The sequence below is a fragment of the Panthera tigris genome, chromosome C2, assembly GCF_018350195.1.
Source record: "Panthera tigris isolate Pti1 chromosome C2, P.tigris_Pti1_mat1.1, whole genome shotgun sequence".
Classification (NCBI taxonomy): domain Eukaryota; kingdom Metazoa; phylum Chordata; class Mammalia; order Carnivora; family Felidae; genus Panthera; species Panthera tigris.
The window spans coordinates 116666712-116810890 of record NC_056668.1 but is presented as its reverse complement, the minus strand read 5'-3'; the positions used below and the strand labels follow the sequence as shown (position 1 = coordinate 116810890).

At 36.9% G+C, this 144179-nt stretch overlaps 1 protein-coding gene and 2 long non-coding RNA genes across 7 annotated transcripts; 1 reads left to right on the top strand and 2 right to left on the bottom strand.

The window, feature by feature from the left end:
- Positions 1-11082: 11082 nt before the first annotated feature.
- Positions 11083-15623, bottom strand: LOC122230564. The gene is made up of 3 exons (XR_006207551.1): positions 15535-15623; positions 12179-12344; positions 11083-11200 (listed from the first exon to the last, which is right to left on the bottom strand). It is a non-coding gene; the product is annotated as an uncharacterized LOC122230564 (long non-coding RNA).
- A 13092-nt stretch (positions 15624-28715) lies between these two features.
- PLOD2 (procollagen-lysine,2-oxoglutarate 5-dioxygenase 2) lies at positions 28716-129028 on the bottom strand. 5 transcript variants are annotated; one of them, XM_042956431.1, is made up of 20 exons: positions 128746-128969; positions 87286-87377; positions 83371-83507; positions 70745-70908; positions 67447-67559; positions 65104-65167; positions 63777-63874; positions 56850-56951; positions 53382-53507; positions 51160-51281; positions 45597-45701; positions 40296-40421; positions 37884-38025; positions 36664-36726; positions 35547-35660; positions 32944-33009; positions 31778-31882; positions 30491-30637; positions 30255-30380; positions 28716-30087 (listed from the first exon to the last, which is right to left on the bottom strand). In XM_042956431.1, exons 1-20 carry the CDS (start codon positions 128864-128866, stop codon positions 29932-29934), a joined length of 2289 nt encoding a protein of 762 aa, XP_042812365.1. In that variant the 5' UTR covers positions 128867-128969; the 3' UTR covers positions 28716-29931. The 5 variants fall into 5 exon arrangements, with proteins under 5 accessions (XP_042812365.1, XP_007086394.2, XP_042812366.1 ...); XM_007086332.3 differs by lacking the exon at positions 128746-128969 and adding an exon at positions 102508-102820; XM_042956432.1 differs by lacking the exon at positions 128746-128969 and adding an exon at positions 87483-87497.
- On the top strand, positions 118418-122319 carry LOC122230550. Its single transcript, XR_006207534.1, has 3 exons — positions 118418-118514; positions 120016-120185; positions 122238-122319. It is a non-coding gene; the product is annotated as an uncharacterized LOC122230550 (long non-coding RNA).
- Positions 129029-144179: the final 15151 nt, after the last annotated feature.

The window sequence follows — 144179 nt, the reverse complement described above, 5'->3', positions numbered from 1 at the left end:
AGGCTGCTGAAGTGGTGATATAAATAAGATGTAATTATTGGTTTGCCCTTGAGAATTACAGACTTTCTGAGATGAAAGGAAAGCATCAGAGAGATCACAAACCTGAAATCCCTTAGGTCACAAACCCGAGTATGTAGTGAGGTCAGAGACATTAATGTATGAAGGGGGCCCAGTGGGGTAGTGTGGTGATCAGCAAAGGTGTGCCCGCGTAAAAGGGATGGTTTAGCCATGCGAGAACCCAGGCTCCGCATTGCCAGATCTTCTATTTCGCATAAGAAATTGGAAACACAGATTTATATGTAAAATAACCTACTTTTCTCTTTCTCTCTGCCCCTCCAGTGCGTGCTCACTCTCTCTCTCTCTCTCTCTCAAAAATAAATAACCTAGTTTTCTTTTCACATTTACTTACTTTTCATACTTATTTTTAACAGACTGTTTTTAGAGCAGTTTTATGTTCACAACAAATTGAACAGAAGGTACAGAGATTTCCCATATACTCCCACGCATGTATAGTTTCAAATAATGTTTGTCTGATCCCGAATGCCATGTTATTTCCAATGCGCCACATGGCTTCTCAATTCCAAATACCCACCAACATTTTTTTTTTTGATGTTTATTTATTTTTGAGAGAGGAGGGGAGAGGGAGCAAGCAAGGGAGGGGCAGAGAGAGAGGGAGACAGATCCTAAGTGGGGTCCGCGCTGACAGCAGAGAGCCCGATGGAGGACTTGAACTCACGAACTGCGAGATCATGACCTAAGCCAAAGTCGGACGCTTAACCGACTGAGCCACCAGGTGCCCTGGCCACCAAAAATGTTTTAATTAATAAACTTTACTTTTTGTAGCAATCTTAGATAAATGAAAGCTAAGCAGAAACAGAGTAGAAAGTACAGAGTTCCTGTATATTTTCTTCCCCCACACATGCCTAGCCTCCCCCAGTATCAACATTGCCCACCAGAGTGCTACATTTGTTACAACTGATAAACCTACATTAACTCATCATTATTCCCCGGAGTGGATAGTTTACACCGAGGTTAACTCTTGGTGTTGTACATTCTATGGGTCTGGACAAATGTATGACCTATTGTTCCCTCCCTCCAATCCTGACAACCACTGATCTTTTTATCGTCTCTATAGTTGTGCCTTTTCCAGAATGTCATATGAGTCCATAACCACACAGTAGGTAGCCTTTTCAGATTAGCTGCTTTCATTCAGTAATATGTATTTAAGACTCATCCATTTCTTTTTATTGCTTCATAGCTCATTTTCTTTTTAGCACTGAAAAATATTCTGTTGTCTAGATGTACCGCAGTTTATTTATCCATTCACCCACTGAAGGACATCTTGGTTGCTTCCACATTTAAGCAGTCATAAATGAAGCTGCTTAAACATCTGTGTCCAGGCTTTTGTGTGGATATCAGTCATCAACTCTTTTGAGTACATACCAAGGAGCCCAACTGCTGGGTGGTATGGTAAGAGTATATTAGGTTTTGTAAGAAACCACCAAGCTGTCTTCCAAATCGCCTGTACAATTTTGCACCCCTACAAGCAATGAATGACAGTTCCTGTTCCTCCACATTCTCACCAGCATTTGGTGTTTTCAGTGTCCTGGATCTTGGCTATTCTGGCAGGTGAGTAGAGGTATCTCCTTGTCGTTATGAGGAGTTTTTAAATGCTCCAGAATCTTTGATTAAAAGCAAGAAGAAAGGGAGGCAGGGAGGGAGAGAGGAAGAGCCCTGTGTGAATCAAATAAACTGTATCTCTGGCCTACCGGAATTCTGATCCCATGCAATAATTCAGAGACAAGGAGATAAAGAGTTTGACCCGTGAAAAGGCAAGGGTTCAGTCAAGATCACACAGTTAGTTGTTGGAAGAGCAGAGATCATCTTAGGATGCAGGCTTCCTTTCTCCCAGCTCAGAGCCTGCCTGGTTTGTGCAGCTTCAGATATTTTCACAAATTCACACTGAAAGTTTTATGTTTCTTCCGAGCTTGGCAGTGGCCTTGCTTGTATGCTTCCCTCAACTTAACGGCTTGGTTGAAACGTTTCCAGATAAACTCCAGCTCCACAGCCAATGTTGCTCTGGCCCATCAAGTAAGTCTTCTCTCAATCTGGGAGGCAAGTTGGAAACAAAGGTTAAACACTGATGTTTTATGGAGGATCTCAGAGTCGGAATCGGTGCAATTGAAACCTTCACTCCATGCTGGGCCTAATGTTTTGGAATCTATGTCTTTTCTTTCTACTAAGCATTTCCAGCGTGTTGGTGCTGAGGTGAATATAAAAGCTATTCCAGGAATAAGGATTTAATAAAGCTTTTAGTTTAGGTTTATTTATTTATTTATTTATTTATTTATTTTTAAGTACTCTGCCTTAACTTATGCAAGTAAACCCTGGAGCCAAAGATTCCATGAAAGAAACTAAGTTCTAAGGAGTTAGAAGCATAAAGATGGTGCAGAAAATGATGACAATAAAAGCCAAAAGGACAGAAAGGTGACAAAAGATGAGAGGGAAGAGCTGTGTGCTCAGAATAAAAAGGAAGTTAACACTACTAAGGAGTGGTATTATTTTATTAATCTATAAATATGGCCCACACGGTATTTTTTAGGAAAGGGATCCTTCAATGCATCTTCAATAACACACAGGAAAAAGAAGCTTTAAGGCAGTATTTGAAAAGTAATTATGTACAATAAGTGTCTACGGCTTATAGCCCCTTCAGTGTCGAAACTCACTCTTACAATCATTCAGCACCACATGTGTTTGATTTTTTTACTCTAAAATTGGCTCCGGCACAGAAACTTAGTAGATTTCTAGAGATTCTCACATAATCATGATTATTTTAGGAATCACGAGTACTGTGAGTTATAAATATTTATATCATATCTTCTTTTATACCAAAGCTGTTTACTATTTTAATGTGTGAGAGACCTGGGGAGGGCAATTTTTTATATTTTATAATACTGGAAAAGACTTGGTGATCCCTAGAACCCAGAGCACTATTTTCCTCTGGTGTATTGATGTCGCTATTGTCATTAGAAGCCGTCTTCAAAGACCTGGCGATTTTGATAAAAGCAATATAGAGCTACCCATACAAGAGAAATTCTTTCATGTGCTTTCAACCAATAGAATTTAATAAAACATGGTTCGTCTGTTTTGTGTTTTTTTATCCGAATCTTCAGAATGGTCTGCTATTGCTGATAGCTTTAGTCAACAAAAACAAACATTTTGGGTGGGAGGAGATGCATGCCATAGTATTTACCATTAAAATTGAGGAAGGGAGGAAAATAAAGGTCAAGGTAATTTGGGTTTCAATTATTTTTCTCTACTAGTATTAATAAAGACACAACTTTCCAATAATCAAATTCATTTCCATAAATGTCATTATAAAATTCAGAATACCTTTTATCACACCTCTATAGCAAAGTCTTTTCCTTCTCCCTTGCTTTCCTACCGAGGGGGCCTGTGGTCGGCCTGTGTGGGAGGAACCGAACATCCTAGGGTAACTACAAACACGGGGTCCTCTCCTCAGTTGGCACATCATTGAGAAATTTGACCTCCCACCCCACAAGTCCTCAGATTGTGTCATTAGCCCTGAACCCACGGAGACTGTTTTACATTTTACTGTTTATTTACTTTTGAGAGAGACAGAGACAGAATGCGAGTGGGTTAGGGGCAGAGAGAGGGAGACACAAAAGCAGAAGCAGGCTCCAGGCTCCGAGCTGTCAGCACAGAGCCCGATGTGGGGCTTGATCTCATGAGCTGGAAGATCATGACCTGAGCCGAAGTCGGACGCTCAACCAACTGAGCCACCCAGCGCCCTGAGACTGTTTTATACTCTTAACAATCTTCTTGGGGTCGGGAGGGTTGGTTCTCATCTAATACCGTGTTGGGAAATACTATCTTTATGCTGAAGACTCCCACATTTACCTCTTTTTAGGACTCTGTCCTGAACTTAAGATCGTATGTCTAACTGCCTTAAAGTTACCTCAGATACAGCATATCCGAATGAGCTCATTATCTTCCTCTGAATCCCAGTGGACAGAACCATCCGTCCAATTGCCTAAGACATAAATCTGGTTGTAAGCATTGGCTCTTCTCTCTCACTCTTTTCCCTGTAGCCAATTAATTACTCATTTCTGTTTTCTTCAGCAGTCTCGTTTGCCTCCAATTTGCCAAATTTTCTACTACTCACAATGAAGGACTCTATGATATGTTTCCTGGATTATTGCCATATCTTTTCAAATGTGATCTGCTCCTTCATTTTTTGAAACCCCCTACAACTAACTCATTTCCGTAGGCAGACTGACCTTTAAAAAAGTCATGCTGACCATACCCATCTGCTAAAACACGTAGGTAGTTTCTCATCGCTTTTCAGGTAAAGTCTGAGACATGTATGGCTTATGTGGTCCGTGCGACTGTCCCTCGAGAGTCTTTAGCATCCCTGGTTTTCCACATTCCACTTTATTCGGTCTCTTCTCCTGACCTAAACTGTCTAATTCATCACTCTTCAGAATTCAGCTTAGAGTATTACTTCCCTTGAAAGCTTCCCCTGAGATTTCCTACGTGCTTTTCTAGCAAACTGGACTTCCCTTATCTTCAAACCTATAGTACTGTACTTTAATTACATATTTCTTTAGTCAAAAGAGGTTTATTGAGTCTCCACTATAAGCCACATACCAAGGGCTATTCTAGTTATGCTCAGTATAGCAGTGAACACGACAAACAAGTTCCCATTCTCCAGGGCTATACTTCAATGGGAGCTATTAAATTAACACATAAATACATGTCAGAGAGTGGTGAGTGCCATGAAAAAGAACAAGGCAAGGTAATAAGATATAGTGTAATTGGAGCAAGAAGAAATTTATAGTTCATGGTAATTAGGGAAGGCGTCTCTGATAAGCCAGCAGAGTCATGAAAATGGGGCGGGGGGAGCGAGTCATGTGGATTTCTGAGGAAGAGGATCCCAGGTAACAGAACAATACACACAGACACACTAAGAGAGGGATGAGCGGAGCATAATCTAGGACAAGGAAAGGTCCAGGAAGGTCAGAGCCGACAAGGCAAGGAGGACAACAATAAGGGTGAGGCCAGAGTAGGGGGAGTCAGGGGCAGATGGCAACAGTCATTTGGCCATTGAGAGCCCTCATGTACACTTTGGGTGTTATTTTGTGTGGAATGAAATCCATAGAGTCTTGAACACAAGATTAATGTCACCTGACTTAGAAGGATTACTGACTGCTGTTTGGAAAAGACTAAGAGACACGTGTAGGGGAAAGAGAGTATTTGGAAGATTATTGCAGTCAGTAGTCTTGGCAAGAGCCAATAGTAGCTTAGACTGCTATGTAGTGTTGGAGACAGTAGGAAGTGATGTTCTTGGAACATGTTTTGAAGGTAAAGTCAAAAGTATTTGCAGATGTTTTGGACACAAGATGTAAGAGAAAGAGAGGAGTCAAGGATTATACCATAGTTTTCATCTAAACAGCTAAGAATATAGTTACCATTAGGGGCGCCCGGGTGGCTCAGTCGGTTAAGCGTCTGACTTCGGCTCAGGTCATGATCTCACATTCCGTGGGTTCGAGCCCCGTGTTGGGCTCTGTGCTGACACCTCTGAGCCTGGAGCCTGCTTCGATTCTGTGTCTCCCTCTCTCTCTGCCCCTCGCCTGTTCACACTCTGTCTCTCTCTCTCTCTCTCTCAAAAATAAATAAACATAAAAAAAAAAAGAATATAGTTACCATTATATGGACATGAAGAAGTCTATGCCAGGGCCAAAGTTAGGAGGGAGAAATCAAGAATTCAGTGTTGGGCGTGGTAGGTTTGAGATGCCCATGAGAGATCTAAGTGGAGACGTAGAGAACAAGTTGGATATTAATCAGAATGGATATAGTTGCCGTGGCTTAATCACATCCTGAAATTTTTAAAAAGTGAGGATGGAGACCTGGTTTTTGGTTTTGGTTTTCCATCTGCTAAATTCCTATCCTTAAGACGTGCTTGGTACAAGTAGGCATTCCATCAGTAATTGATATTTGATTAAAAAATGTATAAATGAATTTCTAGTTTCATGATTTGAAAAGAGCCTCAGATATTTTTAGTGATTTCTGAGACACGACCAATGATTCTATGATTTCATTTGTTTAATAAGAAACTATGTGAATCGAGAATGAGGAATTGTTCACTCCAGCAAAGTGTACTCTGAAATGACATCAACAAGACAAAACAATTCTTTTTCACTGGACAAACCATCAGGGGATTGCTAACTTGACAAATTTCACCTGTTCAAGGCTTAAGTGTCTGTGACATTGTATCCAAGAGATACTTAATCGGCTTTGTTTGCAGAGTCCCCCTTATGATAGCCTAATCACTTCTTCTCTGTGACAATAAGGAAGTAGGGACAACTGCCTTCAGACTAGAGCTTGCAAACCGCCCTGACAATCTCGATCTGAGTTCATTCAGTGTTGGCCTATAGAGGGATAAAAGAAAATTAATTGGCAACAAATGAACAATGAGAGGATTTTATTTACATTTGGATTTCTGGGTCGTTGTTTTTTTTATCACAAAAATGATTAATATTGAGCCACACTGGGCCAGCTGTCTGGCAATGTGTTAACTGGCTGGTACCGAGGGGCTTCTCTAGGATGGCTGTGTGCTCATCGGCGACCCCACTTCAGCAAGTGATCTAATTAGCATTATATTAGACAAAGGTTGTAGACCACCCAGAAATTCTCTTTCTTAAAAATTAATTGGTAAAAAAAAAAAAGAATCAGTATTGTCTGGGGGGGGGGGGGAATGAACCTCAACCCATATCTCACACCATAGAGAAAAATCAGTTGAGAAAGATCACAGACTTAAATGTAAAAACTACAAGTATGGAGTTTCTAGAATATTCATAAGGGTGTAAGAATATTCATAAGAGAATATTTTCAGAAACTAGGGGTAGGCAAGAATTTTCTAGACAGACTCTAAAATTAACTATTCTAAGCTATTTAAAAGACTATTTTTAACTATCAACTATTAAAGTATTAAAAATTAATGCAACAGACTTTATCAAAATTTTAAATTTCTGTTTATTAAAAGATATTATGAAGAAATTGAATAGGAAGGTCATGGACTGAGAGAAAATATTTACTATACATATAAGCAACTCTAACTCAATAAGAAGTAGAAAGGGGCACCTGGGTGGCTCAGTCGGTTAAGCATCCAACTTCAGCTCAGGTCATGATCTCACGGCTTGTGAGTTCGAGCCCCGGGTCAGGCTCTGTGCTGACAGCTCAGAGCCTGGAGCCTCTTCAGATTCTGTGTCTCTCTCTCTCTCTCTCTCTCTCTCTCTCTGCCCCTCCCCCACTCACACTCTGTCTGTCTCTGTCTCTCAAAAATAAAATAAACATTAAAAAAATAAAAATAAGAAGAAGAAAAATAACCTAACCTAAACATGGGCAAAAGGCTTATACAGGCAGATCACAAAGGAAGAAATAGAAATGGCCAAAAAACACATGAAAAAATGTTCAACATCCTCGGTCATTGGAGAGATGCAAATTAAAAGTCACATTACATGCCCATCAGAATGGCTAAAATAAAAAAGCCTAATTCTGCCAAATCTGAGTAAGGATATGAAACAACTGGAACTCTCACACATCGCTGGAGTATAAATTGGTAAATGAGTTTGAAAGTTAGTCTGGCAAGTTCTTATACCATTGAACATGAACCTATTCTGTGAAAATTCCATTCCTAGGTATTTACCCAAGAAGAATGAAAAATATATCTCCACAAAACAACGTATACAAAAATGTGTACAGCAGTTTTATTCTTAGGTGCTAAAAACTGAAAACAATCAAACGTCCATCAGCTGTCAATAAAGAAATGGTGGCGTATTCATTCTAGGACTATTACAAAGCTCGTAGTACTCAGGCTCGGCTAGGAAGAATTTCTAGGGTGATGAAAATGTTTTACATCTTGATGATATTGGTGTATGCAAATATCCAAACTCTACACATTTTATATTTAAATCCATGCATTTTGCTGTATATTGATTTTACCTCAGTTAAATGTTTTTTTTTCTTTTTTTTATTATCAAAAAAGGATTCTATTCAATTAACTAAATGTAACTATCTCTACCAAGCACCAAATTCAACATAAATGCCCCCTAAGCAAACGTTTAAAGAAAACAATATAGTTGCTTTCTGCACTTAGTATCACTTCCTCAGATATCAATTTAACAAATATACCTCCTTGTGAATTTTGAATACACTATTATGTCGTTTTAATAAGCTTATAGGGGCACCTGGGTGGCTCAGTCTGTTAAGCGACTGCCTCTTGATTTCGGCTCAGGTCGTGATCAAAAAGGTTTGTGGGATGGAGCCCCCTGTTGAGCTCTGTGCTGACAGCAGGGAGCCTGCTTGGGATTCTCTCTCTCCCTGTCTCCCTGCCCCTCCCCTGCTTGTGCTTTCTCTCAATACATAAATAAACTTTAAAAAAAAAAAAAAATGTGAGCTTATACTTTGTACATAAGAAAACCAAATTTCTGTGTAAGAAAACCAAACTCTGACAGGTCCAGGGGTTACTGCAGCTAAACACAGCTTCCATAAAGCCCCAGCAGAATTCCTCCTTCAGCGACAGAGGCGGGGGCATCAGTGAAAGCACCTACTCTTGCCAAACATCTGAAGTTCTGCTTCCATCAGTATTTCTAATCCACAACTCCCCACCTTCCCTTCCCAACTGGCGGAAGTTGACAGAAAATAACGAGGATTACTCACTATGTAAACCGCCCCCCTCCAAGTAAAAGCATCCCCCACCCCTGCGCCCCGCAGCGTCTTAGTCCATTTGAGCTCATCTAACAAAATACTAATGACTGGGTGGTTTATAAACAACAAAATTTCTTTCTCACTGTTCTGGAAACCGGGAAGCCGGAGATCAGGGTGCCAGCGGATTCAGGGCCTGGTGAGAGCCCACTTCCTGGTTCGACCGGGAGAAAAAAAAAACCAACCCTGACCTTGCAGGGAAAAATTATGTTCTAAGATGGCCGACAGGACTGATAGGGAATTCCGGTCCCCGCCGGAAGACTCCCCTTCCGGGTTCTTCTTCCTGCCCCACTTCCCTGGCGCGCCAGATTGCCTCTAATGCGGAAGTAGTGGACTATAAATCGTCCCTCAGGCTTACGCTCGGGCAGTCAGGTCTTTGGAGAGACCGGTTCCCCTGAGCCCGTCGATGTAAATAAACCTCCGATCCTCCAAGATCTCTGAGTGCCGGTTCTTCTGTCAGCGATCCAGCCTGGTTCCATAACAGGTTCTTCACTGGCTGTATTTTCTAGGCGTCCTCACGGGGTAGTAGGGGAGAATCGTTGTCTCCTCAGCCCCTTATAAGGGAACTCATTCCATTCATAGGTTCCATCCTCATGACCTCATCACTTTCCAAAGTCCCCACCTCCTAGCACCATTACATTGGGGGTTAGATTTTAACATGAATTTGGGGACCTACAATTATTCATTCCTAGGACCTCGTTAGAGAGTTCCCTGAGATTTTCCTGCTGTTTTCTAAAAAAAAAAAGGCCTAATCTATCCAAGCCTCGGATTTCTGATTCCTCAGGAAGCCTCTGAAATAAACGAAACTTGAAGTGCAATAGCACTTTTCATCTGCTGTCCTGAGGAGTGAATTTAACAGCCTGCAACTCTTAACAGCTTGCTTTCTGATGCAGGCACTTTCTGAAACAGCTTGTGTCTCTTATCACAGATGATTACCTTTTGAACAACGGTTTCAAACTAAAACTAAATGAGATTTTAAAAACAGATATGAAATGATTTTGTTTTAAAAAAATTGCTATATTGACTACCCAAAGAAAATACAACCTTTTTCTTGCTTACTTTAATTCTCAGAGACTAAAACCCCATATATTTTGTTCCATAATAAATAGAGGTACCATTTCACTGGAATCCAGGGCATCTCCACAATCTTTTAAAATTCCATTTTTCCAAAATATAAGTTTTGATCCAGAGGCCACTAGTCCTGGGTTGATGTGATGTCCCACCCAGGGAGGGTTGAGAAATTGAGTATTTCCACCCCAGCTTTGATAGTGGAAGGAGATGAGAAATTTGAATGGCTCAGAGGCAGCCGCAGTTTCTATCTGCCCATAAACTGACATTCTGGATGATTTGATGAGACAAATGAGGCACCAAAATTTACAATCGGAAATGAAATTCTTTCATACGAGTACGGAGTGCATTAGCCTTTTGTAATTCAGTCTTTCACAAAAGTTTTGACTCTTCTAAGAAAAAGATGGGCTATGTAAATTCCTTAAATAAACATAAACTGGAGTGTTTGCAGAGTGCCTTAAGATAGTGTCCATCAAATGTTGTTCTTTAGAGAGTACAGTTGATCTCTCAATAACACAAGCCAGATGTTGGTCAGATGCTAGATATAGCTAGACTTGACCCTAAATGTGACTTTGCTATTACTGTGGGTAAGTTTGAATTACTGCTTTCTATGCTTTATTTATCCTAGGCTTGTAAATTAGTAAGTAATGGTAGTCTGTGCTCTCAAAATGTATGCATGGAAAACCCCAGTACTGTCTGCGTGGCACAGACTACAAGCATATGGGACTGATAGATTTCCCTAGGGAGAAGTAATGGTGAACTAGGACCATAATTAGAACTGGATTATAATGTGATGAAATGCATAATGATTACCTTTTTAAAAGATAATACTTTTTTTTAAGCTTATTTATTTATTTGGAGAGAGAAAGAGGGAAGGGGAGAGAGAGAGTGGGGAGGGTGTTAGAGAGAGAGAGAGAAAGAATCCTAAGCAGGCTCTGCTCAATCAGTGCAGAGCCCAACACAGGGCTGGATCCCATGAATCATGAGATCATGACCTGAGATGAAATCAAGAGTTGGACGCTTAACCTACTGAGCCACCCAGACACCCCTTGAAAGGATGATTCTTGATCAAAGTTCAGACCTTTAGTAAATAGAAGTTCTTCTACTTATTACCTTTTAAAGTAAAAATACAGATCAATAGATTGGCATTTTAATGACCCTTTTCTAGGATTGGATCTCTTTGTAGTGAATTTGAGATACTAAACATTCATGAATGAACATCCATGCTTTACCTTCAAAATATCAAATTCCTCTTTGTCTAAAGTTACACTGTCTTCATTTTCTCTTTTAATAAGTATCTCTTCTGCTCCCATTTTTGTTTACATGAACTTATTTACACAAAAATCTAAAGTGAAAGAGAGAAATGATTTTGAATTATGTCCAGTTTGACCATTAAGGGTAAGAAACAATTAGGAGTCCAACAAGAAAAATGAAGTTACATACATAAAATGTATTATTGTGTCATGTTCCTAAATTCTTCAAATTATATTTTAACTGAAAGAAGCAGGAGTTATAAATAAGGATTCAGATAACACTTTTCTAAGCACCTGGGCTGTATTTCTAGTATAAAAAAATTGTACAAGTACACAGCCTGGATTTTCATTGCAGTACCCAGTTCTAAGAAGGTCTTCTGATTACTCTCACATGATAGCCCATGGCTTGAAAACTAAACCCTTGAACGGAACTTCAGAAAGATGTCCAAATACACATTATTTTGTTTTGTGTCTGTTTCTTTAAAGCCTCATGTTCCTCCAAAATAACTTCTCTGTCTATAGCCACATGTCAATTGCTGAGCAAGGCTTTCAGTTTGACAGGTAATTAAAAAGGAGTAAAGGTTTTGCCAAAGCTCACAACACTCTTATTCATGTTAAAGATCCCACAGAGAAGAGTTTTCTAAAATGTGCTTATAATCCATAATCCTGCATTTATTTCTATTTGAAAGACTACAGCAAGGAAAATAGCTGGCAGACAAGTCCCTAGATCTATTCAATTATTTCCTGGGAGTTCAAAATGTGCAGTAACCTCTCAGAGACTCTAAGAAGCCCTATTGTAGGGAAACCTGTTTAGCTTTGTTTAACGTGGTCCCAGCTTTTCAGGCACTGTAATATTTATTAACATGGCAGGGTGTGTTTAGGGAATTGCCAAAAGCAGTAAAGTTGAGATGTGATGCAATGTTTTTCAAATTACATGTCTGTATTCAAAGGTCAATATATCACTATCATCACAATCGTAAGGTACCTTACAGTTTACAAAACACTTTGAAATATGCCATTTCATTTCATTTCTGTAAATACCTAAGGAGTTAGAAAGAGCAAGGACCCACCTTGAAGCTGAAATAACTGAAGTTTAACACAACTGAAGTGAGGGTTCCAGTTCCGGTGATGATGAAGGAAGCCTCTCCACTCTCTCTCTCCAACTGAAGACAACCAGAGCCTTCCACAGACCACGTGGAGTGCATGCTCTACGAGAACTCTAATGGTAGCAGGTGACTTGAGGAAGAAAACCAGAAAATCAAAGTACAAGAAATCAGCAGCAAGTTTCCTCGTTTCTTCTTTTTTCCACCCATAACTTTTAGTTTTTGAGTCAGCACAAATCCCAGAGTGGTGTGGCAGGCACGGACAAAAAAGAGCTCCAAAAGAAATTCTTTTTTTGTTTGTTTGGTTTTTTTTTTTTTTTTTTTTTTTTTTGGTCTTAAGTACTGGAAAGTGGAGCCTTTAAAAGGAGGAGAGAGCGTGGGGAAATCCATGGTCTTTGTTTATTTCTCTCTCAGCTTTATCTCCAGCAAGCCTCACTCCTCACCCTGCAACCACGTGGTGGGTAGCGGTGGCAGTGGCAATGAGATGATACTTGAAGGAGTTGGGGGGGGGGGGCGGGAGGGAGGGAATCCTTTTCTCTAATCAGGGAAACTGTGTGATCCAAGGACCACGGAGGAAAATGTTCGTTTTTACTTTCCCACCTCCGGCCACTTGCATCTGGCAGCAGAAGCAGGCTCGAGACATGTATGCCGTGTAAGGAGACAAGCAGGGGACCAGGAAGCAGGGACCCTGGGAGCCAGACAGTCTAGGGGTGACAGTGGTGGAAGTAAAGGAGCCCAAAACATTTTAAATTCTCTTTAATGTTTATTTATTTATGAGAGAGAGAGAGAGTGCATGCGCGAGAGCCTGCACAAGTGGGGGAGGGGCAGAGAGAGAGGGAGACATAAAATCCAAAGCAGGCTCCAGGCTCTGAGCTGTCAGCACAGAGCCCGACGTGGGGCTCAATCTCAGGAACCACGAGATCATGACCTGAGCCAAAGTCAGGCACCCCAACTCCAAAACACTTTAAATGAACCATTTGGCCCAACCCTGAGATGAGTAATGGATCTGACCCTAGCCAGTATACCAAAAGCCTTGAGCACTAAAGTTCGAGGTAGACAACAACTACCCAGGCCTCAGCCTGGCCCCCCGGCAAGACACACGCAGAATGCTGAATAACATAGCAAAAGCTTTAAAAAGTATATGGACATTTGAACCACAGTCCACATAGGCATTTCAGACATTGCAGCCAACTGGCTGGTAAACTGGCTACTAAACCAAACTCAACTGGCTACTAAACCAAAATAAAACGACAACAACAAAACACTCTCCATAGGACTTAATCAAGACCCAGACTCTCATAACTTCCTATTCAAAATGCCCTGCAACCAATCCCAAATTATTCAACTTATAAAAGAAAAAAGATCAGGAAAATCTGACAAATTACCAATGGAAAAGAAATCAACAGGCATCAGTTAATATGAGCCAGGTGGTCAATTATTAAAGACTTTAAAGAAGCTGTCACAAAATGCTCAAAAATGTAACATCCTTAAAACCAATGGAAAGATAGAAAGTTTCACCAGAGCAACAGAAGTTTTAAAGGAGAACCAGACACATTTTAGAACGGAAAAATACAATCCCTAAAATTTAAACCAAAAAATCACTGAATGCGGTACACAACAGAACTGGGGACAGTAGAGCAAAGAGTTAATGGACCTGCAGATCTATCAATAGAAATTATCCAATTTGAACAACAGGGAAGAAAATGTGTAAGGAAAAAATGAACAGTCTTAAGACTGAGGACACATCAAAAAGTCTAACATTTGTGTTTGGAGTTCCCAAAAAAGAAGAGAAAGGTTATTGTTCAGAAAAAGATATATTTGGAGAAATCATGCCTGAAAACTTTCCAAATTTGGGTAAACACAAACTTATAGACTCAAGCAGTTCAGCAAACCCCAAACAGGAAAACTCAAAAGAATCCATGCCCATACACATCATCACCAAACTAATAAAAATCAAAGATGAAGAAAAATCTTGAAAACAGAGAAAAATAATGCATTATATATAAAAGAATACGTATTTAAATGATTGTAGATTTGTCGTTAGAAAAAAATCAGTGGGGCAAAAATGATATTGTACTAAAAGAAAAGAACTGTCAACCTAGACTTCCCTATCCAGTAAAAATAACTTTCATTCAGAAACTAACATGAGATAAAGACATTATCATATGAATGAAAACTAAGGGGATTCATCTCCAACAAACCTGCTATAAAAGAATTCCAAAGGGGTTTCTCTAGGTGTAAGGTTAAAGATATGAGGGAAACAGAACTTTGGGAGTAAGGGAAGAGCTACAAAAATCATAAAAACCTGCATAAATAGACTATTTTTCTTTGAAGTTCTTTAAAATGGTAAGTTCTTTAATTAGTTGAAAGTAAAAATTATAACATTGGTGAGTTGTTCAATAAACATAAAGTTAATGAATATTACAGTTGAAACATAAAGGGAGATAGGGTGGTAAAGTTTCTACATTCAACTGAAGAGTTAAATATTAACTGAGTGGACTCTGAAAATGTAAGTACGTTTATTGTAACACTTGGAAAATATTCAAAGAGATATATTCAAAACTTAATTGACAAATTAAAATGAGATATTTAAAATATTTAATTAACCCAAAAGAAGGAACAAACAGTAGAATGAAAAACAAAGGAGACAAACAGAAAGAATAAAATGGTATAAACGTATCGGTAACTACTTTAACGATAAATAGTTTAGGCATACCAATTAGAAGACAGCATTGTCAGGTGAGAAGAGGGAAACAATTATATGTGGTCTATAAGAAACGCACTTTAAATATAATGATAAAAGTGGGCAAAAAGGAAAAGAATACAGTTATACTAGTATACCAATCAGAGGAAAACTGGAATGGTTATAGTATTATCAAAGTAAACTTCAAAGCCAGCCGAATTACCAGAAATGAGAGACACTGCATCACGATAAAAGGGCCAATCCTTTAGGAAAATGTAACAATGCTAAATGTATGCAACTCACAACAGAGCTTCAAAATATGTGAAGCAAAAACGGATACAATGGACGAAAGAAACACGCAAATCCACAATTGTATTTGGAGATTTTAACACTCCTTTCTCAACAATCCATAGAAGTAGCAGATACGAAACCGTTAGGAATAGAACTGAAGGACATCATCAAATAATTAGGCCAATAGACTACTTCAGCCACCAGCAGAAGAATTCCCATTCTTTTCACATGTACAGGAAACATTCACTTTGAGAGACCACACCATGGGTCATAGCACCAAGCTTAACAGATTTAAAAGAATGGTAATCATACAAATCATGTACTGACCGTAAACTTATTATATACTTACCATGTAATATAGCCCTCTCCCACTTAGCTAATTCTCTGGAGAAATGGAAACTTGTGGTGATGCAAAACATGTCCATAAATATTTAGAAGTTTTATTCATAGTCACCTAAAACAGGAAGCAACCCAAATGACCTTCCATAAGTAAATGCAGTTTAAAAAAAAAATGTAATTCATCCATACAGATGACTCCTCAGCAATAAAAAGGAACTATGTGTATACACAACACTATTGATGAATCCCAAAGGCATTACACTGAGGAAAAGAAGCCAATCTCCAAAGATTATAAGCTGTATGATGCCACTTACCTAACAATCTAGAAAAGGCAAAACCGATGCGGAAGAAGAGATTCATTGGTGTCAGCCATTAGAAGCAGGGAGAGGTTTTAAGTCCAAAAGAGCAGCTAAAGGGAATTGTTTGATGTGACACTGCTATTCTATATTCTGATTGTGGTAGTGGTTACGGGAATTCACACACATGTTAAAACTTACAGAAGTGTACCTCAAAAACAGAAAAGGTTAAGAAAATAAACCTTTAAGCGAGTCGCCCAAGATTATGTGACTCTGATATGACGAGTCAGAAGAACGAGTGTTTGCACTGGGCCTTCAAATATTTGTGGAAAGAAATGAATTGATAAATGAACAGTACTCTACTGTCAAAATAGTAATTTGGCAATAAATGAATTAATTGTAAAAACTGAAATCACAATTTGTAATGTATTTAAATAACACCTGATACCTTTCAACAATTCTTCCTGCTTCAACAATCTCTGCCATGTGAGACTGCAGTTTTTCCTTCTAAAGGTTCCACGTGTATTTCTCCAGGCCTCCGTCTGGTTTCAGCTATGTGACTTGCTTTGGCAAAAGTATTCGGTAGAAGCGATGATGTGTCCGTTCAAAACCTAGACCCTGAAAGGCCTTCTATGTTTCCATTCGCCCTGTTAAACCTCTATCAATGCCATGAGAAACACCTGCTGGGATTAGCCCACCAGGCCTGGGGGAAAATAAGATATTTGTAGAGGAAATCCCATGAAACTGAGCCCAGGAGACTCACAGATCCATGAGTCTTTTGTGTGGCAAAGGCTAACTCGTATCTTTCTAAAGCACAAAATGACCTCTAGTCCCTGACAGGATCCCAGTCTTAGGGTGATAGCAATGAGAATTAAGGTATCTAGGAAAGAATTCAAATAAAAGGAACAAGACATATCCAGTTCTAGCAAATGGAGTGCATGATTTCTCCACAGGCTCAAAAAACCTGGTTAACAAATCTGAAAGGAAAAAGTCAAAGCAAAATAAGCATCAGTGTTAACTTGTTACTTGATCTACGTGGGGCTCTTAAGCGCAGACAGGATTAGAACTGAGTTAAAAGAAAGACTGAATCTCTAGGTGAAGGTCTAATAAATACAGAGATAGGAAAAAAAGATGAGTAGCTAGGGAGAGAGGAATGCCTTTATTGCAATATAAAGAGGCCACTGTATGAGCATTGTGTTTCTTCTTTGGACTTGGCTAACATGGGAGCTTAATGATAAGTTTTATGTGCAATTACAGTAAACTTCTCACCACTTCTTCCAAATGATTCTGACCTTTCTTATCTCCATTTTAATAGTATTAACACTATTCCTTTAGGGAAAAAAAAACACTATTCCTTAGAACTATCTGTAATTCATTTTACAGATGGGTATGACAGATATAAATATCAATGTATGAGTTCTTAGCCTACAAACTAATGCCTTCCAAATTGTACATTATAGGGGTGCCTAGGTGGCTCAGTCAGTTGAGCTTCTAAGTCATCGTTTCAGTTCAGGTCATGATCTCAGAGTCATGAGATCAAGCCCCTTGTCAGGCTTTGTGCTGGGTGTGGACCCTGCTTAAGATTCTCTCTCTCTCTCTCTCTCTCTCTCTCTCTCTCTCTCTCTCTCTTTCTCCCTCTGCCCATTCTCTCCTCACATGGGTGTGTGGGCACTCTCTCTTTCTCTCTCTCTCTCTCTCTCTCTCAAAAAAAATGTACAATATGGTCATCAACAATGTGCTCAATATACCAAGGATAATGGGGGATACTGCATAAGGGCTACTCCTTATCTTTTAAATAAAGGGCCAGTAACATTGACTTTTGTGAAATTCTCATTCACTATACTGCAATATTCAGGCAATCATCAGAACTTGAAAAAAAAAGTCTTGCCAAATGCTTCAGAGATGCAAATTTAAGTAATTACAATTGTTTCTCTTAACTCTTACCCAATACTGTGATTAATTTCAGATGTCCAGACTGAAATTTTCTGTTGCCAAACTTTCTGAGAGAACACTCCTTTTAACAGCTGAAAGATCTCAAAAGCAAAGGAATAAGAAGTAGTTTAATTTGGATATGCCTTAAAACCCAGTGTTTTAAATAAAAAGAGCCAAGTAGCATAGCATTAATGCTTGTTTTATTTGGAAAGACCTTGAATTTGGAAAACCATCCTTTTATCCCATGCTTACTGGGCCATGTCATTTGCTATCAGTGATCATCCAAGTTTATTCGAAGTATGATCGTAAGATGTTCTTATATAGAGTACAAATTATGTTGTGCATAAATTCAGTAAGAACATTAAATTAAAATGAATTAATATTTATACTTTTTCAAAATCCTTTCTAAACTTCTCTAAACATTTTATGGACATCAACAGCAATTTTAATATTCTAATTTAGTTGAAAATTGACCTTATAAAATTGCATTTGGAAATTTTGGCAATCCTATTATTAGAGATAATTACACTGGAACAGAATAAAATCTGATATTTACATTCAAATAAAAAATTGCATTTACATAAAGGTTGAGAGAAACCTCATTTAAGAGCAAAACTCATTTTGTTACATATTAGAACAATCCCAACACCTTACAAAAATACCTACTCCTGGGCTTTTACCTCCAGAGGTTCTGGTTTATTTCATTAGGGCCAGAACATTAGACATCGGTATTTTTTAAAAGCTCTACCGGGTGATTTTAATATGCAGCCTGGATTGAAAACCACTGAGCTAGTATTTTAAGTCATTGTGGTAGTGATCCCTATAAAACCTGATAAAATCTTAGGTGATCTTTCTAGAAGTACAGTGACCAGACCAAGGGAGGCAATCAGAACCACTGCGGTAGTCTATGTCCCACTCAAATGACACACTGGGAAGTGTGATGTTGACAAAGGAGAAAGAAGCAGGGAGTCACAGAGGACAGGGCGGTGACATAGTTGTTAAACCCTGAAATGTTTACTTTGGAGAGCAGACTTAGGAAGATGATAGTCCATTTGCATTGCTAACTCATGGAAAAGGCATTCAACTTAGTCTGTGTTCCTCCAGAAAGCAGAACTAGAGCCAACAGGAAGAAGTTAAGAGGGCAACTGGTATCAGCTCGAGATAGGAGAATTCTGATAACTACAACATTTCATCCACAGATGGGCAAGCTGCAAAATCCTCAAGTAGAGGCCAAGTGATCTGTCATCTAAATGGGAAGGAGGTTGAACTAAATGATCTTTTCTCTCTCTCTCAACCTGACAGAACATCTTGAGACTTCATGAAATTTCTCAAACTGTGTTCTAGTATTTTGGGACATGAAGCAGAAGAAACAATTGACTGTGGGAACTTGGCTGGAACCAAGGCTGTCTATAATCATGAACTGTTCCCTTGTGTGATCACACTGGGTCCAACGTGGCCACCTTAGCACTAGTCAAGTCTCTGGATGTAGTAACCGAGGGAGAAGTTGGTTATTTTTGTCTTCCAATATAGAAGTTTTTAGATTTCATTTAGATTGCCATTCAATGATTGATTAGACATTTTTTAGTCACCATGGTTCCACTAATTAGCTGGAAATCCTCATTCAGTAAGCAAAGCATAGGTTATAAATGTTGTGTAGGGATAGAAATAACATCTTTGGTAAAGAAAAATTATTTGATGACACCTATTCAAGCACAGTAAGGCAAACTTTATTCAGGACCATTACAACAGGTATAGGGACCACTGCAGTAGGATGTTGCACTGAGTGGGAGAAATTGGGCTCAACTTAGAATATAGCATGGGCAGTGGGAATTTATAGCCAAGGAACAGGGTGGAGATCAGCTGATGGAAAATTCCTAAAAACGAACATCAGGGAAAGGGGAAATTCTGGCTAACCCAACCTAACAGGATTCTTGCTGAAGTCTGGCCAGAGTGATCAAATACCCCTGGGGAATGGTGGGAGATGAGGATCTCAATCAGAAATCAAAGGTGATCAGATATTAAGCATCTGGTGGAGGGTGGGGAGGGGTCTTGTTAAACTACATTTTTTTAAGCTTATTTATTTTGAGGTGGGGGAGGGGCAGAGAGTGAGGGGAGGAGAGAGAACCCCAATTCCAACCAGGCTCCGCACAGACAGCACGGAGCCTGATGCAGGGTTCGTGAGACCATGACCTGAGCTGAAATCAAGAGTCAGAATTTTAACTGAATGAGCCACCCAGGCACCCCCAAAACTGCATTTTACAAGGAAGGGCACAGATTGGCTTAGGAGAAGTTTCAGGAGCCTGACTAAAGTTTGGCCAAGCAAAGCATCTTTGTCACTTTCAGGGGTTAAGCTAGATCCCATCTTCCCAACCTTTGCTGTATATTAGACATATTTAGGTAGCTTTTAAAATTAGCTCACTCCCCCCACCAAAGGTAATTTTATATTAAATTATATTGACAAAAATCTAAAATATGAGCACTCTTCACTTTGTTTCTATAGCACTAATACTTTACCTATTGAATTTAGATCTGGGCACCACCATGAATATATGGACACATGTCCGTGGACATATTGACAAATCATTCCAAGAGGAAAGGAGAGTGTATGTAGTGATATTAACACTTTGTAAGATCAGGAAGCCACACTGGGCAGGACAGAGGTCCAAAGGTGGTCATTTATACAAGGAATATGAAGAATCTGATACTTTAAACGTGGAAAAGATTAACATGGTGAGCCAGAGGGGGTGGAGGGGAGAGAGGGAATGTTTGTGATTACTGCTTTAAATGTTTGAAAGATAGGCCCATATTAAAAGACATTAATTTTTTTCACATCATTCCCAAATGTACAAGTATAAACTTTAAGTAGAAATTACAAAAGACAGGGGCGCCTGGGTGGCTCAGGCAGTTGAGCGTCCGACTTCGGCTCAGGTCATGATCTCACAGTTCATGGGTTCAAGCCTCGCATCAGGCTCTGTGCTGACAGCTCAGAGCCTGGAGCCTGCTTCGGATTCTGTGTCTCCCTCCCTCTCTCTGCCCCCTGTCCCCACTCATACTCTGTCTCTCTCACTCTCAAAAATAAATAAACATCAAAAAAAATTTTTTTAAAGAAATTACAAAAGACAGATTTTGACACAGTTAAGACAAAGCTTTGCTGTCTCTGTCTCAGGATTCAGTGATGAACGCATCACTGGATTGTAATGGAAGGACAACATCTAAGTCATTTCAGGTACAAAGATGGGCATGTAACAGATACTTAACAAACATTCACTAAATGAAATTTTCAAGTGTAGTCTTGGATAATCGTCAACCAAGGAAGCTTGAAAGGGATTTATTTATGGTGGGAACAAGGCAGAGATGGGACTTCCTAGCTTTTAAGACCACTTCCAACCCTGAGAGCCTATTGTCAGATGAACAAATTAAACCACAAAACCCTACAATGACTCCAGTTTTTTTATTATTTTAAAATCAATACATACCTAAGTCTATCATCTCCAAACAAAATATGTATCATTTTCTCAAATATATGATTGGTTTTATTAGCCAAGTAAAAATAAGTTATCTTATTGAAACTTTAACATATCAAGCTTCATTTCTTTTTCACATGCATCTATTGTGGGCCTGGCACCTGTTAAGGCAAACCCCCTTCCAAATAGTGACTCAGAACCCAGACATCTCAATATATATGCTTCAAGGGTCACTGCTGTGGGCTCTTAAATGGGAGTGCTCTTGGGGCGCCTGGGTGGCTCAGTCGGTTAAGCGTCCGACTTCGGCTCAGGTCATGATCTCACGGTCTGTGGGTTCGAGCCCCGCATCGGGCTCTGTGCTGACAGCTCAGAGTCTGGAGCCTGTTTCAGATTCTGTGTCTCCCTCTCTCTGTGACCCTCCCCCATTCATGCTCTGTCTCTCTCTGTCTCAAAAATAAATAAACGTTAAAAAAAAAAAAAAATTTAAATGGGAGTGCTCTTAAATTGGCCTTTGGAGTGATCATCACTTCTGCTCATAAGTCACTGGCCAAAAGCAGTCACATGACTCCACCTAACTAGAGTGAGAAATCTGGGAAGCATATGAATGTTCCATGAAAAGCACATGAAACTGTCACAAAAGTAAACCATCACTGAAGATTTATATTCTGAGCTACAAGCATCTGAGAGTGGATGCAAATTAATCATGTCACATAGACAAGTACATATTCTGCACTTCTTGTTCTGTCCTCATTTTAGATGTTAAAAAAATAGTGCAACATTGGACTAAATATTTGCAAGAAAGCCTGTTGAAGGATGAAACTGGAAAACAGGGCACACAACATACTTTCCAAAAATAACAGAACAATCTGAAATCTTAACATCAAAACAAATGTCCTAAATTAGTAGCTATAACCCCTCCAATCAATGGCAAGTTAGATGTGGGTTCATGCCCGCTTGTCACATTCTTATTTTGAAATATAATTAGATTGATTATAACTCCTGAACCTCATTGCTCTCTCTCAGTTTTTTACACACTTGAATTTACTGTTCGTTACCTTTCAAATGGCTCAGATCTGCCAAATCCTTTACCAATTTTACGCAGTTAAAAATATCTTCTCCATATTTGTATAAAAATACTGCTTGCTACCCGAGTCTGCTTTATTCAAACTATTACTTACACGCAGTCAAGAAGTTTCTAAGGTCTGGATTTTTCTGACATAAACTCCATTACAGCTCTCTGAAACAATTCATTTTTTTTATCAGATTTATACCGGTCCATACTTCTGAAATTATAAAGTTTTAATTCCATTATTCATTACATTTCTAGGATCACACTGAAAAGATGTTAAAATGGCGCTTGGTTAAAGTCAACAAGCCACACCCAACAGCAGTGTAATCTGTAACCATGGCAGCAACAGTGGTTCCAAGGAAAATACACATCAAGGCCACACTCTCCTTGGAGTTTAAAAATCCACTATTTTCACAGTTTTCTATTTTATAGATAAAATATAGAGATGTTAGTCACTAAATAAGCATAATGCTTCTTAAAGCATTTTATTAAAACTGTCTTAAGATAGGTAAAACCAAACTCATGCAATTCAAAATACTTTCTGAAAGCCTAATAAACATATGGCCCCTAAGCAAGCTACTCATAAACTGACCACTCCCTGCCTCAGTCCTTCAGCACAGAACGCTGAGGATAATAGTGATATCAGTTTAATATTACAACACAGCAGTATATCATTCTATCCAACTTGAGGCCACCTATATATCCGTTTATTCAAGAACAAACTGTACAATCTTTCTCAAGTCTTTCCTTGAGAAAAAACACCATAACCAAAGTACACATTATTAAAAGCACAGATTTATTTTTATTTTTGGTCTATTTGTTAACTTTAAAACTCCTATTCCCTTCAGCAATCATTTTGATTCAACTACAATAAAATCTCAGACATAAAACCAAGTGTCCATTACTCACTCACACATAAGTACATATTATATGTCAGGCTGTATGCTAGGGTCTAAAATGGAAAACATTAAACAAGGGCCAATCCCTTTCCTCAAAGAGCTTATGGCCTTATTGAGGAAAATGAAAGGTAAATAAACCGGTGTGTTAAGTGCTCAGAAAAGCAGGCCCAATTAGAGAGCCAGTATAGACGATTATCCCTGGTTCAGTTATCTACACTGCTATGTAACAAACCACACAAAACTCAGTGGCTTAAAACAATGGTAATTTTGTTTCTCATGGTTCTGTGGGTTGACTGGGCTCAGCAGGTGGATTTGCTTGGGGATTCACATGTGGTAGCAGTAGGAAGTCAGCCATGGAGATAATAGCCATCTGAAGGTTTGACTGGGTTCATCATATCCAAATTATTTACCCACACGGTGCCCAATGATACTGTGGATCATCTTCAGCTCTCGGCAAGAGTACTTGTACACGTCCTCTCCTTGTGGCATAGGCTTTCTACAGAATGGAACCTGGATTCTAGAGGGTCCGTCTAAAGAATGAATGCTTCAAGAGAACCAAGCCACAAGGTCTCCCATGACTTAGCTTAGAATATGCAGAACTGCTTCCCAGTAGACCCGCCCATATTCAACGTGGGAGGGAACTGGACAAAAGCATGAATCCTGGGAGTCATGGCTCATTGAGGACCATCTTTGGTGACTTGCTCTCACAGGTGCCAAATCATTTAGGTTTCAATAATCCATATTTATTTTTATCTCCTCTCCTCTTAGCTCACAGAAGATCAATAGGGAAACTGTCTTGGGATAATGCGAAAATCATTGAAGTCACTCTAGAGTCAGAGTTAGTTCAGGAGCACCTGAATTCAGCCAAGCAGTCAGAGCACAAGGTGATCCCCCGGGGAGGAAAGGCAATCAAGAAGGATATGTGGGCAACATTTGAATACACGAGAGCTGGAGTAAATTAGCACTATGGCAGTACACCTCCCTTCAACAACTTAAGCAGGAACAAATTGCATTCATCCTCAAAAAATCAAAACAGAGATTATTAACTTTCATAGTTTGTCTGAATCACCCAGTTTTTGCACCACAGGAATCCTGTCCTCAATGCTGCACTTACTGGCCCTTTGCTGATTATGAAGAAAAATATTATTATGACTTCTCTTTCCCTACCACAAACACATTTTTAAGAATATATTTATTTTTACAATTAAACTCTCTGGAACTGTTCTAATGTAAGTTATTTTGTCTACTCAAAACCAACTACTGTATCAGTTGTAATGGAGTCTGACCACTTCTGTAGTGATTTTATTTTTAGTTCAGGCCCATGTCCACTAGTGAACACAGATTAGCAGTTTACAAAGTAGATAAAGAATAGAAAACAAATTATTTCCTCAGTACTAACTGGAAATAATGCTAGCTATCCTTTATTTCAGAAATAAGGTATCCAAATCCTTCTTTTAAAATATTATACTATGTTACCAAAATAAAAAAAAGCAATTCCTGAAAAAAACATTCAACGTTATAATTTTTGTTCATATTAGCCTTTAAGAAAAATTTTGAAAGCATGAATTTTTTTAAAAAATTAAAGTTCCTGCTTTTTTGCTTAGAATTTAGACCCTATTAGTTATCTACATTGACCACAAGATGGGGCTGTGATGTCACAATTTGGCGAGATTTATAAAATATATAAACTATGTGAATACAGATGAAAATAATTTAATGAAGCAAAGTTTAATAGGATAATCTCATTTTAAATATGCATATATCTTCAATTAATCAATCATCTAATCATTTATGCTCATCAAGAGAAAATCACACTTTAATTTGTCCGTTTCTCACTTGGAAGTTATTGAGCTTTTTCAAACACAAAATTCTCCTGTGAAGATGCAGAATTAAATATCACGATGTGATTTCTTTAAGGATTCTACCATTTCACATTGCATTTTCAAAAGAAAAGTTACCGAACTTAAATCAGTGTTAAGAAAAATGTCGTTTAAAAGTATTTTTTAAATTATTTTATAATTAAGCACAAAGAAATTCATTCCTCATCAAAGCTTCATGAAATTTTTTCTCCTTTTCCATCTCTTAATTTTTTTTTTTGGTAATCTAATATAGTTGACCCTTGAACAACATGGGTTTGAACTGCACGTGGTCACTTATATGTGAGGTATTTTTTACATACAGTACAGTGCTGTAAATGTATTTTCTTTTCCTTATGATTCTCTTAATAACATTTTCTCTCATTTTCTCTAGTTTAATTATAAGGATACAGTATATAATACATATAACATTTTAAAAAGCATGTGTTAGACTATAAGGCTTCCAATCAACAATACGTTATTAGTAAATTCTTAGGGGAGTCAAACGTTATACGGGGATTTTCCACTGTGTGGAGAATGGGGGTTGGAGGGTGGTCTTGGCATCCCTAACTCCTGCATTGTTCAAGAGTCAACTGTATTTACTTTCGAGTGAGGATAATTTGAAAGAAACAGTATATTCTTTATGATACTTATGGCGTTCGTGATCTCTCCATTTCATTTGTTGAAACTTCTTTAAGTTGATTACTTCTGTGTTTTGCATCATTAAATAGGCAAAAATTCCTTTCTATTTTGAAAAGATTATAAGGAATCTGATTTCTTAGTCAACCATTTTTCAGTAGAGACACAAAAGCAGGCCAAAATAATCAGTTAGCTGATTTATTAAAAAAACAAACACCACCACCTCAAAAATCAGCAAAGACGTTAATTTCACAAGCATATTCTAATCTATTTTAATGTTAACAATGATACAAAAATATAATTTAATTCTTAAAATTAAAAAAAAAAGCTGTAAGAGTTAAGATTTATAAAGTATATACATCCCTCGTATGTCTCATCTTTCTTGTTCTAATTCCTTTTATTAGAATAAGTTAGCTATGTTGCATTTTTAAAGCATGTCTCCATGTAGTGTTCTACTCTTTTCACTACTTATTTCTTAATGTATGTCTTCAAATTTAATGCAAAACCCATTGTGTTATTAAAGAGTTTTATACATTTTTCCTCTTCTTTTCCCCAAGGGCCTTTTCTTATTAAAGAGCTATTCTAAAAGAAGCATGTAGCTTGCTATTCTGAAAGTCCACAGATAAACGGTGCTGTTTGACAAAGGGTGCTTTCATGAAGCCTCCAAGACTTTAATTTTCCAAAGTAGTTGACATCTAGTCAAAGAGAGCTATTTGCAGAGACTGACTCTCAACTGTGACTAAAAATTGTATTTGGCTTTCCTGCAACTTGAGGAGATCTGTTGAATAGGCCACGCCATATTCCAAATGAATGACAGACCCCTAAAATGTCATACAAGGGGGACTTCACGAGCAGAGAAATTAATAAGTGCAGATGACAGACAAGAAAACAGAGGAGTGAAGGAATATACAGATTCTGTCATCAGGATGGACAGAATGGACTCAATTCGTATGTTAATTGTTTTCCATACTTTGATTCTGTAAACAGGTATTTGATCTCTCAGGTAAGTTACCAACACAAGTAAATTATTAGTGCTTTTCAAAAATGAAGCAGAATCAAGAAAATTAATATACTGGACTACTACTAAAGTATCTGTATTAAGTGAAAATATTCACATTGATTCCTATGCACATGAAGAATTAGAAAAAAAAAGCCACTATGATGAGCATTTAAAGCTTTTGGGAATATATGTTATACACACACACACACATACTCACACCTGTAAACACAAATAATTACTACTGATATCAATACACTTCCATTTATTCAAATTAAATCAGTTATGAGAATTCTCCCCTTTTCTACTGGTTTTTTCTTTCTATTAAACAATTAATACACAAATATATATCTACAGCAAAAGATTTCAGTTCCACAAAACAGTCAAAAGAGCAGTGATATGATCTAGCAATTCCACTTCTTGGAGTATATCTTATTTGAGATAAAATCATTATCTCAAAAAGCAATCTGCACCCTTGTGTTCACTGCAGCAGCAGGATTTATAAAAGCCAAGACACGGAAACAACCTAAGTGTTCACTGGTGGATGAATGGATAAAGAATATGTGATATGTATACAATGGGATATTACTCAATCTTAAAAAAAGAAGTAAATATTACCATTTGTGATAACATGGAAGGGCCCTGAGGGCATTATGGTAAGTGAAATAAGTCAGAGAAATTGAAACAACTGTATGATATCACTTACGTGTGCAATTTAAAAATAAGAACTCAGAGGGGTGCCTGGGTGGCTCAGTCGGTTGAGCGGCCGACTTCGGCTCAGGTCATGATCTCGTGGTCCGTGAGTTCGAGCCCCGCGTCGGGCTCTGTGCTGACAGCTTGGAGCCTGGAGCCTGTTTCAGATTCAGTGTCTCCCTCTCTCTGACCCTCCCCCATTCATGCTCTGTCTCTCTCTGTCTCAAAAATAAATAAATGTTAAAAAAAATTTTTTTTAAATAATAAATAAAAAAATAAAAATAAGAACTCAGAGAAACAGAGAACAACAGATTGGTGGTTGCCAGAGGTGAGTGTGCTTCAAGTGACAGTTTTCCGGATCCAACCAATCCTGCCTATTTCCTGTATCTTTCAAATTTTCTGACCTACTTGGGAGAATTTTTCACATCTTCCCTGATTATGAATTGTTCTTTTTAAAAGTACATTTCATATCATTTCATGAAACCTGAGATAAGAGGGAAGATAGAAAATGCTCAGTTGACTGCCTTGGTCCAATTTCTGAAAACATGGCACGAAATTAAAAGTTACTATAGTTGCCGTTCATGTATACAACAACTAAAAAGAAACAGGATCTTGTAGATGTCTTTCTTCTGAAGTGTATCACAAGGGATATTAAGCTGGTTTGCACGGGTAGATTCTGTTTTTTGTAACCAGAATCTGCTCTGATTGGCTGGCATCCATACCAGTTGTTACATATTTAGAATACTATCCCTGAAGTACAGTAATGTAATTCAGAAAGAATTACTAACATGTCTCTTCAACAAAGTTTATGGACTGTAGGAATTTACTTTGAGTATTAAGTGCCACCAAAGAAAAGAGGTAGAACCCAACTGCCTTATTTCCTCGGTCCATCTTCCAGTATTTATATTATCTTTGTTATTATATTATCTTGGTTAAATATTATAATATTTATATTATCTATTTCCTCAGTGCCTGGAACAGTTCATGGCCCATAGTAGGCACTTGAAAAACACCACAGAACAGATATATTGAATATATGTTTTGTCTCTATTTCGTCACTTGTAAAATAACTACGTCAATCTCTAATCATTTTCAGATTGAAGATAATTACAATTCAATTCATAATTCAATAAGTAGAGTTTTCATTAAGTTATTATAATATCAGTAAATGTACCAAGCAAAATGAAAAATCATAGCCTGTTATATCCAGATATTTGGATACCCCATCATATATTCTCTTCTAAAGATAAATCACCAATAATAAAGAGACCAAGAGAAACTTATTTTAAATTACTTTATTTTTCATAAGTTTCTAACACATGGTGTTAGAAAAATGAATTTTGGCACCATGACTTAGAACTTTTTTTTCAAGTTTAACCTTTAAATTAAAAACAGTAGCTACAATAAGTATATTTAAACTGCACTCAGAAAAATGGTGAGAACTCAAGACACAAATTTTTGTGTGCTGGGGAATTTTTTTTAAATGGGATCAAGAAAAGGTAATCAAAAAAGTAAGAAGGAGGATAAAATGGGAACTAGGCTGGGAAGACACAAAGGTGAGTAACTCTCTAAAAAAGAATAGGAGGGAGACAAAGGGCGAGGAGAAGAAGAAAGGCTCACCAACTTTATTTTCCTGATATATAATTCAAGTACTTAACAAAGTTTTTTTTTTTTTAAATCATAAAATGCTACTACTAATCTCATGAAATTTTCTTTTCCTCATTATTTTCTAGAATTAAAATCAAAAGTCTGTTTTGACTTAAAGACACTTGCTGATCTTAGGTTGATACCTGATATACTTTCAATAATGGAAAGCTTTGAAAGCTTTCCTAAATCTAATACCGAGTCAATATAATCCACCTTGGAAAATTCATCTGAAGGAATAGAGGGCTGGATTTGTAATACAAATGTAACCAAAAAAACTCTGTTCAACAATATAAACAGAAATGTTTTCAACTGGCTCTGTACCTCATTTGTGTTTTATACTAAGTGTCTTGAGGAAAAACATTGTGTGATATTTATTGTTCTCTGTATTCCTTCAGTAACCACTAGAAAAGGTACCTGCATAGGTCATCAAAAAAGTACTTACACAATTAGTTGTATACAAATTCAGTTATGACTCCAGTTTTCCAATGATTCAAAAATTGTCAATATTCATTTATATTCATTTTGTCTACATGTTGATAAATAACATTCTTCCCGAGCTTTCTTAATAATAAAATATTATTAGTCTCACTTGTCACTTGTACATTTGTAGCTGAGTATCTGATCAAATGAAACACGAAATCAGAAAGTTGCCAATATTCTCAGAGACAAAAGGCATAGAAATAAATATTTGCTTTTACTTTTTTTCTTTTCTTCTTCAATCTGTGTTTTAAGGCTCAGAGCAGACATTATGAAATATCAAACAATTTTTTACAAAAAGTTTTTCAAACGTTTGGCCCAAAGTGAAGTTGTTCTGTTGAAGTTATTTAAATATTCCTTTCATCTTCTCAAGCACAACTCCAAAGACATGTTCATCCATTCCAAAAGAAAAATTCATTTCTATGAAAAGTAAATAACTTAGGGGTCTATAAATGACACTGCAATGTATCTCGTTCCATTTTTAACAGGAAGTCCTTCATGCAAATGTGTGAGTCTCCCTGGATGCATGAAGCTCCAGCCTTTTCTGGGTGATTCAATAGAGCAGTTGTACCTCAGAAATTTGCATCCGCCTCCCTAGAAGAGATGGAACAAATAAATGTATCAGCTTATTGTTTAATTTCTAATCGGTGACAAAATTCAAATTATGCCCTCTGAGCAGAATTTTTAAAAAATAAGGCAAAAACCTTATCATAATGACATATTTCTTTTAAGAAATGTAAAAAAATAAAAGCCATAATTACTTGAAAATCTTCTCCCACGTTATTGAGTGCAATGTTGATGGTAAATGTAGAAGCGTCATGATGAGGGCGAAGAGAGCGTTGCCTTTCAGGGGAGTATTTTACTACAAAATTCAATAGTGCAAACCCCTAAAAAAAGCAAAGTAAACCAATGGATTTGCTTATTAATAAAAATATAAAATAGCACGTTTGTGTAAAAACTAGTAGGAGGTAGACGGGAGGAATGGGAGCATAACTACCTTCGTATAATAACCTGCAAAGACCTTCAGTGTAACGGGTGCAATAAACTCCCGGATAAAATGAAGCCATACATTCTCCAGATCAATTTGCTTCATGTGGATATCATCAGTTGGGACATTTTCATAACCACCAGATATACGGCTATCCTAGAAACAGCATTAATGATGTCATAAAGCGTGGTCCACATGCAATTCACATTTATATTACCTTGGAATTTGTTTCAACCACAAGATCATAATAGACAATAAAAATAACAGTTGTTCAATTATGGTGTACCATCTGCTTTAATTGCAAAACTATCAAAATAACTTAGATAACATGGCTTTGCAAATGTATCAATGATGAAGCAAAGTATTGCAGGGTCAATGGACTCCTTTCTTACTTACTAATATACATTTGAGGTCTGACTATCAAGTAAATAAAACTTATTTCCAAAGCCTTCCTATGCCCTCTAAAAAAATTAGTTTTTTACAGTAACCCTTCAGGCAGTCTTAGATACTTGATGGATAAAGATTCTGCCAGTCTGCTCTTTGGATCCCCTATCACTGAAAACAGGCCTTCCCTGCTATGTTCCCCACTTCAATTTTATGACACCTCAAGTCCTTCCATGATTGCTTTTTATTATCCTACAACCTGCTGGCTTCAGGTTCCTTCTCATACTTTGAACTTCGGCTAACTAGCTGGGGTATGAAGTTGAGCAGAGGCAGTAATATTAGAGAATTCTAGAATTCCTTGGTATTGTTAAGGAGCAGGCATGTGCAAATTCTCAGAGGAAAAGAAACACATTGAACCACCAACAGTAATACTTCCTGCCAAGTCTTTGACACTGAATGTAAATTCAGTACTGAATTACACCAATGGCGTTCAAACAGATTTCTTCTTCCAACGTTTACACACAAGAAAAAGCTTTGGCAGTGAACCAGATAAACTTTGTCTTGGTAAACTTTGTCACTACAGCTCACTGTGAAAACGCAGAGAATAAAAAGTGGCCTTGGAGAAGAGTTAATAGCACACAATAGGCATATATTTTCTTACCATTCCAGCCTGGAGACACTGACCTTTAGAAACTATCCAGTGTAATTGTATACATAAATGAGAAACTGAGGCCAGATGGATTAAATGCAACCAGAGTTCTCTTGACAGCCTTGGCTAGCCCCTGCGTTGAGGTACATAAGTCAGAGGTATCTGACAAAACAGACAAATCTCCTCTAAATTCTCAAAATATCCACCCCCCGCCTCCTATCCAACATACACATGATAGTTCTTTGTGTGAAAGTACAACTCACATGATGTTTCCCCCCAGACCACTGGCCATAATGCTCCATTTCTTCCACCAATTCATCACAGGCTTTTTCAGAAAAGATGGGAAACCAAAAGACATCGGGACAAGGCTATAAAACAAGGGATCATCATTAAGAGAATAATATTTTGTGTCTTTTAACTAATAAATAGATTGCAAAAGTAATTGGATGGAATACTCAATACTCATCTCACTTAGATGCCTTTTTAAGAGGTTTGCCCAATATTATTGACATAACTGTTACAAATGTTAATTTTTTTTAAATGCTAAGACTTTTTCCTTTTTGCATTTTCACATCTGTAAAATCAAGACATATCTTGGACTCACATTTGACCAGGCAACCACTATGATGTAGCTGTAATGCTACAGTGTATGTATACTTGATCAAATTTTCATAGTTTCACCTTGTGTGTATGTATATATCAGTGTGTGTGGATGTACATGTGTGCATTTACCTGGTGTTGCACTTGAGTTGACTTGCCCTTTAAAATTTTTTTTAAATAATGTACACTATGATTTGCCATTGAAACGGAAATTATTATGCATACAGTGCCCTACAACATATAACATCTATACCTTGATAAGTCTAAAATAGCTCTTCCAATATGTATAAAATTAAAAATTCTAAATGAGTAGAAAACGTTATGTTATAGTTTAATTGGCAGTATTCTGGTCATTTCTTACAGTACACAAAATAACAGAGCATCTCAGAATCAAAGATGCCTTACATTCTCTGAAATAAGGTATTAGCAACAGTTTGGAACACTAACCTAAAACAGAGTTCATTTTTTAAAAGACATGTTTGAGAAGAGACTCTTAAAGATCAATTTCTTGCAAAGATACACTTTTATTAAATGAGGGCTACCTCAGAGATTTGCCAAAGGTTCCTTACTTTTAGTGGTTTGGGACAGCTATAACATTTGAAAGTATGGCCAAAAAAGGGAATGATCTTAAAATTATGGTTGATCTTCATGTTCTATATTTTTACAACTATATGATCCTTAAGGTTAATTAAGCCACATGATTTTTATCTACAAGATGGCTTCTCCACTTTCACAACACCTCTGATAAAGCAATATTGCATTAATATTGTTCCTTTCTGGAAAACATAGCAAAAGTACTCTACACATCATTGAAATTATTAATACAAACCTGTTCAACTATATTTTCAGTGAAAATCTTTGAATAATCCCGGTTTATATATTTTTCTTTCCAGTCCTATCAAAAAAAAAATCAATTGCACAAATCAAAAGCAAATACCTTTTAATAAATAATAGAAAATATAAAGTGTATGCATTTTAGAAATTGCTCAATTTATAAATGACTAGTGTATTGGACAAAAAAGGAATTTTCAGAAACCACAGGTTATGCTTGTTAAACTTTGTCTGACTCTATATGTTCACATCATTCTATGAAACATGAAATTTTTATTTATGAATTTTTAGACCTCAGGATTTTAAAATTTGTATGCTGTATTCTATGCATAAACACAGGGATAGGTAAATATGGGCTTAAAAGTTAATGGTAAAGAACAAAATCCTAACAAATATTAGTAAAAATAAGCAAATTAATCAACTAGGGTCTTATATATACAGGACTTTGAGAGTGAATTACTCTAAAATAGTTATGATATTTTAAAATGTATTTAAATTTTCTCTCTTCACTTCTGTTTTTATTATGTATCAAAGAATGATCATGGATTACTAATACTTTCATTTCTTTTAGTTACTGAAATTAAGGTATAGAACCATACATTAAGAGAAAACTTGTCTTCATGCTAACTCAGGAGTCTGATTCTTCTTTGACTAAGCTCTGATACATAAACCACATACTAAGTAAGGTATCTCAAGTTGTGTCAGTATCAGCTAAGGAATTCTCTTCCTGAGTCAAGTGTTTAATTTAAAAATCACATATTTAGAGAGTATAAATGAAAATGTGGAGACATTCGTATCAAAAAAAAAATCTCTTGTATTTAGACATGTTTAACAAAATTCTTAATTTTCTCTTTACAAAGTATAAACATGGGGAACCAGAAGGGAAGGCTTGAGGTATAGACTCAAAATAATTCCAATCAAAATATGTTTCAAAAAATATTTGTCTGAAATACATCTTTTAAGCCATATTTCAGAGAAACCCTGATAATGTGTATGCCATTCTTAGATTTTGCACATCTCTGCTTATATGTAGATCATATGAAAGAACCAAGGTTATCTTCAAATTCTTTAAATAAATTTCATTTATACTTCGTATATAATTGTAAGAATCAAATTATTCTATTATCTCATTAATCCCTTTAATACTGATTAGTTCTCTGATTTCAGAATATGGAGGAAATTAGAAAAAATCATTTATAACATTTCAGAATCTTTAAGTATTTTTTATGCATCATTATCGATTTTTTGAAATTAAAAAAAAAAATTCCTAAGATCTCACATTAAGGCATTAACGTCTCACTTTAGGCCACCTTTCAAATATCATTTAACAAACTCTTACTTGACTAATTTTTTAGAAGTTCTGATAATAGGACAATGGTTGAATATTTTGCTATGGGACATCCCTCATGAGGCGCATTGATCAGGGTAATCTACCAAAAACAAAACAAAGCCATGGAAAGAAAAGCAGTTCCTACTTACTTCTGATGTTTTCATTTCATATTCTCCAAAGTTATGAATCCTGACACAAATGTCTACAATTCAGGATATAATTTGGGACATTTTTTCAGGAGCTAATATTACCCAACAAATATAATAATTCTATTCCTCAAAATAACCAAGAGGCTCAGCGCCAAAGTAAAATATGTAATTCCACCCTCACCACTTAAAAAACCTCTTTTTAATTACACTCTTGTGAAAGATGAAGATATGTAGCTTAAATGAAACAAAAATCCTTTAACATACAAAAATGTCAAAAAATGTTATTTTTCTATTCAACAGAGTCTTCAGAGACTTTGAATTTACTATTCCTGGCTGTCAACTACCCCTACGAAATAAAAGGCAATTCTGATCAGGTGGATTGAGTCTTTGTAATTTAAAACTTTTACTATTGACAAGGGGAAAGCTGTAAACAGCATTCCAGAGATGAATACCAAAGAGAGTATTTTCCCTGGAATAAGCATTCCAATTTGACTGAAGAGAATAGCAAGACAAAAAAGGAATGAATTCCTTGAGGATTCAAATCTTTAAGATAAGAAATAATTTTAGAGTTTAGAAGGAAATAGTTTCCTCAATTTAAGACTTTCTATACATGCTGAATCCACTTACTCTGCAATTTTCTCTGGCTGTCTTTGGTGTACATTCAAAAAATTGTTATAAAAAATAAGATAAAATAAAATGTATTTTCTCAAACTAACTCCTTGAATTCTCTTCTTGAGCTACTTGTAAACAGTTTTTCTGAAATTACAATTAAAAATCTGATGATGCTTTTGAATATATAAAATAGAAATATTAAGAGAAACTGATCATTCCTTTCCCCATGCATAATATACATCTATATTTTAAAAATTCTTGGTCAAGAAATATAATCAATTGTAGCTTTTAAAAATATTTATTATATTAAATTATTATAATTAACAGAATATTAATTATAATATTATTATACTAAATTATATTATTTTTGAAAGCTACAATTGATTATATTTTTAAACTGTTTTTTAAACTTTAACTTTTTAAAGCTTCTTATCACATTTTCATGTTATTAACCCAACTGATTTACATCTGAAAATAAGAAATAAATGAAGTTGAGTATGAAGTACATACCACAGGATTTTCAAAAATCTGCCAGAGGTCATTGTTATAATGTGAAGTATTGTAATTAGCAGTTGATAAAAGTCTTCCAAATTCATGTCTATTAGAAATGTACATAAACACACCCTATGTGCCAAAGAATAACAGTATTAACAATCTTAGAGGAAAGTACAAGAAAATAAACTTAACCATAGGAAAAATATATAGGAGATATTAATTTCAACTTTTATATCTCATTCCTGAACATGCATTTTATTTCTCATATAAAAACATGCATGATTTAAAATAAAAGAGATAAAACTTTTATTAATTATAAATTCAGGCACCACACAAAACTAATTGATAGCACTGACACTCAACTGAAAAAAAGAAGAGGAAGAATGACTGTTTTTGTCCCTTTCTCATTGATCCTAGATGTAGACATCAGGGGAAAAACAATTCCTGTTTGAAAGCAGAAATATTTTTGAGACACCAAGTGCAATGAATTGTACCTCTTTCGGCTTCTTTCCCTTTCAAAGAAGATGTCACATTTTTAAACAAGATTTCAAATGTCAGTATTTTTACATCAGACTATTTCATTCTCTTATTGTCCTGATGTTTAAAAACTGAACACAGAAATTATTTGTTCATTAAAGGCAGCTAAAGAAAATCAGTCTCGTATCCTTGCCTTAAACGAAATAAACTTGGCAAAAACCACCATGGTAAGGTTGTTTCTTTTTGTACCTGTTTTAATGGTAAAAGAGTTAGTTATTAATAAAAAAAAAATAATGATGAAGGGTACCCAGATCTCATTTTAATCAAGATATACTTTATACTTACACCTATTTCTTCTCTCCCTTTAAAAAACAAAACTAGAAAAACCAGCGAAAGAGATTTGGGTTTAACTTTCTCATCTGTCAACCATAAAATGTACATCAGCCTGAAGAACTAAGAATTTAATATCACACGATGCCCATCCCCAGCACACAAAATATACATACACATACACTAATTAAGAACCAATGAATACCAACATTTTACCATGCTAAATGGAAAGAAGACTGTTAAAGAAACTTTACTGCTAGGCAATATACCATATCTAGTATTAATTAAACAAACAAAAATAAATAAAAATAAATAAAAATAACACCTTTGGGGGGCTGAGCATTTGGAATGTTTCCGGAGTAGGGGAGTCTTTTTCCCTTTGTAAAGTCTAAAATGAAGAGAAGCATTGGGTAAGTTGACCTGCACACCCATACTCTCTCAGGTATTCTTAGGTAAATAAAATTAGCAGCCCTTGATCAAAAGCTGACATTCTGAAATGTCCTTCATAGACAACATGCATAACAAGCAAAGCTTATAGTGCACACAGAGAAACAACTCCAGCCCAATTTTTTTTTTTTTTTTTGGTCAAACATAAATCCAAGCTCATTCCTTAGTAGAGTTTTCATTAGACACAAAATTAAGACAAAGGGGAAAATGTGTAAGACAGGCCATTCCAGGACGCGCTGTTGAGTCAAATTAGCAAAAGATGAGCACAAGTTATAATCACAAGTACTGAAGATACTCGATATAACAATGCACACAGGCTTGTAGGAAAAACACATACACTCCAACAATACATGCCTTATTAAACTAGAAAAAAATACTTGCCAACTTTTCTGATTTTTTCCAAAATCACATTTGTATATATAAATTTGAATAAAATAACCCAATCATTTCTAAAACAGAAAACTATACAAACAGGCTTTACAACATTTACACATTTTGAAAAACAAACTATTTTCCACGATCATTAAAATTCTACAATGAAAGTATATTTGTAGAAAAACAATGTATCGTTACTTTTCACACAGATCAAATACACTCCGTAGTAACTCAGTCCTTCTCCTAGTATAGTGGTGAGGAGCGCCTTTTGAGCAGTGTGCAGTTTGTAACAACAAAATAATGGAGACATTGATTTCAGAACAAAAGTGTGTTCTTCTTAAATGTGTAAAGGATTGTTTCACCCAGACTTATCTAATTAATTTAACTAGGTCAGGTTTCCACTATAAAATTTTGAATGAAAGTAACATGATTTCTTAGAAATGCAAAGCTGATTTGCAACAAATCCATGTTTGTGACTGAAATCTTTTTGTTGTTTATGACTTAGCCTAAGCACCAAAGCTAACATTTTTCAAACTGTTTCTACAGACAAATGGTCACAAATTATGCTCTGTAACTGCTCCCAGTTTTTTCAACACAGAACCAAAAAAATTGGCTAGTACTTACAAATTAGAAAGAAAAAGAGCATCAAAACAATGACACATCAACTGGTAAAGCAGGCCACTTTATAAGAACATTCAAGCAAGCCATCATTGTATACCCTACCATTTCTCTAGCATTTCGGCACAGAGCCATATCAGGATCCAATTTATCACGAACAAAATAGTTCCTTTCATTCATCTCTGATCGGAGCGTCTTTCCCTTAATTAAGTACACGTTAGCCATGTATGGGACATTCCATATCCCTCTGAAAGTAAAGACAAAACATTCCAAAATACCAGAAATTAAAAAAAAAAAAAAAATATATATATATATATTTAAAGGTTTATTTTTATGTTTTTAAAATAAGTGCCCTGTATGTTTTTAAATTTTGTATATATAAATTACTGAATCAAATTACATGCAAATGCAAACACATTTTATGATATTTAAAATATACACACACACATCTATGACATTACTTGTTACACACTACATGTTTATTTGATAAATACTAACTCCTTATATAAACTTCACTTTAAGACTATTATCTGTTTAGCATTTTGACTATAATCCTTCATGTCATTGTTAGAGTATAACACAGAAAGTATTTCCACTTAGGATCAAGCAGAGTGATAGCAAAAATAATCACACACACACACACACACACACCCACCCTATGGTGTACTACAACCAGCTCACACTGGCTCCCAGAACACTTAGCTTCACTTCCCAAGTCTAGACTCAGTGACTTCATGTTGGAAGCTTGAAATCAGCCATGGCAGGGGCATTTACATCACAGAAACTGGCAAACACTACAAATCAGGGCATCCCTCAACCCCAAGACCCAGTTGTTACACATTCACCAGCACACCACTGAATACAACCGAAAATTTTCCTAAAATATATTCTCTTGAAATTCACTAAGCCAACTCAAATTTCTGTAGAAAGAGAAGATAAGAAAAAATATATCTAGAAGTACATGAGTGTTGAGAGACACTATTTTGTCCTTTATTCTTCCCCACATTTGTCTTCTCATTCTGAACATGACTCATTTCCTAAGAACAGCAAGTAAGGTTTCGCCTGAAGGCATATGCCTGTTGCTTTTAGAGAACAAAAAGGAAAGATCTTGACCAAGGAAATGTAGTTAGATATTAAAAGGAATATGATTTCACTTAGTCTTGCTAGATGAGCCTCAAAGGAGACAGCCATAAAAATATACAATGTGTCATCTGATTTCAGAAATTTATCACTGGCGGAGTAGGCAGTGTCTCAGTTTTGAAGAAACACACACACACACACACACCCTTACACGTGTACGTGTCATAAGATGTCATTCCTTCATGTAGCTTTTGGCCATGAAGTGCATTCTTGTATTAACTAGATCAAAAGCCTCTCCCATATTCTTTTTCTTACACTTTAAACAACAGTGACAGGAAGCTGCACAAAATATCACCAGTGCCTAAAGCAACTTAAATGAAACATAAATTCACTATTCCACTTCTGTGAGCCCTTATTTCTGCTATACCCACAGACAGTATCAGGCATTTGGTCTATACAAATCCTCAGAGAGACAATAAAAGTACTTTGAAACAATAGTATATGATCTGAATAGTGTTTTCTCAACTATCATGCTCCTTAACCGCAGCTAACAAAAGCTTTTATCATATTTGTATTATTCAAATGTATTACTATTTTCACAAGCGAAACATCTTTTTCATACTCAACTGTTCAACAATAAATGTGTGGGGTTTTTTACTCTAAATTTAGGGGCACGTATATTTACTCATTAAAGAATGTTTTCGCTTTTAAGTGGGTGGATGCATCTGAGAAATTAGGCAAAGCCCTTAACACTCAGTTAAGATGGCCTCTGGTCCATCATCTGTAGAAAAAATAAAAGATAACATGCCTCTCTATATTACCTTAGCAAAACCACACTATTACATTTGTGATATTTTTTAGTCTAAAAAATACCAACTGTTGTCTCTGAAACAGGTATCAATCATGCACACACTTTGTAGCAAGCATATTCTTTTCAAACTCTAGAAATGGAAACGAGGTATTAGTGAAGAAAGTGATCTTTAAAGTAGAATACTACCTATTTCACACAAAACTCTTGCAGTAGGAAATGTGGGAAAGTTATGGCCTTTGGTATTGTTTTTGTTGGTTTACTTGTAAATTTTAAAAGCTATCAAAACAATTTTCATCCTGGGTGCTAGAAAAATCAGCTAAACAAAATTCCTTTTCTAAACTTCGAACTAAATACTACTCCTCCTCCTACAGCTATCTCTGGCTGCCCCTATTAGCCATGTAGTGTCTCCTACATTTCCCACAGCAGTAAGTTTGTTCCTGTGAAGATTTAGAATTTCAAAAACAGATTCTTTTAATATTAATTTTACACTAGTATTTCAGGATTCCAGGTTTTCAAATTTCCATTAATCACAAAGTAAAGAGGAATAAAAATTCAGGTGATGTTAACAAGACCACATTTTGAGATTATGGCACTTTTACAGTAAAAGAGTAGATCAAGTAACTTACACTCTATTCCCTTGAACAATATCTACATAATCTTCCGATCGAGCATAGTATCCATCAGGACTCAAAGCTCCCCAGAAGTTGGACCACAGTTTTCCATGACGAGTTACAAGAGGGGCAATGATCTTTCTAAAGACAGCATGAGAGAAAAGCAAATCCAAGAAATTATTTATACTTAAGTTACCACTGAATTGTGTGTTTTGGGCTTAGCATGACACCAAAACACTAAAGTTCACTTAATACACACATAGTAAGTCCAAAACACTGAATTCTACTCCTGAAACCAATATTGAACTGTAAGTTAACTAACTAAAAATTAAATAAAAATGAATAAGAAATGAAGAAAAAAATACAAGAAAAACGAGAATTTCTTTCCATTTTTTCTTAAGCACACTAATTTTCTTAAAACAAGTAACAAAAAAGAAAAATTGAAAATGCTAATGAAAGTCTAAAAACGACTTTTAAAATAAGTCAAACTACTTCCATTATTTAATTATGTTAAGTAGTTCAGAAATTACGCTAAATGAAATCAAATATTTTCACCGTCATTGAGAAGACATAACAGTCCCTGGTGTATTCAATTATTCAATAAATATTTGTTGAATGAAAAAATGAATAAAGATGAGCTTAGATTTTTATAAATATGCCAGTTTTCCTAAAGTTAAGTCCTGAATCACTTTAAAGTACGTTTCTTTTTTAATTTTTTTTTATAACTTATGAAATGGGTTGTGCTCGCCTGGGAACACTGAACATTCTTCTGGTTCTTCAACTACTGTAAAAAATAAAACAGGTGGTAATTGCCATAGCACTCAATCTGACTACCTACCAGAAAAGTAGTCCCTTTGAGAAAAGCACATATTATAAATTCAAAATAAGTCATATTTTTCTTAGGAAAATCTAGTTTATAATGTGTTAACACTTTCCAAATGAGGTAACAAAATCTGAGGCTGCTCTAGAATTACTTTTAAAATGAAATGAACTATAGTCATGGCCATTCTTTTTTTAAGTTTATTTTGAGAGACAGAGAGAGGGTGCACAAAGGGGAAGGACAGAGAGAGAGGGGTAGAGAGAAAATCCCAAGCAGGCTCTGCGCTATCAGTGCAGACCCTGACGTGAGGCTGTATCTCAAGAAATGTGAGATCATGACCTGAGCCAAAACCAAGAGTCAGGTGGAAGCTTAACTGACGAAGCCACCCAAGCACCCCTGGTGGTGTCAGTTTTTACCAAAATCTCACACGTCTTTATCCATTCAACAGTTGATGGATATTTGGACTCTCTCCATAGTTTGGCTATTGTTGATAATGCTGCTATAAACATTGTGCTGTATGCACCCTTTGAATCTGTACTTTTGTGTCCTTTGGATGAATAACTAAGAGTGCAATTGCTGGATCATAGAGTAGTTTTATTTTTAGTTTATTTAGAAACCTCCATACTGTTCTTGACAGTGGCTGCACCAGGTTGCATTCCCACCAACAGTAAGAGGGTTTCCCTTCGTCCCCATCCTTGTCAACACCTATTGTTTCTTGTGTTATTGATTTTAGCCATTCTGACAGGTGAGAGGTCATATATCATTGTGGTTTATTTGTAGTTCCCTGAAAATGAGTGATACTGAGCATCTTTTCCTATGTCTGTTAGCCATCTAGATGTCTTCTTTGGAAAAGTGTCTATTCATGTGTTATGCCCATTTCTTAACTGAGTTGTTTGCTATTCAGGAGTTTAGTTTGGTAAGTTCTTTACAGATTTTGGACACTAACCCTTTATCAGATATGTCGTTTGCAAATATCTTTTCCCATTCCATAGGCTACCTTCTCGTTTTGTGGATTGTTTCCTTCACTGTGCAGAAGCTTTTTATGTTGATAAGGTCCCAATAGGTCATATTTGCTTTTGTTTCCCTTGTCTTTGGCAACGTGTCTAGTAAGAAGTTGCTGGGGCCAAGGTCAAAGAAGTTGGTGGCTGTGTTCTCCTCTAGGATTTGATTGTTTCCTGTCTCACGCTGAGGTCTTTCATAAGCCATTTTGCATTTATTTTTGTGTATGGTGTGAGAATGGAATATTACTGGGGTACCTGTGTGTCTCAGTTGGTTAAGCATCTGACTCTTGATTTCAGCTCAGGTCATGATCTTACACTTCATGAGATCGAGCCCTGCATCAGGCTTTGAGTTGACAGCAAGGAACCTGCTTGAAATTCTCTCCCTCTCTCTCTGCCCCTCCCCTGCTTGTGCTTTCTCTCTCTGTCAAAATAAATAAACTTTAAAATATATTTAAAATTTAAAAAAAGAATGGAATATTACTCAGCCATCAAAAAATGAAATCTTGGCATTTGCAACGATGGGGATGGAGCTAGAGTGTATTGTGCTAAGTGAAATAAGTCAGAGAAAGATAAATAATACATGATTTCACTCATATGTAGAATTTAAGAAACAAAACAGATGAACGTATGGGAAGGGTAGGGGTAAGAAGACAAAAGCAAACCACAAGAGACTCTTAATGATGGAGAAACACCAATGGGTTGATGGAGGGAGGTGGGTGGGAAATGGGCTAGATGGGTGATGGGTACTAAGGAGGGCACTTGTTGGGATGAGCAGCTGGTGTTGTACATAAGTGATGAATCACTAAATTCTACTCCTGAAACCAATATTGCACTTTACGTTAACATTTAAATTTAAAAAAAGGAAAAAAGAAAAAAAAGAAAACCTCACACAATGCCTCCATGAGGAAGTTTATGAACCAGGTATTCTCAACAAAAAAACTATTTCATAACACTCCAGTCTTGAGAAGACCAGGTGTGCCCTTTCTCTTACCCACAGAAAAGTGAAACACAGTCTATAAAGACATATCATACAAAATGGTTATCTTGGTTTATTTTTCCTGGTTCCTTTTAAAATGAAATGTTAACCAAAAACACTTATATTCTGTTTTGTTTAGGATATTTACAATATTAGATATATTGTGTTGATTTAAGAACATATATTATGTTGATTTAAGAAATAATTCAATGGTAAAAAAAAGAAATAATTCAAAGGTAATAACTGACAAGATCAAATACATATTTAAAAAATCTTGTAATTTATAATCCCAGCTGCCTCCCAAAGAAGGCTGGGCAAAGAAATGGAAATCAAACTCTGTCTGCAGTGTGCCTCAATATTTTTGAGTATTGAAATACAGTAGGCCCCCTTACCCATGGTTTCACTTTCCATGGTTTCAATTATCCTGGGGTCAACCATGGTCCAGAAGCAGATGATACTCCTTACGGTGAATCATCAGATCAATAGAAGCCTAACACTACATCACACTGCCTGCGTCATTCACCTCACTTCATCTCATGCGCTGGCATTTTATCATCTCACATCATCACAAGAAGGGTGAGTACAGAACAGGAAGATATTTTGAGAGAGAGAGACATCATTCACGTATGTTATTTTTATTACAGCATTTTGTTATAATTGTTCTATTTTATTGCGGTCATTAATCTCTTACTGTGACTGATTTAGAAATTAAATTTTTGCGTAGGTATGTGTATATAGGAAAAAACATAGTATGCATAGCGATTGGTACTATCTGCAGTTTCAGGAATCCACTGGGGTCTTGGAACATATCCTCTGTGGATAATGGGGACTCCTGTATCAGGATAGCAGCTAGGGGATGCTGAATTACACAATATTACTGAAGGAATAAAATTTGGAGCAAGGCAGTAAATGGCAGAGATAGGAAGAGGAAAGGGAAAAGAGCTGATGAGATGCTAGAAAGCCACATGCCCTAAGATGTGACCCATCCCCGTCCCTCTAACCTTCAGTCTACTAAATCTCACAACATTTTTGGTAGATGTGAATTTTTTCTGAAAATTACATGTTTGGATACAGGAGCAAGAACCACAAATGTCATACGAACCAAAACCTTTGATCGGTAACAGAAATTTATGGAATTGGAGAAATATCCTGAGTTTTACTGGCACTTCAAGAACAATGGCCCCAGATGGCAGCTGAGTTACTTATGAGGTAATTTTATTTGTTACAAGGTTTAAAACATTAGGTTAACATTAAAGGGGATATATGTTTAATCCATAGTATAAATTCATTAAATAGTTCACTAAAAGAATAGTAAGTACCTACAAAAGTGTCATATAGTAAGAACATACAAAGATTATTTTGAAAATGTGCATTCCACAATATTGAATTTAAGTCAAAGTAAGAGGCAATTAACACTACAAATTCAAGATAATATTACTGAATTCCACTAGGTTTTAAGAGTTACAAATTACAACTATAGCCCTTCCCTTATCTCTAGGATAACCTAAATGCTTTTCCTTGCCTTATTTCCAAATCCTTATTCATACGTTTTGAAAATTACTTGTAACTTATAGATAGTTATCTTAGATCGATAAACATCTATTGCTAGATATACAGTGGGGCTGTATATAGAGATTAATACTAAGAGATCTTGGATTTTGAAGTAATAACTAAATTCTCAAATTGGCAAATTATATTACATATAGAGTAGGTTAGAAGAGCATAACAGATTTCTTATATATTTTACTAAGCAAAATAAAAACAGTAATTCTAACATTTCACTGTTAGCCATTCTATTTGCTAATTGTGTTCATATATACAAACATACTTAAAAACAATACTGGTCATTTAATAAGCACATACTGTGTTAATATATATAAACACACTTAAAAACAATACAGGTCATTTAATGAGCACATATTAAAGGTATGCTATGCTACTGATAAGAGGATTAATAAGTATTAATAGGAATAGGGGTAATATAATAAATAATGATTAATATCACTATAAGCTGTTAAAGATGGTGTCTTTTTCATACTTCAGTAAATAAAAATAGGTACTGCTGAGTAATAATTATTAGTTCAATACTAAATAAAATCACAGATCTCTGAAATTTTTTTTCAAATTCTAAGAACTTAGATCTCTGTTTGCAATAACTTTTCAAAAGATCGTAGGTTTTATGAATTCTAATTTAAAAATACCTACAGAGAAAAAAAATTCCAAATTTTCCAAATAGATCATAATTCCATCTAGCTTTAAACCGAAAAATAGTCCAACTATAATTGATAAACATTGCGTTTGTGATTGTAACTAATATTAAATACTTCTAATTTTCATCAGGTTGTTTTCTTTTTGACTCCTTTAAAAGAAAACTAATCAGAATTGAAAGTTATAAGGTATAGAAAATAACTTCATGTGATTCCCCTCAATTCACTAAACACAGATAAGTATAGTGTGCCCACATAGACACAGAAAATGATTGCCATTTTAAATAAATTGACATGAATTTTATGTAGTACCTGTTTTGTTCAATCAAAATTTTTAAGGTCCTTGGATTTGTCAAAACAACATCTGCATCGATACTGAAATAATAATCACAGCTTTCATCCTGACGGCAAAAATCCCTAACATTGAAAAGGAAATAGTAATTAGATAAAATATATATTTGCTGGTTAGAAAATGTCAACATAAAGCTTATACATAAAATAAGGTTTCTCTCACATATTTTTTTCTAATTAAAATAGTTAGACAATATCCAAAGGGATAAATATTGTCTTAAATTGCAAAATAGTTTGTCAACATACATATTCATATGTAAATCAACACCAAAAATTTTAGGTTAAGTGAAATACATTTTCAAGCCACTAAAAGATTTAAGACATAAAATATCCAGTCAGAATGACAATTTAGAATTTAGTATTTAGTTCTCTCTGAAAAGGAAACACAATTTATCTCCATGTATTTATCAACAACTTTTTCCACAAATCAAAATGCTTTTTGCACACGCGCGCGCGCACACACACACACACACACACACAGTGCAAAATCTTGCTTATCCAACAACTTAATTTTAAGTATATTTGGAGATACAAATGTATAACTCTTTAGGTATCAATAATTTTTAATCTTGATTTGCATGGAATTCTAAGATATCTACTCCCCTGCTTATTATCAGGGGTCATGGACTATGATATATGTTCTTCTTGGTAGTGTCTGTAGCATTATTATCAGGAACAACAAAGAAGGAGCTACTTGTTATACACGCGAAATGCTTTCAAGTATTATGGTTTTTATATTTGGGGCCCTCTGCTTTCAAGCTTTTCTCCTTCACTGTTAATCCTAGTCCTCACTTTCTGCTACTGTCAGTATGTATCCTTATACCACATTTGTTTCTAAGCAACTGTCATATAGGACAGCAGACATGAAACTTTGCTAAAATTGTGCAAAAATTAGAGAAAATTTTCTTTAAATTTTGTAACTATGTATGGTGACGGATGGTAACTACAGACTTATGGTGGTCATCATTTCACAGTGTATACAAATATTGAATCATTATGTAGTACATCTAAAGCTAGTATGTTATAAGTCAATTATATCTCAAATAAATGAAATAAATAAAATAAAACCAAAACAGCCAAAATTATTTTAGAAAAAAAATTGAAGGAAGTTTACTACTTGATTTCAAGATTAATATAAATCCCTGGTAATAAAGTGTGCCATTGGTCTAAGATCAATGAAACAGAAAAAAGAGTTCACAGTCACTCATAAATATTCAGCTAATTGATTTTTGACAAAGCCAAGTCAACTAAATAGGAAAAGAAAAACCTTAAAATAAAAAAAGGGTGTTGAAACAACTGGAATTTCATTTGTAAAGAATAAAATTTGATCTCTACTTCACTCCAAACACAAAAATATATTCAGAATGAACTGTAGATTGAAACATCTTAAACATAAATGCTAAAACAATAAAGCTTATAAAAGAAAAATTCCAAAGAACAGTTTCATGACATTGGAATAAGAAAGACCTCTTAAATAGAAAATAAATTCAATAAGCACAAAGCATAAAAGAAAAAAAGAGAGAAATGGAATTTTATTGAAATTCACATTTCTTCTCATCAAAAGAAAGCACTAAGAAATTAAAAGACCAAGCCACAGAATGAAACGCATATTCACAAAACATCGTACACATAGACACACACACATACAACCCTCTTCTAGACAGATTATATAATGAACTCCTACAAATTAATAACAAAAAAGACAACCCAATGTAAATGAAAATGCACAAAAAGATTTAAATAGATACTCCACAAATGAAGACATATGAATTAGTCTTCAGGGAATTAAATTACAATTACAATAAGATACACAATAAAGTGGCTAAAATAAAAAAGATGGGCAATATCAACTGTTGACAAACGTGGAGCAGACAGAGGTCTGTTACACTGCTACCAGGTGCGTACGATGGTACAACTATCTTGGAGGACTGTTCAGTCGTTTCTTATAAAATTAAACATACATCTACTCTAACCCTATGTCCTAGTCTACTCCTTCATATTTTCCTAAAACATACTAAAGCCAAATAGGTCCACATACACATATACACCTCTTATAAGGAATCTTCATTAACAATCTTATTCAAATGGCTCTAAGCTGGACATGACCTAATGTCTAGCAACAAGCAAGTGGAAAATGCACTTGTGGTATATTCATATGATAGAATATTAGTTAGCGATGAAAAGGAATGAACTGCTAATAACTACAATGACATGAGTGAATGAGAGAACACTGTGCTGAGCCAAAGAAGCCAGACACAACAGAGTATATTTAAAAAAATAAATAAATAAAAATAAGTTCTGAATTTGGATCCAAGGATATTCTCCAGTGAATAAACTATGAAACCATCAGTTTGGTCTTTCTGAGGCTTGCTTTCCTGCCTATCCCTTTACTCCCACATCAGGCACTATCCAGCACTCTGAGCTCTGAGCTTCCACAGCACAAGATGAGAAGTCACCATAACTCATTCACCTTTTTCTCAGCAGGACTTAACCCACTGCTGGCATATCCAATCAACATTCATGGAGAAATCATTGTTTTTATTATTATCAGAATTTTACTAGTAAAATTGCAGTCTGCAGTATTAAAGGGGCTAAACAAAGGACCTAAAAAATTTCTTCTGAGGGTTATAGTATTATCTAGATCATTTGGTGACTAGAAAGGAGGAATACCCTTTTCAGTCTGAAACACACACTTTTACCACGCAAACCTTCAGATAGTCAACATCTAAATCACTGTTCTATCAGTCATACTATTCATTTGTCTGAATCACTTTTTTATTTCTTATTTTAATTAATCTCTACCCCCAATGTGGGGATGTAACTCACAACCCAGAGATCAGGGGTCACATACTCTTCTGACTGATCCAGCCAGGAGGACCTGTCTGAGTAATTTTAAAAATCTTGATCTAAAGTCCAGATAATAGTCTGATTAAATATGTTGACCCTTACCCATAATATATCTTTCCATCTCTCTCTATATGTAATATCCATTGGCTTTTACACATAAATACACACAAACACAGATAGAGTCTAACATTCAAGGTGTGCTCATGAACATACGCAAACAGACATGCACACAAGACAGTCGAGACACCCAAGTTTAGGATACTAATTTTGAAGAAAAGTTGTTTTTCTTTAAGCTTCTTTAGTAGAAATTGTTTAACGTAAATTGATTAAAACATACATTTCTTACTTGACACATCCCCAAAGGCAAGGGAATTAAAAGCAAAAATGAACTACTGGGACCTCATGAAGATAAAAACTTCTGCACAGCAAAGGAAACAATCAACAAAACTAAAGGGCAACCGATGGAATGGGAAAGGATATTTGCAAATGACATATAGGACAAAGGGCTAGTATCCAAAATCTATAAAGAGCTCACCAAACTCCACACCCGAAAAACAAATAACCCAGTGAAGAAATGGGCAGAAAACATGAATAGACACTTCTCTAAAGAAGACATCCAGATGGCCAACAGGCACATGAAAAGATGCTCAACGTCGCTCCTTATCAGGGAAATACAAATCAAAACCACACTCAGATATGACCTCACGCCAGTCAGAGTGGCCAAAATGAACAAATCAGGAGACTATACATGCTAGAGAGGATGTGGAGAAACGGGAACCCTCTTGCACTGTTGGTGGGAATGCAAATTGGTGCAGCTGCTCTGGAAAACAGTGTGGAGGTTCCTCAAAAAAAATAAAAATAGACCTACCCTATGACCCAGCAGTAGCACTGCTAGGAATTTACCCAAGGGATACAGGAGTACTGATGCATAGGGGCACTTGTACCCCAATGTTTATAGCAGCACTCTCAACAATAGCCAAATTATGGAAAGAGCCTAAATGTCCATCAACTGATGAATGGATAAAGGAATTGTGGTTTATATACACAATGGAGTACTACGTGGCAGTGAGAAAGAATGAAATATGGCCTTTTGTAGCAACGTGGATGGAACTGGAGAGTGTGATGCTAAGTGAAATAAGCCATACAGAGAAAGACAGATACCATGTTTTCACTCTTATGTGGATCCTGAGAAACTTAACAGAAACCCATGGGGGAGGGGAAGGAAAAGAAAGAAAAAAAAAGAGGTTAGAGTGAGAGAGAGAGCCAAAGCATAAGAGACTCTTAAAAACTGAGAACAAACTGAGGGTTGATGGGGGGTGGGAGGGTGGGGAGGGTAGGTGATGGGCATTGAAGAGGGCATCTTTTGGGATGAGCACTGGGTGTTGTATGGAAACTAATTTGACAATAAATTTAATAAAATAAAATAAAATAAAATAAAATTAAATTAAATTATTAAAATATAAAAAATTTTAAAAATTTAAAAATTTAAAAATAAATAAAAAAGAACATGGCCTGTTTCTGACCCTATCACAGTCAAGGATTGCTTTTCAGCTTTTTCAAATTCTGTCTTCCCATTGTTTCATTTGAAAACTTTCTGTTCTGTTTCGTTTTTTTCTAGGTTTATTGAGATATAATGGACACTTATCATTGTATAAGCATAAGGCAGACAATGTGTTGATTTGATACTTTTATATATTGCAAAATGATTACGACCATAGCCTTAGCTATGACCTACATCCCGTCACACAGTAACCATTTCTCTTTCGTTGTGAGGTCATTTTAGATCTACTTTCTCAGCAGCATTCAACTATGTGATACAGAATTATGAGCTATAATCATCATGCTGTACATTAGCTCTTGGTAGTTTAATTTGATTACTGCTGATGAATTACTACTTTGTGCCAGGCCCTGTGCTAGGCACTGAGACTTAAAGAAAAATGGGACACAGTTCCTGCCCATGAAGATTTCTAGCTCCTCCACTAGCTGGCTGGGCAGACTTGCTTAACATATTTAACCTCTCTGTTTCCTTGTCTAGAGACTGAAAATAAAAAGAACCAATTCATAGGTTATTGAAAGGAATAAATAAGATACTACATGCAAGGTATTTACCACAATGCCTCACACAGTATAAGCACTCATATATAGTAGTTACTATCATACGAATTAATTACTCATATATAGTAGTTACTATCATCTGAATACTATCATCATCATCTAATATGGTAGTTAATATTTTATTAAGGGCTCACTGCAATGCTGTCTTCTTTAAAGTATCTTCACCAATTTTGCCTGTTGAAAGTAATTTCTCCTTTTCCTTTTCTTAGTACTTTACATCCTGAATTACTTCTTCCATTCACTTTTGTTAAAGATAATTGCACCTGTATCATTAATGTCCACTAAACTGTGGGCTCCTTGAGGGCAGACTATTTCTCATTTATTTCCATTCATTCATTATTCATCATTTATTCATTCATTTGACAAGCATACATTATAACCATCTGTTATATAACAAGCATTATGCTAGCCACTGGAAATATAGCAAAGAACAAGAAAGTCATAGTCTGGTCCTTGCTATCAAGTTTGGTAGTAGAGATAGAGAAACAGGTGATTACTGACCAGCCTATAAAAGGAGTAGGCATAGGGATTTATTAGGAAAACAGAAAACAAAAAAACATACATTCCCATGTTTCTGGCTTCAGCTTGACTTAGGTTTTCTTCTGGTCCTACTATTTTTATAGTACTGATTTCATGTTTAGCTTTATCAAAAAATACCTTGATGTCCTTTTCATGATAAACTTCCTGTAACATATTTTAAAAGTCAAAAATTAGTGCCAAAATGACAATAGGATGACTGAAGTGTTCATACACAGGGATGGCATCCCATTCAAAGTTGTCAATTCCACAATTCACATTATTTCCTCAATTAGAGATGAAATGATAACCTATATTAAACAAATTCAATTTCAATATCACATGAAAAATCTAAAATAGATACATAGCAATCTTTTTTTCAATAGAAGATATTTCAAAATTCTTCTGATGTCCACTCCTAGACAGGTCCTCGAATCAATATTTAAATCCTGGCTGCTATAAAATGCTCTAACTTAAAGGAAAATGGTTTGTGGCCTGAGAATCTTAGACATGCGCTTTAAAATATCCATAAAAATGCCTACTAAACGTAATAGATATTAATCTAAGTTATAAATACAATCATATTTTATAAAATAAATATTATAATACTCTTTAAAGCCAGAGAGAAAAATTAATGGTCACATATGAAATTGTGTTTTTACAAAAAGAAGATAAGTTTAACAAAATTTTATCAATAAGGAAATATAATGGGAAAATTATCAACATATAAGTCATCAAATTAGTGTGATTCAACTGTGCTAAAATTTAGATAAGATTATCTAACATAGATAATCCAACATTAGAGCATTTCAGAGCTTTTTATGTATCAAGTCTCACTAAGTATTTTTGAAAGCTTTCCACAGCTTGTTAAAACTACTTATAAAGTGGGGCGCCTGGGTGGCGCAGTCGATTAAGCGTCCGACTTCAGCCAGGTCACGATCTCGCGGTCCGTGAGTTCGAGCCCGCGTCAGGCTCTGGGCTGATGGCTCGGAGCCTGGAGCCTGTTTCCGATTCTGTGTCTCCTTCTCTCTCTGCCCCTCCCCCGTTCATGCTCTGTCTCTCTCTGTCCCAAAAATAAATAAAAAACGTTGAAAACTACTTATAAAGCATAAAAGCTACACAGAGTTCATTTTATATATACAAAAGGGGGGGAGGCAAAATCCTCTGCCATTAAGAAGGTCCTACAAAAGGAAGAAGACCTAAATAAAAGACACAATACATAAAAACAAAACACTTTAATGTATATAAATACATTACAAAGCATTTTTTTTTTAATTTTAACGTTTATTTATTTTTGAGACAGAGAGAGACAGAGCATGAACGGGGGAGGGGCAGAGAGAGAGGGAGACACAGAATCGGAAGCAGGCTCCAGGCTCTGAGCCATCAGCCCAGAGCCCGACGCGGGGCTCGAACTCACGGACCGCGAGATCGTGACCTGAGCTGAAGTCGGACGCTTAACCGACTGAGCCACGCAGGCGCCCCAACATTACAAAGCATTTTACAGAGCAAATGCTCAACGATTTACCCTTCTAAACTTTTTTTAGCTATGAAACTTTTTCTATGAATTTAAAATATTCCCTGGAAAAGGCAAATGATAAACTGACATGAACGTTAGGAAGAAAGAACAATATTAAACCAAAAGCATTAGGACAATAGGGAGAAAACAGTATACTTCACACCTATTGCATTTTTCTAGAATATGTTAAGTGTCAATTGTTTTAACAGGAAAGAGACAAATATATGGGAAAATTCTGAGAAAAGGGTCTTTAAGTTTAGATTACATGTGGGAGGGTTGGGGAGGTTCTGTATATTTTTGGAGGAAATGACAGTATCAAAATCCTTTGGGGAGAGCATGCCATTGTGTGATTATCAAAACAATACTATATCTGGAAGCGATTTCAAGTTCTGATGCTATGGTATTAGCTTAAGTTGCAAACAATTTAATGACCAGTTCCATAAAAGAAAATTCCATAAAACCCAAAGGCAAGGAATACAAGGACCTTTGACATTTCTTCACATATATATTAAGTTGAGCCATATGAAATGAGCTGATATTCAACCATTTTTGATCTACAAAACTGAGTTTCACGTGGCTCATTCCAATATTATGATAGTTTCCAGATTCTAAAATCCTTAGGTACGACATAAGCAGGACAGTAATTACTCCAAAAATTCCCCACTAAATTTATATAAGTAAATAATAACACATATTTCCAAAGAAGATAAAAAATAATTTTCATATAAAATATTCATTGCTCAAATACTTACTTTATTATGAATAAAGAGTTTAAGTGCTTCTTTTGGGTAATCCAGTGTCAACAATATGTCCAGAAATCGAGGTAGGAAAGGGGTTGGTTGTTCAATAAAAACGCCTATTGTTACATTTGGATGGACCTTTGTTTTAAGGCAAACATGAAAACAAATTATTATTATTTTAGATTTATTCTTAATTTTATTTATTCTTAATTCTTAATCTTAATCAATATTAATCTTAATTCTTAATCAATACAACATAAAATATACTGGCAATATCATTTCAATATAATCTGCTAAATCTGAATTGACTCATGGCAATTCGCTAACATGTAAAATACAATCTTAAGGCCTCCATCAAAGTGATTTTACTCAATAACATATTGGCATTATGACTTAGGTTTGAAGAGGAAACTCACTATCCTATTTATTACATGGATGTAATAAAGGATATTGCTTACTCTATTATTCAGTGCTTCCTTTATGATAGTCTTTAAAGAAATGTCCTTCAGTTCTGAATCTATTTTGACATCTTTATGTAAGAAGCCATAATGCTAATTGTGTTTCTCTTTTGGTTTCCATGGCTTGGAAGTCCCGCATTTAATTTGTAGCTCAAATAAAGCAACCATGGAGTTCTTGAGCCTTTATTTCTATCCTTGAATATTTCCTTTAATCTCATTTTATGGACAGTACTTTATTTTGCTTCATTATTATACACGAGAAAACTATAGTTTACCTTGTTCTATTTTTATAGATTTTCAAAAACCTGTTTGGGTATGTATTATAGGATAGTTTATCTTTCATTCATTGCATGAAAACTTTCGAAATACTCTTTATATTGGTCAGTCCTTGTGATAAGCAACATTTAGGACAGAGTGAAATTTCCTGTCTTGAAAAATTTACAAATGGTTGGGGAAGACAGAAACATAAGTTAATGGCCATGTAATAGTGTTATTACCAAAACTATATGAAAGATTTCTTTATAATGCCTTTTTTAAACATGTCTTGAGGCAGCTGGATGGCTCAGTCAGTTGGGCGTCCGACTTCTGCTCAGGTCGTGATCTCACAGCTTGTGAGTTCAATCCCCACATCAGGCTCTCTGCTGAATGCTTAGAGCCTGGAGCTTGCTTTGGATTCTGTCTCCCTCTCTGTCTGCCCCTCCCCTGCTTGTGCTCTGTCTCTCTCTCTCTCTCAAAATATAAATAAACATTTGAAAAAATTAAGAAAATTAAAAATAAACATGTCTTAAAACCTGAATTTAAGGATTAAAATTTTTTAGAAATATCATATATGTTAAGTGCTGAATGAGGTACCTCTTTTCCCATCTTTTCACACATGATGCCTCATATATTTCTGTTATCTGGATTATAAGTTAATATTTGTTTGCACTGAAGCATACCTTGTACACTGTTCTACTTCTTTATAAATTCATTCACTCACCCAAATATTTATTATTGAATAAAAAAATCCAAACAACTAAAGACAAAATATCTACCCTCTGGGAGTTCTCAATTTAACAGAGGAAATAAGTGAAAAGTAGATCACAACTCGCCCTTATCAAATGATATAATACATTTCATTTACATTTCATAATAACCTTAGAAGTTATTTATTATTCCAAATTTACACATGAGGAAAATGGGATTTAGAGAAGTTGAGCAACTCAGAACACATAATTAACAGGTAAAGACCTGGGTTTCAACATGCTACAATTTCATTATCCATCTAAGTTGGCTTTATATACTAATGATAATACAACAGTTAACACTGATTGAAGGCTTAGCACTGCATATGTATATACAATTTATAAATATAAATATCATTTATATATGTATAAAGTTTCATTTAACCCTCCCTTTCTTTATATAGAAAGAAACTTACCTATGGCCCACATCCAAGAATATGGTAGGCCTGAGATCTTAACTACCCATATAATTTTAATTTTTATATCCTTATTGCATAGTAACTAATATGTAAAACATATAAAAAATCTGTCTAGCAAAATATAATAGCTTTCCTTTCTAACATATTTTATCAGTCTGTCAGACAAAAGAGCTTAAGAAACAAGTGATTTACTCCTATATGCAAAAACTAATAGTGATATGATAAAAAATTTTAAAGTAAATATTTTTCTATCTTTGCACCAGAAAGTTTATGTAAAAGGAGACCGAACAGATAAAAAGCATTAACCCACCCTCCAAAGGACAACACTACTTTCTGCAGAAAAGATCAGGTTGAATTTTTAAACACCATGATGCAGCTTCATTCAAAAATATTCTGGCATTCTTTCCGGATAGGAAACATTCAGTTTGTTATTTGAGAGACCGGCCAAAAAGTCTTATTTTCAAGGAAAGTAAGGCTCTATTCAGAAGCTCCTATATATGCACAAGTTACTCTTTGTCCTCCTTTCAGACAGTGATAAGCATAGAAAGTATTTAAATTCAGGAGCTTTGGTTCTATACAGTGAGAGTATTTTATATTTGCATGGATCCAGGAGTTGCCAGAACTACATTACTGGGAATTTTATTTTTGCTTATATTGGTTCTACTTATCTGGCATGCTGTAGAGACTCAGTAAACCTATGATGAATGAAGGAAAGAATCAGCCTTAATGACAAAATCATCCCTAGAATCCAACTGCTCATATATGTAATAACAGTTTTCTAAGTTACAAGAGCAATTTTTTGGAAGAAATACGTTACTATAGAATACACTAGAACTGCTCTGCTGGATGACAGAAGAAGAATGCATGCAAATGCTCTACAGATAACTATTATTTCTAATTGCTCCTTTACCCTCAAACTAGTTATAATTCTCTATGAAATATGCCTATAAGTAGCACTGTGTCTGGCATATAATGTGTATATGACATCTAGGCGAAATTGCAGTGGTCAAGAATACAGAGTCTAGGGCCGGGCTGCCTAAATTCAAATCCCACCTTCAACGCCTAAAAAAACTGTGTGCCCTTAAGCAAGTTACTTAATCTGTGTGTCCCTCAGTTTTTCATTTGTAAAACTGTGTCAACAGCACTACCTACTTAAGAGATTTTGTGAAGTTTAGTTGGCGTATTTTATGTAAAATACTTAAAACAATTCTTAGTTATATCATCATATATTATTTTTTAACTCATCAAATTTAAAAATCAAGCACAGATAATATTAGTCAATACAAATGCTGAAGCATTTTTTTCCTCGATGCTTTGACTAAGTTGGCAGACTAAAAACAAGGGCAGCCAATCATAATAAGATTAATATTAAATATTAACAACGAAGCTCCTTTTACTGGGATCAATTACTAGCCAGTTTTACTCTCAAAAACAGTTCAGAAATACAAAACTCTAGCAATTTTCTGTGTCATCCTGTTTTAGCCATATAAATGCATTATCTACCATATATCAAAACTATAAGCTACTGTTCTTTCAACAAATCACTGCACTTCCTGACACTGTACTTTTTATTTCTACATTTCACACATTTCCACTCACATCTACTGTAGACAAGTCAATTGTATCCAAGTCACAAAGAGTGCAGCCATTATCCTGTGTCCATGCATTAGGTACATAGTTTCCAAAATAATTCAGGAGAATCTAGTAAATGAAGGAAAACTGTATTAAAGAAAGTAAGCCTCTCCCATCAATGTGCTTTCATTCTATAAACATCTAACTTCAAAGCAGGTTTTCTGCATTAGGTATATTCTTTAATAGTTCTACTAATATGTAAGACCTAGAGGTTTATACTGAACTAAATTCGTTCCAGACAATGAGTCATAAAACCAGGGCAAACTTTGTCTAGAAATGCCAAAAACTGCATTATAAATCATAAAGGTCATTGTATTTCATTATGTAAGAAACAATACCAGATGAGACACAATTAAAGAAATATGTAAATAATGAAACACAGAGATTTAATTGAGCTAATGAGACTTACCAAAAACAACACTAATGAGAACAGTCACATGAATAGTAATTTAGTAATAAGACATATATGTTTAGGGGCGCCTGGGTGGCTCAGTCAGTTAAGCGTCCGACTTCAGCTCAGGTCACGATCTCACGTTCCGTGAGTTCGAGCCCCGCGTCGGGCTCTGGGCTGATGGCTCGGAGCCTGGAGCCTGCTTCCGATTCTGTGTCTCCCTCTCTCTCTGCCCCTCCCCCGTTCATGCTCTGTCTCTCTCTGTCTCAAAAATAAATAAACGTTAAAAAAAAAAAAAAAAAAAAAGATAATATATGTTTAAAGGCCCAGGGCAGACACCTATGGTGAATGGGGCAGTGCCAGACGATCGCCACTCAAAACAAGTTTTATATATACTTTATCACCAAAAAGTACTAACCTCTTCCAGGAAACCATGCTACCTACCATAAACTAGGCTTCTGGGCAGTGGTTCGGGGGGCACTGACTTCAGGAAAAGAAAGTCTGCAGTTTAAAACAGATCTACAACAAGGCCCTAATTACTGCCACCCCACAATTATTAACAGTAAACTGAAGTACACTACTGCTTTTCTCCCCCCCCCCCCGCCCCCGCCCTCTGCTACCCCTTTTAGGTCACTCAGGGCATCTCCTTTTTAACTTTTCTCCCTCTGCCCTTAGGCATCATTGGAGATCATTTCACCTGTAAAATCTAAGTCCCTTTGTGTGTTTTGGCTGAAGAAGAAAGTGAGGGAAGGTAGATGGAGGAGAGACATAAATACACTAAAATATGCTCTGAGCCCTCAAACAAGTCTTGAGTATCCCCAGAATGTAAACATTTTCAGGAAACTTGTGCAGATTTACTTATAGATAAGATGAACTCAAAAGGGAAATGTGTCAATACATTTAGTATTATGGCCAAAAATGTACAGAAGTGCCTACTGGATTTTTCTAGCTTCCTAAGTCCCTGAAAGATCTTATGGTGCAGAATAGATGAGGTAATTAGTACCATTTTACCAGATTCCTCTCAAATATATGGGATGCCATCTAAATATCTCTATTGTACTAAAACAAATGTTGTTGAAATGATACAGTATTAATTGCAATGGGAAAATCTTTGTACTATGCAGATATTGTAGATATAGTTACATTCAATTTGTAGATTACAATCATAAGACATCGAAAGTAATTCATTCACATCTCTTTTGAACTACATGATAATTCAGGAAACAAATTACAAGGCAGGAAACATGTACTTATTAAATTCATTAATGACATTTCAAGAGTCAATGTGGTCATTTTAAGGTGCCTCTAGCACAAAAAAAAAATTACTGTTGTCAAATTACAAATGCAAACATTAAACATTCATATTCCATACAATAATATGGTTTTGAAGGAAGAAAACAGATTCATGTGAAATTGGATCCTGTCCTAAATATTATTTCTAAAAGAAATTTTAAGAAATTTAAGGCTAGAGAAAAATATAACTTATTTTAAATGTCCTGGAAAAGAGTTTTTCTTTAAAGGGAGAAAAAAAATCCCCCATAGTTGGCCATATCTAAAAGCCCCATCTCTGTGTAAAGGCTGGCACTTTCCTCATCTCAGAAATCTCATAAAAATTAAATATTTATTTCATGAATTATTGATCAGTCTATTAGAATCCTTATGTGAATATGAAAATGATCAATATCTTTTCAAAGGTTAGAGCATAAAAGGTATTACTTTTAGTTTTCAGAATTAAAACTTTATTTTCTAACCTTTCCACGTTCTACTCCTTACCTCAATTTAATTTTCATAGATAATTAAGATATTTTAAAAACATTACTTTTGACTGGAAACCTTTCTCTTTTGGATCGCTCACTACACAGGCAGAAGTTATCCATCGCCAACCCCCACCTTCCATTTACATCTGTTTTCTTCATTAAAATCTGCAGACATTTATGCTGGCAGCTTTGGAAAGTGCAGAAAACTGTTTATGTAGTTAGGCTGTTCCAGGCAGTCCCCAGCTACTAGGTGGTAGTACTTTCCTGATCCTTCTTTCACAATATCAAAATGTTTCCAGAGATGATGTCATTTCATTGGCAGAGAAACTTTTCCAACCAAATCTTTTCTTTCTTTCTTTCATTTTCCCAAATCATCCAATTATTCAAGGTCATAGTGACCCAAGCATTTGTGTTTTTATGTACAGGATTAACATCCCTATTTTTATTGTAAATCAAATTAGTTTCAGAAATGTTTGTTTTCACGTGCAAATCAGGTGATCCGATCTTCTGTTCAATTTTAGCTTGTATAAAACTACCACCAATTTCATGATTACCTTAACAGGTATATTATCTGATATGTAAAAGAAAAGGTTAGGTGTTAAAGTAAGCATCTTTTAATGTGTTATGAACAATAAATGAGCTTCAAAAATAAAAAGTAAAGCTTCAAGCCAGAAATCATAGTTTCTGTCTAAAAATTTATTAATATTAGATTGTGTGTATCTAGCCAAGTGAGAAAATAATTATGTAGAATACAGAAATATATTGTAAATAAAATGTTACTTTAGAAACACAAAATTATTTACATATCATTATGAAAATAAATGAAAAGTATAAATGCTCACAGATATAGACTAAAAAGACAAAAAAACCTGAAAGCAATCATGAATAAAACAGTATCAAGGGGTAGTGAGATTATAATTGATTTTTTAAGCTACTTATAATTTTTTTTTAGTGTTTATTTATTTTTGAGAGAGAGAGAGAGAGAAGAGTCCAAGCTGGGGAGGGGCAAAGAGAGAGGGAGACACAGAATCTGAAGTAGGCTCCAGGCTCTGAGCTGTCAGCACAGAGCCCAACATGGGGCTCGAACTCACGAACCATGAGATCACAACCTGAGCTGAAGTCAGATGCTTAACCGACTGAGCCACCCAGGCGCCCCTAAACTACTTATAATTTAAAAATTACTCTTACTAACAGCATGAGATTTAGAGAAATTAACTTTAATAACTTTGGTCTGTAAACATATTAAAAATAATTTATCATTTCCAGATTATGCATATATTTTTAAATGAAAAAAATGGCTTAAATATTATCAGTTAGGTCATTGTTATGGTTCAAAGCCACTGGCATTATAATCACCCCTTAGCTAAATAAAATAGTAAGTAAAATAAACTTATAAAAATTCACAGAAAATATCCTTTTGCCTTTAATGATGGTTTAAAAAAAAAGTTTCTATCTAGAGAATAATCTGCTTTCTTTCCCATTAGCCTGGACACAGGGGAAAATGTAATACATTCATGTGCCTTTAACTTTAACAATATTATTAAATTAGATATTAGCGCTAAATAAATGCTTATTTACATAATCTTTTCTCAAATGTTTATGTTATCACAAGTTTAATTTTTATAATAAAAAACTTGCTTCATTCTTTGTTGTCAAATAGAATCACAGGAAGGTAGACCAGATAGGATCATGTCAGAGAAAATATAATAGGATCATCACACTGCTTGAAATTCCAGAAACTGTGACAGCCCAAACTGAGAATGTTTCTTAGAAGACCTAAAACAGGTCTTTCTAAATGGACTAAGGATTAGGGCTCCTTTTCTCATGAGAGGTCCTAAATTAATCACTCTGTAAAACTTTAGGCAGTATCATCCTGAGAATTCAGGAGAAACTGGTGATGACATCACAACCACTGAACATCAGGGCTTGCCCACAAAAGCTTAACGCTCAGGGCCATGCCCCCTCTTTAAAGACATTTACATTTGATTTAGAAAATTACCAAGAAGACACAGCACCCTATGTGGTTATAGGAGATGTCTGGCTGAACAAGCCCTTGTCTAAATGGCACCAAGGATATCAGACAGAGGGCTAAAATAGACACTGTGTGCATGCACACGTACAAACACGTACGCACACACACATGTATTGCAAAGGACGCTTCATAGACAAAAGATGTGCATTTATCTGCTTAAGGAAAAGTTACAGGGATCCACATCAGTTTTATGACTTTTTTTGCCCTGCCAAAAAATAATCTGCCTTACCACTCCCAAGAATAATGCTAGGTCATTAGATTGTTTATAAATTCCGACATTTACTGAAAGGTTAATATATGCTAGATACGTGCTGGAGCCTGCGGAAACAAAAAGTAAACAGGATAGGTATGGTTTCTATAATTCCTAGGCTAAAGGCCCAGTAAGTAAGAGAGACAAAAAAAAAAAGTAAATCCATACCTGTCTAGCGTGTGGTATTAGATATTGTGATGGACAAAGTTCCAAATACTATAGAAAGCATGCAGGAGATCTGAGAAGTAAAGACTAAGCTGATGTCTACAAGATGAAGAGGATTTAGTAGGTGGGTAGAGCAAGTGGGATTAGGGGCAAAGGATTCCAGGGTTCAAAGTTCAAAGGAATTCAGTACGTAGGAGTGGGGGGAGAGAAAGAGGGAGAGAATGAGTATGAGAAATGTTCGTGTAGATATCTGTAGTGTCAGGAGTGGGGAAGTAGACGGAAGAATGGACTGGTGATCACTAAACCAGGAGTGAAATTTTAAAAGAGTTTTACAAGGCAAGGTGAGAATTTGGCTCTTTACACCTAAGTCTACAGAGGGCATTATACAGGTGACTGATGTGACTGACTTTCTGCTTCAGCACAATGCCCTAGGTTCCAGGCTTCTGGTGGGTGGTTTGCTAGGGGTGGCAGGGTGCAGGTGGCCTGAACTAAGGAAGCTGTCACTGGCACTGAGAAAATTAGACAAACCACCACGTACAGGAATCAGAAAAAAACAGCTCTTGGGTTGGGAGTGGGAAGCACTTAGAGCCAAAACAAGACCCACGTTCCCATGAACCAGCTGGCCAAAAGAGGAGGCAGAGCTGAAGGTCTTGAGTTCAGGTCTTCATATGATACACAAAGCTACCAACTGGGTATTCAGACCTGGAGCTTGAGAAAGATACAGGAGCTAGAGCAAGGATTTGAAAATCATCAGCATCACAAGAGGATTGGCTGACATAGGAAGGAAGCAAATTAACCAAGAATTTGTGTAGAAACGAAAGGTGTCTCAGAGAGATACCTATGGAACACTTAATTCAAACAAGAAAGGAAAAAGATCGCTCCCACCACCCTTGAGCTACCCCACCCATACGATGTCTTAGTTTGGTTTTTTTTTTTAATGTGTATTTAAAAAAAAGAAAAAGAGAGAGATTTAAGAGGCCAGAAAATCAGTAGACAAACCAGCAGAGAATGGTGCAAAGGGAAAGAGTGTTTATTTCAAGTAGGATCAAACGGGATCAACATGGTCAAATGTTATCTGAGTCAAGTAAAATGAGGGCTAAAGAGGATGTCTCAACAGACCTTGGCAGGAGCATTTCTTGGTGTGGTGGGAAGAGGAACAGAGGTGGCAGTAAGTTGCCTCTACTTTAAAGTGTTTGGCTGTGAAGGGGAGGAAAAAGGCAGGCAGGCTCGAAGGCAAAAGGATTGAGGAGGATGGTTTAGTTTGTGCTGCCTTGGCTTTGTTTTAAGATGGGAAAGACTTGAGGGTCTTTACATTGCTAACGAGTAGGAGAGGATAGATCTGGGAAAGTGATACAAGACAGAGAAAGGAGTGCCCCCAGCCAGACTGCAGGAGGGCTGGAATGGGACAATACTCAAGTTGTAAAGATTAACTAGAGGGGAAGAGGAATCTTCTTCTTCCATTTTGAGGGTTTCTCAGAACACTGTTTCAAGCACACATCTGTATCTCAAACTTATCTAAACATTTTGCAGTCAATAACATTCTCAGCAAGCTCAATGATGTATATCTGAAAAGCATCTAAAATTTCATTAGTCGCAATATGTCTTTCTCAACTATAACCCATCAACCTTGGTATTAAAATAAGTGCAAGAAGAAGCTTCCAGCCACACAGTGACACCTCAATATTTAACAGAGTTGTTAACTCAGAAAATGGTGCATTGGGGCGCCTGGGTGGCTCAGTCAGTTGAGCGTCCGACTTCGGCTCAGGTCATGATGTCACAGCTTGTGAGTTCGAGCCCCGCGTAGGGCTCTGTGCTGACAGCTCGGAGCCTGGAGCCTGCTTCTGCTTCTGTGTCTCCCTCTCTCTCTGCCCCTAACCCACTCACATTCTGTCTCTGTCTGTCTCAAAAATAAATAAACATTAAAAAAAAAATTAAAAAAAAAAAAAGAAAATGGTGCATTAATGACCTCAGCATTTCCTATTCAGATAGGATATCCTGTATGAGGAAAATATGGCTCATTCTCAAGTTTGCTGTTATTCTTAAACAGTAATGTGTCAAAAATAGAACGAAAAAGTATCACTTTGCTCAAGAAAAATCATCATTTGATTAATCTGAAGGAAACCACATAATACACAGTGTAAAGATGAAGCCAGTAGATTGCTGGCACTAAAATAGAGACTCTTAAAGATACTAAAAAAGAGAAGTAGAAGGAGGAGAAGGTAAAGGAGGGGGGAGAAGAAGATGACACACTACATACTGCTCTGTAGTAAGGAAACAGGGAAAAGTCACTGTGACTCACCTTGGTGGGTCCATTTCCATTAAGTGCCACTGGTAATGTTTCATAAAATACATTCTTAGCTCTGGCTTTGCCATTTTCAAATTTTAAAACAACTTCATCTGGGTTAAAAAGGAAAAAAAAACAGATTGTAGTCATTTAAAATGTGTGTGTATTCATAAGCACATATACATGTCTACATCTATCTATACCTTCTTGTTGTTATAAAATTTCTCACGAATGCTATTCCATGTGCTACAACACTTTTAGAAATTTTGCCTACTTTAGGTCCGCAGAGCACCTCAACCACTCCAACCCGGCACCCGCAAACTGAGGTGCTAAGACACTGACCGGGGTGTCTGGCCGGAGAAAAGTATCTTTGCCATTCTGCCTCCAAGGGCTCTTGATAGTAATGTGATCCCAGATGAGCTAAATTATTATCTCAATTTATTCAACTATAAAAATGGGATCTTTGCCTGCCTTTCAAAGTTATTATGAAGATGATAACAATACAAATATGGCAAATAGAACACTGCCAGACATAAGCAAGGTTTCTGCAGTTGGCCATCATTGATAGTATTTCCAGTTCTTGAAAATCAGGCCTAATGCAAATACCAGGAATACACAAGTCAGATGGGAGCAGGAACAGCTGTTTTTTTGTTGCTGTTTCCAGTTCCTTTCCTCACATTTCCTAAGCACTTCAAACTAAATGCTTTCCATTCTGAGAAACTTTTTAGTGCATGAACTGCCTTGAAGAGTTGTACTGAATTACAATGTTATTTTTAATCTTTAAAGTATTAATGCATTAGTGAATTAGTGTATTTTTATTTTCAGTATATTGGTTAATTTAATGGATTAATGTATTTTTACCAAGAAATATGTCTATCTAGGAAAACACACACAGGCATACCCCCACACACACACAAACACACACACACACACACACACACCACAGTATGTGTGCCTGGTTACCAATTACCATTTAAGCTAGGTAAAGTACTCCAATACTCTAATATTCCTCATTAATTCACAACACAGAGAACTTACACGGAAAACTGTGTAATAATAAGGTATCATTAAATTAAAAATATATCTCCAGATGGTGAGACACTAAATTCTAAATTACCTAAAGCTAGAAGCTTATCTTTTTTACACTAGTCTTAAGAAATGATTTTCAGTAAATGTATTTCACGATGTCAAACTAAGCTCAAGTCCATTGTTTTTTAAAAGTTGTAATATCTACACAGTAAACCTTAACCACAGCCCCAAAATGGATATAATACAGGACAGACAGTTGAAAACACAGGTGTTCGTTTGTATTCATGAACAATTCTGTATTTAGGAAGCATACCTACAGCTCCATTTAAAGTCTGGAAAATTTTGCATTTGTGATCCAATGTGATGTTAATAGCCTCCTAAAAATGAGAATAAAGATACTATTGAAAATGAGAACAAAAATAGCAAACAACACTATCGTGGTAATATAGTTTATTCTTTGGGGGAATTTAAGATCCTATTTGTAAATTATTCCAGCAATATTCTTCAGAAAGACAGAAAGACTATAGAGAGTTGACTGAATTAAAGGATAAAGGGTATGTTAAAGCATTCATGCTATTCTCCTAGTATTTCCACTTCACTGCATTATGACTAATTCTGACAAGTGGGTTTTCAGCAGAAGTAAAATGAATCACTTCTAAACTGGAGCATGGAACTTCCAGTTTGAGACCCCAAGTGGCACACAAACTAGTAAGGTCTATGATGGCTGCTCCATCAGCCGGGGTCCCCAAGTGACTGCAATAGGCAGAAACCCTCTGCTGACCTATCATTGACATGTAGCAGGAGACATAGACCTCTGTTGGGTTAAGCTCTTGAGGATGGGTAATTATTGTGGCATACTCCCCTACCTGTCAGCTACAATAGGCATGTAATCAATCAACATAATTATAAAGATTAAACCACTTTGCAAACTGTATGATTCTCAACGTACCAATTTTTTCAGCTACATTTCTCTGTCATAATAATATTCCTAAAATTATCTTTGTGTATTGCTATAGATTGAATGTTTGTGTCTCATCAAAATTCATATGAAGCCCTAACCCACAATGTGATGGTATTTGGAGACAGGGCCTTTGGTAAATAATTAGGGTTTAACTGAGGTCATGAGAGCAGGGACCTCACAATAGAATTAGTGCCCATGTAAGAAGAGACACCAGCGTGTTTGTGCATGCTCTCTGGTATGTGTGCATGCCTCTGTGTCTCTCTCTCTTTACTACGTGGAGGACACAGCAAGGAGGTGGCTGCTGTCTACAACCCGGAAAGAGAGACTTTGCTAGAAACCGACCATGCTGTTGCCCTGATCTAGGGTACAGGGTATGTCAAAGCATTCATGCTTTTCTCCTAATATTTCCACTTCTCCACCATATGACTAATTCTGAGTTCTTCCAGAACTCTGAGAAAATACATTTCTGTTATTTAAGCCACCCAGGCTAGAGTATTTTGTTATGACAAACCAAGCAAACAAGGACATGTGCTAACCAGATAAAATCTTATGCTAAGAGAGAAACTTAAACAGGATTTACACAACTAAAAACATTACAAACTCAGTAGTGAGATTTCAGGGAAAGCATCCTGAAGCACAGACAGCTAAGTAAGACTCAAAGTACTTTCACAGTTGAATTACACAAAGGCAGACAGACATCATGCTGCACAGGCTAGCACTCATGCCAAGAGCAGGCTTCTCCTCCTGGATGAAAGAAGTCCTCAGGCTTGCTATGTCAGACACATAAGAGGGAAAGCAAAAAAGGGAGGCGAATAAAAATAAACATTTTAAGCATAAAGTTTCCTAAGTATTAAATATCTAATGAAAACATTTAGATAAGTGAAATGTTTATCTAAGAAACAGAAACAGCTACAGTTGCAAACTCGCTGTAAAATATACTTAAAAAAAAAACTTGTTTCTGGGGTGCGTGGGTGGCTCAGTCGGCTAGGCGTCCAACTTCAGCTCAGGTCATAATCTCACAGTCTGTGAGTTCAAGCCCCACATTGGGCTCCATGCTGACAGCTCAGGACCTGAAGCCTGCTTCGGATTCTGTGTCTCCCTGTCTGCCCCTCCTCTGCTCGTGCTCTGTCTCTCTCTCTCTCTCAAAAACAAATAAACATTTAAAAAATTTAAAAAAAACTTGTTTCCAGTAACAGCACCCACAAATTATATAAATTCAGTACATTCTAGAACGATTATGTTACCTACGGTGAATTTATGAAACATTAACTTACATTATGTAAATATACTAACAATTTTCTAAAATTAGAGAACTTTGGTTTTACTTTTCTCCAAAGTTTCATTTAAATCAATCTCAGGAATATTCTCTTTAGGGTCCATACCAGACAGCTATTGTTCCCTGCATTCCTCCTCCTTAATAATAGAAATCCGATTTTTTAACAGGACACTTACACTTGAAACAAAGGACAACATTTTCTTTGCATATTATGCGTAGCCACATAAATATGTTCTGGTCAAAGAAAAGTAACAGAAAGTTTTTTCTAGAAAGATTATTTAAAAAGAGGTAATGTAACTCAGATGGCCCCTTATTTACCATTCTGTCTGTTAACTGCCTAGAATATGGATACAATGGCTGGAGCTCCAGTAGACATCTTAAATAAGGAGGTTATATTAAAAATGCAAGCTATTACATACCCTCTTCAGTGGATCAATGTAAATTTTAGTGTAAAAGAGCTGATCATCATCATTATCCTGGAGATTCCACTGCTGGACTATACGGTTGATATATGGAGCATAGCCAATAAATCCTGCAATATAACAGAGAGAGATTAGAGAATTTAGTAATCAAAGACCAAAACTGGTTTCTATGAATTCCATTCATCAGTTGCACAGAAGTGTAAATCCATCAGGCCTAATATTTAGGCCTTTTTATACTTAGAATACTGATACTTAGAATACTTAGAATTTTACAGATTACCATGGAAGAAATGAGTTATTGAGCATCCTTTGTTTTATATATAAACTACAAGAGTGAGTTTTTACCAACTGCAAATCAAAGACTTTTTTTGAATAAACACATTCCCAAAATTAATCGACATAAGAGAGGGAATAATGTTTTCCAAGGCTCCTAAGGGAAAAAGTTACTAGGAAAAGAACAGAAGAAGACAGAATTTTCTTCCTGACCTTCTAAAATGATCTTTCTTGGATCCTTTGGAGAGGATTCACTGTTTCTGGAAAAAAAAAATCTCTACTATGGTGATTTAATGTCAGTGTAGGATGCTAACAAAATCAAAGGAATGTTGGAAATGTCATTGACTGCAAACATGTCAAAGAAATTTTATATCTAGGACATTTGGGGAATTTTTCCTTTACTTGAACTGGTCATAATTGTACCTGCTAAACCATTTTCTGGCTAGATTTTTTATGTCACAGTCTGGAGAAAGGAAGTCTAAAATTGGATTGTTCCCCTTGGCCTTCGAGCATAAGCATTAAATTTGCCAATAACAGTTGTCTATAAAAGACACAGACAACAGTATCATTTTTCTCCTGTTTGAATCTTCCTCTGAATTTCAGAAACGTAGCCAAGCTGTTATGTTTCATTGACCTGTAGTACTTTTAAAAAGGGACCAAAGTTACTCTTGTGAATTGAAAGAAAACCTAATTTTTTACCCTCAAAATTAAAATTTCCTCATAGGAATAAAAGAATGAAAAGAAATAGGTCCAGAAAAATTACTGTTATCTAGAGAAATCAAGAGAAAATGAAAACATGCTTAAACCAGTCACTGGTTGCTCCTCATTTGTTATTTTTATCAAATTAAAAAAATCTTAAAACACTGAAATATAGTCAATTTTTTAATTCCTATTACCAATATACTACAATGAAAAATATGTCCAAGTAATGGCATATGACATTTTCCAATAGTTTACATTACTCTTTTTCAAAATTTATGTTTCCTTATCCTTTTTATAAATCCCATTCAAAAATGAAGAGAAATTTCATCTATTTTCATAGTATGTGATATATACTTTATATGATTTATATTTTTCTATTAAATTTCCATATTATTTCAAACCAATAAAGTTTATAATATTCTGAAATCTTCCTGATAAGGAAACATAGTTTCTTTCCATAATTTTTTAAAACTAAATGATATAATCATAAACAAAACTCATGTCCCTTAAATAACTCTCAATAGTCCATTCATGAAATTATATAATCTTTTATTGAATATATTTAGATTTTCTAGCATCTCTTTAATAATTATGACTACAGAAGGCATAGGAATCATGTTTTGATCTCTTTCCCACTTAAAAACACCTTTTCCTTAATTAAACTTTCTCACAAAGGCACTCACTTGCTGGGTTTTTGCTGTTTCCACAGCACTGTGCATCTGTCTGAAATTTAGATTCTTAAACACATATACTCCATCTAGATGAATTTCGCCATCTCAGTGAATCATTACATAATTCGTATATAAATTACATCTAGATGTTTGACTATATATATGTTTAGAAAAATTAATAAATATAAAATAATACTTCTCCCAGAGTCCCTCAGCTAAGTGGTTTTTAGACTATCTAGGACTTCAGATAAGTTAAAAGCCAGCCATGTGCAACTGACAGGCTGACAGTTTGGGGGTGCAAATGGCACCAATCCATAATTGAGGGTTAAGACAAAGAAGTAAAAATTGGGAAACAATCTTAGGGAGAGGCTTTGTCAGTGCATAAACTATAAATCTAAGAAGGAAAGACTACTAAGGTAATGAGGTCAAGTGACTAACATGAGAAAACCTAGGTTGTAACTTGATTATGGAAGTAAAATCCAAAGGTGGTAGATAGATTAGGAGGAAAATAAAATGGTCAAGAAATCCCCGTAAGTATGAACTGCAGCTGGACTGAGATGGAGAGAAAAAGTGAGCTGAAACTAGGCAGTGCAAACTGGAATTTAAGGTTTCAGAAGTGCAATATTTATATGGGCTGACAAAATTCCAAGGCATAACTATGGGAATATATTGCATAAAATACATTGCAGGTAAATAGAGCTGGAATTGAGGCATCCCAGAGAAAGTAAATTACTTGCTAAAGGTTTCGTTGCCATAAATGCCTTGATCAGAGCCTAGAATCCAAAAACGCTGCTGCTGCTACATCAAGTAGGACTTAACCTGAACGAAACTAAATAGTATCAGTTTTGTACATGTGAATCATCCAAAAAAAATTTGTTTTCCCAATGTGGCTTGGAACTTTCACCGAACTTATTTCTCTAACATGTCTCCCATCCTATTTGGTTATGTCTTCGGGTCATATGTTTATATTAATCTCAGTCTAAGGAAAACATTTTGGAGTCATCATAATGTCCAAAGTCAAGTTTATTAATTTTTTTTGAAAGGAAAGGGAAAATGTGATAATTTGTTCCTTTAATCCATGGTGGAGTAGCTAATGCAGCACTTTACATCCACTCAGTGTTGAACCTTTTTGACTAGTGATTTCAAGACAAAATCATTCACTTACTGATATATTTAAAACATAGATAAAATTAAGTAATGCCTATATTTCATAGCTCCATGATTATAGCTTACACTTTTTCCTAAGTAAGGGAACTTACTTAGAACTTATTAGATAAACCCATTATCTAATAGCCAGAAAATTGTCAATGAAACTATAATCAGACCAGAATCCATGCTGTTTTTCCTTGACAACTGAATGTCTCTAGGAGAAGTCACTTAAATTTGGGGAACATTGGTTTTCCCACTTATATTCTGGAAACAATAACATTTACATGCCTTAGTTCTGTTAGGAGCATCATATGATATAATACATGGAAAATATTTTGTTAACTAAAACACACCATGGATTCTAAGCTGATACAATTTTTCATAGTAATAAGAAGATAATGGTTCATGTCTATAGTTACCTATACAAAAAAAGGTTGTTTCATCAATATTTGTAATTTTCTATGACTAGCATTTAACTTCTCTGCCAGTATCTTACCCACCTCCTGAATTCAGGTAGCGTTTCCCAAAGTGCACAACGGGATACTTGTCTGCTAGTCTTTTGTCTGGCCACAGAATTCCATCGGCTGCAAAGACCACTTTATGGTTTGACTTTTGGAACTTTTTCAGAACTTCTTCTGGACCACCAGCAAATATGACATCAAAGCTGTTTAATGAGGGGGGGGGGAGAAATTTTAAAATACACTTGTCAGAATTTAGGCATGTAAACCAAGAAATAGTCACTAATAAAAATCAGAATTTAGAATCCAACATAAGATTAATACCAACTATTTACAGAATATTCCAATTTTCCTTCAATTTAAATTATATGGGTTATACTAAATTATTAATGTTTACATCACATCGGCAGATGAAGTCCAAATAAAGACAATGTTTTTTAGCGCCAGTCTTGATACCTTTTTTCAATAATCACATATTCCCAAAATCAAAATGTTCAATCAGTATTGAAAGGTTAAAAAAATCAATAACTTGGGGTGCCTGGATGGCTCATTTGGTTAAGCATCCAACTCTTGATTTCGGCTCAGGTCATGATCTCATCATGGTTCATGAATTCGAGCCCTGGGAATTCAGGGCTGACGCACAGAGCCTGCTTGGGATTCTCTGTCTCCCTCTCTCTCTGACCCTTCCCTGCTTGGTCTCTCTCTCAAAATAAAAAAATAAACGTTTTTTAAAAAGTCAATAACTAACTATATATAACAATAATATAGACATAGTCATTGACAGAAGCTGCCATTATAACTGCCTAATGTTTCAATTTAATTTGTATCCAACCATTATCATTTCTGAAGATTTCATTATCTTTGATAAAATGTGTTCAACTACTAAAAATCACCATTATAAATTTATACTTAAATCACTATTTAGCCTAAAATCCTAAAATAAAAGTTAGACAAGTGCATCTTTTTTTAAAAATTTTTTTAATGTTTATTTATTTTTGAGAGAGACAGAGTGTCTGCCTCTGCATAGCTTTAAAAAGATGCACTTGTCTGTGCATCTTTCTTTTAAAGCTCAATAAAATTGAAAAAAATTATCTAAAAATTGACACTATAGGACACCTGGGTGGCTCAGTTGGTTAAGCATCTGACTTTGGCTCAGTTCATGATCTCAAGGTTCACGGGTTCAAGCCCCGCATCGGGCTCTGTGCTGACAGCTCGGAGCCTGAAGCCTGCTTAAGATTCTGTGTCTCCCTGTCTCTCTCTGCCCTTCCCCCACTCACGTGCTTGCTCTCGCTCTCGCTCTCTCTCAAAATAAATAAATATTTAAAAAGTTTTTTTTTAATTGACATAATAATGTCAATGGTTTCATTGAGCTTTCTGAGGACATTATTGCTCATTGTTCATTCACAGAGTAACAATGACTTAACAAAACGTGAAGTGTAAAAGCCACAACCAGATATGCTTCCACTCTGCAATAAATTCTTTATCCTTGTTACAACCATAAATTCTTTTGCATCGTTTTTGTTCACATCAGAGTACTTCAAGACCAAAAGTTTCCAAAAATGATAATTTAATGACCTAATATCCCAGGTGGTAAACAGTAAGAACAAACTAATGCTCCTGAATTCAGCACCAAGTGTTCGTTCCCAACAGCCAATAGTGCAGATACACTGCTGTGATATCTGAATGGAGGAGTAAGGAGACTATTCCACATGCTTTTCCCAGCCAGACTTGCTCTCAAAAAGCCTGGTAATATGCCAAGGCTGTAGTAATGCATCAGGCAACATTTAATAACTTTTTATATATGAGTTATTTTGTAAAACAAGCCACACGATTCCTCATCTCTTTAAAAATAAAAACCCCATGAAGTTTTAAAAATTATTTTAGAGGGGCACCTGGGTGGCTCGGTTAAGCGGCCGACTCTTGGTTTTGGCTCAGGTCATGATCTCAAAGTTTATGGGTTTGAGCTCCGGGCTGAGCTCTGAGCTGACACTGCAGAGCCTGCTTGGGATTTTCTGTCTCTCCCTCTCTCTCTGCCCCTCCCCCGCTTGTGCTCTATCTGTCTCTCTCAAAATAAATAAACTTGACAAAAATTTACTTTAGCAAGAATAGTGTAAGTTTATACTTGTGGCAGAGGTGCTAACTGACCCTCATATACATTCCCTAGCCTTTATTTCAATAATGGAATCCCCCTGTGTTAACTGGGCACATGGTCACCTTATTAAAGACTACTCTGAAGCTAGATGTGGGCACATGTCTAAGTCTGTCCAGCAGAATGTGAGTGGAAGTGGTGTGCTTCTGTAATCTCCAGATCCTGTACTTTAAAAAGGAAGTTGCCTTCCCTCTGTTCCTTTCCTCTCTTTACCCTTCACGGTGAACTACACTTTACAAGTAAAAAGTACTCGACACACACAAACCCTCACCATATAGTACACTTCTGAGTCTTAAACAAAACTAAACAAAACACACGAGAGTTAAAATGTTACTAATGTGCAACTACACTTAGTAAGTTTTTTAGTGAAGTTTTTTAGCCAAGTTTTTTAGAAAGAGAACATAAGGTTGGGATCAGAGACGTAGACTACTTCTTTTCATTTTTATATTGTTCTAGAAAATTTAAATTTTATGATTTGTTTTTATTTGTTACAGAAAATATCATCTCAAAATTAAAACTTATCTATATCTATACCTTTCCATACATGGCTTCTTCTTTCTTCCAGAATCAATAGGCAAGCTTCTGCTAATACTATTAATAACATAATCATGAAGGGACTCAGAGCATACAGTTTGAAGTCTTCTAGCTGTGTGTCTAATTTCAGCTCTGCCATGTGCTGAGTAACCTTAGACAAGCTACTTAAATTCTTAATGCTTTAATTTCTTTATGTATAAAATGGGGGAGGAGGGCAGTACCTATCTCATCAAGTTACTGAATAAAAAAGAACAACTCATGGCATGTTATAAGCACTCAATAAAGTTAAAAATTAACATTATTGTTACTAGATGAAAGGGACTGTAATAACGGGAGAGGCAGGAGGAAAACTCACTTTTAAGTTCACACCAATCTGTAGTTTACAATAATTTTATTTTTATATACACATATGCTAAGATAAATTTTAAATCAGAATACATGTGTTCTGACTAAAACCTCAAACTATCTTCTCCCTGCCTGTTGATTGAAAAAGCTGAATTAATCTAACTGTACAAAATAATATTTATAAAAATACATCTATTTCCTCTTTTTCTTATAAATAAGTACAACTTAGTTCCTCAGCATGACCACTTTAGATTTGACCACGAATCCTATCTTACTTTCCTGAAGTAGGAAAGAAGACCAGTGTCATGGGTAATTCAGCCATGAGAGGCAAGACAAATAAATCAAACCTTCTGAGACACAGACTGCCCTTCAAGTTGCAGAAGACTCCCAACACATTGCCTAGAGATGGAAAAAAGGGATTATTATGTCAGAGAATCACATGATTGGGAGACTTGGGCCAACGGATTCAGAAATTTTGTAGGTAGCATCACATCTTCAGAGGTAGAAATGCACATTTGGAAAGTGAATATTTTCTGTCTTTATAAACCTAGTGAAGACTATAGTATCTACCCCATCTATCTGAAACTATTAGCAGAATCCAGTAGCTTGAAAGGGAGTTGTAGCAACTTCTACTTTTATGATTTAGTAGTTGATAAGCAAGCATTACCTTTATAACACAAAATAATTATTTTCAGCTTATTTATTTATTTTGAGAGAGACAGACACAGCCTGAGTCGGGGAGGGGCAGAGAGAGGGAGAGAGAATCCCAAGCAAGTTCCACAACGGCAGCACAGAGACCGATGCAAGGCTCAAACTCACGAACCATGAGATCATGACCTGAGCTGAAACCAAAAAGAGTTGGACACAACTGACTGAGCCACCCGGGCACCCCCCAAAAATAATTATTTTAAAGCAAAATGTAAAGGCAAAGATTATGTTCACACAATTGAAGTGAGAATTTAACTCTGAATAAAAATTTAGGTAGCTAAAACTTTCCCATTTTATTTTAGTGGCATTGTTATTTCCATGTTTAAGGATTTTCGAACAGTTCTCTGAATTGATTTAAAACTTTTCAAACGGCAAGAAAGTTTTTCTACTTAAAATTATGTTGGCCACAACAACCCAAATAATCAAAATTTTTAAAATGCACAACGGTCATAAAAATAATTCTCACAGGAATTTGGTCCATTTAAATACGAAAAATAAAATAAAATTTTCCATAGTTAACTGTGGTAAATATTCCTGGGTCCTGCAAAAACCATAAGGTCCCACCTTATGTGGTCATACTGAGTTCTCTAACAGACATGTCAGCATTCTATCTCTAACAGGTCATTCAAACTTTTACAAGTGTTTGCCCTTCTGTGTTCCCTGTTTCTGTGGCACCATCAACCACACAGTCGCCCAAGCTGAAAATCTTTCATCCAGCCTTACCTCCTCCCTTTCTATGCCCTCTCGAATCAAATATTTCACCAAATCCTATTGACTCCATCTATTTAATCTATTTAGCATTCAAATCTTCTCCACCCTTTCTAGAAGACACTGGACTAGATTAATTCCAAAACCCTACAAGCCTCTGCGTTACCTATCTCCTCACTTCTGATAAGGACTCACGGACAAACTCTCCTGAAAATCATTCTGTGCTAGTCCCCAGGCTGGATCAGTAGTTCACAACTAGGTCTAAAGCAGGACTCTGCAAATATTTACTATCTAGCCTTTTACAGAAAATAATTTTGGCTTTGAGGGCAATATGGTCTCCATGGCAAGGACTCGATTCTGCTGTTGTAGTGCAAAAGCAGCCAGAAACAATGACCATAGCTGTGTTCCAATAAAACTATTTATAAAAACAAGCAGTGGTCTGGCCCCTGGCTTACCAGCACCTGGCCTACAGAGTAAAGTCTAAAAGAATCAGCGTCACAATAACTTTCCATTAAGTGACCTGTTCCGAAACCAAACTGAACTATTTGATCTGTCATTCGCGTATTTTCTCAAGATGTTTCCATCTGCTTAGCACATCTTCTCCCAGTCGGGTCCAAATCATTCCCATTTCAAATCTCCCCTCCTTTAAAAACTTCTATTTGATTCACCTAAATAGAAGAGACCCTTTCCTTCCTTCTAGTTCCGACAGATCTTTTCCCTTCTCATTTCATGAAACATTTTATTTCTTGCTCTTCACACTGGGACTGCCTATCTTATACTAGACTGCCTATTCTTTCTTCGTATGCCAGATCCGCATCGTTATTCACCTGTGTATTCCTCTAGCTTTGTATCTGGGAGACAGTCAATAAATATTTGTTGAACAAATGAATAAACACATGAATGAATCAGTCATCCCAAGTCTTAGTAAGAAGCAAAAGCTACTGGGTAGCCAGAAAAGAAAGCAATACAAGTGTTCCCTAGTTTTATTTGTTCCTCCCGAGTACAACACTTTCTTCATCATCATGGACCTACGCTTAAGCCAAAAGTTATAAGCATTCAATCTCTTACCAGCTAGTCTAATGAAACCAAAGCACACAAGGAGCAACGCACCTGGTACTTCTGTCTTTAATCATGTCCTCATCTTAAATACCTATCTGTATTTTCATAGATAATACTGCAAACTGATGCTACGAGATCACTCCTTCTCTCTCTCTCCCCTCACAAAAAAAAGTTAAAATGTCAACCAGGAGATGTCTGGCTGGCTCAGTTGGTACAGCTTATGACTCCTGATCTCAGGTTCATTCATGAGTTCAAATCCCACATTGGGTATGGAGCCTATTTAAAAAGAATGGGGGCGCCTGGGTGGCGCAGTCGGTTAAGCGTCCGACTTCAGCCAGGTCACGATCTCGCGGTCCGTGAGTTCGAGCCCCGCGTCAGGCTCTGGGCTGATGGCTCGGAGCCTGGAGCCTGTTTCCGATTCTGTGTCTCCCTCTCTCTCTGCCCCTCCCCCGTTCATGCTCTGTCTCTCTCTGTCCCAAAAATAAATAAAAAAAACGTTGAAAAAAAAAAATTTAAAAAAAAAAAAAAGAATGAATGAATGAATGAATATTTTTAACAATGTCAACCCTGTTGAACTTGCAAAATAAATTACAATAAAATCATAGTACAAAAAGATAAATACATTTTACAATAGGAATTTTGAAGGAAAGGGTAGGAATTAGCTCTTCTTAAAAAGCAGGTACTCTTTTAAAAAACAAATAATTCTGGGAGCATTTTCCTTCAAATGGTATCTACTTTCATTTCCTGTACAGTATTCCTACTGAGGCTGGGTAGAGGCAGGAGTCAGTCAGGACACTGCTTAGCTAGAGAGTCATTTTCTCCAGACTGTTTCCTGAGAACGGCTAGGAGTAACACCTAACAGAGAAGGCAGCCAAGGTAGGAATGGTGGCAAGACGTCAAAGTAGCTCAAGCTGCCATAGCTCGAGGCACCGCCACTCGCTTTTCCGGGTCAGTCTCCTTATTGCTAAAATCAGTAGTTAAAAGATGATTAAGTAAATGACAATTTTCCTTCTACTTTTAAATAATGCTTAAGTTTATCTCTGTAACGTTAGAACTTTCAAATCTGACACGTACTTAGTACACAGCAAGTATTCACTAAATCAATGAGGGGGAAAAAGACTTAAAAATCGCCAACATTTATTATGCAGCTCCAGCATGCCAGATACAACATATACAGAGCTATGTATGGATAGAAAAATATATCCAGGGGACAAGATCTCTGTCCCACTCAGCACTTGCCGCCCCCCCGCCCCAACTCCAGTTCCAACCACACGACCAGCACTGTATTTTGCACATAACAGATACATGTTTACTCAAAAGAACAAACTTCAAGGAGCAGGCAATCTGGTTCGGGGAAAAATTATACATATGCATTATATATTATATATTATATATACAAACACATATAGTCAGGCAAGTTAGTGCATACAAGATTATACATATCAATCGAGAGACAGATGATATATACATATATATAAACATCCAATGCTTCTTTTGTGTACAATTTATTTCTTCCTCATTCCAACACACCAATTAATATACTCAGTACAAATTAACAAGAACATGTGAACAATCTGAAAAAAACAAAAGTCACTCATTTCCTATATAATTCCTAAACATATTTCAGGCTATTCTGGGTAAGCCAGAAGACCGTGCAATATATTTACATGACAGCTAATGATTTTAATCTTTCCTTCAAAAAAGGAAAAAAGAAAAAAGCAGTACTCAAACTAAGAACTCTGATGTATTTTGGCTTTCCTTCATACTAATATAATGAAATGTTGTCCATCGCTAATAACTAGGTTCTTTGTGTCTGCACAATTAAATTGTCATCGCTGACAGGAAGGAGGAGTCCATCAAATAAATCTGCCGTAGTTGGTTAAAATTATAGCCATCATACTTGAAAAGCTTTGCTTTCAGAAAATTTTTTTTCTATCTTCTGAATAAACTATGTAAGACAATATAAAATGCAGGCATTTTATACATACTGGGTATGTAACGAGCTATGAAAAGTATAAAATATTTATTTCATAGAATAAAATAAGATAGGATCTGGTCATCTGTAGAATTAATACACATAATGATACTTATGACTTATATGACTTATATAAAATAATTTTATAAACAATTAGCAGAATGATATAATAAAACATAATCTTTGACAATTTTCTAAAAGTAAATGATTCTAAAAAGATTATGTCAACATGCAAGTTTTTCTGAAATCATATTATTTCTTCCAAATTAGATTTGTTCAGTTTTGTTTGCAGAATTAGCATAATATGAGAATTCTTTGAGCATGGGATCTGTGTTTCTCTCTTTTTTTTGCAGTGTTAACTTTAATGCCTAGATCATAGTTTGTACTCAAGACACGTGTACTAAATACAAAGTAAAAAAATCTGTCCACTTATCTTACTTTTTCAGCAAAATAATATTTAATTAGGAGCCGAAGAAACAAACATTAGCTTACATGGGAAAGATCAGCAACAAGAACATCATTATTTTCATGGCTTCTGACAATCAAAATTCATTTTTTTTTAAATAATTGCAACCTTTGAGATCTAGAAAATTTGGACACTTCTTGGCCTTCGCCAATCGTTTCAGTATCTCCAAACGAATGAAGAAAATCTATCTTTAAAAGCAGTTTCAAAGTATCTACCATATTTCTTCTAAGATCTGTTTCTTGCTCTTTTAATGCCAGTTCCTGTTACCGAATATTTATCGATAACTTGCTGTTTACCCAGACAATATTTGAATCAGGTATAGCCCTCAGCCTCACTGCCTGGAAATAAGGACAATTACAATTCAACATGCAAGGTACATGGGAGCTAGCAATATACAAGGGGTAAGGCATATATGTTAACAGAAAAGAATTTGTGACTAAGATTATTCCTGGATTTTCAGCCAGTGCCCTTTATCCTGGATCAATTTCCCAGGCCAGAGACTTTACTTTATATTCATTTTAATTCTATATCAACTTTTGCATTATAACAGTAACTACCATTCTAGTTTTTTAAATTCAATCTTCCTTACTGCAATCTTTAGTGAGTAAGAGCTTATAAACTGCAAAGTCAATTCCTTTATCTTACCTCAAAATCATTTAGTTAATCATCTTTAAACAAATACTTTAATGAACCAAGCAGTTTCTATATACCCAAATCCTTGGGTAGTTATTTTAATAGAGGAAATATTCCTTTTGGTGAGGCCAATAACCACCCCTGAATATGTCTTTTAAGTATTTCATATATTAGGAGTCTTTCAAAATGTAGCCCATCAGCATTCTGATTAATGGCATTATATTCATCACCAAAAAACAGAAATTTATGCTCAGTCCAAATTCAAAACAAAATAATTACATCACCTTTATTTCTAACAACTTTTCTTCTAAAGAATTTTCTCAAATGTATAAGAAAAAAATAAAACAAATAACTAAAGTTTTATTAGATACTGACACCCAAAAGAGAATTCCACCACATGCGTATTCTGGGGTCTGGACTCTGGCTGGTTTATATTTTATTATATCTAGTACAGAGCAAACTTGTGGGGATATTCAATTTGTATCACTCACAATAAAACACTTTTTGTTACTTACTGGCCTACATATTATTTAAAAAAAATACTACCTACTATATAATAATAATTAGGCCTGACCATATGTCTTCAATGTGACTGAAGTAAAAGAAATACATAATTTACAAGGTAATTCTAAAAGTAATGCAATGTACCTTGTATTAAAACTCAAAGTGCTCAGTTACTTTGATTAAGGTGAATTATAAAATCTTTGTGGAATAATTCTTCTCCATACGGGAATGTGCAGCTATCAAGTTACAATACTTGTCCTCAAAATCTTCATGAGCCTAGTTCAAAAGAACTCATTGCACTCCATCCATTAAAAGTCATCAAATTCATTATGATTGGAATTATCCATTACAATTATATTAAATAAATTCATCTAATCAAGGAGAGATGATCAGCTTTACAAACCATCTAATTTATATTAACACACACACACACACACACACTCCAGCATCAAATAACTTGAAAAAAAGTTTATGGTACTTTCTCATATGGATAGCTTCAATTTTCATTTTAAGAACGCAAACCCTTGCCAAATACTTGTTTTTATCTAAATTAAATATGACAAATCTTACTCTATATAGTACATTTATAAACATCTTGTCTCTAATTTTAAATTTTCATCCAAAAGTCAGTTTAGAATACATATTCCCATGGAGGCAGTGTTATAAAATTGTTCCCAAATTAATTCACAAGAGCGTGTCTAAACAAACACAAGGGATTATTTGGAGGTGTTAGAAATGCTCTAAAATTGAGAAGTGATGATAATTGCACAACTCTAAGATGACTAAAAATCATTGAGTTTTACACTTAAAATGAGTGTATGTAATGGTATACAATTTATACCTCGAGAGAGGTTTTTTTGACAAAGCCTATCCAAACTATACAAACCATTAAGTACATAAATGTTTGTATGTTTTCATACAGTGGTGACCTATGCTTCCATAAAATGAATTATTACAGTTGAGTTGTCCTAAGGAAACCACCTAAGGGGCACCTGAATGGCTCACGTGGTTAAGTGTCTGACTTGATTTCGGCTCAGGTCAGGATCCCAGGATTATGGGATGGAGCCCTGCGTCAGGCTAGGTGCAGAGCGTGAAGCCTGCTTAAGATTCTCTCCCTCTCTCTCGGCCCCTCCCCCCGCTATTGCTCTCTAATAAAAAAATATTTAAAAGAAAAGAAAACCACACAAGAAACAGGAATTTGATTTATAAAAAAATTAATAATTCTACCTTTCTGAATTCTACCTTTGACCAAAGGTAAACTTAATTAGGAGATTAGCAGTTTTGTTACAGAACGGGTATCCTAGTTCAAGTAATTTAAAAATAGCCTTATCCATTTCTCTCAGACCTTAGATTATGCATAATTTTCAACTATATTCATCACTCTGTACATGACACTTTTTTTAAAGGGTGCTGTTTAAGCAAATAAATAAGAGGAGAAAAAAGCTCTAACGTGGCAGCACCTGCCCATCCCTCTTTACCTCAGTTACTTTCTCATTATCCCTAGGCTCTTCCAGCAGAACAGACATGCTGGGTCAAGAAAGAGAACATGTTACCAATCCTTCTCAGACAGTGGCTTGGCTGAGTTGGGTCTGCATATTTTCAGTTCCCTGGCTGTTTTCACAGAGGAAAGTGTCAGAAATTTTGTCTGTTTGGTTCACTGATATATCCCAAACACTAACAGTGCCTGACACACAAGTCTTCCATTTAAAATGTTATTGTTGTCTTTTTGTCATGCTGGGTCTTAAAATATCATCTAAATAAATAAATGCAACTGCAGGCAGCTTTCAGATATCTCGAAGTATCCCTTTCCTTAAGAAAAACAAACTGGCACCTTATTAAACCAATTTTTCCCAAGGCTAAGTCCTGGATTGGGGGATGGGGGAGGTGGAGTGGGACAGAAGGGTAAAGGTAGAAGGAAAGAGGTTCTTCCGAAAACACAAAAGGAGGCTTAAGAACCTAAAACCATTACTGGCTCATATGTGGTAACTTGTACAAGGAGAATTTGCCTCGAAATGAAAATCAAAACGTACATGTGGCAAGTTCAAGCTGACCAAATTGGCTATTTGAAGTCCACCATATTTTAAGCTTGTTTTTTTTTTTTAATTTTTAAATGTTTATTCATTTTTGAGAGATGGAGAGAGAGCATGAGTGGGGGAGGGGCAGAGAGAGAAGGAGACAAACAGAATCTGAGGCAGGCTCCAGGCTCTGAGCTGTCAGCACAGAGCCCAATGCAGGGCTCAAACTAGCAAACCGAGAGATAAGGACCGGAGCCGAAGTTGTACACTTAACCAACTGAGCCACCCAGGCGCTCCTCCGCCATACTTTTAAACCAAAACATACTCAATATTTAATCTAAACAGTTATTGTGAGCTTTCTACTCTTTTCCAAAGGTAAATATATATATAATAATAGATTCTGTATAAAAATTCCCAGTACTTAAGCTGACACCAGCTATCCTACATCTCGTGTTGTAAGAAGAGGTTAGCTATAAGCAGAACTTTATTTTTTTTCCTCCAAGATATTAAGGAGATTCTATGGGGCACCTGGGTGGCTCAGTCAGTTAAGCGTCTGACTTTGGCTCAGATCATGATCTCTCGGTTCATGAGTTCGAGCCCCACATCTGGGTCTGTGTTGACAGCTCGGAGCCTGGAGCCTGCTTTGGATTCTGTGTCTCCCTCTCTCTATTCCTCCCCCGCTCATACTAGCTCGTTCTCTCTCACTCTCTCTCTCTCAGAAATAAAGAAACTTTAAAAAAAAAAGGATATTAAGGAAATTCTAAAGAAGCAAGTAATGTAGACCTTCTTAAAACTTTTAATGGTTGATGGCAGCGGGACTTTATTATGTCTATTTTCATTTCAAAATTTATGCCTTTCTTATATACATATTTGTATGAAATACATTACTCTTACTTTTATCTGCAGTAGTAATGGTTTGGGATTTTCAAACTGAGGAAGAGATTCAAATAAGCTTTCCTAAGTTAGAGGAGAAAATGCATGGGGATTTGAAATAAGCAATTAATGACCAAAACATAAAAATAAAAAGGAGAAGAAAATGGAAGAAAGAAAGTAGCAAACACTAATGACTCATGACAATTTGACATTATAAAAACATGCAGAAAGAAGGTAAAAGAGGACAGTGGGCATTCCAAATCAAGGAGAAGGAAAATAAAACAGTATACAAAAAGATACACACTGAAAAGACTTTTCTTCCTTAAAAATAGACTTTATTATTTCTCACTTATAACTTTTCATGATCCGTTTCCTCCTGGTCAGCCAGGACCCACTGAGTTATTTTCCTCAACAGAAAACCTCAACATGATCTTTCTTCCATCTCAAGTCAGGATTAAAACACGGATTTCACAAAAATGCTAGCTCATGCTGTATTTTCTCATTGTTGCTTATGGTAAATCATTAGATTTGATGCATTACACAACTATGTTAGATGATGGTTTTCTAATTATGAGTAAAATCTACTTTTTAAGTTAATGATTCCTTGTGAATAAAATAAAAATAATCTGCAAATATGAATTTCAACTTTTTAATAATAATTTAATGTAGACTTAAAAATTCGTAAGTTATTTCTCTTACCATTCAGTAAACAAAACAACCAAATCCTCTTGATTAGCATAATGTTCCATGACTTCTTTCATTAATCTCACTTTTTGGCCCCCTCCAATACTATTAATTCCAGCACCTCCTCTCCACTCTTCTCCTTGACCAAGGACCTATAAATGAAATCAACATTTTGTCACTGAGCAAAACTCAAGTTATAGCAGTATTACAGAAGTCATCAGCAACTTGTACAATATTACACAGTATCCACTCTTCAAACATTTCACTAAATCACTAAATCATGATGCTACAGAGAAAAAACACTTGATGCCTAGTTCAGGTCTTGATTCTTCAATGTTATCCATCCCATAAAATGTCATTCCTGATTTTACTATTTCAAAAGTAGAATCTAATCCAAGGAGGTCAAGGGGGTAAGGAGCACAGAAAATATTTCTCATATCTTATTTCTACTTGTTCAGACTAAAGTGAAAAAGAAAATACAGAAACTTCCCATAATGCTTTTCAATCTGACAGGAAATCTGTACAATGAACACCAAAGCCAAGTCCAGAAAGGTTTTGGACAGGACTCTTAAGTGATTTACCTACTGAAGCAAATCAGCTGTTCAAGGAAACACAGAGGGCATCAGGTCAGATGTCACCTTCTTTACTTTATAAAGCTTAAATTTACATTGCCCTCAAAAACTTAATAACAATTCATTAATGCAAGGAATTGCCTAAGCACAATTAATCAGAGCTAAACTTGTAGCTGTTCTCCTCACCATCTGCCTCAGCCTCAGCAGCTGTCTCCCATATTGGAAGTACACGGAACCACACCTGGCTGTGAGGGAGCAGCAAGTATAGGTTCCCCTCCGCCACACACACACCCTGAATTTTAATTCCATCACAAATTCTGATGTTCCCAAGATAATGATCTTACTAGATTTGTGAAATTAAGGGAGAATGAAATTAAACACAAGAGAAAGGGTAAAATAAATTTAGAGAATAATTTTTTATATCTAAGATAGGTAATAAACAAAATGGACTTTATTTCTTAATTTATTTATGTACTATTTTATTTATTTTCCCCATGATAAGGGTACACTTTAATCTCTATCCCCTATTTCCCCCACCCCTCACTCACCTCCCCTCTGGTAACCATCAGTTTGTTCTCTATACTTAAGAGTCTATTTCTTGGTTTGTCTTTCTCTCATTTTTATTTTTCCTTTGTTTATTTGTTTTGTTTTTTAAATTCTACATACGAATGAGATCATATGGTATTTGTCTTTCTCTGACTAACTTATTCCTCTTAGCATTATATTCTCTAGCTCTATGTTGCTGCAAATGGCAAGATTTAATTCTTTTTTATGGATGAATAATATTCCATTATATATAATTACCACACCTTCTTTATCCATTTATCTATCAATGGATACTGGGCTGTTTCCACAGTTTGGCTACTGTAAATAATGCTTCTATAAACACAGAAGTACATGTATCTCTTTGAATTAGTGTTTTTGTATTTGGGGGGTAAGCGCCCAGTAGTAGTATTTACTGGGTCGTAAGGTAGTTCTATTTTTAATTTTTTGAGGAAACTTCACAGCGTTTCTCACAGTGGCTATACCAGTTTGCATTCCAAGTTTATATTACAGTTTACCATGCAAGAGGATTCCTTTTTCTCCACATCATCCCCAACACTTAATGTTTTTGATTTTAGCCATTCTGACAGGTGTGAGGTGGTATTTCATTGTGGTTTTGAGCTGCATTTCTTTGATGATTAGTGATGCTGAACATCTTTTCATATGTCTGTTGGTCATCGGTATGTCTCATTTGGAGAAATGTCTGTTCGTGACTTCTGCCAATTTTTTAATTGCATTATTTGTTTTTTGGGTGTTGAGCTGTATCAGTTCTTTATATATTTGAGACACTAGCCCTTTATCAGATATATCATTTGCAAATATATTCTCCCGTTCAGTAGGCTGCCTTTTAGTTTTGTTGCTTGTTAGAAAATAAACATTAGCTCCAACTTTGCTAAACATTGAACCAAATAAAAACTCTGCTGGCAAAGTCCATAGGGCTCCCAGCCTCAGATTTCTAGTTATCACTTCATCACTACACTCACTACTCTACTGCAGGTTGGGGACAAGTGCTAACAAGAAAACTCAAAACTGACATGTATCTGGATTCATACTGGGGCTAGTCTAGGAGAATTATTGGTCTGGTAGAACTATTAGTTTTTACCCTAAAAACTGGCCTCCTATGGCCCATGATTTGCTACACTTCCATTCCAAAACCCTCTGGGCTTCTCCAATACTGCACTAATACCAGGCCCAGCCATATCCAAGAGCCTATTCTGTGCAGTGCACTATGCTAAGCTCTATTTTCTATTTTCTTTCCACTCTATCAGTATGTCAAACTTCAGTGTGCATCAGAATCATGTAGAGGGCCTGTTAAAACACAGACTGCAGAGTTTGTGATTCAGTAGATCTGAAGTCGGGCCTGAGCATCTCCTTTCTAACAATTTCCCAGATGATGCTGATGTTGGTAGTCTGGGGTCCACGCTTTGAGAACTACTGCGTTTCATAACGGGAAAACAGCAAGAATCACTCAAATGGGCTGAGGTCCAAGATTTAACATTTCATAGCCATATACCCTGGGGCAAGTTTTCCTCACCCATAAACCAAGTAATATCTAACATACATGGTTTCAACAGCATACCACATATAAAGTTCCAAACAGTGCCTCACACATAAGGAACATCCCACACCCTCCCCAGTACGAACTCTAATGATCCCTCCTCATTGTATTTCAGTATTATTCGGCATAATTTTACCCTGATTTCTCTGTTACTTCCATAATGCCTCCCATCAGTACATACTACTATATTTCTCCTCTATCCTAACAAACGTCTAACAGACTTCTCATTTATCCTGTAATAAATATCTGGTTGTTAACACTAGATCTCTTTTCCAGCAGAGTTTAGCCTCTTTACTAGCTGTTTTATATTATCATCCATACCTAGTCTCCTAGGGGTTATGTAAGTGAATACTACCTTCCTTCTACATTACATACTAGAACAGCTCAGTTTTCCCTAAGCGAAACAATCTTTCCTTCTTCTTTTTTGTTAAAGTTGTTTTTTGTTTCTTTGGTTGGCTTTTTGTTTCTTTGTGTGTGTTTTGCTTTTTAGTTTTTGGTTTTTTTGTAAATGTCTTCAGTTTGTTGGTTGGTTTGTTTTCCTACCTGGGATACCTCCCCATCCGCCTCTTATTTGTGGAAAAGACCTGGCTGACAGATCCTCATTTCTATAAAAAAATAAATAAGTAAATAAAAAAGGCAGGCCTTTCACAGCTCAGTTTACTAGTTCTACTAAATTCCCCAGGTTTCCTCTGATCATTTATCAATGAGATATTCCCCTGGAGATCAGTCTTCTAAAAAAAACCTTTCATACTTTTAATGTTCTCAAATTCCTCTAAAACAAACAACAAGAAAAGCAACTCTCAATAATGAAACAGAAAAGGTATCCCCTTCACAGCCATGTTTCCCCTTCTCTGTAAACAAAGAAACATACTATGATAGACATACCCATTATAGAAAAAAAATTCTTCTTAGTCATGAAAAAAACTACTGTCAAATCTGCTATGCTGTGCTTGTACATGGCCCCTCAAAAGAAACATAAATATATATAAACATATTTTTCTGTTGTTTCATAGAAGATGTTTATATAAAGCATTAGCAAATATGAAGAAATCATTGTCTAAGTGGCAGAGTATGAATAAGGCCAAAATGTATCCTTAAAACAATCAATTATATACACAAACTCAGTAATTATGTAACCAAAATTCAACTTCCTTGTGTAGACTGCAGATTGTGGCAGTAGGATCATTGGTATTTTTATGAAAAATGTACTTTAGTCACATATTCTAACATGTCTGCGAATTAAAAGATATACTGTACCTTCACAGTATAATTGAAGTATTTGGCTGACTGCATAAATCGATGGAATCCATCACTTTCTTTTGTTGCTACAGTTATGACTAATAATTTATCTGTAAAGACAGAAGGGACTAACGTAAGATGGTTTTGCAAGAGGTTAAATGCTCCCACTTTACAACCCACTACAGTGATTAGAGTCATTAAACCTACCCACCTACCTCCTATTCATTTTCGTAATGAAAAGTCTTAGTAGCCACAACAACATATACATCGTCTTCACTGCGTTGTTGTTTATTTAGCAAATAAAGGAACCAAAATCAGGGCTGCCCTAGTAAATACACAGCTTTTAGTCACCATTCTATGATGGACAATTATTTTCAGTCCAACATAAAACCATTTGTCAGTAGGAGGAGGCAGACTTAAGCAATCATTCAAAACATCCATAAAAGCTATTAAGGAGAATGCTTATCAGGAAAAGGCATGCAGAAAAATGTATAAAAGAACAAAGTATATTAGCAAATATCAAAAGTGCTGGGACATTTCTTTTAACCTGAGGACACAGGAGGACTCACGGACTAAAAAAGCAAAAGTCAACATCTTTATAACATTCAATGCATTGAGCTGTACCGTTTGTCACCTGCATGTTGTTACCAATAACACAAAACTCACAAGGTATTAAATGTCTGCTAGGCAATAGGCAATTATTGGAAATAGCACTAATGCATTACAGAATTCAATTAGAAATAATTTCATATAAATCAAAGTAATTTTGCATCAAATTTTAAAAATAATTAAAATAATAAAATATACATAGGTGCAATACACATGAAGAAATAATAAATTCAAACATTCACTAGTCAACTAAAGAAAGGAAAACGTTTCCATAAAGATAAATATCAACGTCCTTAGATTTTTTTCTGGAAAAAGGTATTTCTCACATAATTTTCACCACTATAAGAAATAAATATTCAAGGAAAAATAAGTTATTTTCATAAAGTTGACGGCAGCAAGTAAATTTTTTTTTTTTTAATTTTTTTTTCAACGTTTTTTATTTATTTTTGGGACAGAGAGAGACAGAGCATGAACGGGGGAGGGGCAGAGAGAGAGGGAGACACAGAATCGGAAACAGGCTCCAGGCTCCGAGCCATCAGCCCAGAGCCTGACGCGGGGCTCGAACTCACGGACCGCAAGATCGTGACCTGGCTGAAGTCGGACGCTTAACCGACTGCGCCACCCAGGCGCCCCCAAGTAAATATTTTTTAAGAACACTTTTGTAATTATTTTTTTTTTAAGGACCAAGTTGTCTTTTTTTTTTTTTTTTTTAGAGAGTGCGCGCACGCAAGCGCACACACACACAAACACACAAACTTGCACGCACACGAGCAGGCGAGGAGCACAGAGAGAGGAGGATGGAGAATCTGAAGTGGGCTCCATGCTAACAGCAGCGAGCCTGTCGTAGAGTTCGAACTCACAAACCATGAAATCATGACCTGAGCCGAATCAAGAGACAGACACCTAACCGACTGAACCATCTGGGTACCCAATTAACTGCTATTTTTTAAGAAACAAAATTTATACCCAATTAGCTGTTATTTTTTAAGAAACAAAATTTAATTTGTAAAGTTTCAAGCAGGGCTTAACTGATTAAGAAAATATGACATGTTACCATTCACAATAAATTTTAAAATGGAGACTACCAGATTTTATAAGAGTAAAAGAACATACTTTAAAGTCTCTTTTCTCTGTAATAAAATTACTGTATTTAAAGATACCTTTCTTATCTTAACTTCTATACATAGGCCATAAGAATTATCTACGAGTTTACATTTTGGTTAGATGGATTTTTACGCTTACCATTTTCAGTATAAAATTAGCAGCAAGGATTTCATCATCCTTAATAGGAAAAGAAATGTTGGCCAGACCACTGAGTAGACAGAAACGTTACACTAATCCAATGACTCAGAAGGCAAAGTTAAAAATGGGTAGTCTATGTCTGGCAATCTTATGCCAAATAAGGACTCCTATTGTTTCATTATTGTTGCTAATTACAAAAAAAACAAATAGTGAATTAGTAACTTTGTTTTAAAAAAATGTATGATTCATAGCATTACATATAAATTTATGTTTCCTTTTATCTGCTATTCAGTATCATTACTGTGATAAGAAACAAGTCTTATTTATAATAAATATATAATAAATATATTAGTATATTTATTATATATTAATATATTAATATATAATTTTATATTATAAAATATAGTATATAATAAATATAATAAATATTAATATTGTAAATATACTCTATAATATTATAGTAATATAATATATAAAATATAATATATAAGAAATATATTTATTATAAATAAGATTTATTTCTTATCAGTTCAAAAGTCTAACTTCTTCACCATTTATGAAATTTTCTTGTCAAAAACTTTAACCTAAATTTGATATATACTTAGATTTCACAATTAACCTATAGAATCAGTGACAAAAGGGAAAAAAAATGGAAGGGAAACGGATACAGTATATTAACAGAATTAAGAGACAATTCAACCACATGTAAACCATGAACTTTATTTGGGTCCTGATTTAAAAAACTAACTGCAGAAAAGTATTTCTGAGAAAATTAGGAAAATCTGAACATGAATTGGATATTTGTTGACATTAGAAATTAGTTAATTTTTTATCATGTTAATGGCATTGACTTTTTTAGAGTCCTTATAATTTAGAGACACATACTTAAGTATTTACCCAATGAAATAATATACAGTATTTACAATTTGTTTTAAAATTATCTGAGGTTGATGGGAGGCAATGGAGGAGGAGGATAAAGATTAAACAAGACTGGCCATATGTAATGACTATTAAAAATGGATTCTTTTTGTGTATGTTTGGAAACTCCTACAATTAAAAGAGAGTTCAACTTCATCTACAATCCCTCATTTTCCAATCAAAAAAATTATAGAAAAATAGGCAATAGAAAACTTTTAACGGTCTAAATCATCTAAGTCAGAGGAAGGATGAAATAGCAGAAATTCTAACCAAACCATATTGTAATTTAAGCAACTATTGTGAGTACATCACTCAATCCACCCACCACAACCAAAACGATAATATGAGATGATTGAGCAAGGAAATGAGCTTGAATAAAAGGTATCCATCAACAATTACCAAAATCAATCTACAATGGTGTCAAAGAAAAGGCAAATGGAACCTCAACTGTGACCAAATGGAACCTCTGTTGCCACTGTCTGATCCTATTACAAAATAGATTAATACAGTCTGCATGGGCAAGAAACATGTAACACACCTATAGAGTGTGGTAGATTAGAACAACCATTTATCAGTGAAAATCACATCATGGCAAAAAACAAAAACTTCTGTCCTCATCTCTATAATCCCCCAAATGCCTATCATTATAGTAAGATTTAATAAATACTGAAGTGTTTAAATATATAGCACTCTATAAAAATTCAGGTGAATATCAGAAATTCTCCAAAAATCAAGTTGTCAATTTATTTAAAAATGCCAAAATATGCTATATTCTCTCTTATTAATACACTTCTGGGGGCTGTGGGAATGCACTGTTAAAGAGCCATCTTTTGGGGCACCTGGGTGGCTCAGTCGGTTGAGCATCCAACTTCGGCTCAGGTCATGATCTCACGACTCATGAGTTCGGGCCCCACGTCGGGCTCTGTGCTGACAGCTCAGAGCCTGAAGCCTGCTTCAGATTCTGTGCCTCCCTGTCTCTCTGCCCCAACCCACTCACATTCTGTCTCTTTCTCTCTCAAAAATAAATAAACATTAAAAAAAAGTTTTTAAAAATAAGAGCTATCTTTTTTCTCCAAATAGTTATTTATAAAGAGCAGAATATATCAATATTTAGCGCAATTTTTGTTTTCAAAGACAAAGCATGAGTTTAAAATAGAAAGTGTTTTGTTAATATATCCTGTTTCCAAATTCTAAAGCAGCACATAAAATTCATCCGAAATTCATTATCTTAATGACAGACATCACATTAAGTAACTCAGCACCAGCCCAGCTGCTTTTGATCCCAATACTGAAGGATAACTCTCCTATCTTTCCAAGAAACTACACAGTCATACCAGTCCTTAATTTTAAATTGGAAAATATCAAGAAAAATAATTCTACAACAGGACCTATGAGTATACTGTTTTCACTCTGCAACTAACTCATTTTATGACCAGATATGTCCTTCGTCTATAAAGATCAGTGACTCTCACTGATCTACTGAAGGAAGGTATCTTCTTAGTAATGGTTAGCATAGTGCAGGGGCCAGCAAACTTTTTCACTGTAAAAGGCCAAATTGTAAATATTTTAGGCTTTGTGGACCACATATAATCTCTGTCATGATTTTTTCTTTTTTTAAAATACTTTTTAAATGTTATATTTATATATAAATATACATATATATAACACATATAACATACATATATGTATGTATTTGTTTTCTGGCTGTCTTTACAAAAACAATGGGCCAAATTTGGCCTAAGAGTCATAGTTTGCCACCGCAGTTGGCCATATGAATCTGAAGACAAATACCTGGGTTCAAATCCCAACTCTACCATTTATTTGTTAGAAGTTGGCCACCTATGTGTGTCTCATCTGTATCTCATCTATAATATGTGTGTAAGAATAGCTCCTGCCTGACAGGTTTGCTGTGATAATTAAATTAGTTAATATATGCAAACTGGCTGACACACTGTAAGGTCTACATATATCTACATATATAGTATCTTCTTATTCCTACTCAATAGATGCATAGATAAGGTGGGCTATATTAGTGAAATCTCGGCAGATTATAACTCCATCTCTTTCTCTACTAGAGTTATACACTCACGAATCTGGTATCTCTTCCAACTCTAGATTTTATGATGCTAGTAATGACTGAAGCACACATACCCAACCTATATAAAAACAGTCTGCTTAAAAGTATTCATTCAAATATTTTAACAAGAAAATGCAGATATGCCCTCTCAAATGTTCACATGTCTCTCCATCTCCAACCAAGCTATAATACTAACTCAAATTATGGTCATCACTAGCCCAGGCTTCTACAATAGCCTCCTAAACCCACTTAACCCACTCTAGTCATATCTCCACAAAGCAGCCAGAGTGAACTTTTCAAAACACCTAGATATCCAATCATGTCATTCCACTTCTAAACACCCTTAAGTGGCTTTCCATTGCTCTTAGGATGGTGGTCAAGCTCTATCACTTCAATGTAGTCCTTGACTGTGGCCCTCTCCAATATCATTCATTACCTCTCCCTCCTTTGTTCTCTCTGCTCCAACTGCCCAGGACTTTTTTGGTTCTCCAACAATGCTCGCTCCTTCTCACCCAAAGAGAAGAGCGTATGCTACATCATTATCTAATTCCCCTCTTGACTTCTTGATGGAGTCACTGCCTGTTGAAATCTGAGGTTCTTACACATAAGCCATTTCCTTAGAGAGACCATCCCTGACCACTGCACTGTCTACCTCTCTTTCAGAGAACTTAGCACAAATTGTACATTAACACTCATGATTATTATTTGAGATTAAAGTCTCTCCCCCCCGTTTGACTCTAAATGTCTAACAAGATGTCTTTTTCTGAACACTACACTCCAGGGTCTATTAGTGTTCAGCACCTAGTAGGTTCTTAATACACATTTGTTGGATGAATAGATTCAGGGATAAGTAATACTACACTTCATGTAGATGTGTGTATAAAGCAACCTGTTTTCAACAAAATCCCTAGATTGTTAGCTTTATTATCTCCAATTCAAAAGTAAAGAAAGTAAGTTTTAAGTAAGTTAAACAATTTGGGGTGCTTGGGTGGCTCAGTCGGTTAAGCATCTGACTTTGGTTCCGGCCATGATCACACAGTTCGTTGAGTTCGAGCCCTGTATCAGGCTCTGTGCTGACAGCATGGAGCCTGCTTGGGATCCTCTGTTCCCCCTCTCTCTGCCCCTCCCCAACTTGCTTGCTCTCTCTCTCTCACTCTCAAAAATAAATAAACTTTAACAAATAAATAAAGTTAAACAACTTCAGTGAAGTCACTCAACAAGTTACTAGTAAAGCCAGGAGTAGAACTTTCGCTATTCCTCAAAGTCCATTTCTTTCCAACGTTTCATGTGGACTTACTTGCTAGAGAGAAGTCAAGAGGCTAGAAGCAAACTTTGAGTTTTATTACATGTGTAGAAACGAGATAACTTGGCAAGCCTGAAACTTCTATCCTTAGACCTGCTTGCAGGTTGGTCCTTGGCTGCCATCTGGAAAACTGAATTTGGGGAAGTTCCTACCATTCCCAGTAAGAATGGTTCACTGTGCCTAAATTGCACTAACAATGTACTTATGCTGAACACCTGCTTTCTTTCTAGAAGTTTGGAATTTTGATACAGCACTTGCCTGTATGAACAGTCTCCATTAAAAACCTTGGGCAGTGAGTCCCTAATGAGCTTTCTTAATAAATAACATTTCAATGTGTTGTCACAGCTAGTCGCTGCGGGAATTAAGCAAATTTTGTGTGACTCCACTGGGAAAGGACTGTTGGAAGCTGTATCTGGTTTTCCTGGATTGACCCATGTGCCTTTTTCCTCTGCTGATTTTGCTTAATATTCTTTTACTGTAATAAATCACAGCCATGAGTTTGACTTATATTCTGAATTCTAGGAGTCCTCCTAATGAATGGTTGATTCTGGGGACAGATGGCCTTGAGGATGCCAGACCCAATATGCTTCTAGCTATAGGCAACAACTCTTCATCTGAAAAAGATATTATGAGCCTAATTGGTTATGTATCTGATAAAGGGATAGATATTAGATTCAGGCTTCAGAGGCCAGGCTAGAGAGATATAGAAAAGACTCCAAACACACTCCAGAGAAGTATTTGGGACATAAAGCAATCACAGTATGCTCCTCCACCGACAGTTATTTTATTGTACTGTAAATTGTGATCTCATGAACAAGCTAGCAAAGTCCAATTCCTTTACAGAGGAGGGAACCAAGACCTCAAGAAAAAACAAGGCTTGCCCAGGGTCCTGCAGTTCAGCTAGGTGGTAACCAATCTAGGACTGGAACTCAAGACTCCCAATTACTAAAAACATGGTTTTCCTAGGTCTTATTGAACAATCTTGTTGCTTTCTTAAGTACAGGGTCACCCAAACACTATGACAATTAAACGAAAGCCAAGGTATGTAGGTAGCAAGGAAACGAATTTTATTTTGTGGAACTGTTGAAAAAAAATAAAACAAAACGAAGATTCTTCAAGAACAATTAATGCCAAAATTTCAACAAAGAAAAAAACTAAATAAATAGGATGTGTCAAAGAGACATCAAAGGATTCCATTGGGTTTTCATAGGAAATGGAGGAGAAATGAGAATACTAAAAAAAAAAAAAAAAAAAAAAAAAAGAAAAGAAAAGAAAAAACAAACAAACAAACAAAAACCTCCAACCACTAATGCTGCATAGGGAACAGCTTTACACATCAGCTGAGCTGATGAATGCCTGAGCTTCCACAGACCACTCTGGACCATGCACAGATATACAGAAAATCAGGACATACGCCATGAGGTAGTGGGAGAAAGGGTAGCATGTAGGGTGACCAACCACTCCAGTCTGCCCAGGACTAAGGTGGTTCCCAGAACACAGGGATTTCAGTTGTAAAACCTGGAAAGTCCTGAGCCAACCAGGACAATGTGGTCACCCTAACAGTATGTGCAGTGGGATTAGAGAAGGTGAATATTGCCAGTTATGTATAAAAAGACGAGATGGCACAAGGAGTCAAACAGTAGGAAGGCAGTAAGTTAAGGATAAACTCTTCTAGAACCAGAAGGTCAATCAACACAAGACATCAAGTGAAGCAGGACCATATTAAGACCTCCAGAGGCCTCAGGCACCTAAAAGGACAAGCCACTGTCCTCAGTGAAGCCCACGCACAGAAAATTACGAGATGTTTGGCATGGTACATTGAGGAAAATTTTGACAAACATGGAGTTTGACCAGCATAGTTAGAGGTCTGGCAATTATTTCATACTTGAATAGTTGAGGGATTGAGAATTTTTCTAGCTGAAAAAAAGATTCAACACCTCCATTATCTTATCGCATTTGAGGAGAAAAAAAAAAGATTTCTTCTATCTTAAAGAAGATAACTGGATGGGGAAGAATTAATGGAGAGAAGGCAGATTTTATATCAATATTGTTTTAACCCATTCAGGCTGCTATAACAAAATACGATGGACCCAGTATCCTATAAACAACAGAAATTTATTTCTCACAGTTCTGGAGGCTAAAATCCAAGATTACCCCACGAGCATGGCCATACTGTGGTGAGGGCTCTCCTCTTGGATCACAGCCAGCACCTTCTCCTGTGTCCTGTCTTGGTGAAAGGAGCGGGGGTCTTTTTGGAGCCTCTCTTATTAGAGTATTAACCATATTCATGAGGTCTCTACCCTCGTGACTTAACCACTTCCTAAAGGCCCCACCTTCTAATACCATCACCTTTGGGAGCTAAGTCTTCCACATATGCATATGGGGGAGGGAATGGGACACAAACATTCAGACCATAGCAAATATGAAGTATGATTAAGAGCATCCAGAATGAATGGACTGTCCTGGAAAAGCAGTGTTTTCTATCTTTACAAACATTAATACAAGGAGTGTAAGTCCACTTGCCAGGATTTAGACTCGGAGGACACACCTGATCCATTTGAAATATGATATTTACACCTTGGATATAATTTTAATGTCAAAGGGAAAAGGTATGCCCCCTTCACAGACAGAACAGATTTTAATCTGTAGAATCCCAAGGGTTCAAAGGTTACAGCAACCTCCAAAATAGAAAGATGTACCAATAATTAAAACCTCCTTTGAGTAGGATGGGATAACCCATTTGCTAGCCAAATGCTTTAACAGAGACTATAAATTGCCTGCCAGAAATCTGGTCCCAAGGTTATGTAGTTTGTTCAAACAAATTTGATTTATTGCTGTTTATTCCATATCTTACATAGGCACTAAAAATATTTCCAGACTTATAAGCAAAGAAATCAATAGTAAAGTTAACAACCAGTACAAAACAGCAGAGGCTGAGAGGATATATTTCTGCTAATTCACCTACAAATGAAAAGAAGAGGTACCCTAGGGCAGAGACCAACTTGAGATGGACTTGCAGCTAAGCAAGCCCTGTGCTAAGAGAAAGTTGTAAGGAGGAAGTGCCTGAATCAAAATATCTTTTCTCCTCCAAAATGGAAAAAGAATCTTGCTGAAGTCTGCCTAACCTAAAGGAATAAAAATAACTGGCACGCAAAATTAAAAGCAAGCCTGATAAAGTGTGGAGTGCCTGAAATGGAAAGTCTTAACTTTATTCATCATCTTCAAGTATAAACATTTGCTTCTTCTACTCTACACTGCCATGAACACATTATAAATTCATTCTTTAAAAGAGGGTATTTTCCATCGTATCCATCTTGCACAAAATGAGTACAATTAATCCGAGCAGCAGCCCATTCTCACACTGTCTGGAAACTTTTACAGCATGTATTCCTCCCCCAACAACACACTACTTCTCCACGTCGTTCAACAAATTGAACTTGCCATGTAAGAGGTTACTAAAAAGTTGAATCAGTATATTTAGACCTTGGGGAACATAAAATTAAGTGTAGATGAATTGATTTCTACAACTATGGATATTTTCTTCTATGGAAGAAGACTCAAAAAAAAAAAGAGCCTCATTGTTTAATTTGTGTTGTAAACTGTCATAAACTTTCATCTTTACATAAGAGAAATGTCCTATTTTTTGGAAACCATGTCCGAGAAAACATAAAAAACATTCTAGCATTCACTGTGCCAAGTTAGAGTTTTAAAACATATACACGTGACTGATTTTTCCCTCCCCAGCCACTCAAATTAGTAATTTAATTTTTTGGACTAGGTCATAAAATAGGAAGTGATATGCCTTCCCAGACCTTTCTCCCAGACCTCTACGTAACTTTCCCTCAGGAGATATCAATAATGTTGTTCTTATGGATGCTTCAAAAGATGTCAATGTAAGGGTGCCTGGGTGGCTCAGTCAGTAGGGCGTCCAACTTCGGCTCAGGTCATGATCTCACAGTTCATGAGTTCGAGCCCTGCGTCAGGCTCTGTGCTGACAGCTCAGAGCCTGGAGCCTGCTTCAGATTCTGTGTCTCCCTCTCTCTCTGCCCCTCCCCTGCTCAATCTCTCTCAAAAAATGAATAAACGTTAAATTTTTTTTTTTAATGTCAATGTATATGTTAGCAAATACTTTATATTCTACACTTTAATTTTGCATAGTTTAAATTTTTTATTATTCAATTTATTTAATTTTTTTTTTTTTTAAAGCAAAGAAAACTTCACCCATTTCTCCTACTCCTCCATCTCTGACCTCTGGCAACCACCAATTTGTCTACATCTATGAGTTTGGTTTATATATATTTAGTATGTTGCCTTTTCATTTTGTTGGTAGTTTCCTTTGCTATAAAGAAGCTTTTAAATTTGATGTAGTAAAACATGTTGTTTTTGATGCTTTTCTTTTTGCTTTTGTTTATTTTATTTTTGCTTTTGATGCTTTTACTTTTGGTGTCAGATTCAAAAAATAATTGCCAAGAACTATGTCAGGAGCTTACCACCTATGTTTTCCTCTAGGAGTTCTATAGTTCAAGCCTTACTTTCAAGACTTTAATCCATTTTGAGTCAACTCTGGTAACCCATGGTATAAGATGGTGGTCCAGTTTCATTCTTTTGCATGTAGATGTCCAGTTTTCCCACAACAATTGATTGAAGAGACTGTCCTTTCCTCACTGTATATTCTCGGCTCCTTTATGATAAATTAATTGACCATAGGTATACAGGTTTATTTCTGGGGTCTCTATTCTGTTCCACTGATCTATGCATCTGTGTTTATGCCAAGATCATACTATTTTAATTACTACAGCTTTATAATATAATTTGAAATTATGGAACATGATACCTCCAGTCTTCTTCTATCTCAAGTTTGCTTTGGCTATTCAGGGTCTTTTATGGTTCCATACAAATTCTAGGATTGTTTGCTCTATTTCTGTGAAAAATGCCACTGGAATTTTGATAGGATTGCACTGAATTTGTAGATTGCTTTGAGTAGTATGAACATTTTAACAATATTAATTCTTCTAATGCATGAGCACAGAATATCTTTCCATTTATCTGTGTCTTCTTTAATCTTCATTAATGCCTTACAGTTTTCAATATACAGATCTTTTACTCCCTTAATTAAATTTATTCCTAGGTATTTTATTATCTTTGATGCAACTGTAAATGGGATTGCTTTCTTAATTTCTCTTTCTCATAGTTCACTAGTATATAGAAACACAATAGAATCAGTATGGAACTGTTAGTTCTAACAGTTTTTTTCATGGTATCTTGGTTTTCTATATACACCATGTCACTGGCAAATAGTAACAGTTTTACTTCTTCCTTTCCAATTTGAATGCTACAATGGACATGGGGGTGCATATATACCTTTTTGAATTAGTGTTTTCATTTCTCTTGCTAGGACTACCAATACTATATTGAACAAAATCGGCAAGAGTGGGCACCCTCGTCTTACTCCAGATCTTAGAGCAATAGCTTTCAGCTTTTTACACTGACTATGATGTTAGCTGTAGGCTTACCATATATAGCCTTTATTATGTTGAGGCATGTTCCCTCTATACCCACTTCGTGGTGTGCTTTTATCATATGGATAAAATGTATATTGAATTTTGTCAAATGCTTTTTCAGCATCTATTGAGATGATATATGACTATTACACTTCATTTTATACATGTGGTATATAACATTGATTTGTGTATGTTGAACATTCTTTCATCCCTGGAATAAATCCCACCTGATTGTGGTGTATGATGCTTTTAATGTATTGCTGGATTTGATTTGCTAATATCTGCTCACATTTGCATCTATGTTCACTAGGGATATTGGCCTGTAATTTTCTTTCCTTGTAGTATCCTTCTCTGGTTTTGCTATAAGGGTAATGATGGGCCTCGTACAACAAGTTTGGAGGAGTTCTCTCCTCGTCTATTCTTTGGGAAAGTGTGAGGACTGATATTAATTCTTCTTTGAATGTTTGGTACAACTGACCAGTGAAGCCTGGTCCTGGACCGGGTTTTTGATTCCTGATTCAGTCTCCTTACTAGTAATCAGTCTGTTCAGATTTTCTATTTCTTCATAATCTAGTGGTAGTAGGCTGTATGTTTCAAAGAATTTATTCATTTTTCCTTTTGTCCAATTTGTTAAGAAATAATTGATCATAATAGAGTTTATGATCCTTCGTATTTCTCTGAGGTCAGTTGTCACTTTGATTTCTGATTTGATTGGAACCCTCATTTTTACCTTTTTATTTTTTATGACTCTAGGTTTGTCGATTTTATCTTTTCAAAGAACCAGCTCTTAGTCTGACTGATCTTTCCTATTATCTTTTTAGTCTCTGTTTCATTTATTTCTGCTCTAATCTTTGTTACTTCTTTCCTTCTACTAACTTTAGATTTCATTTGTTCTTCTTTTTTCTAGTTCCTTGAGGTATAAAATCAGTTGTTTGAGGCTTTTATTGTTTCTTGAGGTAGGCATTTATTGCCATGAACTTCTCTTACAACTGCTTTGGCTGCATCTTATAAATTTTGGTATGTTACATTTCCATTTTCATTTGTCTCGAGGTATTTTTTTATTTCTCTTTTGATTTCTTCTTTGGTCCATTTGGTTGTTCAATCTCCACAGACTTGTGAATCTTCCAGTTTTCTTCATGTAATTGATTTCTAGATTCATACCACTGCCGTCAAAAAAGGTGCTTGATATGTTTCAATCCTCTTAAATTTATTAAGATTTGTTCTGTGGCCTAACATATGATCTATCTCAGAAAAGGTTCTAGGTGCTGTTGACAGGAAGGCATATTCTGTTCCTTTTAGGTGGAATGTTTTGTTAAGTATATCTAGTCTAATATCTGTTAAGTCTATCTGGTCTAATGTGTCAATTAAGGTTAATGTTTTCTTATTAATTTTCTGTATTGATGTAAGTGGGATATTAACATCACCCACTATTATTTATTGCTGTCTATTTCTCCCTTTAGATCCATTAGTATTTGCTTTATATATTTATTTATATGCTGGGTACATATTTACAAATGTTATTTCCTCTTCCTGGAGAGCCCTTTAACACTATGTAATGTCCTTCTTTGTCTCTTATTACAGTCTTTGTTTTAAAGTCCATTTTGTCTGATAGAAGTATAGCTACTCCAGCTTTCCTTTGGGTTTCATTTGCAAGGAGTATCTTTTTCTATCGCTCCACTTGCAGTCTGTGTGTATCCTTACATCTAAAGTGAGTCTCTCATAGGCAGCACACAAATGGGTCTTGTTTTTTATTCATTCAGCTCACTCCATGTCTTTTGATTGGAAAATTTTGTTCATTGATATTTAAAGTAATTATTGGTAGGTATGTGTTTATTGCCATTTTGCTAACAGTTTTCTGGCTATGTTGTAGTTCAAAAAATTTTTGCACCTCTTTCTAAAATCTACATATCTGTAAGGTATTTTCAGATGTAATCCAGCTATACTGTATTCCATCATAGAGATAAACCACAATTTAACTAAACACCATGCTACTTACAGGTATTTACACTGTTTCCAATCCAATGGTGTACTAAAAAATAATCTGTAATGGATAATGATATATATAAATATTTCTTACATATAAGATTGTATCTTTAGAATAAATCTGAAGTCGAATTTCTGGGTCAAACATTTTCCTCCCATTTGCCATTTACCCTTTGACTTTGTTTTGATTGCATGAGCCTTACCAGGTAGAATTTCCTTTTATATAGCAGTATTTTTATCAGCCATTAACTCTTATGTCCTCTAGGTTTTAGAAAGGCCTTCTACCTGCTACAGTTATACAACAAATCTTTCTTATTTTCTTTTAGTACTTTCATAGTTGCATTTTTTTCACATTTCTTTCTTTTATCATATGGCTCATGTTGAACAAATGAAATGCTGAACGTGCTGAGATTTTCTCTCATATCATTCCAAACAAGAAAGTCCTTAGGTTCCATTCTGAATTATTAAAACTTATGATGAATTAAGACAATTATACTTTAGGAAAAATATTACCTATCTCAACTATGACAGGAAAGTGACATGTGATTGCTCTGAAGACTTAAACCAAAGAGGAGTTTCTACGTCTCCAAATATACAAATCCCAAAACACTAACAATAACAGGAAGATAATACTATTCCATAAAGGCTTTTTCTAAGTAAAATTGGCTTTCTGACACTATTTTCATTGCATATAAAGCTCCATAGAGAAGGTTCTCTATGTGCTCCCATCTGCCACACTGACAAAAATTCACCTAAGGTGTAATTATCTCTGTCCCAATCAGCTCCCTATTGCCTAAGTGCCTGATTTTCCTTCCTTCTTATTTCTTCTCTCAATTTTGAATAGTGACTTCCTTGAATTTTGAACCAAGCCATATGTTAAAAGACACACATGGATGATTCAGACAAGTCATTGTTGGGTAAGTCTGGCCTGTGTCTGATTAATCCCACAACCTTGAGAAAGCCATACTCCAGGTAAGGCCTCAGTCACACCAGTCATGGTGCATCAGAACCTCTGTACTACATTCCCAGATCTAAGCAAATTCCAAGGGGGAGGGAGGGATGGTGTGGTGTGGGTAAGTATGCACCTCAACATGGGGCTTAGAAGGCTTGAAGGACCACTGCAAAGAAAGCCTACCCAATTGAATGTTTACCTTATTTCATGTACAACAATATAAAATCCCAAACATACTCACTTTTTTAAGTTTTGTGCCCATGATAATATGTATAAGTCAGTTTTAGCAGGGAGCCAAAAGTGTTTCTGAGTATGTGCTTATATTCTCAGTGATTGAAGCACAGTTTTATGCAAGTTCAAAGTTGGGGGAAAGTCCAAGAGATTGAAATCACATTGTAAACACATATATATGATTAAAATAATTCCTCATAAACAGCAAGATATTAAAGTCTTTGATTTCAATCCATTATCATTCAGACAATGAAGTCAAAAAGATGTATAATGTATAAATCACCTGTCTTCAAGTAAAATATTTAATTGGATACACAACACACAGTAGACACCTTCTGCTGACCTTAATGATTTGTGTGATAACCAACCCCTCTAAACACCACCCCTGAGGCCATTTAATCTTGTTCCAGGAGCTCACACTAACCTATTCTCAGTCCTCTGTTCTTCCAATTCCAAGCTCTTTTGTAGAGATGTATTCCTTTCTTAATAACTGGGTTTCTTGTCCTTTTTCCATCAGTGGTCAGATCCCTATTATGACATATCATTTCAACAGATGATCAGAATTTGATTTTGTACCCTTTTATTTAATTTTAGTTCCTGTCAAAATATTCCAGTCTGAGAGCTGGTACCCCAAATTCTCACCACCCAGAAAAGGCCATATGTACTACCTTAATCTTTGCATGGCTTACCATTCTCAAGATCTGCCTAATGCTAACATTCAACTTCCAAGTTCTCTGCTAACCATCTATTTTCCAAAATCTACTCAACAAGAAAGTCTTTGACAGATTTCTATTCCCTTTAGTATTCTTTATCTTGAGACACATTTCCTGGTTTCTGATACATTTCAGAGAAATGTTTTTGTTTTCTCATTCTTGGAACCTTCTACCTCTGGCCCTCCTATAACCAGTTTAGTTTCCCTCCACCCCTGGGGATCACTGAGCCCTGAAGATCCGACTGGATCCTTAATCCAGACACTCTCAATTAGATCCATCATGCCAATGTCCTTGTCCCGTGGTTTTCAAACATTAGCATGCATCAGAAATACCCAAAGTCTTATTAAAACAAAATTTTCCAAACCCACCCCCAGAATTTTTGATTTGGTACACCTTGGGAAAGGCTCAGGAATAATTTCTGAGCACCAGGGGATGGTAATCATGCTGAAGAAGTATGCCAATGAATATACATACTTAGGTCTATTTATAGATTATAGCCCAATGAGGAGGTTGAACAATGAAGGAAGAGATCAAGAGTAGTTGGGAGTATTCCCACACAAGAAAAAAATTTAGGTGGGCCTCAAAGATGAGATAAGACTGTTATCATGGAGTTTACACACATGTGGTGGATGAAAACCAAACAAAATATTTTCATCTAACTTACATGGCTAAAGAGAAGGGTGGGGGAGAATAGGGAGTCTTGAATATGCTACAGTTTGGGATAGCAGAACCAAGTTTCACTGAGAGGGTAACATGAAGCATAGGAAGTGAGTTAGCCATGCAGACACCTCAGGAAAAGCTTTCCAGTAAAAGGAAACAATAAATACAAAGAACCTGACTGAGCTGGGTCCAGTCCTCATATGTCCTCAGGGGAGGAGGAGAAGACACCAAAATCACCAGAAAGGGCAAAAAAGCCTAAGCAAGAGAGAAAATGAGATGAGTTCAGAAGTCAGAGTGAAGAGATTGTGTAGGGCTTAGTGGGTCATTGTAAAGATTTGCCTTTTGCTCCAAATGCAATGGGAAGCTATTAAAGGATTTTGAGTGAAAGGATGACGTAACAGTTGCTAAATGGTACCTCTACTATTACTACTATTCCTATTATTAGTACTACTAATCACTTCTGTTAATAACAGTGTCTACTATGTAGATACTATTAACTAGTATAATCCAAGTACTACAGTGTGATATAATGATCTATCAGAAATACATATTTGGTCATTCAAACAACTAAAACATATTTCTCAGATATATTTCGCCTTCATCTACACATCCTAAAAATGCCTCCGAGCCATAAAAGTGAAATGGGATTCTTACTATTAATGAAGGTGACTTTTTGGACCTCACCCAGGGTAGGGATTGGTTACCAGGGAGACAAACCATGTGATTAGAGGGTTTGAACTGTCAGTTGAACTCTGGGGAGGGAAGAGGGGCTGGAGGTTAAGTCACACAATGGCCAATAATTTAGTCAATCATGAGAATGCAATGAAGCTTCCATAAAAATCCAAGAGGACTGGGTTCAAAGAGCCAACAGGTTGTAAACACATGGAGATTAGGGAGAATGACAGGCCTGAAGAGGGCATGGAAGCTCTGTGCCCTCTCCCTATACCTTGCCTTAGCATCTCCTCATCTGATTGTTGATACATATCCTTTACTATGTCTTCTAAGAAACTCATATAAGCAATAAGTGTTTCCCTGAATTCAGTGAGCCACTCTGGCAAATTAAAAGAACCTAAGGAGGAGTTCATTGGGACCCCCAGTCTGTAGCCATTTGGTCAGAAGTACATGTAACAGCCTGGGGCTTGCAACTGGTGTCTGAAGTGAGGTGTGGGAAGCAGTCTTATAAGACTGAGCCCTTAACCTGTGGAATCTGACGCTATCTTGAGAATACACGGTGTCAGCTGGTGTTTGAGAATTGCTTGTGTGTTATGGTGGGGGCAGGAGTAACCACCCCATTGGAACTGGGTCCAGAAACACCAAAAAATAGAGTTATTCCAATGTTTCAATTAAATATGTTGCCCAATATCAAACAGACTATAAATGGCAGGACCTGGATTTTAACTCAGGCAATCTGGCTCTCAAGTCTGTGCTTATGACTGCTATACAATACTGTCTCCTGTAATTGGACTGAAGTTTTAACAGGATTACTCTGGTTGCTATGACTGAAAGAAGTTAAGGATAAAGTCAGGAAGCCTGAGTGGCAGAGTGTTTACAATAATAATCTAGGGTAGAGGCCATGGTGATATGGAACAATGAATAGCAGTAAAGAAGGCAAAAAGTATTCAGTCTGGATATGTTCTGAAGACAGATTAAACAAGACTGACTGACAGATTAAATGTGAAATTTAAGAGAAGGAGGGAAGAAGAACTCCAGATTATTTAAGAAGACTAACTTTAAAAGATTAGCCTGCTGTACGGGTAAAGTGGTTAAGAAAATGTTTAAATTAAAAGTATTTACTACAACCTTCTAGATGATAAAAATGCCACATACCCTATCCTGAAGGGGATACAGTCCCTGTAACTTCTCTGGTACTTGTTTGCTTGTAAAGGACTTATAGATACCAACTATCAGGCAACCTAAATGTAGATTCAGTGTTCTATTATAATGCACAGAACAGGATAGTGACCGAGTTCATCCTAAAATGTGAAGCTTTTCTGTACTCTGTAATATTTTGTTTACATTTGTATTGGTTTCAGGCAGAAATAAGTATGTAGAGGTTTTCTTTTTAAAGAAAAACTTATTTGTAGAATAAGTAAGGCATAATTGCACATTTCTACATAAATGTCATCACTTTGAGTCATTAGTAAGAAATGTGTTACAAGGATTAGAACACGTGCATTGAAAAGTAACTTGGGAAAAGAAACATCAACTGTTGGCAAAGAGCATTGTTAAGAGGATGGTCACTGTGAAAAAGTTGATCTCTCCCTCCCTCTCTCTTTCCCTGCCTCTTGTACAGTCATATTCTATTAATACCTAGCTGCAAGACATCAGAAATGAATGGTTCACCAACTGGTTCTTCAAAAAGAACAAAAACATAGCAAGGCATTAAGCAGTCATAAGCAAGATGCATATTTAAAGCAGATGTTTATAAAACAGCTCTCCTTTGAATGCAGTCTAATCTTATCAGTATCAGTCCCTACAGGGCCAGGATGCTCCTGTATACTGGGTCAGGTTGTATCTGAAGGAGTCAGCATTTCAGTCAGAGAACTTGTGTAATAGGAATAAAGACACCCTGGTTGTAAAGCTTGGCCAGTGTCCATGGGAACCACTGATGTGAGGAATCCCCAGAATTCCAAGCTCTCAAGATGCCTTTACACTCCAGAGTCAAACAAAGAGACATTCCCACTGCTAAAAGGGTTCCTGGCATTACTCATCAAGGCACAGCTCCCTAGTGAAGTCTGATTTCACTGTGACCTACAAGCAGGGGTAAGCATTCAGTAGTTCGTAGGATGGATGATTTCTCCAGCACTCTTCACTCACTCTTTTTTTTTTTAACTTTTTTTTTTTTAATTGACATCCCAATTAGTTAGCATATAGTGCAACAATGATTTCAGGAGTAGATCCTTAGTGCCCCTTACCCATTTAGCCCACCCCCCCCCCACAGCCCCTCCTGTAACCCTCTGTTTGTTCTCCATATTTAAGAGTCTCTTATGTTTTGTCCCCCTCCCTGTTTTTATATTATTTTTGTTTCCTTTCCCTTACGTTCGTCTGTTTTGTCTCTTAAAGTCCTCACATGAGTTAAGTCATATGATATTTGTCTTTCTCTGACTGACTAATTTCACTTAGCATAATACCCTCCAGTTCCATCCACATAGTTGCAAATGGCAAGATTTCATTCTTTTTGATTGCTGAGTTATACTCCATTGTATATATATACCACATCTTCTTTATCCACTCATCTATCGATGGACATTTGGGCTCTTTCCATACTTTGGCTATTGTTGATAGTGCTGCTATAAGCATGGGGGTGCATGTGTCCCTTCGAAACAGCACACCTGTATCCCTTGGACAAATGCCTTATAGTGCAATTGCTGGGCCGTAGGGTAGTTCTATTTTTGAGGAATCTCCATACTGTTTTCCAGAGTGGCGGCACCAGCTTGCATTCCCAATCACTCTTAATTCCAGAATTTCTCAAAGTAAAGAAAACTCACTACACTATTGAGGTGTCATTTTTCAGAAATACAAAACATGGCTTAAAATAAGACGAGAAAATATTTCTCAAATTCACAAATTACCGTTAGCATTTTTAATCGTTGAGCATTCCAGTCAGTTACACCATGGAGTCTGGGATCTTCCTCTAAACGCTTAACAAAAATCATTCTATAAAACACTATAATTAAGCAGAGGACACCAAGTGTAATCTCTTCCTGATGTGTCATGATCATTCCTTACTATACTTTCCAGTGACACAGGAATTCCCCAAAACACATCTAATTCTATACAGCTATTTATCCCCTTCATAAGTTCTTCACATTCTGTTTTTTACCTTTAACTTCTTGATCTCCATTTTGATGTCTGAATGTCAATATGCCTGCTTCTATCAACAACACAGTATGTTTCTACAGTTATTGCCCTCTTATAATTTTTATAATGTATTATGTGCCGAGAGGTAGAAAACTCATTTGTTCATACCACGTACTGAATAAAGTCAGTAAATGGTTTTCCTATCTCCAACTATAAATAACATAGAGAGAGAGCTGGGTGTTTAGATAAACTATGTCCAAAAAGAAAAGTACAAAGTTAACTACATTAAAATAGATACTATTTTGCATCTTACTTAAACTGTATAAACTCATCAAATGCAGTTTTACAAAATAATATCTAACATTAGGGAGGTTCTAGTTTGTAATGGAAAAAAAAAGTTATCCTGACCTAAAACATACTCAGGCTGAGGCAGTGAAAAATATCTCGGGCTTCCACGGTATTTGGTGAAAATTTGTGATGTTCTGATAATTATCAGAATGGCATGGAAACAAATTCAAAACTCCTTCTGGAGAAAAAAAAAACCCACACAATCATACATGCACACACCCTACCTAAAAACTCTGCTGCCAAAATAAAACAAGCGGTATTTGAAGAGAGGAAAATCCTCTCACCTCCATACTCTTCTTCCTTGGGGATAGTAATTTTGGACCCTGCACGCATAATACAAAAACGTAAAGAGCTTTAAAAACAAAAACAAAACCTCATGCCCCAGACCCACCTCAGACCAATTAATCATTCAGAATCTCTGGATTATTCTTATGTGCCTTTTCAGAGAAGTAGATCACTGCGGTCAGAGAGAAACCCTTGTGCACCAAAGGAGGACTACACAGTCAGAGGCAATTGGAAATCTCAGCCTGTGATAGGGGAAAAGAGTCCCAGCCTCAGCAGAAGTTTATATTCCTCACGGACTCCATTCCACCTTTGAGCCCTGCAAATAATCCTCAATGGTTTTCATTCTCCCAACAGTTATTGATGGTTCTCTATGAACTAGGCACTATGTGCTAAATGTTAGAGATCCAAGCAAACACCAGACTTTAGGACAATGTAAACTTTAGGAGCTGTATCCCTAACTTCTAGTTGACACCCAGTAGTCACTCAGTAAATATTCTTGGAAGAATCAGTCAGTGCCTTCATGGATTTTACACTATCATAGGGAGTGGGGATGGGAGCGGGGTGAGAGACAGTAAGCAAATAATTCAATAACTAAGTACAAGTGGATATTGCTGTAAATGCTAAGAATGAATTCAAAGCAAGAAGGAGATGAGAGATTTTAAATTGGGGGGTTAGGGAAGAACTCAGAGGAATTCACTCTAAAACTGAGCCATGGAGAAAAGATGAAATCAGGTGAAAAAATGTGCCGTGTGTATAGGGAGTCAGATTGAATATAATCCCAGGGGCCCCCTCTTTGCCAGCTATTCTAGATTTCTTCATTTCTGTCCCTAGACAGAGGATTTGTAACAATGTCCTCCTACTGCATAGTTTACTAAATGTTCCTCTCAGAAAAGCAATTACCAAGTTACAATTTAACACAATAAGAAAACAGCCCTTTGAAAGTAACTGTAAATAAACCACAACTGAACTACTATCTACTACTATTAAATTTCCTTCATTAAAAGAAACTAATTTTTTTCTAAACACATTTTTGTCACCTTAAATCAATGTGTGTTTGGTATTTTCTTTTTTTCAGTAAATGGAAAATTATGTAATCCAACAAGTTTCCTTGTTTGATTCAATTAGCAGAAAAGTTTAGTGCCAACTTCACTGTCCAGCTGTATCAAACTATTCCCTCCAGATATTTGTCTCCATTGTTTTTTTTCTCCTCTCGTTGCTTATTCATTTTTGGTGTCTGTTTTCCAGTTTTTCTCCCTCCATTTCCTTCTGAAAACTAACGGTGGCACATATCAGAAGCACTGGGGGCCTTTTTCCAACTACAGGGTAGCTGCATGTTTTATGCAAAGGATGGTCAGTGAAAATGCTACAAAATTCAAACCTCTCATACTACACAATTAATTTTCCCACTGAACTAAATGGAAAGGGAAGTATTTCCCAAGTACACAAATCTCCCGGTGCTTGCTTTTAAACAGATGAAGCATGATAAATAACAAACACTTGAAAGATGAATTCAAATAAAGCTTTTTAATTAATATATTGCATCAAACCCTAAGAGAAAGGAACCATCAGCACATTCCGATCTCTTGTCAAACCAAACACACTGATGCCTTGGTGCAAACCACAGCTGACTCTGCAGGAGCACTGACTGATCTTACAGTCATGAAGCCAGAGACCCACCCCCCACCCCCCGCCCCCAAATTTGTTCCCATCTTCCTTGCTTTAGTTATATGGCAATTTCTATAAACTTAAAAATCTGCTTCAAGCTGCCCTGCAATTTTTCAGCACTTGAACGATCATTTTTGTGGAATGCTCCCTCCCAAACTTAGTGAAAACAGTTCAGTGAATCACAGCAGCTGTTTTGGACTTCTTCCTAGAGTTTAACACTCTGACTTCCCTTGCAAAATTTCTGTAGTAGCAGGCCTGCTTTTCAGTACCAGCACCTTACTGAATAAACGTTTGGAGAGCAACCTTAGAGACACAAAAAAAAAGACTATAAATTTTAATCACGGTGATTATTCAAATAACTATATAAAATAGTTACCAAAGTTCCTTAAAGAAGTTCCAATCCATGCAAACAAAAGTGAGAAATACATGGCACCTAGACTATATTACTAACATAAATTCAGGCAAACTTAAACTTTTTTTCTAGTTTTATTAAGAAATGACTGACCTACATCACTGTGTATGTTTAAGGTATACAGCATGACAGTTTGATTTACATATCCAGTAGTTGCCCCTTATTGGTGGGGGATAAGTTCCAAGACTCCCAGTAGATGCCTGAACCTGGGGACAAATTTAAACTTTTAACATGAAAAACTTCAGCCCCTCTGTTCTGCTCACATTCCCCACCCAATCTATCTGCGAATTCTATCAGCACTGCAGAATTCAGCCTTACCAACACCACCATCTGTGACTGGCCTAAATCTGGGCACCATCATCTCTTCCCTGGACTACTGAAATGGCCTCCAGAAGGATCTCCCTGCATTTATCCCTGCCCACTTCAACCTATTCCTGACACCATGCCTGAATAACAAGTCTACAACTCTACCAGCTGAGGGATCAGTGTACTCCACATAGCCATACAGCAAAGGGGCTTGTTCTCAATAAAATCCAAATTCCTCGTCATAGTCTACAAGTCCCTAAGGGATCTGGTCCTGTCACTCTGATCTCTTCTTCCACCACTAACACCACTAGCCCTCCCTGCCCCTCCTGCAGGCACATGGGAAAACTTGCTGTTCCGGGGACAGATACATCAAGCACATTATAAGGTATTGGCACTTGTGACTCTGGCTGCCTATAATGCTCTTCTTCCAGTGACAATTCCTCCCTTTGTGTCTGTGCAAATGTAACCAATATGAAAAGTCCTCCCTGAAAACACTACCTGAAACAGCACTGCCAACCTCAACAGTCTTGCCCCTAATCCCATTTTATTTTTCTTTGTAGTACTTGTATCTCCCTGATAGGTCTATTTATTGTTCCTTTCTCACTCCACTAGAATGCATACTTCGTTGATAGGAACATGCAACTCACACAAGAAATCGCAGGGGCAAACAAATGCTTTCATTTTGGCAAGTTAAGAAATAAATCACTATAAATTGGAGAATCAAACTCGATTTCCCATAAAAACTAGAAGAAATTCTTTTAAAAGTCGTGCAGCTGAGAATTCCATGCAACAGACCAGTTGGTACCCTGCCGGTGAAGATGACAAACCATATAACCTGTAAGAAGCAACTCGATAATATGCAACAGGAGTTCAAAGAGTTCATTTCCTTTGATTTCAGCACTTTGTTTCTTGGACCTATCTTCTAAAAATAGGAAACCAAAACTCATTTTCAAGAATATCCCTATAATATTATTTCCATTAATAAAAAGTAGAAAAAGAAACCATATATCCAATAATAAAATGGTTATAGAAATTATAGCATTATTGGGGCACCTGGGTGGCTCAGTTGGTTAAGCATCTGACTCTTGATTTCAGCTCACGTCATGATCTCGCAGTTTCGTGGGTTTGGGCCCCACATCGGGCTCTGTGCAGGCAGCGTGGAGCCTGCTTGGGATTCTCTCTCTCCCTCTCTCTCTGTCCCTTCCCCACTCATGCTATCTCTGTCTCTCTCAAAATAGATAAATAAAACTTAAAAAAATTTTAAAGAAATTACAGCATTCTCTCACATATCAAAATGTTACTTAAAAATCATAACTTCAACAGTATTTAAAGCCATGAGAAAATACTTACAGTGTAGTGTTTCATGAATATGGTAGAATATAAAACTATCTCTTTATGCTTGTCAATATATGTATCCTGATTTTGTAAAGAAAATGTATGAAGAAATGTGAACCAAAAAAGGGAAAAAACTATCAAAATGTTTTACATTGTTTACTAATGATAGTAGGATTATGGACAAATTTAATTTATTCTTTTTAAATGCCTTCATTTTCATTTATATTCAGATATTTTCATTGTAACTAAAATACAATTTTTCAGCGAGGTTATACCATCTTCATGAAGTCTGTTGTGTTGTAATTCTTACTGATTCCTGCTGTTTCACCATGTCTTCAAAAGATTTGTCACTTCTTAGGAGTCTTCAGAATGATTTACAGATGAAAAACATCTGTAAATGTTGAGACTTATCATTTTAAACATACACACATAAAACCCAAACGCTAAAATTTCCATGGTAGCATATTCAACCTATACTGGCATTTATTTATTAATCTAATCCATCCATATCCAACCTAGCTTTTGTTAGTTTGTTCATTTTAACATTGAAATGTATGTACTTAACATCTGGAGTTGTCAAAAATAAGCAAAACAGATGTAATTTAATAATAAATAAGTGCCATGTGTAGTTAGGGAAGAGCTTAGAGCCTAGAGAAGTCAAGTAATATGAAATATTTGTATGTCTCAACTCCAGATAATCTTGAGAAAGCCCAACATTCTAATTATAATGCAAGATACTCGTGTAGATTTGCTCAGCAGAAGTTTCAGCCACAAGCTTATTTATAGTTTCTGCTATGAGCAAAGAAACTATAAAAGTAAAGAAAAAAATTACATGAAAACCAAACTTTCAAATAAAAATCATTAAAAATAAGTCTATAATTGTGAAGTATAGTTATGGTAATCCACAAAGTTTTCTCTTGTACTTTTGCTTTCATGAAGACTTAAGAAGTGGAGTCAAATTAAATCCTTCCTTCCTAAATGAGCCAGAATTTTTTCCGTTATCTCTTGACCCTCTCAAATTCCAGAAGCCTTAAATAAGCCCCAGTTGTTTCATCTCAGAAAAGTGACTTTAGTCAGCTAAGTATTCACTGAAATCTAATAGGGTGTTGTGTAAGATGAAAGTACCAGAAAAGAAGAAAATGAACAAACAGCCGAAAGTCAAACAAACACTATAAAACTGTAATTAGAGATAAGTTGCCCTATACTGTTCTCCATGTAGGTTACGATCCACTACAAAAAGGGTCAAAAAAAAAAAAAAAAAAAAAAGGATAAGAAGAGATAAATTCCTACTACTTAGCTGCCTCTATTTTATAGTTTTATTTCCTTTTTCCCATGACTTTCCTCAGCAGTTGGTTCTTAAAAGTTGAAAAAGCATTCAAAAATCTTAGAACTTTATGACAGACTTTCGTGTAAGTAGACCATATGTTTCATGTAATGCTGACCCCATACTTGCATCCCTACTGCCAAAAAGCCATAAAATTCTGAAAATACTGAATGATTTGTCAAGCTTCAAGAACGATTACTGAAAAAAAGTCATAAAAAAATAAATGTTAAAGCCATATGTCTCCAACTCCTTCGGAGCTAAACTTCTAGATGAAAATTATGCCCCATCATCCAGATTCAGTTCTATGAGATGTGGAAGACAAGTGGTCTTCTCCCCACGATTTCTGTCTGTTTCCGTTGGTAAGCATGGTCAAAAAGATGTGGAGTTACTCTACACCAGTGTTCCAGTCTTCCATTTTATACAGCTAGAGAGAAAGGGAGAACAGGAGAGAGGGAGGAAGACAGACACACAGACAGACATACTGCAGAGGCAGTAGTTGAATTCTGCTTTCCAGAGTCTAGTTACCAGTTTCGTGTGAATAAGGAGTCAATGGAGACAACTTCCTGATCTCTGAATTATATTTACGGCAGCATACTCCCATCTACCACCCATTTGTAATTGAGGTAGGTAACGTCCTACTTTGGTCAGCTGCTCTGCTATTCTAGGAGTCAAGGCTGAAGGGTCAGCCTAAAGCCTGCTCTTCCAGCCTTTCCTGTAATTGTAAGTCCATACTTACTTTTGTTAAATCCCCTTCTGCTCCAGATATCTAAAATGGCTTCTCTTTCCTGAATGGAACTCTGACAGACATAGTTACCCATTTTTCTCATTAGTTGTGACTGAGGTGAGCCATGGGTTACCAGACTACCCTTCTGTAGGGCTCCTGGGCAAAGAAACTTCCAGAGGCTTGCAGTTGACAGGCATAGCAATTCATAGACATGGTACCCAAAATAAGAGATACTGTCAATGTCCTCCTGCAGGTAAATCCAGCTGAGAATTTGAAGTTAATTCATATGAAAAGATTTAGAATAACATATTAAATACCTAATTAAGTAACATGTATTAGCATGGGGGTGGGGGGAGGCAAAGAACCAGGAGATGCCTTGGATATATCACTTAATATCTCTAGATTCAGTTTCTTGGATTAGAGAAGCAGGGACGGTAGTAAGGGAAAATGTTAAAATAGGTCATCTTTTAAAAAGTCTCCAGAAAAAAAAAGTCTCCAGTTCTAATAAAATGATTTTTGGAGAATACTGTGATAAGGTGTCATCAAAGACAGCTTCATGAATGGGAAAGATGGAGGTCTTAAAAAGGACAAGAGGGATTGTGACAGAGAAAAGGAACTGAAAAAAGAGATAGGACTTAAGAAAGGCAAAAGTATAATATTTTGGGTGGACACTGAGAAGTCCAGTATGAATACAGAGTGAAAACTGGGAAGTATTTCACACTTGTGAAAATAGGGAAGGCACAGGAAGCTTCTGAACAGGGCAGTGAAATTTGAAATTGGAAACATTTGGAGCCAGGTAATCCCTTCTTGTGGGGGAATGTGCTGTGCATCGCAGGATGTTTCAGCAGCATCCCTGGCCTCCACCCACAGGATGTCAGGAGCACCCACCACTCATGACAGTCAAAACATGTCTCCACACATTACCAAGTATCCCCTGGGCCGGGGGCAAAATCACTCCTGGTTACGAGCCACCGGACTCGAGAAAGAGGACTATGGAAAGATGAGACAGGCGTGATAACTTAAGAAGCAATTATAACTATTTCATCCTGTGATGTGTGCCCAGAGCAGGAGCTGCAAACACATATTAGTGAAGAGGCCAGGTGCCAGCTGTGGTGAACACAGGGGCACAAGCACCAGCCACAGGCAGAGAACCCTCAGCATCAGCCAGCTGTTGTTGCCACGTGGGAAGGCAAATCCAGCCTTCCAGGTCTTCCTTCCCCACCTCCCTTCAAGAGAAATAAATCCTGGACTTCAGGTAAAATTTCCTGATTTTAAAAATATAGGACTTAGTTCAAGTTTTCTGGGAGACAGCAAGCAGGGTGGATTTAACCCTCAAGCTGCCCAAGATCTGCAGCCTGGACTAAGTTGGTGATAGCTTGGAGAGTGTTTAGCAGGAGAAATTAATGGACCCTGATCAAACCAACTGTAAAAGCACAGATTTTTTTTTTGTAATGTTTATTTTTGAGTGAGAGACTGAATGTGAGCGGAGGAGGGGCAGAGAGATAGGGAGACACAGAATCTTGAAGCAGTTCCAGGCTCTGAGCTGTTGGCACAGAGCCCAACAGAGGGCTCAAGCTCATGAACCATGAGATCATGACCTGAGCCAAAGTCAGATGCTTAACCAACTGAGCCACCCAGGTGCCCCAAGATTTTTTTTTAAAGACAATTTTGAGAAAGGTGCAAAATTGATCTTGAATAAGCATTAGATGACGCGAAGGAATTACTATTGAGTGTGATAACAGTATTATGATTATCTCAAAAAAGTTTTATCTTTTTGAGATAATTACATATTATACACAGATACGCTTTCCATTATAAATGAAACCAAGAAAAAAAAAACAGAGAGAAAATAATGAGTGAAACTCAACACATTTCAATATCAAGAATAAATCAGAGGAATGAGAAAAAGTGACTTCAAAGATTTGAATTTGAGTAAATAAGGAACATCACCAAAGAGACTGTGCCACTAAATTTATTATTTATTTCCTTGGGGTTCCCCTGGGGAAAAAAAAAAGTTGTCTTTATATCTTAACTTGTTAAAACTTATTCTCTAGAATCTATTGAGAGCCTATAATTTTTTCCCATTGCCAATCAGAATACAAGAATTAATTCTATACATTCTAGGTTCTACTTTAGGATAATGTTAATCAGAATTATACTGTGTAAAATAATAACATTAGTTAGTAGCACTTCCTGAGCATTTTCTGTTTGCAGACCCTGTGCTAAGCCTTTTACTGGCATTATAACATTTAATCCTCAAATCAACTTTAGGAGACAATCACCTTTATAAAGAAAAGAGGATTCAGAGAGGTTAAGTAACTTATTCCAAGGATAACCAGCAAAAAAGAGAAAAGAGAGGAGATTTAAATTCAGGCTGTCTGATTCCAAAACCCTCTCCCCTTAACCATTACCCTACACTGTCTCAGGCCACAGGGCATCTTTTCCTAATTAGCATGTAAGCAGCTTATTAGCATCTGACTGTAACCCAGTAAGCCAGGCGAGCTCATACATACTTTAGTTAATTCATAGTTAGAGGTGTCCAACCTCCTTGCTGTATGGTGAACCCTCTTTGGCTCTATGTAGAAAGCAAACATTCTCTTCTGTATTGCTTAACGTTTGAAATGCAAAGGAGTATCGTCCTCAAATTCTTAGTAAAATATCCAAGATGAAAGTGGGACCAATATAGCTTTCCAGATAATTCAAGGCACAACAGGCTTCTACCATAGTTTATGAGAAATACTAAGAGACGTGAAGCACCCTCTTCTGCCATGTGGTCTTCAGAGTCACAGTGTCTATGTTTCTGAACCTCTACTGATGCCCAAGGCAACCAAGTGAAAAACAAGCCCAGTACTGCACACTGTCTCGGTGCGCATGTCCGGGTACACAGGACTGCAGGCTGGGAGTCATGCATGGCAAGAATGGCTGGGATATACAATTTATTGTGAATAATAGGAATGCTATGCCATCAATTAGCATAATCCAGATAAACAAATCCCTAAGTAGGAAAATACTCAAACCAAATTTGTTCAGTGCACATCCAATTTTACATAAGCAAAGTTCCCTTTTGCCAGCATTGGGGCAGTGGCTTCTAGTTCAGTTTTTTCAATTAATTGTCAGAACACATTCGAATCACGTATGTTATCATTTTCTAGCATGCCTGCAAGCAGTTTCACCTTCTCCACTTACCTTCTACCTCCCACCACCTCTTCACACTGAATAGGACTCATTTTCAAAAGAGTTTTCTACAATTCAAATATGCTTGAAACTAATTCAAGTGTGGGCTATTCTGACATGTGTTAAGAAAAATTCACATCTTGCATCCAGTTACAGAAAAGATGTTAACTATGAATTGTAGTCATTTCTTAGGTATGCATGTTTGGTATAAAGTAAGCTTCTTAGTTTATCTTTTACCCTCAACCTGAAAAATTTTCCCTATCCACTCATCCATAAATAGTAGCCCACAATGGTGCTGCTCGTACCACTGCCATCGAGGCCATTCCGTGACTTGCTATGGAGAAGAGGGGCTTGGCTGCTTAGGATTTTATACCCTACGAGAAAACCTTATGCTTATGGGACGTGAAAATCCCAATCGCTTTGTGTTAAATAATAATACAAAGGTTAGTTTATCAGTTTTTAAAGGAGATCTTTCTTTAACCTTACCTACTCTATAGGAAAAAACATCTGCTAATGCTTACTTTCTTATTCAATAAACCACAGTTAATCTCCAAAAACAACATCCAGGCTAAATGGTTCTGTGATTTTTGGTAATGTTGCACATGAAAAAGTAACAACTGTAAATATTTTCAAAATTAAGCCACCCTTTTCCCCCTCCAATTGTTTTATCTGAACTGCTTCCTTCAATTTACATAAAATCTCTGCAAACAGTAACAGTAAAAGCCAAGAAAAGAGAAAAAGCATAGGGCACCATCTCCTGAAAAGACTGGGTCTAAGACACTACCACTCACAAGGTATACTCCATTCCAGAGGCGCAAACACACGTAGAATAAATGGTACTGTGACAGTGATTGAGCAATATACCACAGAAAAGTCCAGATCAAAAGGCATTCCAGCTTTATAATCCATTCTTAAGGCTTAACTAATCTCCATGGCTAGAGACACATGCAGACACAGAGACATACACACACACACACAAATACTTTTACCCTATAAACTGATTTTCTTTTTATTTACCATGTTTCCAGTTTACTGAATGCAATCATATTTTAAAGGTATTTAGTGAATCTAAAAATTAGGTGATTTGATGACTGTTTCGGGAACAATTTGGAAGAGGGCCTCCAATTTTTTACAATCGCTTCTTTTTAATTTTAGAGAGTTACCAGCATCATTTTTATTAACCAGTAGGACTTAAACAGTCAAGACTGAAGCAGAGGAATATAAAGCCATTTTTCAAAACAGCTTCCAGTATTTAAATGTACTGAAGAGTACATGATTTCTCTCAGAAGACAGAAAACACCTTCATATCAAACACTAGCCTAGTTTCTCCTCTCACATAAAAACGCTTCGAATATTTTTAAATGTAAATTTAATTCTAGTTATTCTTGGGCTTATTTTCTTACCTCTAAATCAAAAGTTAATTAGGGAAAAAAGCAGTATCAAGGTCTGTCCAACTCCAGCTCCTGAGAGAACTAGAATATTAACATACAAAGCAACTTTGTGTCTATGCTTCCTTTGGCATAAGGGATGTATTGAGAGTAAGTTTCTTCAGATCTGTTTTCTGGTTCCTGCAGCCTTTGTCTCCACTCCACTTCCTGACACAATTCAAGAGACATCAAATAACGGAGCTATAAAGAACATACATTACAAAGGAAGTCTGGAGAAGCAAGATAATTGGCTCAAGGTTGGTGAATGGAGGGGTTAGAACTTAGATCAAGGTTTCCTGATACCCAGATGTCAGTGCTATTCCCCACAGGCCAGGCTGCTTCACCGTAAGTGCTTCTTTGATTTGTTCAGTTTTACATATGCATCATTTCTCCTGTAAGAATCTCAGAATTTCAGTATGGAACAGGGACTGAGTCTGGTGTGTTTTTTTTGTTTGTCTCGTTTTGTTTTTCTATTTCTCCTTCCCATAAGGCAACACAGAACACAGACTAGACAATGAATAAATACTCGAATTAAATTTTGAAATATTAACAGTCACGCTTCGTAATATTACACAATGGGAATTATTTCTAGCATACGTTTGTATCTAAGAAGTTACAATAGGTTAGTTACCTCTAGAAAAAATGTATTCTGGGAGAATTTTTAAAGTTAAATTAATTAAATAAAATAGATTTATTAAAGTATGTAGACTCATAAAAGCTACTGTAAACTGGTACTCAAAACCAAGAATTAAAGCGATACCAAAAGAGTTATAGGCAAAAATGCATTAAAACTCTTCCTTACAAAAGAAAATAGACTGGCCAAAGCCTAGGGTTATGCTGATATGACCCATGAAACTATAAAAATACCTAGTGTACTTATGTCTAGGGAAATGCAGGAATGTTTCTCTTCTCGTACTACACACAGTACTTCTGACACCAGATGTGTGGACTTTTTCCCCACACTGGCCAATTTTCCCAAACCAAATGAGTATCCTGTTGTTCAATTCAATTCAACCAGAATTAGCACAGATCCTAAAAGTTAAGGGCTCATTCCCATAAGACTGTTCCCACTTCAGATGCCAATCACAAGTAGCAGGTCCCCAGGTAACCCACAGCTTCTGTCTGACTTGACTACAAATAAGAAGTTACTAAGAGCTCCTCCTCGGGTTTGATCATTTGCTAGAACAGCCCACAGAACTCAGGAAAACAACTTACTTACTATTGCAAATTCATTACAAAGGATATTTTAGAAGATGCAAGTGAAGAGTCATATGAAGAGATACATAGGGTGAGGTATGAAAGGATCCCATGTGTCCCCAAAGAGTTGGGTTGCACCACCTCCCTCCATATAGATGTAATCACCAACCCAGAAGCTCTCCAAACTCCATACCTTAGGGATTGTTATAGATGCTTCACCATGTAGGTATAACCAATTAGTAACTTGTTTTCTAAACCCTCTCCCTCTTCAGAAGACAAAGGTCAGGGCTGAAAGCTTCAAGCTTCTAATCATGGCTTGATTTTTCTGGTGAAGAGCTCCCATTCAAGAGCCCATCAAGAGTCACCTCATTAGAACAAAAGACATTCTTACCACCTAGGGAATTCTAAGGGATTTAGTAGTTCTATGACAGATACTTCTATCACTCAAAAATTACAAGGGTTTTAGAAGCTCTGTGTCAGGAACCAGGATCAAAGACCAAATATTAGCAGGAACCAGGGGCAGAGACCAAAATATATATTTCTTATTATTTCACAACCTAGCAACACTTTTGGAAATATAAAGTCTGTGGACTTTATGGACTCCAACCCTGGAGAAGAAAGAGCTGTATGTATAAAAGAACATGGTGAGAAAAAGTAGAAATGGGATTGAAGAATGGAGAAAGAAAAGCTGAGCAAGACCCAGAACCTAGAAACTGCCCAAAAAATGCCAGGTATGCAGGTCTCTAACTATACTTAAGTCAGAGTGTAGTAAGAACTCTGAGTCTCTACTTTGTAAGTCCGTTCATTTCTTTGCTTTGGTGGTTTTCCAGTTCGGAGTTTTGTTTTGTTTTGCCTTTGGTTACCTAGTAAAGTCACTGTTTAAAAAATTCCAACCTTGTTTAAACTAAACTAAGAAGAAAAGGAGAATTGTCCTTCTCTAGATGTGGCTGACAAGAATTTTAGATGGTCTGGACAAGCAGAGCACTCTGGTCACAGTTGTGGTGCCAGCTGGAGGCCAGGAAAGACCTAACATGGCTTGAGCAGAAGAAGGGGGGGGGGGGGGCTCTGAAGACAAGGGGCCTCATTGCTGGCTTGGGCATGACTGGAAAATCCCATCAAAGGACCAGTTTGCTTCCTGCATAACAGCTCTGTGAGACTTCCCTAGGTGATTGAATTAGGGAGGTCATTTTAGTCTGCCTGCAAACTGTTTGCCAGGTTTTTTTTGTGTGTGTGTTTTTTTTAAGAAATGATTTAAATTCTGTATTTGCTGATTTTTTGTTTTTGAGATGTTGAAATGGCTGCTGGTGTTTATCATACTGATAGAACCAGGAAGAAAAGGAGTAAATGTTTAAAGAACTAGTTGGAGAATTAAAATACCTAAAAGTAACTGGCTCCCTTCTTAGCCCTATGTGTATGTAGTAACTGTAAGTAATCAGCACCCTAAGCCCCATAAGGCTTCAAACCAGTGAAACAGACGAGTCAATGTCAGAGCCTTGCTAATAGGACAGTGGCTCTGTCCTGAGACTTTGTGGCCACGGGAATTAAGGAGTATAGCTTCTGGAGTTTTTCCTGAACAATGCCCAGAATGAAGAACCTAAGACTGCTGGGATTCCACATACCTCTTCCACTTCCTGCTGTGCCTGCAGGAGGGTGAAGCTGTGTGGCATGATGTATAATCAACTTAGTGTACTTGAGTGTCTGGGACTGACTGGGGATGGTAGGGAGAGAGATAAAAATTGCATGTGCTTCGGGCACCTGTGTGGCTTAGTGGGTTAAGCGTCTGACTTCAGCTCAGGTCATGATCTGATGGTTTGTGAGTTTGAGCCCCACGTCGGGCTCTGTGCTGACAGCTCAGAGCCTGGAGTCTGCTTTAGATTCTGTGCTTCCCTCTCTCTCCCCCTCCCCTGCTCAGGCTCAGGCTCTCTCTCTCTCCTCTCAAAAATAAACATTAAAAAACATTTTTTTAATAAAAAATAAATTGTATGTGTTTGAAAGTTCCTTCATGCCATAAGAATGTTTACCTTGTAATGTCCACAGCACAGAGGAGCAGAACCACATTAGCATTTAAATCAGAGGAAAACCCTCTCTCTTTCTCTTTGGAAGGAACTTTAAAAAACATTAGCAGGGGCGCCTGGGTGGCTCGGTCGGTTAAGCGTCCGACTTCGGCTCAGGTCATGATCTCACGGTCCGTGGGTTCGAGCCCCGTGTCGGGCTCTGTGCTGACAGCTCAGAGCCTGGAGCCTGTTTCAGATTCTGTGTCTCCCTCTCTCTGTGACCCTCCCCCGTTCATGCTCTGTCTCTCTCTGTCTCAAAAATAAATAAACGTTAAAAAAAAAATTAAAAAATAAAAATAAAAATAAAAAACATTAGCAGTAACTAGAAATAAATAAGAGAATTCCTTCTAAAAGCTTGAGACTGTAATCCTAAAGAAAATGAACAGAGGACCGGTAAATGTAATACACACTGGGATGTCTTATGCACCCACAAACAATGAAAGCAATTATTAAAATCAACATAATGATCAATATAACAAATGAGATTTAATTCTAACTCTGACCTATTTTACTAACTTAACCACATTTGTTAGAAACACTTTTCCTGACCATCCCCCCATTTAGTCTCATTTTAATTGCATGTTCACCAAAACTCTTACTTGTATTAGAAGTTTCACATAGTATATTTGTATACTTACTATAGAGTAAATGTAGAGAATATAATTTTGCATGTTCTTTCAACTGTATTAAAATTGACATGTGGTGGGTTTTTTTTTTTTACCTTTCTAGTGAAGACTTTGACCAGAAACCCAGTCATTCTCCAGAAATATGAACCTTCAGCCTAAAAGGAGAAGATACTCAGATGTAGCAGACCCTGCCATTCCATCTTAATAATGGAGTGCTCCCATCATTCAGAAACTTGCATAGAAACTGATACTCCCTTGTAGGAAGAATAAAATTTGAAAGAACGGTAAAAGAAAAGATATCACTGTTGATCTTAAAAAGGAAAGCAAAGACTGTCTGTCTACTACTCATTCTTGGTTTAAAGTCTTTCCCATGTTAGACAAAATTTAATTCTAAACCTATACAAACTACAGTTTAAAACAAATTCCTTATAGAATAGAAATAGTAAATGAAGTATATTTCCACACTAACAAATTAAGCTTCTTCCTCAGTCACATCTCTTTTAAGATATAAATTTAAGAGAGAAGATATAAACAAATTTCAATAGGAATAAAAAAAGATTGCTATTTTCCCAAAACTGCTACAGTATGCTACTAATACAATTTAAGCTCTGAAAAATACTTGAGTCAATTCAGTAACCAAGCAAATAAATACACTAGCCTGAATTAGGTTTTTTAATAAAAGCATTTATACTTAAAATTAAGTAAAATTATTAACAGAAATCAATTTCCCTCCTCTAACGTGCAAAAGAAAACATGTAATGGAAACCATTCCTCTGTGTATAAAAATAACACATGTCCACTCTTTGAATTGTGTTTTAAAATAAAGTTATCCTGAGCGGGAGATATTGAAAGTTATTTTTTGATTATAAACAATAGTGTTTGAAGGGGCATTCCTGTGACATAGTTAATAGAAAAGTAATAAATTCTGTACTGCTAGACCATCCTCAGTAACATCATTTCCAAACACAGGCTGTAACACTGTAGGCCTTAAGGTAGTAAATAGTACAATGATAACAAATTACAACACAGTCTATAATTCTACTACTCAGGATAAGTATATCTTGGCTAATATACTCTCGATGGTTTTTAAGTTTAATTTAGTGAGGCAAGCACACCACTGCAAACGCAAGCTAGTAAAGTGTCAAAGAAAAATATTTGTCACTTTAAAGGCCACCAATTTCTCGGTTCAGTCTAATTCATAGCAATTGTTGAAGAAAAATGAAAGTACTCATTGATAAATGTGCGAATCATTTCCTCCCAGGAACTGAGCCACAAATTCGTAACCAAGTTTCTAGACCAAAATACTAGAACACCCACTAGCTCTGAAGAAGATGCATCTCCTTTCCAATCAGCCATTAGTGTTTTATTCCTTTCTGATCATAAGTACACTATAACAAAGTACATGTCTAGTTAGCATCAATGCCATGTTTAAAAAGAAATAACAGAGAAGCCCTAAAACTATATTAAAGACACCACAGAAATCACTGGAAAGTCTAAAATGAAAAACAGCCCTTTCAAATGCCCAGAATCAGCTGCTACTGTCCAGAATCTGGCTCATTCCAAGAGAGCAGATCTGTTTGAGCCACAGCTTAAACGGGAATGTCATCTCCTAAGACAAGGATCTGCAAAGTTTTTCTATACAAGGCCAGATAGTAAATAATCTGTGCTTTGCAAGCCATACGGTCTCTGTGGCAACTACTCAACTCTGCCTTATGGCACCAGACCATTTATAAATAAATAAGTGTGGCTGTCTGCCAATAAAACTTTATGGACCCTGACTACGGAATTTCAAATAACTTTCACATGTCACAATGTCCTATTTTTCACTTGGTATTCTTCAATCATTTAAAAAGGCAAACACGATTGTTAACTCACCAGCCATACAAAAACAGGTAGCTATGGTGCCACCAGATTTGGACCAAGAACCATAGTTTGCTACCCTGGCCTAGGGCCCAGTTTTCCCGCAGCCCATGCCAATTCCTTTCCCCCACCATTTACATAAACCTACGAATATGTGTTTCCCTTTTAGCAAAACATTCCTTTCGTTTCTTTAGGTCTCTGATGCCTGGTCTCTATTTCTTTCCCCCAGGTCCCGAAAGTCCAACAGAACAATAAGGAGGTCAGGAAAGACACGGAGCACGGCCTGGAGAAAGGACACAAGTTCCTCCCGTGTAGCTTTCCAGCTATGTGATTTTCTGCAAGTTATATAACCATTTCAAGTCTCCACTTCACCATCCATAAGGTTTTTTTTGAAAAATCATGATATCCAATCACCTGAAAGTAGTCCTGAAGGTGTGACTTTACACTAAGTAAGGTAAGTAGAGCAGAAAGATATAGCCCATGGAGAAGAGTTGCCAACCACATTTCAGAAACAAGGCCTTGTCAGATATTTCATTGATAAATTGCTACATCATGTTAGTGTATGGGTCCCCAGGTAGAGAAAGGGAGGTTGGTGAATTCAGTCAAAATCCTAGGGAAATGAGCAGCTAGCAATCTCACTGACTGCATACTACTTTTCAAAATTCTACAAGTGGGCCAGAAACTCAACAAATACACATTGAGAACTTTGGTGACAGAACAGGGAAGATACTGTGACGAGCACAAAAATGAATAACTTAGTCCCTCACTTCAAAGAATTTACAGTTTGTTAAACATAAAAATCAATCATACAGGGGTGCCTGGGTGGCTCAGTCAGTGAAGCATCCGACTTCGGCTCAGGTCATGATCTCACAGTTTGTGGGTTTGACTCCCATGTCAGGCTCTGTGCTGACAGCTCAGAGCCTGGAGCCTGCTTCGGATTCTCTGTCTCCTTCTCTCTCTGCCCTTCCCCACTCATGCTCTGTTTCTCTCTGTCTCAAAAATAAACATTAAAAAAAAAAGCAATCATAAAAGTAGGTATTATTTATATAAACCAACTGCATTAAAAAGTGAGAAAGTGAGCCAAACAAAAGACAGTAAGGGGAAGGATCTCCGAGCAGCTAGACTTACCAATGAATAGAATTTCAAAGAGAACAGACAGACACAGAAATTTGAGAGTACTGTACATGCAGACCTGCCAGGTATGTGAATTATCAATTCCACTAGACGTTACTCAACTGTCCTCCAAGGATGATGCACTTCAACCAGTAGTTTGCAGGTTCCGATCGTCAAAAGAGTTGTTATGATCAGAGTTTATTCTTAAAATGTCTAAGTTGGTGTGATGGGAAGAAAGGGGTATTTTAATTTAACTTTCATTTACTATCCTCACATTCTCCAGAGGTGTTTTCTATGTCCCTTTTTATATTACGAAATAAAAGGCACAGTCTTTTTACGCATGATGAGTTGTTCCGTGCAGCTGGAGCCTAGGACACAGAAAATGTGCAGAAGGACAAGCCTCTCTCTGTCTCTCTCTCTCTGTCTCCCCCTTCCAGAGGTTTCTCTCTCTCTCTCTCTCTCTCTCTGCACCCCCCCTTCCAGAGGTTTCTCCAGGACCTTGGTCTTCCCTTCTCCACCCCCCAAATTGCCAGTTTGCATCAGCAGATCGGACAAACCTTTGCTTTCCTCTCTGAATGCGCCAGAGTAAATTAAAGAGTTTATAAATGAACATGGTTGAAAAGTACTGGTCTTGACATAAACATCTGAAACCATTTCCTTCATTTTTGCCCAAAACTTGGTTTCTGCCCAATTTAGATCAGGGAATAGTCAAGGTACCTCAGAAAACACACAAAAAGTTTGATCCTGGCCTGGAGACCTGGTTGTAAATACTTGGTGGAAATACATCCACACGTCTCCTTCTCTCATCTGGAAGGCAGAAAACTATAGGAAAGATAAATGAGGGTTTTAATCTGATTTGTGGAGACTCATTAGGAGAGTTTTGCCTCAAAAGCTCCCACAGGGATAAAATTTTATGGTAAAATCCCTATAAATAATTCTAGGAGAAAATAAGTGTTATTAACCAAAATCTTACTTAGATTCTTTCCATGCTAAAAGCAAAGTGGTAACCAAAAAGGAACGAACACAGTACACAAGCGAACTCTCAGTAGGTATAACTAAAAACAATGTTCTCAACTCTGGTCAACGCACAGCATCAAACAGAGCTAAGAAAAACTAGATTCCAAAACTTGATTAATGTGATTCAAATAGCACATTCCTTACTACAGTGGAAAAACGGAAAATCACTATAAACATTTGCTTTCAAAAAGGAGTTGCTATTAACATTCCAGTAACACCATAATGCCACACTGCCTCCGATACGCATAGATTTTTCTAATCCAGGTGTTTTTAACCTTGGGCAATTTTTCCCCTCAGGAGACATTTGATCCTTTTACATTTTGAGACATCTTCCATTCTCACACTTGGAGGAGGGTGCTTTTGGTATCTAGTGGGTGGGGGCCAAGGATGTTACTAAACATAGAACAATGTGCAGGACGGCCCTTTTCAATAAATAATGATCTGGCTCAAAATTTCAACTGGGCCAAGAAAGCCTGGTATAATCCATTTCTTCATGGCTAACTGGGACATGGTGACAAATACAGTTGGAGAAAAATGCTAAGCACTTTTCTTATAAAGACCTCCTAGTAAGCCAGACAAGTTCGAGTTCTAAGGTTCACTTGATGCTTAGATAGATAAGGAAGTTTCCAATTTAGCTATTCTCAGCTGTAATATTTTAAGGGAGAAAATGAAACATAGTCCATGACTCTGGCCGTATTATCAAGCAGTGTACTGTCTATGTTTATCAGCTAATCACATTTACCTACACAAAAGTTCAAACTGGCTTCTGCTGCCTCCACGTATTACGAATTAATATCTTCCTGCATGTAGGCGCTAACTGAATTCCCCATGCCTACCCACCAAGATCGACCAGAACTCAGATTTCAGCAGTGGGTTTTATGTGGTCACTTTCTGAGGAAAACATTCGTATCTACAATTCCCTCTTATGCTACAATCCATTAAATTTTTACTGTCCAGGTCCATGAAACTTAAAAGCCAGAGTGGGAAAGCAAGATGACTTTGACTGTAAGCCTAAAGGAAGGTACAGAGATACCTTCTATTAAAAAGGGGGGGTTGGGGGGAGACGGTGTTCATAATGCAGTGAACTAAAATATACAAAGCCTGAAGAGGTCCCTCTAAAGGAAGAAAAGCCCTTCGAGGTTATTTTATTTCCCGGTAAGGTTTCCTTGGGTGTTTCAACAAAGAAAGTCATTTTTTCTAGGGATTTTTTTTTTTAATGTCCCTATTTCCAAGTTTGCTGGAGGCATTTACTTGTCTATTTTCTAGGTGTTTTACTAGAAGGAAATGTTAAAGTTATGAAAAAAACTTAGTTCAAATTTAAAAGAACCGCACAGGTTTCAGAAATGCATTGTGAACCAAACACATTCATCTAGGAGAAAGAAAAGCATCATGTAACTGACAAAACTCCATCTAAATGCTGAAGTTTCTCAAGCTCACAAAGCAAGTACTGTTTGGCAGGAATGTAGAAAGATAGGCAATGCAGCCCACTGAAGCCTTCTGAAACACGTAAAGATAAAGACAAAACTATGGCTTAGATGGACTACCTGGGTTCTACATCAAATGTCATTTTCTGACTGTAAACCTGAAATAGAAATTTCTGTCCTTCCGCTTAAAGTTCAAGCAGAAAAACGCCCTATTTGCTTACAAAAAAAAAAAAGACAAAATGATCCTAATTTAAAAAAAGAAACAGTACAGCACAAGGACATTTAAAGGCAAGATCTAATTTCAGAGAGCTGACCATAGAGCCAGAGCACAAAAGTGGAATACTCCAAGGATATCTCCTGAGCAGCAAATGGCACCAGAGTGTGTTTGGACAAACATGTGGTGAGGCTCTTTAATGCCGCTAAATGTAAGAAGTTTTGTTTTACACGAACTTGACTGCACTCTTCGCCGCAGTTCCAGCTTCTGAAAACAAGAAATGGCACCAGGCTTAGGCAAAGGGTGGCTAAGGGGAGATGTGTGTCCACAGCTTCCCCTCCAAATCCCCAAGGAGGAAAGCTGCCGCCTGGAGGTACTGGGTAGCCAGTCCGCCTTAGAGAAAACAGCCAAGGTTTTGAGCGTTGTTTTTGGCAAGAGGTAGGTGTTACCGGCTGCTTCCTGGGGCGCTGGAAGGAATGTGTCACCATCAATCAGAAAGTACACTGAGCCCCGTGTTTAGGTCACAGAGGGAGTACTGCCTCTTCAAACACGAATAAACCATGCCCATTCCAGGACAGGAGGAAAAAGGAGAGTTGCCCGAAAGGTGTTGGTGCCCCGTGACCTGCAAGACGAAAAGGAAACCCCAACTGGTGCTGAAGGAAAACTTCGTGCGCTCCCAGGTTACGGAGAACTCCGAGAACCCGCGAGGGCGGGTGCTTTCCCGGGGACCAGCGCCGCCCTAGCGCCCTTCTGGGGAAGACCTCAGCCGTCCCGAGGAGGAAGGACGATCACTCACCTCGGTGGTCCTGGCGAAGGGCAGGCTCCCACCTACTCACCTCTGCAGTCCTGGGGAGGGACGCCCCCCCCCCACCTACTCACCTGGCCAGCCCCGCACGAGGGGCCAGTGGATGAATGAACTGCCCCCACCCCCACCCCCGCCGGCCGAGCCTCCCGGGACACGGGCAAACCGCGGGAGGGCTCACCTGTGGGGATGCTGGAAGGCCTCTCCGGGTCTGCACCCACGCAGGGACTCCAGAGCTGCAAGACGAGCGCCAGCAGCAGCAGCAGCAGCAGCAGCTGCGGCTTCCCGGCGCAGCACCCCATCTTCGGCCTCTCGAGGGCCGGCGCCGGCCCCGGCGCCCCCACTGCCCTGCAGCGGCGCACTTCTCGCGAGAGCGCGGGGACCCCGGTCCGCCCGGGGCCGACGATTGCGGTCGGGAGGCGACGGGCCAAGTGCGCGCGGCGGAGCGGCGGGAGGGCGGCCGAGACCAGGCCGGCGCGGAGGAGCGGGCGCCCCCCGGCGTCGCGGGCAACTTATAGGCTCCCCGAGGGGGAGGCGACAGGGCGGGCCGCACCCCGGCTATTGGCCGCCGGCTGACCCGCCGCGCCGGTGCGGTCGCCTCCGCTCGCCTTCCCGGGCCCCACGTCTGGGATTGTTTGCTCAACTCCGACCTATTTAAGGAGCTGTCTGCGGCTACGTGTAGAGACTCACGCAGGGCTCTGGCTGGAACAGGGAGCGTGTGCTTAAGTTTGGGAGTGGGGGCCTGGGAGAGTGGGGAGGAGCCGCGGGGAGGCCGGCGCGCGGGCGGCGCTCTCTTCTCTGCTGCCTCAGCACCAGAAGCTTCCCGGGAGCCTCCGAGGGTGCGAGTTTGCCCGAGTTCTCCCAAGTGGGTGTCAGACACCCTCTAATCAGAAGCGGCTGCGAACCCTCAGCAACCTCGCCAGACTCTGAGTCCTGGAAACCGAGCGCCCCCACCCTCCACCCCTACCCTCAGGGGGGCGAGCTTCTTCCCTCTGCGGAAGGAGGGCCCTGTTTTTCTTTTACTCTGTAACCTAAAGTTTTTTTTTTATGGTCCGGCGAACATTTCTTCCTCCTCCCGCCTGGGCCAGGAGAGCTCTCCAGTAATGGCTTGTAAATCCTGCGGAATGGCAGTCCAGCGTGTGTAACCTGAGGCTGTGCCTTACAAGATCTTCCTTCAGTGCACATGGAAAATTACTCCCAGAGTCGTCCGAGCCATCTCTCAGGTCCCTGGCGCGTCCTCCCCTGCTTCCAGTTTTGACTCACGTGTAAGCAAATTCACTTTCTGTGTACTCCGTCTCGTCACATTTTAGCTAGCCCGGTGTTCAAGCTGTTGGGATGAGCAGGGCGAAAGCACGGGCGTAACAGTTGTGCTCCATATATTTCATGATATGAGTGAGCTATCCTACGGGAGAAAAAGAATCAGACTGGTAATACGGCAGTATTCTGTAATCTTTTACCATTCTTTTCCTAAAATGAAAAAAAAAAAAAAAAAGATTGGAGCCAACACCTTCTCCCAACTCTGAGCCTTTGAAGTTAAAACAAAATGATTGGGGCGCCTGGGTGGCTCAGAGGGTTAAGCAGTGGACTCTTGGTTGCTGCTCTGGTCGTGATCTCAGGGTTCGTGGTCCGAGCCCCTCTTGGGCTCTGTGCTGACAGCAGGGAGCCTGCTTGGGATTCTTTCTCCCTCTCTCTCTATCCCTCCCCCACTCATACTGCCTTTGTCTCTCTCAAAATAAATAAATAAACTTAAAACAAAATGATTGAAAAAGATATCCCATTATGATCAAATTTTCAAGATATATCGATGAGTCACCTCTATATAGATATAGTCGCATGTCAATTTAATGGTCGCGTTAAAAACAGGTGGAAAAACCTGCAAAGAACTGTTGCCTGGGTGTGACGTTTTAGAAAACCATTTCCTATGCCCAGAACTAAGCCAGTTGTTACTGTGTTTTGAAGGTTTGGTCTCAGCATTTTAAGAGGAAAATTGGAGAAAGTTCCGAGAAGGGTAACAAATAATTAAAGAGATGGAAAGTATGACCTGTGAGAAGAATGAAATAAGGTTTATTCAGCCCGAAGAAGAAAAAGCTCAGGGATGGATTCCTTAATAACATCCCTCATTGTGTGGCCAGCGCCACTCCATAAAACCAGGCAGAAAACAAACAACATCAGTCCTCTGAATCTGAGGACTCAAGGGAATGGCTGGTCTTTGGGCCAAATCTCAGTCTCCAGAATTCCAAAACCTGGCTACTGCACCTGAACTCTGCCAAACTTTGTGAACTGGACTCCTTGCTTCCCTGGTTGTTCCATATCTTCAAGAATTCACCCGCTTAGAGCCTAGCTTTTTGCCCTGCCACAAAAGCCTAGCTTTCGCTCCCGTGCACACTTAAACAGCGTCTCCACCTCACAAGTGTGTGTGTATTTCAATTGCAAAGTCCACCGATGACTGCAGGTTACGACGTTTCTCCTCTATTGAGAGTCACAAGGTCAGGGCTAGAAGGCTTGTATAAAGCCAGTGTTTCTTGGGGATTTTCAGATAGCCAGGCACATTTATCGCTGTCTGAAAGAGCCCCAGTTCTGAAACCAAATCCTTCCTGCCTTCTTATATTTCCAGCTGTCTGCTGAACGTTTCTGCTTGGACATTCCACTGGCACAAACCCCAAATGTCTTTAACTCATCAAATCCAGATCCCACTCACGGCTGCCTCATCTCTGTTAATGATACTTTTCCTCTCTAACTCACATAGCCTCAGACATTTTCTACTTCTCTCCTTCCACCCCCGTAACACACACAACTAGATTCCAAAGCCTGTCATTTTTTCCCTTGGACATTTTCACTCCGTCTATTCCTTTCCATTCTCACTGCCACCTCACCAACGCACTCCTGAATATATCCTAACTGTGCTGCCTGAACGGTTTCCTAACTGGTCACCCATCCTGTACACCCCCCCCCCCCCGCCCCGGTACAATACCACTGTATCTATCACAGGTAGTTTCATCATACTCAGATATCCTTTTGATTACTTTATCCCCAAACTCAGAGATTTCATAAGGAATTTGGAAACAATCCAAATCCCTTAACATAGAATTCACATTCCGTTACTATCAAACCTAATCACCTCTCCCCCCATACCCTATACACAACCAATATGGTTTGCTTTATTATCTCCCAAAGCATACCAAAGACTTTGTCATTTTTATTCACTAGAGTTTGGGTAAAAATCACTGTATTCATCTGGCTTTTTCCAGAGGCCAACCCTGAGCCATGATTCAAGGATCAACAGTTTGTTGGGAGTTTCAAAGGAAAGAGGTAGCTGAGGATGAACTGGCAGAGGAAAGGGAATTTAGTCCATAATGGGTGCATTATTAAATCTACAACAGTGAGTGACTGGAGTTCAATCCAACAGAATTGATGTACTTACCCTTCCAAAATAACCTGGCCAAGGGGGAGAGAACTGGGGTATATGTACCCTAACACTCATTAGTCATTAAGGACTGAGGGAAACTTGTTAATTCTGAGGCATTCCCAGCCTGGCTATGCTGTAGGCATAGCAGGCTCCCAGTAATGATGCAGCTCTTGGCCGTAAGTCAGGTTGGCATATTCAGAAATAGTAAAAAGCTTTGAGGAAAAATGAGAGGAGCACTAACAGCATCTACTCAGCCACCATGTCTCCGTTCATGTCGTCCCTCCGTCTAATAAGCTCGTCTCCAAACCTTCCCTCCTCCTTTCATTAGGCTAACTTTTGTCAGGCTCAGGGGCTACCTCCTATAGGAAGCCCAACTTTGGTGCCTCATCCTACCTCAGGCTGGGTCAGGTACCCCTGTTCCAGGCTTTCTAACTCCTTAAACAAACCTCTCTCATTTTGGACAGTTTTTTATCTGACAGTTTGTTTATTGAGGGCAGGATCCAATTCTTCATCATTGCATATTAAGTAACTGGCTCATAATAGTATGTATTCATTCATTCGTTTAGTCATTCAAAAAACATTGACTGTATACTTACTATGTGTAGACACTGTTCTAGATGCTGGTAAAACACATATACCCATGAAAAAACAAACATCCGTATCCATTTACTCTTACATAAAGAAAGAGATAATAAGGGCGCCTGGGTGTTTCAGTCAGTAAAGCGTCCAACTTCAGCTCAGGTCATGATCTTGCCATTCAGAGTTCGAGCCCTGCTTTGGACTCTGTGCGGACAGCTCAGAGACCGGAGCCTGTTTCAGGTTCTGTCTCTCCGTCTGTCTCTCTCTCTGCCTCTCTCTCTCTCTCTCTCTCTCTCTCTCTCTTTCTCTCTGTCTCTCAAAAATAAATAAACATTTAAAAAAAGAAAGAGATAAATATATATCATGGTGATAAGTGGTAGAGAGAAAATATATCAGGAAAGGTAACTAGGAAGGACCAAGGAGGGGAGGGTATGCTGAATTTTTGTATAGGAGGTCCTAGGAAGTCCTCACGGAGAACATGATGCTTGAGCAAAGATCCAAAAGTGATGAGGAAAAGAGGTGATTGTGCTGCATGGGGAAACTGTGTCCTGGGAAGAAGAGACAGGAAGCTTAAAGATTCTGAGGCTAGAACATATCCGGAGTGGTAAAAGAAGGCAAGATAGCAATGAGCAGGAGTTCAGTGACTGTGGATGAGACTAGTAGGAGATGTAGCCTGAGAGGAAACAACGAGGGCAAAGGTAAGCAGATATGGGGGCGGCGTGAAGTCATAGAGCCTGGTAACATCTTTGGTCCTAAGCCAAGTGAGATAAGCCACTTACATCTAAAATAGTCAAACTCATGGAAGCAAAGAATAGAATGGTGGTTGCCAGGGGCTGGGGGAGGGGAAAAGGGGAGCTGCTAATCAATGGCTGTAACATGTTAGTTGTATAGGACCGATAAGTTCTAGAGATCTGCTGTACAACACTGCATCCGTAGATAACAATAATCTCCTCTACGTTTAAAAGTCTGTTAAGAGGGTCGATCTCAGGTTAAGTGTTCTCACCACAAGGGAAAAAAGAGAGAGATCGCATCATTTGGATTGTTGTACACATAGCAGTGACATGGTCTGGTGAAGGGTTTGAGAAGGATCACAGAATCTAGATGCGTGGTTAGACCAAGCGGCATGAGTGGGGAAAATGAATTGCAAAGCCTGGAGACCAGTTTGGAGGTTAATGCAGTGGTCCAGAAGATAATGGTGCTTTCAGCCTGGTTGGTAGCAATAAAAGCAAGTCAGTTTCTACATAGACTTTGAATGTAGAGCCAACAAAATTTGATGGTTTCAATGTACATGTAAGAGGGAAAAAAGGAGACAAGGATATTTATTCAACAAGTATTCATTAAATGAATGAGAAGTTAAACTTTGGGAACACATGAAATAGCCTTTGGGGTGGAGGGGGAGGGACAGATTAAATGAAATCGATGAGAAGGAAAAACAACCAGATAGCCAAGAGCTGAAACTTGGAGAAGACATACACTTTGAGAGGAAGTGAAGGAGTCAGCAAAGTTGACTGATAAAGTCAGAAAAATAGCACAAATTATACAGAAGAGAGACCTGGGGAATAGAAGAAAGCCTGGGGAAAAGTGAGTGCTTTTAGCACTGTGGCCATGAGTTTAAGATCAAAACCTTAGATGGGAGCAGAAACCACAATGATTGCAAGATATAAACCAGAGATGAGGGAACGAAGGACACAGTGAAGCAGAACTTTCATGCTGTTAAGTCTTTAGTCTAAATCAGCCTCTTCTGCAGATGTCAGGGGGTGACCTTTCCAAATTTAGGGGGAGCAAGTTGCCACCAAGCTAAAGTACCTTCTACAAATGAGAGGCTCGTAGCATACTCTGTGGGCCCCAGCCATTGTCTTTTTAAATTCTTTAAGCTGCAGTTTGAGGGGAATGATTTCCAAGGTGACTTTTCAAGAGTTGGAGATCCAAGCAAAACCCGTATGAGAAAAATAAACATATGCTTAACATATGGTAAGCAAAATATTTTCTTCGCTGAGCAAAAATATTGATCTATCACAGGGGAAATGTGTGTGGATTATTTTCTGAAGTTTTTTACTTCTCTGGTTTCTTTTTTATCCTCAGGAAAAGATAGGAGCCCTTTATAAATTCTAGTTCTCATTCAGCACTTCCAGCCACTTTTTTAACTTTCATTATATGATTTAGGCATCTGAGCATGACTGTATAGAATCTCCCCCATATGAATTGTGAAACCCTCATACCTAGCAAAATGATGTCAGACATAAAGCTAAACTCAGCCAGATTAAAGTAAGAGGAGCAGGCCAGGAGAGTAAAGAGAGCCAGAGAGCGCACAAATACTCCAAAGATGATCCTAGCAGATGTTTTGTGACTTTTTGCACCGATTGAGACAGAGCTCTCTGGGCCGTGAGTCACCCTATAAGGTCAGCAGCAGCAATCTGTGGCTTCTGCATTCTGTCTTCCAAACAATTTTACCAAAGTTCCATACCAAAGCTATGACATTATTTGCTGACATAAGTGACATCAGAATGACATTAATGATGATAGACTACAATATAGTTCAAAAATTTCTTGTTCAACAATAGTTTCTAATGAGACTCCTTATGGTAGCTCTTCTGGTCCCTCATGCCCCTGGACCCGCTTCTTCTCAGGACCATTTAACTCCTTTCGTCCTGAAGCTAATCGAGTGTGTAAGCCTCAGTGCCCTCCCTTTCGAGCGTCTCTGTGTATTGGCAGTGTCTGGGAGTTGTATAATGTCCTGTGTTGAAAAGGAAGAAGGTTGTAATCAGGAATGATTACTAAAAAAGCATTTCTCAGCAACTACCTAAGGAGATCTTAGGAAAAAAAGTAGAGATCTGACCTCTAAGCGTTTCATAAATTGTTAGGTTTACTTTTCTTAACCTAAATAAGTATTCACTCCTTTAACTTATTTTATATTTGTAAGTCTATAGTGTCTTTCTTCTTTAAAATGCCTAAAACGATACAAACTTTGGGCCCCATTAAACCTTGATTTACTCCTTGACCTACCCCTAAATCTAGACCCAATCCCTTCCATAAGTATTGAGACCATCAGGAGTCTATAATCAACATTTCCTGATCAGCTTGGAGTTGGACCTTCCTGAGTCAACTCTGATCGTATACTGTTTCCAAAACTGATATTGTTGCTTTTTTCCTCTGTGACTAAGTTCTTCTTCGCATGCATTAGCTCAAGTATTTAGTTATTATCTTGGATCCCTGTCTGATAGCCTACTTCATCTCAGACTGAGATCTTTCCTGGTCTCCTCATAAATCTCTGGAGAAGAGTTTTTAGCTTAGCCAACCTCAAACCTCCCCAAGGCCTCCTGCGGGCACTATCTTAACTACCTGCCATTGGGTGGTTCCTTATGTGCTCTGCCCCATGACTGGTTGGTCTGATTCTGGCCATCCCTGTTCTGGCAGAACTGATTAAGGCAGAACTGAACTTAGCATACATCGATTATGAGTGTTTGATTCATCCAGAATACTATGAGAAAAATAATTATGATAGAATTTCACTTAGTGAGATCTCCAATGATGTTAATTGCAAATGAAACATAGCCTAAGACATACACAGATCCATAATGCAATAAAACAGATATAAATAACTCTAATATCAGATGCTATAAAAAGAACAGAGAGAATAAAATTATTGAATACTATAAAGCTTTGGCCCCAGAGAAATGGATATCGTTTAGAAATAGGCCATGAAAGTGCTAGTACTATTTTTATTTCATCATTCCTAAGATCTGGAAAATGAATTTTGAGACATACATTAAAGGAAATGTTTTCACAGTAGAACTGAAAGAAAGAAGGATTTGCTTACAAGGTGTATCAGGAGAGAAAAGCACAGCGTTGGTCAGCATGCCATGCCCATTCTGAGTGCAACACCCTGAATTATAAGTGTTGTCTTCTTCAGAGCATTTTCCATTACAGGTTTCCAAAAGAGATGCTTGGCATCAGATATAATTTTCTGTATTATAGACTCAGATCACACTTCACAAAGTACCTGCATACTTTTTGAAGACGTAAGGAAATGCAGCCCCTTTGCAGACTGCTTGTGAGCCCTTTGCATTATATGTGAAATGTTGGGTGAACCCCCCGCAGGCATCATATTTTGCAGAGTTCCCTGACATTATCTCTGACACGATTCTGGTATCTGAAGGTAGCGATTTGGTGCCTGCCCTCTAGTTTATCTTTCACTTCAACCACAGGGTTTTTCTCAATAACCACTCTCATGTTACTTTGTTAATGTGTGGCCCTCATTTTTTTCCAGCTATTAATATGATTCTGTTTTTTTAATGTTTATTTATTTTTGACAGAGAGAGAGACAGAGCATGAGTGGGGGAGGGGCAGAGAGAGAGGGAGACACAGAATCTGAAGTAGGCTCCAGGCTCTGAGCTGTCAGCACACAGCCCAACGCAGGGCTCGAACTCACAGACGGCGAGATCATGACCTGAGCCAAAGTCGGACGCTCAACCGACTGAGCCACCCAGGCGCCCGAATATGATGCTTAAAAACCACAATTTTTACCTAAAGTGGAAGGAAACACTACTGAGATGCAAAGGATTATCAGCATTTTAAAAAAATGTGTCAGGTATAGACTATAAAAGGAAAATAATCATTTAAAGAACAAATTTTTAAACAAGAATATTTTTTCTTAAAAATTTAAAAATCTTTCAAAATGAGAAATATGAACAGGTCAGTTACATTAATGCCACCCTTTGAATTTTTCAGTTTTTCAATAATTATTATTTATTACCTAAATCAAAACAAATAAATGTTACAACTCGTATCCACATAGCAAAATTGCCCCAAATCAACCACAAAAGTGGAAAACCCCTTTTTCTCTTTGTTCCACCCACATTTTCCTTAAAGTAAGTTCACAATTATTGATTAATCAGTCAACAAATAGTTACTGTGCTGGCACCATATTTCAGACACTACTTCCTCAGGATTTCAAAATGAATTAGACCCTTCTCTCACTTTGAATATCTTCATGCATGTTTAAATCAGGGTGCTAAATAGTAAATTCAATCATATTATGTATTTCTTTAGTCTACAATATACCTAAATAAAAATTTATTAAAGAAAAAATATTTTGAATTTTGGGTGACAGAATATTGGGGAAATACCTTAATGTCACAGATAAAATAATAATTCGAATTATCCTCTCAAGATAATATTTTTTGTCATTTCTTGTTTATAAGGATAAGAATAGCATATGTTGTGGGGCACCTGGGTGGCTCAGTCCGTTAAGCGTCTGGCTTCGGCTCAGGTCATGATCTCCTGGTCTGTGAGTTCGAGCCCCGCGTCGGGCTCTGTGCTGACAGCTCAGAGCCTGGAGCCTGCTTCAGATTCTGTGTCTCCCTCTCTCTCTTCCCCTCTCCCACTTGTAGTCTGTCTCTCTCTGTCTCTCAAAAATAAATAAATGTAAAAAAAATTTAAAAAAAAAACATTTAAGAAGAATAGCATATGTTGTTTATAAGGCTTACTGATTTTGGCATGTAGTTACATATCAGAAGTGAGTAATGCTATGTGCTTCCATATCTTTTTGTTCTTGTCCATGTCAATTCTCAGTATCAGGTTTTTTGTTTTTTGTTTTTTGTTTTTGGAAAGTGTAGTACAGACCGAAGAAATGATTAGTTTTAATACTTCAGGCACATAAAAAATAACAGTTCCCAAAAATGTCATTTTTATTGCAAAAATAAAGCAGTGAAAGGCAAGTTACTGAAGTTTTAAGGTAGTCTTTACTCATGACCAATATGGCATGTCACCTAACTTTATATGCTCTTATTATTTTCTCTGTCACAAAGCCAGTTTCCATTTTTATTTTTTTTTAATTGTTTCTAATGTTTATATATGTTTGAGAGACAGAGAGAGACAGAGTGTGACTGGGGGAGGGACAGAGAGGGAGAAGGGGACATAGAATCCGAAGCAGGCTCCAGGCTCTGAGCTGTCAGCACAGAGCCCTATGCGGGGCTCGAACTCACGAGGCGTAAGATCATGACCTGAGCTGAAGTCAGACGCTTAACCAACAAGCCAGCCAGGCACCCCAAGCCAGTTTCCATTTTTAAAGTGTAAAATAAAGTATTTCAGCAATGGCAACATGGCATTATGTTTATCTCAAATCTATGACTCAGGTCAACCTGGGTTCTGATCCTAATTCTACCACCTACCACCTGTGAAATCTTAACTTGGTTTCTTAACCTCTTGAACTGGCTGAAAGTAAAGAAAATCTACTATTGTACAACCGACCGTGTCCAGAAGTAAGGAGGTCCGCAGGCATAGTAGTTTGGGTCTTAGGTCCTGATTCCTTCTAGTGCTCTTGGCCTGCCCTACTCTTGCTCTTGGACCCATGAGAACATGTGTGCAGGAATTCTAGGTATTACATCAACAGGCAGGTAGCCTGAAAAAGAAAAGGAACTGCCATTTTTCATGTCTTTGCACAGCAACAGCCCCCACAAACATGTCAAAAATCTTCCTCTGGTGTCCTCAGTCAGACTTAGATTACGTTGTCATTATGAAGCCAATCATGGTGGGAGAAAGGGATTGCCATTCACATTAAGCTGGTGAGGATCTTTCCCTAGAGTTGTGAATAGGGTCATCTTTCTCTGAGTCACATGGAAGGGAGGATTTTTTTTTTGTTTGTTCGTTTGGTTTTTGTTTGTTTGTTTGTTTTGAAACCTTAAACAAAATTAAGGCTCTGTTAGGAAGAATGAATAAATGGTTGACAGCCAACATAGCCCATTATCTATTTATTGACTGGCTACCAAGTAAGTTGAGGATTCAGTACTTCTCTCTCTCTTTCTCTCTTTCTCTCTCTCTCTCTCTCTCTCTCTCACACACACACACACACACACACACACACACCCTCTCCAAACCTTCCAAAATATGTCATGATTTTAGCTGGATTACCATCTAAGGTTTGCATGATTATGACTGTGTAAAGAATATTCACTGTTAAGGTAGATAATTTTCTATGGTTTCATTTCCTTTCTTGTATGTTTTCTGTTTTTCCTCTAATTAATAATCACATTTTTAAAACCGTGAGTGTCTTGTTTTCATTGTGGGTCCTATATTCATCTAAAGGGAGTCCCTGAATCCATGCCCTCTGTTCCATGTTTTGCAAAGAATAAATCTCCATGTGGAGAAAGGAAGGAGGATATCAAGGAAAGAGTAGTTCTCTGGCCGTACAGGTGCAACAGGGGATCTGAGGCATACAGACTTTCTATCACAGACCTTTAACCAATCCTTCTGTTTGTACCAATCAAACTCACATTCCAAGGTATTTGGCAGCCCAAATTATGACCATTTTGTCCAGTAAGAACTCTTTTGTTTCTTGTCTGCTGGCCCTCAGTTTTCAGCTTTCTCCACTCTGCTAAAAGAGTTGCTAGGGATCTGTTTTACATTTTCCCATAACTTAGTCTCATAAATCATTTATTTTCATCCTATTCATGTTACCTTTTGGGTTTACCCAATTAGTTTTTATTCCTTTACTTATATTTTAGCTGGATTTTTGGAGAAAGACAGAAATGCAAAATATGTGTTTAATCTGCTATATTTATCTAGGTATCTGTTTTTAACTACATTAAGCCTTAATTTTTCCATCAAAAAATGAGAATGTGAACAGTACCTATCTCATGGTATGGTTGATGAATTAAAGGAGCAAAGTATTAAAATTATTAGTACATTGCCTAACACATAGTAAGCAGCAACCTAATATTTATATGGGTTATATTTATATTTATAATATGGTTATATTTTATATATAATATATATTATATATAATAATATAATATAATAATATATATTATATATATTAATCATATTATTATGGTTATAAAACATATGCATAAAACAAATATACATAAAAAATAACATATAATAATATATATTATATTTTATGTATATTAACCATATTATTATGGTTATAAAACAAATATACATAAAACATTTGTATGCAGCAAATAATACACATACATAAAATATGTTAGAATTTTAAAAAATTGTTTAATTCTATTTTATATTAAAAATCCCATAAGAATAGAAACATTCCCTGTGCTGCCTATTATTGCTTAATGCAGATTTTTCTAATTAAATTGAATTGAATTTTTCATACTTGCATTATAAGATCCTACTAATTAAATAAAGAAACATCTTTGAAATGAGAAGATGCATTTCACAGATGAAGACCTGTGGGCCTACTGGGCTGAAATCACCAAAATGGAAACTCTGAGACCCTTGTTGTCATCGGTAAATATTGATGACCTGCCTCTCCCTCATGCCAGCAAATAATTATCTCTTTGCTGTGGCTATAAATAATTATATTTTTATAATCATTTCCTATGGAGAAACTATTGGTTTTAATAAGACAATTTAAGGTAGAAGGGGCAGAGTGAGACTTAAAAATGGATTTATAAATATTTCTAACATTTCTGTCAAACTTTGATTTATCAAAAACTGAGGACTTCCATAGTGTTCCCTGATAGAAACCATCATCACTACATTCTACATAAAGTCCAATGATCAACATATGAAAGGCATATTGTTCAAAAATTGTCGCCTGGGTGGCTCAGTCAGTTAAGCATCTGACTCTTGGTTTTGGCTGAGGTCATGATGTCATGGGTTTGGCCCATTTCCAGCTATCTGCTATCAGTGATGAGCCCGCTTTGGATCCTCTGTCTCCCTCTCCCTCTGCCCCTCCCCTGCTTTCTCTCTCTCTCAAAAATAAACATTAAACAAACAAACAAACAAACAAACTGTATCATCAGGATGGACCTAGTCATTAAAAAATAAGTTTAATGGTGCCTGAACATACTGTAAAAAAAAAAGCCGTTTATCATTTTATCACTATAGGGTTTTCGTGATCCCTGCAGCTGCCAGCATCCCCTCCTTCTCTGCCCTGCCTGGCATTTCATCTGTATCCCTTTGTCACACTTGCCATCTCAGAGTGTACTTCCTTCCTCACACCTGGATTGTATTTCCCTTTGCGGCAAAGCTATACCCGATTCATGTTTCTATTCCCCAAAGCCTTGAAAATTGCAGGTGTGCCATAAATATCTGATGAATGAATAAATGCATTTACTTTCCCCCCTCTCTATCATAGATAAAGACCCCCATTCACTGGTTTCTTTTTCTAACCAGTATTTTAGTAATTGATATCTACCTATTTTACTTACTATACCGAGATCAATAAAACAGGCTATTGACTCCTCTTACGTAATTTTATACCCACCTGCACCTGCTCTACAAGCTATTATAATTACACTTCCGTTTTTAATTGCTTCACTCTTTTGCATCATTATACCAGAATCTCCACCTCTCTACTTTTTTTTTTTTTTTTTTTTGATTCAGATGTCAGGAAGCTGATGTTAAGCTTACCATCACGTGCTATCAGTTTGGGAAGGGTGACTATTGAACATCGTACCTTTTCAGTCTACTGAGGGATGTTCAGTTGAGCCATATTTTTTTCCCTGCAAAATTCTAAAGTTTCATTATAAATGAAAAACAATGTTAGTCTGCTGTCATAATTGTGGCTTACTGTGAATCTCATTAGCATTTACCTGAAACTGGCATTTAAACATGATTTTAAAACAAGTGCGATGTATTGTCAGTTTGAAATAATAGTATGTGATGAGAACAAAATGTTTTCTATAGGAGTACCTCTCCCATCTGATAATAGAAGTCAAAAGGAAAGGAAAACGAGGCAACTTACAGTCAACATAAGAAAACTGTGACTGGTTGATAAAACCCTTTCTGATCTTAATAAAATATAGATATACCAATATTTTGTAAAGTCAGTCAGTCTTGACTGCACATCACTAATAACGTGATGTCATATTGATTTCTTCAGAAAACATTCACTTTTGTATCAGCTGTTTACTATAAGATATTTGTCATTTCTCCAAGGTGTTTAATTATGGAATTTTTAAAGGACTTATAATAAGCGCTCTGAGGGACTAATTTGAGTTTAATTGAGGCCATGGAAATTTACTTAAACATGTGCTTGGTCTCCTGTTGTGGAGACAAGTGGGTCTCTACCAACCTTTACATATATGATAATCCAATTAATTGCAATCATAGGGCTAGAAATTCCAAATAATCCGTACAGTACAGTCTGTTGGGTGAAATTTTAAAGAATAAAACACATTTGGAGAAATAATTGTTAAATTCACAATATTTCTTGTACTTTGTAAATAACTGTTTCCCATGTGCATGTCTCCAAAGCCTGAGACTGGCATTGCTGTGTCATGCTGGTGGTGGGACAAGAAAGGCCGAGCTTTGAAGACTGAGGTGAAGATTTGCCCTTTGGTCTTTGGTCCCTGTCTAGACCATCCAAACTGATATTGTCTCCTTCTTGTTAATTGTGGCTGAGGACTTCACATGTCCATCTACAAAGGGAATCTATGTGTGTTTTTACTGCATCATCTGAAGAAAGTTTGGTTTTGGTCACATGACAGCACGAAGAGATTGTCACTGAATTTGAGACGTAGATTTCACATTTCCCTGAGCCATCTCAAGGCTCTGCTAATGCAATTTCACATCATTGATGGGGTCACTAAGCTCTTTGTGCAGTGAAGCAATAAAACATTTGCTTCTCAGAGGGATTATAAAAAGGAGGATAATGCTTCATAATGATGTGCCTTTTATAGCTTAAGATCTTTTGCTTCTGGAGTGAGCTCTCACCACAGTTGCCTTCTCTCACCCCCCAGGCCCTGACATATGGCAGGCCCAGAGTTACACCGAGGCTTTCCACTTGCCTTGAAGCCTGAACAACAGCCTTCCCCCATGAAAACATATTTCATTATTCGGAAATATGAATTAAGTTGAGGTAGCATTTCTTAATACTTTCATCATTTTGCTTGAGAGGTAGACATGTCATCCCTGGTTGTGAAAGAAACGAGGTATATAGCCCACCAAATATTTTAAACATTGTATCAATGCAATTCTGTGTTAGGGAACTTTGGATGGTGGTTTCAGGAAGAATTTTTTTTTTTTATCTCGTGTGCATTTCCAACCTCACAAACGGTATAACTCTTGCTCTACCCTTTAGAGCCACAAACTAAATCTGAAATGGTCACATTGCTTTTAATCTATAGTGGAGATGAAAAACAAATATGGAGAGTGGCTTTTCTAAAAGAGAGAAATGAAAACCTTTCATTTAACTTGCTGTTCAGTTTCGTAACAGTTACCTAACGTATCTAACTCCAAGTTGTTATTACCGTCTCTTTTATAAGACAAACCTTTCTTCATTTTTCATTCTTCAGATGAGCTAAGCACAATATGAATGAACAACATCCAATAACAACAAAAATTGTGTTAAGTTCTTCCACGGAAAGTTTCAGGAATTCAACAACTTATCTGTGATCATTTGCCAACATAAGATTAAATGCTCCTGCAAAGCTTTCTCTCCTATTCTTGTAATGGTTTGTAGAAGCCATCAGTGTAAACGGTTTGAACTACCTTCCCTCCCTATCCCCATTGCTGAATCTTGATCTTGGACTTCCCAGCCTTCAAAACTGAGAGAAATAAATATTAGGGAATCATGTCAATGAACGTTTGGTATTCTGTTACATTAAAATTCATTGGTCTATTTTGCACTTTGAATGGATCTTTTACTGTGGTATTATGTTGTA

Bases quoted from the DNA above. Each gene is read 5' to 3' on its own strand.
- PLOD2 (XM_042956431.1), bottom strand. From the start codon at position 128,866: ATGGGGTGCTGCGCCGGGAAGCCGCAGCTGCTGCTGCTGCTGCTGCTG. The intron at 33,010-35,546 runs GTATGTACTTCA...TTTTTTTGATAG, and splicing joins AGATTTTTGAAAATCCTGTG to GACTGGAAAGAAAAATATAT. The intron at 30,638-31,777 runs GTGAGTTGTACT...TGCTGTTTCTAG, and splicing joins GGTCTGGGGGGAAACATCAT to GATAGCCGTATATCTGGTGG.